The sequence below is a fragment of the Crotalus tigris genome, unplaced genomic scaffold (genome assembly GCF_016545835.1).
Source record: "Crotalus tigris isolate CLP2741 ecotype Arizona unplaced genomic scaffold, ASM1654583v1 scf7180000024287.791202, whole genome shotgun sequence".
Taxonomy (NCBI): Eukaryota; Metazoa; Chordata; class Lepidosauria; order Squamata; family Viperidae; genus Crotalus; species Crotalus tigris.
Window position 1 is genome coordinate 256,261 of NW_024100460.1, and position 121,896 is coordinate 378,156.

The window sequence follows — 121,896 nt, forward strand, 5'->3', positions numbered from 1 at the left end:
TTCAGCCACTTATGAATCTATATAACACATCTATAGTATAGCTCATTTTATCCCTTTATTAACGTGGGTTTCAGAGAGACATTGCCTAATGCGCCACTGTCTCCATGACATTTATTCAGTCAATTAAGCTAGTTAACTTTTTCAACAAAAGAAATAATGTTTTTTTGGCATGACCTTGTGTGGAAAATCATGCTTGTCTATCACAATTGCTAGATTCTTACCAAGTATTCACAAATAGGCAGTTTAAAAATCTGTTTAAAGACTTTAACCACTAGAGCATTAAGCTGATAATTATCCCTTTCTTAAGATAGGGACAATATTTGCTTTCTTACCATCTTCCATAATCTTATCCGTTCCCTCGGGCTTCTTAAAAATCACAGTTAGAAGCACTGCAACCACCTCCATTAGTTCATTAATCATCTTATACTATAATTCATATGCTTGAATTCAGCCACTTATTAATTTTCAAAGAGTGGACAATTAACCAGTGGAACAGCTTGCCTCCAGAAATCATGGGTGCTCCATCACTGGAGATTTTTAAGAGGCTAGACAATCACTTGTCTGAGATGGTATAAGTTCTCCTGCTTAAGCGAGGTGCTGGACTAGGACCTCCAAGGTCCCTTCCAACTCCTATCCTATCCTATCCTATCCTATCCTATCCTATCCTATCCTATCCTATCCTATCCTATCCTATTCTTCCTCCCACCAGGGGAATAGCAGTGGCCAATTAGGGTTTCAATTGCCTTCCAAAACAAAATAGACAAAAAAAAAGAGTTAAGACATTCCATATTCTTACCATCGCCCATTATAATTTCACACCTTTCTCTTGCAAGAGATCTATGGCCTCTTTGCATTTGTCTTAATTCTGCCTCATGTTTTTTTGGACATTTCCTCCAAGCTTCAGCATATTCTTCCCTTTAATTTTTTTGTCACAATTTCTATAGTTTTTGGCCATAGCCATGTATGATTTTTCATTATACATCTCTCTTTTTTTTCTTTTACATCCCACCTCCTTTCTTCCCCAGCATTTTATAAGATGCTTTCCCTGAGGAAGAAAAACCTCATTTTCCTCTTTTAGGATTTCTAGTCATTGGATCTGACCTTTCTTCCATCTGGGTTCATTAAAATCTACTCTTCCGCAATCCAATATATACCGGTAAGTCTGGGTCTTTTTTGATATTTCACCTCTCAATACCATGAAGAGCATGATCACTATTTTCCAAGGCTTTGTCACCTTAATTTCTTCAACCACTTCATCCCTGTTGGAAATAGGTCCAAGATAGATTCCCCCAGGTCATCTGTGTTTTTTCTTGCACTTACTTACAAATGAAGTTCTCAGAAAAAAGATAGAAATTTGTTGAGCTCTGCCTCTTAGGTTTACACTTCATTTGCAGCAGATGTCTGATCTGTTGGCATCCACCCTTTCCCTATCACGTTCTCACTATTACTCATCTCTGAAAGTCTAAGTCATATGACTTAGAAAACCCTTAATTTTATATTTTGTCTATCCAAGCAGCTTTATAATATACATCCACAATGATATCACTTTTGTTTTTTGTTTGCTTGTTATTTATTGTTGTTGTTGTTAATTGCGAAGTCGTGTCTGACCCATCGCGACCCCATGGACAACGTTCCTCCAGGTCTTCCTGTCCTCGACCATCTTCTGGAGTCCATTTAAGTTCACACCTACTGCTTCAGTGACTCCATCCAGCCATCTCATTCTCTGTCGTCCCCTTCTTCTCTTGCCCTCAATCTTTCCCAGCATTAGGTCCTTCTCCAGTGAGTCCTTCCTTCTCATTACGTGGCCAAAGTACTTGAGTTTCAACTTCAGGATCTGGCCTTCTAAAGAGCAGTCGGGGTTGATCTCTTCTAGGACTGACCGGTTTGAATGCCTTGCAGTCCATTTATACCTGAATACTATCAACGAGACTTCCACACTGTGAATTTCTGTGCAAGTAAATATGTGGTATTCAGTTTGTATACTGCAATATTCCCTCATATATATGTGTGTGTGTGTGTGTGTGTGTGTGTGTGTGTGTGTTTTCTGAGGTTTTCGTGGGTGTTTGTATGTAGGTCTTTGGTTGTTCGGATTTTCTCCCGCGTAAAATTGGAAGTGTCTTGCCGACGTTTCGACGAAGTCCCATTCGTCATCTTCAGGCTGGTGTTTTCAGCTTCGTGCTTCGAGGAGCAATGTGTGGTCTTAGCTGTTTCTTCCTTTTAACTGCTAGTGGGGGTATGAACTGATTGGGTGGGAGCTTGGCTGTGTTCTGATTGGGTGGAGGTGTGTTCTGATTGGTTAGGGGCTTGGCTGTGCTCTGATTGGCTGGGGGTTGGCTGTGCTCTGATTGGCTGGGGGGTTGGCTGTGCTCTGATTGGCTGGGGGAGTGTTCTGTTTGGTTGTGCTCAGGTTAGTCTGAGTTGCAGGGGGGTTTAAGATTTTGGGCTGCCTTGCTGTTTTTTGGCTTCACCAAAAAGAAACCAACATCTTCCCTGGTCCAACACCTTAAAGCCACAGGACATGAAATTGACTTTAAAAATACCAGAACCATTGCCAAAAGTGAACATTTTAATAACAGAATAATCAGAGAAGCCAGTGAGATAGAAAAACACCCACACAGCATGAACAAGCGAGATGATACCTCCCGCCTACCAGCCATTTGGAAACCCGCCCTTATTGAAAAACGACTCCCTAATACAAAAAATGATACCAGACCCACACTCACAAAAATCACACAGGATGTCACCACCACACATCCACGCAAAAAGCAAACCCAAAGCCACACCGATGATGAGGCACGACCACAAACCAGAAGCCAGACCACAGCTGCATCATTAGCCACTTTAAACCCCTCCAATCCATACATGAAGCAAACTGACACCCTCCATGAAGATGAGGCACGACCACGAACGCGAAGCCAAAAAATAGCAAGGCAGCCCAAAATCTTAAACCCCCTGCAACTCAGACTAACCTGAGCACAACCAAACAGAACACTCCCCCAGCCAATCAGAGCATAGCCAACCTCCAAGCCAATCAGAGCACAGCCAACCCCCCAGCCAATCAGAGCACAGCCAAGCCCCTAACCAATCAGAACACACCTCCACCCAATCAGAACACAGCCAAGCTCCCACCCAATCAGTTCATACCCCCACTGGCAGTTAAAAGGAAGAAACAGCTAAGACCACACATTGCTGCTCGAAGCACGAAGCTGAAAACACCAGCCTGAAGATGACGAATGGGACTTCGTCGAAACGTTGCCAAGACACTTCCAATTTTATGCGGGAGAAAACCCGAACAACCAAAGACATATATATATATATGGCTATCATTTTATACAATGGGTCTATGAGTTACACAAAAAGCAATAAAAACAAGTTTAAAAACCTAGGGAACAACACTAACAGCTTCTCCACTCAAACCTCTATTTCAAGTCTTGAGGGTGGAGCCAGGTCTTCCCAGCATTCTGTAAGCCTAAAAGAGTAGAGGTTCCTTAGATCTCAGGTAGAATGCTATTCCAAAGCAGCCATTTGGAGGCACACTCCAACGTCCAATCAGGTGACATTTAAAAGAGGGGATCTGGAGTGCATCCATCCTATCTAACCTGGCCCTTTACTATGTAGAGCTTTAAAAGTGATAACCAGCTCCTTGAATTGCATCTGGAAAGCAACTGGGAAGCAGTATAAGGAATGAAAGCAAAGAAAATACTTCCCTTGATTCCAAACAATCAGACATGATGTTGCCATACTACATGACTACATGATTCGGCTATGACATGTCCTCATTTATTAAGTGGTCTCTGATTGGTTGAGTGTTCATATTAATAATCCAGAGAAAAAATGTATTATACTTTGATTTCTAATTAACCTGGTAAATACAGCAATGTTTAAAAATGTTGACCTTATTTCAACATAAAAATGTCTGTAGTCCTTTACAAATATTACTTTTGCATAAATCACATAATATAAGTTCTAAACTTTTGGATTTCTATACCCTTCAAATTGTGCAGGAATTAGTCAATCATTAGTAATGACATAGCTCTCAGTCCCAAACAAGTGGATTTGACTGATTTGCTTTTGTTTATGAATCAAATAAAATCCTTGAATATTTACTATAACTATTCATATACAGAGAGAACTGAAAACAAGTTACAAAATAGGTCATATACTGTAAGACTAAAAAAAGAGGCAACTGTTTTATTATTTGAAGAAAGATACCGTAAATGCCGGCGTACAAGGCGACCCGGCGTATAAGACGACCCCCGTCTTTATAGCCGGGCCGCATTCCTAGAACGTCATCTTATACGCCGGAAACTACCAGTATTTCCGATGTATAAGACGACTCGGTGTATAAGATGACCCCCATCTTTGGCGCTGATTTCAGCACTCGCGGAAGTCGCCTTATACGCCAGCATTTACGGTACTTTGTACAGTGCAGTATATATTACCCCACATTGCAAAGACCCTCTTTTGAAAGAGCAGTATGGCTCTGATTGTTAGTATTTTACTTTTATCATTAGTTTCCCAGTCAGAATAAAATATTATTAGTTAGGTCTTTCAATTCCTTTATATCTGGATTCTCAATGATTTTGCTGTTATGTTCAAAACATTATAAATTATGAATCTTTGAGGATGCAGATTGCTGTAATCAAATAAAGCATACATTTGTTAAGCAAATTTTTGTCTTTCAATATTCATAAATTAAAATATTCCTGCTTATAAAATGATGTGATTATCAATGTAGGAAAAATGTGCTTTCAATGTTTCATATTTTTTCTTTAATAGAAAACTAGTACACTTTGGATATTACTGTCTCTTTCAGAAGAAGAAGAGCTATTGTTTAGAATCAGCAGAGCTCATTCTTAAACAAGCTTTTACAGTTTATCACCCACAAGCCAAACAGAGCAACTGGCTTTATTTGTTGACCCATCGATGGATAAATAAATCTGCTGCTGCTTCCTTTTCCACTCTGAAATGTAGCAGATATTATCAACCACTAAGCAAGGGATAATACATACCAATGAAATCAATTCAGTTATTCAGTTATTTGGTATCGAATAACACACTCTCTCCCCTTACGTAATCCCAGCTTTAAAACATTACAATTTATATTGTCCTGCATATGTGTACAAATACCTTTCAGTTACAGTTGGGTAACCTAAATTTAAAAGCCAAAAGTTATGGGATATTTTCCTGTGAGTATATTTAGACCATAATAGAGACCAAACTGGATTTTTTTCAATTGCCATGTGATGCCTGTTAAATCAATAGGATTTAATTTCCAAATCACCTTAAGTATATCTAATAGTCTTATTTTCATGAAATTTGATTCATTAAAAAGCTGAGTAAGGGCTTCGTGAATTTTAATCCTTTTCCCTCTGCTGCTACTCAAAAAAATGTTTAGATGTCACTTAGATGTTGTGAAGCATAAAGGCCCATGTTAGAGTTATTCTTTGAAAAATTATACACACAAAGAAAGAAAATAGTTTCAGAAACATTATAACATCATAGCTAACAATTGAAGGTATTATGACTTGCTGCCACAAGAGGAAATGGGATTTTTTAATAGTAGAACAAATGCTCAAAATCCTGTGCCATGGCTTTATGTTATGCTGGCAATATCATAATCTCCAGTACCTAACATTGCATCTCCAGTGCAAGGAGAAAGAATCTAGGAGTCCCCAACCTGTGGGCTGCGGACACTACCAGTCCGTGGCCTATTTACAACCAGGTGGAGTGAGGCAGCATCACAGCTCCATTCATGCGAGCATTGTAGGAGCTCAGGGCCTTACTTACGCAAGCGTCACAGATGTTCTTGGCCCCACTCAAGTGAGCGATGGGTGCTCGGGCGTGTGCACATGCAAATGCACACAACCTGCCCATCCCACAAAACCATTCCCTCTTTTTTAATGTTTTATTGATTTTCTAATTTTATATTTAAGTATTTAAAAAGCAACATGGTGGCTGAGTTAATCGATAATTCAATGACATACAAGTATTTTTAGTACAAGTTTCAAACTACCACATTAAATATTTCCTCTCTTTCCCCCTTAGTATTTACTGTGTCATGTTTAAATTAATACAATTCTTATTATATCAATTAAATAAAAATAACATTCTTACATTTATCAATAATTTTAGCTTATATATATCCTGGTTATTTTAACATTCAGTCTTTATAGACAATCAATGTCCTAATTAGTTTTTCCCAATTTTTAGTTTCCCATTAATATTTAAATTTAACATTTAATATTTATAATTTCCAAGGTTTAAGTAACCAAAGTTCCCTTTATCACAATTCATCACAAAGTCTAATATTCAGAATACATGTCTTATCTATTTGAATATATTCTATTTCTCACCATCTTACATCATCTAATTAATAATACAGTATAACATTCTTATTTTCTGTTAATTTCCAAATGTCTTAAATTTAGTAACCAAAATTTCTCTTGTTTCAACATCAAATACTTGTTTCAATATCAAATATCAGAATTCATAACAAAATCTATTATTCCAAATTCACATCTTGTCTATTTGAGTATATTATATTTTAATTAGTAATAAAAAATCCTCTCTAATAAATCAAAACCCCAATTTTCTTCAGACTTATTCTGGCTTTCTTCCTTTGCCAGCTTGCCCTCCATGTCAGTGTTTTTAAGTCATCAAATAGATCTCCCTCTGTTGTTAGATATATTATTTGAAATAAAAGAGACCATCCAATCACAATTTTTTTGGGAAGAGCTAGCGAATCGTCCCTCTATTATTCTAGATCCTCATAGTTGTCCTGATACGTTTGTCTTCTCTTTGGTCTGTTCTTCTTCTTGCTCCTCAAGTTTCTTCTGGTTTATATAGAAAGTCTTTTCAATTTTCAGTGTTGTCAGTCCCTTTTCTTGGGTTTTCCATTAACTGTGTTTGTTGATCAGTTGAATCTTCTATCATAGTATTTGATTGTTCCACTTCTTCTATTATATTCTGTGTAGTTGATTCTTTAGTTGTAATCAAAGTTTGGATTTGTATACCTAGGCTGACATTTTGTTCTTTTCTCTAGCTTCTAATTTCATCAGAAGCTGTAAGAATAGTTTCATAAATTGCTTTCAACATAAAGAGAATCTGTTCCTGATCTTCATCCATATTCTCTTAGTGGTGTGTTAAATTAAAAGCTTTACAATCAGAGAACAAAATAGTTTTGTTACTGAGTATAGAACACGTGAGCTTCTCACAGCTGATATCTGCCAAGGTTGCAAAAGTCTTATCTATAGTCTGGGCTTCAAGCCAAGTCTCTTTTAGACAATAACAAGTTGTAATATCCGGTTTAGCCACGTGATGTCACCCATAACGTTTAAAATTTTATTTTTAAGTCCAAATTTTTTATAATTCTTTTTCCAAATTTACTTCCTTTTTGTAAGTAAAACCCAAATCTTCAATAACAATAAGAAATCTTTTAGTCCTCAAATTTTAGAAAGATAGAAATCCAGTTAGAATCAGGTTATTCTTTCAGCATTTTAAACTCCCCTGGATAGTCAGTCGCTGCTGTTTTAGAGGGTGGGATAGAATTTCCCGTCCTTCTCCCCACAATAGGGAAAATACTTTGGGCAGCTTATACAAGTAGAAAAAATAGTTGGGATTGAAGAGAGGTTCAGATCTCACCCAGTCTCATCTGCACTGCTTTATAGGTGCCTGGTGGTAAGTTTGACTTCAGCTGTCTGCAGCCTAGTGACGGGCCATATTTCTACCACCCTCCCGTGATCAAACAGGGATCCCCTCCTTGCTTGTTGCCCCTACAGGGTGACTTTGGACCCTTTCCAGGGTCCCCCAGCAGTGCGAAATTGGACGTGGAAGATGAAGCTAGCCTTCCAGTGGCCACAGCAGCCACGGAGGCAAACCGGAAGTTAAAACCATCCCCTCTTTACCTTTTCCTTCCCTCTGGGCTGCCAACTGGAAAGGTTGGGGAACTCTGGTCTAGAATATGATAGTAATGAATTGCCAAGACAAAATAAAGAATCAGAATGAGTCTTGATCCATTCTATCTTTATCACCTTCCGGATGGTATTGTTATGCCTCCCTAGTAAGGTTTTATAGCGGAATATCTTCCACTAGAGCAGCTGTTCCAGCTGTTGCAGAACTTCTGTATTCTGGGGAGGGTGATATGCACATTGATTCCAGATTATTACAACAACAGGAACACAGAGCTCTGAGAGAGATGTAGCACAATAGTACAAAAGCTTCCTTGCACTTATTTTTATTATGTGTCCATTTTTTGTTCATCCTTTCTTACAGATTCTCAAATATGTGAGACAAGAATCTTTCCCAATACTAGCTATTTATTTCTCCTTCAGGAATCCCTCACCGCCTAATTTCTGCTAATTAGCTAATTTCTATATGTCCTTTTTTCTAGGACCGATGGAATCATGCAGAAACAAAGGTAATATAGGTGTAGACCAGCAGTCTTTGACACTTGGCAGCATGGCTGGGGGGAGAGGGGAACCAGGCCATGCAAACGATGGGCTGACATGCATGTGTGTGTGCATGCAGCTTAACTTGTGCAAGTTGAGCTGTGTGCACATGTGCATGGGTGCTGGCTTGCCATTCACAGAAATTGAGCTGTGCAGGTGCACATGCATGCCCATCCACTACTTGCGGAGCCTCGTTCTGAATAGGCCACGGCCTGGTAGTGGGCTATGATGGGAGTTAGGGTCTGCTGGTGTAGGCTGACTCTTCCATTTTTGCCAATGTCCACTTATATATAGAAACAACTGAAATAGCAAAAAGATATAACAGAATCAGGAAGCTAAGAATTTTATAACATAATGAGTATTAGTACATATCAAGTGATACCAACTTCAATCACAAAGTATCTCTTTTTTATAAAAATAGGTTGGCAAAGTAAGAGTCCACCTTTCTCTTTCTCACAATTTCCATTAAAGCATATGTTTATTTGAATAGGAATGATGATCATAAAATAATGATGACAAACATTGTTTTTTCAACAGCAAAGAGGAAGGAAACAATCTTTAATTCATTTGGGAAAATTATGAGATATATACATTCAGTTGATGTTTAGGGAAGTAAAATAGTATGTCAACTATCCAGACAGTTTTGTTGTGGTTAGTCAGATGATCAAATGTGAAAGATAATGCTTATTCCATTGTATGTAAAATCCTGTTTTGACAATAAACAACCCCATTGGAATAAAAGAAATGTCCTTTTTTTGCTCAAATTATCTTCCACATTTCCCCCATGTATGTTTGCTCAGGTTAATGCTATATTTAGTGTATCACAGTGTTCTTTAGTGCAGGAATAGAAGAACTATGTACCGAACTTTTATAGCAATTTTGAACCATAGGTTCAATAAGGCTGCTTTCAGATTCTTTCAGATATTTCCAATATCTAATTTAAACAGATTGAATTGATTTGAATTACATAAACTATATTATATGCAGATAACACATATATATAATATGAAAAATACAGTCAGATTTTTTTTCTTCTGCTTGCGTCCAATTCTAAAATTAAGCAAATATGTGAATTGCTGAGAATAAATAAATAAAATGTCATTGAATAGAGTCTGGTTTCAGATCTGGTTTTGTCTTAACATGTAATGAAAAGAAAGTAAAAGTTATTCTGTTTTTACCAATACTGTATCTTTGTTATTTCTATCAGCATTACCAGCTCTTCAGTTGACAAAGACTGCCAATAATGTTATCTGGGGAGCAAGTAGGATGGAAATTGTGTTTCCTTTTTTTTTTTTTTTTTTAACAATTTGGATTTTCTTCCTGATGAACAAATGGCTGGTACTGTTTCGGTTGCCTGATAAGAAATAATATAGGCTACAAATGAAGAGTCAGTGTTTCCCTGCTTAAGTTTAATTTTAGGGTGATTGTTACCTCAATGTTGGTACTCCTATAGCAGCTTCCTTGAATGTAATAGTTTTTTTAAAAAAAAATGGTTTCTTCAAGTCTGCACTTTTGTAAGTGGCAAGTCTGTGTCATGCTGTCATCCTCAACTGCATTATTAAATTATTATGGTTTGTTGCATAGTCAGCCAGATATTTGGACTGGATTTGGCATTTTATCCATTTATTGAGTCCTTCCCAAGGATCTGGGATACGCAGATGTTGTTTTTTGATTGTGTTAAAGGTATCATCCCAAGATTGAAGCTGTTCCAAGTAAAGTTTTCTTTTGCAATTGACTGATGGTGATTTTATCAATACCAATGGTGTTCAAAAGTGCTCCAGTGGTTTTTGGGTTTTCACTCAAGACATTTATTACTATTGGTACCATCTTTGCTTTCTTTTGCCACAGTCATGCTACTTCTATTATTACGCATGGAAATGTACCAAATCTACATCAGTGTACTAAATCTACATCATCTACATCATAGGCAGTGGACACATTTTAGGAAACATAGAAAACAATTACTCCTGTCTGGAGTAACATGTGGAAAGCTGGCTGATGGACTTGATTGATTCAGTTGATAATACCAAATACAGCTTTTTAAAAAAAAAACACTGGTATTTTGGACCAGCTGCTATCTTGCAGCTTAATCTATTTTTCAAAATTGCTGTAATAATAAAGAGACAGGAAGAGCAACGAGCACTACCTGAGTTTCTTTCAAGAAGAATAAAATTGAAATAAACAGAGCAAGATGAGAAAAGTAAATAATCTTTAATTTAATATTCCCATGTTTTAGCAATAGCACTTAGACTTATATATCATTTCATGGTGCTTTAGAGCTCTCTATAAACAGTTTACAAAGTCAGCATATTGCCGCCAACAATTTGGGTTCTCATTTTACCAAGGCTGAGTCAACTTTGAGCTGGTCAAGATCTATCTCCTGGCTTTATGGGCAGAGTCAGCCTGCAATACATTCTAAACACTGTGCCACCACACTAAGTCTCCTTTTTTGGCATTGATATATAGAGTGATTTTTCCCAATCTATTGGTCACTGTATCATTTTCCAGATTTGCTGACATATTTGAATTCTGATGCTTGTCACATTTCTAAAAATATTCCACTCATCCTGTAGGCTTCTGATTGATAGTGGCCAGAGTGCTGCTCTAACTTCATTTTTATATTCTAGAGTTCCTTGTAAGTAAGGGATACTTTTTATGTCTCTTGGATATTGTAATACTGTATTTCAGAAAGATAGAATACTGATTCTATCTTTGATCTTCTTGGAATATGCTGTTGTCTTCCACTGGCATCCTTTACCATACCGATCTGAAGATGGAACTTGGAATTTCCTTCTGACTTCAGAAATCTTTGGTTTGTTGATTTTCAGGAATTTTATTAAAGATTAAACAGATAAAACAGATACAAAACGCAGAAATAAAGAGAAAAAAATATTTAGAAAGTTCAGAAAGCTCTACCTACCCCCCCCAAAGAAGAAGAAAATAAAATATAAAAAGAAATCTTCTTTTTCATCCCCAGCAAGCATATTCAACATTAACTAATGCAGGGGTTCTAAGACTTCTTTTAAGAAATATAAAGCTGATCTCACTTTATTGACCTAGCATCTAGCATTTTTGTAAAACCTTCATTCAGCTTATATCTATGTTATCATGTCAAGTTCTCAGAAACTGCTTCAATAAGTCCCTGCAGTTTTCTTGGCAAGGTTTTTTGGAAGTGGTTTGTCATTACCTCCTTCCTAGAGTCGACAGAAATTGATTGGCCCAAAATAACCCAGCTGGCTTTGTGCCTGAGGTCAAGGTCTTCTGATTTTTATCCTGATGTCTTAACCATTACATTAAACTGAGTCACTTGACCATAGGCAGGCTCATACCACAGTTAATTCTGTCTGTTCTGAACTCTCCAAGGATCTCCCCATGTTTTGTTACACTACAGCTTGAAATGTTCTTCTGCACTTCTTGTACCTATCCTTAGCTATTTTTAATGAAAGACTCAGCTACACGAAGTTGCTAGCTAATCCAATTATCTTTAGCTTGCAATTATAAGATGTCAACAGCAGCACATAAATACAACAAATTCTTCACACTATAGAGCTATACAAACAATAACTATTCCAAGGCATACATTTCGTCCAGTTGCAAATCCACATCATTTACAAATCCAAGATTATAATTGTGTTAAATATTATTGATAATTTGACAATTCTAGTGAGAGGGAAAAAAATATTGTGTACTTCAAATAACTCAAGTATCTATCTCTGATGTATGTTTTACCCATCCCTATTCTAGGTCAATCCTTAAGTTACATTAACATTGAAGTGAATAGATCTGGAAACTTTCTATGATAAACTGTGTCAGAGCTTTAAAACTGGGTACAGCATCATAATTCCCTAAATTTGAGAAACATGGCTGTGTTGGTTATTTTTTTTATATAAGAAAAAATTGAAAATGGCTTCAATAAACCCTTTACATGGTACTCTTAGCCTTTTCTAAAAGGTTTAGTGATACATTACCACAGAAGTACTCCCACAGACCTAAGAGATAACTAAATATGATTTTTTTTTAATAGAAAAGAAGCCCTGGTTCTTATGTCAGATTCAAGTAACAGCATAGCTTTCGGTTGCTATGGAAACAATAATTTCCTGAGGTTAATTAAATAGTGCAACATTCCAATTATATTGTTCTTATATTATGATATGGATATATATTTTAAGGAAATAGCATAGAAGAACTAGATGCTGTATAAAAAGACTAAGGGCACAGTATAGGAAGGATTAGCAAGATTTATGGCTGAGCTTCCTTAGAGTGGCTTGGCTAGGATCTGTGAAGCTCTCTTCAGCATCATTGCAAAAGACTTAATTTTTTAAATCTGTTTTATAACCTGAAAGCTTCTCAAAGTCCCCTTGTAGGAGAGACTGATGGCATAAAAACTTAAACAAACTCACAAACAAAACAATATTGTAATCTTTCTTAAAATGTTTAACTGCTCTATTCACTGTTTGCCCTTTATTAATTACTTATTCCTTGACTAATTACTTTTCCATCAGATGGGTTGTGATCTATAAGAAATACACCTTACGTAATATCAGAAATCACCTCAAAAACTTCAAATAAGAGGGAAATAAACCAGGTGTGGCTCTGCATTTCTGTAATAGGCTAGGATACTAATAATGTATTGAAAAGTGCAATAAGGAGATCATAGCTTTATCTGTGCCAGCAACAAAGCTGCATTTGACTTCACAAGAGCAAGCTTTTGACAAGCAATTATATCGATTGGTTAGTAAGGGTGGAAATAATAAAACATTTTTAAAAATATAGCAATAATGCAGGATGGTAAAGTTTTAATTAGCACCAATATAAATAATGGCATAATCCTTTTGTTTCATTTAGATACTGTGAGAGATTAGAGTGAGGCTGGAAAAGGAACAGAAGAGAGAGTAGATGATAAACAATTAAGAGACAGAAGAGTCAAATGACAATTAATCTTGGAAACCGCAATTTAGCTCAATCTGGGGAGAAACATTTAAATCATGCAAAACATTCACAATAAATAAAGGTGGGAAATTCCTCTTAAGATTTCCAAACTGCTCTCACTTCCTTACATAAAACGTTAAATATCTACATCAATAACTGATCTTTGGGGGCTTTCCTCTACCTCAAAATATACAAATATGCTAGGAAATTCCCATTAGATGCATGATTGACCAAATTTGTAATCTAACATAAGGCAGCTTAATTAAAATCTCTTTGAAATAATCCATTTTGCCTTTGGAAAGTATCTTTATATTTTCCTTAATTGGGCAACTACTAAAAATTGCTTTTATTTTAATCATATCTCTGTTTATTTTAACCTAACTTTCTTTGACTTTGATTTTGAAAAAGGAATGATTGCTTCTTTTCTTTTTTGGACAAATTGTATCATCACACTAGTTATGCATTAAATCATATTTTCTCTATTAAGAGTTCAAGTTCATCACATTTTCTGTATTCAAAGAATTAGTGCATTGATTACAAAGGCAGTGAACTTTATACAGTGTCAATTATTTTTCTGAATTTTCACTGAATGGTTTAATATGCCGCAATACAGCAAGAACCCTTTGCTTCCTACATTACAAATCTATGAAATGCTTACATCATGGCTTTCATCTACCCACACAATTGAATTTAAAATCCTAAAGGAGCTTACTATTCTTTGGTGAAATCTAATTTTGCAGCCCCCATGAGGTGCAACTGATCAGGTGCCAGCACTGCAACATTTCAATAATTCAGAGTATTTGTCAAGTCCCCATAGATCCCTATCTGGACATTGCCATTCTGGTGGGAGGGGGGAACTTTGGGACTTTTCTGTGATGTATCCATTTTTACTTTGTTCCTTTTATGCTTTGTTGTATCTTCCTGGGAAAGGGGAGGATGAGCCTGGTGCCATCTGCTTTGTCTCATCTTCAAAGAACCAAGGTCACGGCACTTGAGAACAAATTCTTATCACCTTCTCAGTCCAGAGTTCTCATAACACCTTCGCACCTCTGGATTGGCTCCTTATGGACAGGGTAGTTGGGAGGGGTTTGAACAATGGGTTTTAATTTAACATTTTTGCATGGGAACTTTGGATCCTGCCTGCTTTTTCTGCAATCACTATCCCTCAATAAAATATCCTTTTGAAATGCTGTATGCTTCAAGAGTTCAAATTTCTTAAGGGAATAGTTGAAGCAAGACCTTACAGTATTCTTTTGGAAACCTAATTAATCATTCATTGCAAAGCCCATTTTGATAGCCAGTAAATCATAAGTACAGTTCATTAAGATTCTCAAGTATAATTTGAATTGCCTCACAAAGACAAAGCCTTTACTGGACTTTAGGTTCATACAAAAAATATAATACCTTATGACAGTACTTACAGCTTCAGGATTATGTCTTTTTAAAATAATTTTTATTAAAAGATTATATATGCATATTAAGAAATAAACAAGTGATAAAGTAGATGTGGAAAATAAAGGAAGAAACAAAGAAAACAAGAAACAAGGAGGAAAAAACTAGAAGAACTGATTACCAATTTTCCTCTCTGCAGTTATTCATACAGTTCTAATAAAACCTTTCTCCTTAAGATTACATCATAATTTCTTCCTTTTATAAGCTGATCTTTCTAATAATCAAAGACATAAATCACAAAATCATTTTCTTCTGTACACAAAAAGTCCATAAAGGGTTTCCAGTGATTGTTGAAGGATTAAGTTTTAATATATCATTTTATTGCTTTGTGCATTTTATTGCAGTTTAAATGAGACAGTACTGAAGAATTTCAGATACATTCATGTATTTACTTCAACTAATTTACACTATTTCAATGCCAAAATAATGGCTTTCTTTTTACATAGTATTCTTTCAAAGTAGAAAAGTCTATGTACAAAAACATTCCAACTTTCCTCTCCCCTGTGCTATCTGCTCCCCCTCTGCCTATCTTTTTAATTTCATAATATTGTTCATTTTTATTGTTTTTATTCCTATATTATTGTTATATTTACATTTTTTTCATTTTTTCTCCTTTTTATAGTGGTAAGTCTTCTTACACACACAAACACACACACACACACACACACACACACACACACATTATATTCTATGAAAATGTGAATGCTTAGCAGCAACAGTTGGATTATTTCATGATAATGTATGCTGAATTGTTGAGTGAGCTGTTGGTGTGAAATTTCTGGTATCATTCTACAGGAACAGACAATAAGATACCTTCACCAAATACAGCTGCCATGATTTTTTTTTAATGCTGCTAGTTTTAGTAGTATAAAGGCCTTTGAACACTAAGGAAAAGAAAGCAGAGAAAAGTTTCTGTGTGTTATTTAAAGAGCTTAGTTAAATTTTTCACTGTGGATTCAAAACTAAGTTTCTCTAGTTTGGATCCACAGGAAATGACTACTGCTAAATCGACTTCTAGCTGCAACTCCGAGCAGATTCCCAGTTTTTAAATGATTATCATCAAAATCTAGAGCAAAAGGCCACCATAAAAAAGAAGGATGGATAATCCTTACTCTCTGAGCTTTGTTTTTCTCCTCTTTGTGGAAAAACATAATATCCTAATAAACCCTAAGTAAATTACAATACATATAAATCATAACATTATTAAAAAGTCTCTAAGAAATGTTATCAAATTGATATTTACTCTTTTAACATATCAGACATCCCATACTTGTTTTTTGTATGCAATACACCTTAATATGGGTAATCTAATCAGTTGAATTTTAGTTTAATTAATTCTGATAGGGGAAAAGGGTACTGATTCTTTAAATACAGCTGAAATCCAAGTATTGTCCTAAAACTAGAATATTATCCTTTTCATTCAATTTATGCTGTAAATTAACTAGTTTATCCTTATTACAGATAGGTTTTTTAAAAGGAGCTTAAGTGTATTTTCTATTCATGACTATGGTGTTCATATTATCTAATATATGATGTCGTCAACCCTTTTCATGAGATTAAAAATGCAATGAGAAAGAAATAGATCTTTTTCGCAAGATAGAGTTCATTGAGCTAAAATCAATCTGTTCACTTCCAAAAGCAATTTCCTTTTGAAAATTGGCAAAGCAGGAAAACTGAGAAAAGAATTAAAATTAACCTATTTTCAATATTTAACTTTATATAAAATAGCATTTTTTATTTTTTTAGAGATGGCTGGAGACTTGTATTTCAAGGTTAATGTTAATATAGGATGTGTCTGAAATGATTTTATCCAATAAGAAGTGTTCATTCTGAAGGAAAATATATTGTATAATCAATATACTATTCATTTCTACTAAATGTATTGGTGGTAAATATATTTTTAAATTAAATTATGTAGACATGCTGTTCACATTGAATTGCATAATGCATCATCAAAATAGGGTGTCTGAAAATGAACAAATATTGAACAGCCTTTTTGCATTGTAGTAATGTAATATTTTCCAGAATGTTAAAAGGTAGTGCAGTTTATGTCACATCATTTAACAGCTCTAACCCAGCACTCACAAAAAGATCTGAACATATCTTGCTCATGGATATAAGACTCTTTTGCCATGTATACATGCTGAGCAGAAAAGTATACAGTGTGCACAAAGCCTTTTTGGTTATTGGAAGTCCCAGACTGAAGCTGTAAAGCAACAAATAATAAACACTTCACCTTGTCTTCAGAAGTAAAGGGACATTTGTTTGTATAAGCATCAGTGAAAGACAGAAATGGTTGATGCATCCAGTTTTTTGAGGAGAGGCAGATCTTAACCACAGATATAACCAGCCTTTCACCACTTCTTAGATCCATCTACGCATTGCCTCCCAAGACACCTAAGCAGGAAGAAAGACAGAAATGAAATATGCAGGTAGTATACTGATGATTCCAATCACCCTATGCATTTCCTCACAGACAACAGCTGCAAACTGTTTTTAACCTTAGTAGACTATCTCAACCAAATCAACTTGATCAATTACAGTGTAAATAAATTTATTACTCCATGTTTGATCAGTCAATTACTTTTCTTATGATTGTTCAATAATCCTTTATTTCCACAGAATTTGGTATAACACTGTGGAGAACATCAATGTCAGCTGTTGATAAAACATAACTTGCAGAATATCCTCTTTTGCCATTTGTGATGATACATTTATTCAAGAAATTGGCAGTGATTTTAAAGCATCTGCCTCAGAAATAAGCACAAGCAGATGGCATTCTTCACTGGAACATTTTTTTGTAATATTTTATTAATTTTCTAATTTTACATTTAAGTATTTAAAAAGCAACGTGGTGGCTGGGTTAATCGATAATTCAATAACATACAAAAATCTTTAGTACAAATCTCAAGCTACCACATCAAATATTTCCTCTCTTTTTCCCTTAATATCTATAGTCTCATATTTGAACTAATACAGTTCTTATTATATCAATTAAATAAAAATAACATTCTTACATTTAACAATAATTTTAGCTTATGCATATCCTAGTTACTTTAACATTCAATCTTTATAGACAATCAATGTCCTGTAATTAGTTTTAGGTAACTAAAGTTTCCTTTATCACAATTCATAACGAAGTCTAATATTCAAGATACATATCTTATCTATTTGAATATATTCTATTTCCCACAATCTTGCACCATCTAGTTAATAATACAGTATAACATCCTTACTTTCAACTAATTTCCAAATGTCTTAAATTTAATGACCAAAGTTTTCTCTATTTCAACATCAAATATTTCCTCTCTTTTTCCCTTAATATCTACTGTCTCATATTTAAGCCAATACAGTTCTTATTAGATCAACTAAGTAAAAACATGTTTATTACATTTATCAATAAATTTTTAGCTTATAATATCTTAATTACTTTTATATTCAATCTTTATAGACAATATCCTATTTATTTATTTTCCCCAATTTTTAATTTTCCATCAATATGCAAATTTAACTTTTAATATTTATATTTCTAAGTTTTAAATGACCAAAATTTTCTTTATCTCAATTCATAACAAAATCTATTATTCAAAATACACATCTTGTCTATTTGAGTATATTCTATTTTAATTAGTAATATACAATTCTCTCTAATATATCAAAATCCCAATTTTCTTCAGTCTTATTCTGGCTTTCTTCCTTTGTCAGCTCGCCTTCCATGTCAATGCTTTTAAGTCATCAAATAGATCTCCCTCTGTTGTTAGATATATTATTTGAATAAAAGAGATCATCCAGTTGCCATTTTTTTGGAAGGGCTAGCGAATCGTCCCTCTATTATTCCAGATCCCCATAGTTGTCCTAATATGTTTATCTTCCCTTCAGTGTGTTCTTCTTCTTGCTCCTCAAGTTTCTTCTGATTTATATAGAAAGTCTTTTCCATTTTCAGTGTTGTCAGTTCCTTTTCTGCATTTTCCATTGACTGTATTTGTTGGTCAGTTGAATCCTCTATCATAGTGTTTAATTGTTCCAGTTCTTCTGTTATGTTCTGCATAGTTGATTCTTTAATTGTAGTCAACATTTGGGTTTGTATATCTAGGCTGACATCTTGTTCTTTTCTGGAGCATCTTATTTCATCACAAGCTGAAAGAATGGTTTCATGTATTGCTTTCAACATAAAAAGAAACTGTTCCTGATCTTCATCCATCTTCTCTTAATGGTGTGTTAAATTAAGAGCTTTAAAGTCAGAGAATGAAAATAATTTTATAACTGAGTATAGAACACAGCTGAGCTTCTCACAGCTGATATTTGTCAAGGTTGAAAAAGTCTTATATGTAGTCTGGGCTTCAAGCCAAGTCTCCTTTAGACAATAATAAGTTGTAATATCAAACGTGGCCACAAGATGTCACCAATGCTGTTTAAGGTTTTTTAAGCCCAAAATTTTTATAATCCTTTTTCCAATTTTATGTCTTTTTTGTAAATAAAGTCTTCAGTAAAGATAAGAAATCTTTTGGTCCCCAAATTTTAGAAGAATATAAATCCAGTTAGATTAAGGTTATTCTTACAGTGTTTTAACTCCACTGGATAGTCAGTCACCACTATTCTTAGAGGGTGGGATAGAAGTTCCCTTCCCTCTCTCCTCACAGGGGGCAAGATACTTTGGGCAGCTTTTACAGGAGAAGAAAATATTTAGGATTGAAGAGAGGTTCAGATCTCACCCAGTCTCATCTGCATTGCTTTAGAAGTGCCTGGTGGTAAGTTTGACTTTAGCTGTCTGCAGCCTAGTGACGAGCCATATTTCTATGGCTAGTCTTTCATCCGCAGGTTTGGAGGACTGCCCTGGATCGAGCGGAAGGGCTACCACCCTCCTGCGATCAAGTGGGGATCCCCTCCTTGCTTGTTGCCCCTACAGGGTGACTCTCAACCCTTTCCTCTCCCCCAGCAGAGCAAAACCGAATGCAGAAGATGGAGCTCGTCTTCCAGCTTCTGCGGCAACCGTGATGGCACTGGAACATTTTTATAATGATGAAATAAACAATTCCAAGAGCATTCAATGAAATAGGCCAACCTGGATGTATTTTCACCAGCTATGGAGAAGTTAGATATCTTTTCCCATAGCATTCACTCAAAGTGTTTCAAGATAAAGTTATTCACCTTGTTGACAAGTGTAATTTGCCAACACAAACATGTTTCCCCTTTCCTTAGATTATGAGAATCTTATCAGCTCACGATTCCTAGCTAAACATAATATAATTATTATAATAATATTTTAATACAGAAAGAATCATTAAAAGTATAGCATCAATCGTATTAGCTATAGTTCATTTAATGTTAATTAAATTTAAATTTAAATGAAAATGAATTTACTTTTCTTCTGGGAATTTGGCCACTTCAATACAAATATGGACTTTGACCTAAAAAAATCAAAAAGTTCAGAGTTGTGCTTTTCGCTCTGAAAGCAGAGAATTTTTAAAACATTAATAGAAGATAAGACAATACAGTATCTGTAAAACAAAAAGTTTCTGAAATTGACTAGGTCTCAGATGTGCAATCCTAACTGCTATGTATAAACAAAATTTAAATATAATGACAGCTAAAAATATAATTACTTGTCATTTAATATTCAGATTTCTGTAATTTGCTATATTTATATTTATCAGCAGCCTATAGTTACAGTTATAGTACAGACTTATGCAGTTATTTTAATGGTAGCCACAAAAGGAGTATAGAGTGTAAGTCTTCTATTTCCAGCGCACTGAAATCAGTCTTCAATTGACACCAATAGAGGAATAGGATTTAGCACCACTATACAGGCTACAGTAATAATTTACACACTTAATATAAGAGAGATGGAGAGATGCATTCTACATTTCAAAATTTCATGATGTAAAAATGACATTGTTAAATGCTTAAGGCATTTAGATTAGTCTTTTTCCTTACAATTAATGCTTATATTTACATATGTGTTAAAATGTGTTTCATAAATTATAGATTAGATACTGTTTAATTATTAATAAAAATAATGATCATAGAGAGACAGGGATATACAAATCACTGGGGGGGGAATAAGTTCTTCCTAAAATCATTTACATAAAACTTTCATCCAAGTTCATTGTGTGGAATAGTCATGAAGTATTAATATACAATTTATTCACAAACAGTTAGTAATGGTGACATATTAAAAGCTCTTCAAAATAAATGGATTGTGAATTATAATCTAAGATTGTACTATAAACATTAACAAGATTTACAAAATGATAAAACATGTTTTTTTAGTTTTGTGAAATGAGGCACTGTAGCTTGCAAATATAGTTTATGGCTCAGCATAATATATAAAATTAGTCTATAGTCTAGTATGGTCTATTAAACAAGCTATGGTGACCTAAACTGTGGATGAATGCATTGTATAAAATCAGACATTATTTCATGAATCATTTTAAAATTTCCTTGATATTGCTAGAACATGATGTACATTTACATCACTATATGGAGCCAAGGTATTTTTTTTCTAAACACTGGGAATTAATAAATTTAGGGCAACAAAAGAATATAACAATAAATGTAAACCAAATTTACAAAGCTTTGACTACTGTATTTCACCCTTTTATTAAAAATAAGAACCATAGTTTTACCCCTTCTATTCAGAAAGATTTTTAAATGTGCAATTAGGAACTGAAAAGATGATAAATATACCCAAATAGAGATGAATCCGGCTGCTTGGTATTATGTTATAGGAGTATGATGATATGATGATGAAGAATCTAAAGTATTAATGTTATTGTTAATAAAATAATATAATTTTATATTTATTGTATATTATGCTGGAAATTACATAAAACTTTACAGTTAATGTGGCACTGTTTTTTTTTCTTTATCCATGCAAAAATATTGAAAAATGAATTTATAAAAAGCTTTTATGTAATTTTTAAATCATTTTCTTTAAGTAAAGAGACAAAATATTTGATATAAGTACAGCTATACAAATACAAAAAATGGAAAGAGGGGCACATAACTAAGGCTGATTATCAGCAGACAGCTAGAACATGCAAAGTCAGGAAAGCAAAGGCTCAGAATGAACAAAGACTTGCAACAGAAATCATGGATAATAAAAAAGTTTCTTTCAACATATTAACAATAAGAAAAAAGTCAAGGAAACTGTAGGTTCACTAAAGGGAGAAGATGGCAAGGAAATAATAGGCAATAGGGAGAAAGCAGAGCTGCTTAACTTATACTTTGCATCAGTCTTCACACAAAAAGAAACTATAGCCTAACATACCAAAAAAAACCCACTGCAAAAGACATACTAGAAACAAAAATTAAAATAAGCAAGAAAATGGTAAGAGAACACCTATCCGACCGTAACAAATATAAATCACCAAAGCCTGACAGATTACATCCCACAGTTCTAAAGGAGCTGGCAGATGTTATTTCAGAACCATTGCACCACATCTTTCAAAAATCCTGGAGCACCAGGTGTCAAAGCTGCTAACATCAGATGTTTTTGCTTTGACAACAGTTAGAGATGCAACTATTTTCTTCTTATGTTTTACTTTTAGAGTTAGATGATGCTGGGGGGAGGAATGTGCATGAGAGTTTAGCTAGACATAACAATACTGGACCTAGTGTGTGAACCAAGGTTATTGAAATAAAAGATGATAAGAATTGGCAGGCTGGAGAACTAGAGGGAGAGCCTGCATTTCAAACTAATTGGAGAATATGATTTATGACAGTTAATTGGAGGAGGGAATTGTGTTTTGCTCAGGGGAGGGGAATCCAGTTTTTGGCTTCGATTGTGTTAGTGCCGATGTGATGCTTCTCAAATAAAGATTTTTTAAAGTAAACAATGCCTCAAAGTTCTTTGAAGAGTTTCATCTGTCGGAACCATGACATAGGGGAAGTACCCAAGGATTGGAAAAGGGCTGATGTGGTCCCCATCTTCAAGAAAGGGAAAAAAACAGACCCAGGAAACTACAGACCAATCAGTTTAACATCAATCAAGGAGAGAAGCAACCTAGAACTAAGGAGAAACTTCCTGACAGTTAGAACAATTAACCAATGGAACAAACTGCCTCCAGAAGCGGTGAATGCTCCAACACTGGAAGTTTTTAAGAAGAGACTGGACAGCCATCTGTCTGAAATGGTGTAGGGTTTCCTGCCTGAGCAGGGGGTTGGACTCGATGACCTCCAACGTCCCTTCCAACTTTATTATTATTATTATTATTATTATTATTATTATTATTATTATTATTATTATTATTATTATTATTATTATTATTATTATTATAAGATCCTAGAAAAGATAATCAAAAAACAGATCTGCGAACAACTAGAAGCAAACAAAGTTATAACTAGTAGCCAGCACGAGTTTGTTAAAAACAGATCATGCCAAGCCAATCTTATTTCATTCTTTGACAAAGTGACTAAACTAATAGACCAGAGAAATACTGTGGACATAGTATACCTAGACTTCAGTAAGGCATTTGATAAAGTAGACCACAACCTACTCCTTGGCAAGCTAGAAAAAGATGAAATAGACAACATCACCACCAAATGGATCTGTAGCTGGCTGGCAAACCGTACTCAATGAGTAGTCCTCAATGGCACTACATCCACATGGAGAGAAGTAAGCAGTGGGTACCATAAGGTTCCATCTTAGGCCCAGTACTCTTCAATATCTTCATCAATGAGTTAGATGAGGGAATTGAAGGGGAACTCATCAAATTTGCAGAAGAGTAAACTGGCAGGAATAGCCAACACCCCAGTAGACAAACTCAGGATCCAAAAAGATCAACAAACTTGAACAATGGGCCCTATCCAACAAAATGAGTTTCAATGTGGAGAAAAGCAAAGTTTTACATTTAGGTAAGAAAAATCAAAGGTACAAATACAGATTGGGTAAGACCTGGCTTTAAAACAGTAACTGTGAGAGAGATCTTGGAGTCCTAGTGGATGATCACTTAACCATGAACCACAATGTGCAGCAGCAGTCAAAAAAGCTAATACAATTCTGAGTTGTATAAACAGAGGCATAGAATCAAGATCATGTGAGGTATTAGTACTGCTTTATAAAACCCTAGTAATACCACACCTGGAATACTGCAGCCAATTTTGGTCACCATATCACAAAAAAGATGTTGAGAGTTTGGAAAAAAAATCAGAGAAGAGCAACTAAGATGATCCAAGGCCTGGAGACTAAAACATATGAAGAACAGCTGCAGGACTTGGGTTTGGCTAGTCTAAAGAAAAGAAGAAATAAGGGAGACATGATAGCAGTATTCCAGTATTTGAGGGGCTGCCACAAAGAAGAGGGGGTCAAATTATTCTCCAAAGCACCAGAGGGCTGGACAAAAAACAATAGTTAGAAACTGATCAAAGAGAGAAGCAACCTAGAATTAAGGAGAATCTTCCTCACAGTGAGGACAGTTAATCAGTACAATAGCTTGCCCCCAGAAATCATGGGAGCTCCATCATAAGATTTTTTAAAGAAGAGATTAGACAGTCATTTGTCTGAGATGGTATAGGTTCTCCTACTTGAACAGGAGGTTGAACTAGAAGACCTCCAAAGTCCCTTCCAGCTCTATTCTATTCTATTATTGCTAAAATATCACAAATACAACAGTGTTTATACTGTTCTGCAGTTAACAATATGTGATTTAATTATAAATATTATTCTGATTATTAAAATTATCAAAATAATCTCAATTAATAAGAGCTTTTGTAGCAGTTTTCTTACTCTTATTCTTCAGAAATGCAGCAGATTCAAGATAGAAATAATGAGGGAAAATCCGATTTGAGAATAAAAAAACTTCATTTATTTTTCAAAATTATTTTTCTTTCCTCCAAATTTGATATATTATTACATTGATCTGAACTACATATAGTTGACCTTAGCAATGCTACTCTGCTAATCACTCAATCTAAACTTCAAAATTCTATGTATAACAAAATATACAATTATTAACTTATCAGCCTCCTGGATATAGAATATTTACAAAGCTTTATCTGCTGAATGCTTGCAAGCTTTTTTTCTGAGACAAATAAAAAAGAAGTATGAAACTCAGGGCTCTGGTTATATTAACCCAGCCAACTGGATTTTCAGTGAGATTTGTGCCAGAGGTGTGGTTGATTTCTGTCACCACCATGCTTATTGGAGACATGAGCAAACTTATTTATGTGCTAAAAAACAAGAGTACTTGCTCTAGATCAGTGGTGGGTAACCTATGGCATGCATGCCAGAGGTGGCACTCAGAGCCCTCTCTGTGGGCACATGCACCATTGCCCTAGTCTCACCTCCACCTGTGCTTCCCTCCTCACCAGCAGCCCCCCTGGAGGACAGTTGCCCCCAGATGCAGCCCATGCGGAGCAGCACAGCCAAGGACATGGCAGCTAGGCAGTAGGGACAAGGCTCCGCCCTTGTGCCCATCATGCACAGATGATGCTGCGGGGCACAGGCGGAGGGCATGGCTGCCATTGCGCTGCAGGGCTGCTGCGGTGGGCTGTGGAGGTGGTGAGTGGCCCTGTGGGTGGGGGGCAGGGTGGTTTTTCAGCACTTGGTCTCTAAAAGGTTCACCATCACTGCTCTAGATTAAGCACTTAAGTTCAAGTTCTGTACACATAATTACTCTCTTAAGTTGTAATTAAGATTTCTGTATTTATTAATATTTTATGTTAATCTGGCATCTGCCTATCTCTCGTGGTTGGCAGTGGTGATAGTGAGGATGGTGGTCATGTGTAAAATAATAGCTATGTGGAAGTTTCCTTATGATGAACATGTCTATGATGTACATTGCAAGCCAGAAACATCTAGACAGTATATAGCACTAGTCATGTTTTGTATGATTCCATTAAAATTCTATAAAACTGCAATCAGATTGTTAACTCAACAAATGTAAATTAGCCCTGCTTAACTTGTGGCTCACATGCTGAATTTAAGCCACCCATTTTTTAACTGCAGCTAATCTCCTTGCTTTATAATATTAAGCAGGTAGGAAATTAGGATATTTTGTACAGCCCTTGGATTGCGGCTATACATAGATGGTAAATAAAGATAAACACAAAAGTCCAAGTTTGAAGACCTGCTGTAAATAATTAACCTTTGAGCGGGTATATTTAGTATCTGGAAGTATGTAGTTCTTGTAGCCTTATCTGTTCTCTTACATTGTTCTGAGTACCATCTGTTCACTTATGTGTTTAAAGTAGTTAAAGTCTCCAGCATGACTGATGTTGTTTTGACTGTATAGACAAATATTGCAAGAGTTACTTGGAACATGTCGGTGTAACTTCATTACCTGGGGGAAAAATTATTATCAATTCATTGACAGCAAAGAAAGCATACATATGAGAAGTGAGCTTCAGACTAATTTAAATCTTGGGACAATTAATAGCCATCATTAAAAGAATCTGTTCTACCTTGTTTACAGTGAGAAAGTACATTGCTTGAAGAGAATCCAGACCATATATAAAAGCAAAAAGTTTTGTTCCAGATGTGAAAGATATGTCCTGTTTTATAATTTGCCTCATCTAAAATTGGTGATCATATTTTTCTATAAACAATGAACAGAAGCAATCATTAATAATACATCTTTACAGAATGTAATATATGCAGCACAAAAGATTCTTCTTTAAAATTATGCAGTGGGGAATGAAGAACCAATTTTTGACTTGGCAGTTTCAGGTTGCATAATTAGACACAAGCATGACAACATGCTAAGAAACTTTATTAAATAGGGCTGCTATTTTAGCTTTGTGCTAAAAAAAAAAAAGGAACTTCTTTATGTGCTTGTTCTTTTTAATATCCTGAGTGGGAGAAAGAGGGTACACAAGAGAAATCTTTTCATGCATTTTAACATTATTGGTTGAAAAAAGGGACCTTTCATTTACAAATATCTTCTTTTATTGCTGTTACAGAAGTAAACTACATGCATTAATTATATCCAGAGGAATCCATCACTTTTATTGCTGTTGATATTTGCTTTAATGAACTGTGTACTTCTCATCTGCCTTTTATGCTGTCTTGGTATTAGCTTATCGTAACTATCATGTCAGTGCCGGGTTAAAATGCAAATACATACCCTCTTCTTTTTTCCCTTCTTGTTATCATCTGTTGAATTACTAGAAGAAAAAGTAAAGAGTCTAGAAGCAGCTCTATCCACTCTCAATGAACAAAGCGAAAATCTCTAACCTAAACAAGATGGCTACACCAAAATTAAACACAATAGGGAGCAAACAGCTTCTAAAAAATGACCTCATATATAAACAAAAAGAAGAAAATTGATACACCCAAACTGGACACAATAGGGAACAAACAGCTTCCCAAAAAAATATCCCTATATATAAACCTAAAGAGAAAACATGTCACTTTTAGAAGAAAATAGCAACCAAAAGCAAAGCCCCAACTGTTTTACCTTAGACCACTCCAATGAAGCCCCCCTGGAACTGAACAATTGCTTTCATAGCCTTCCCCTGGAAGAAAATATGCAGACACCTATAAAAGAGCAGTCATCAATAGTTTCTAAAAAGGAGACAAAACCCAGCATTCCTGTGACAGGAAGAATAGTATCTGAGATTTCTGTAAGGGAAAAAAAGGTGAATATCAATGATAGGAGATTCAATTCTTTGGGAAAAAGAAACAATAGTCGGCAGACCGAACAGTCAATCTAGAGAGGTATGTTGTCTCCCTGGAGCAAAAATCAAAGAAGTAACTGAGAATCTTACTAAAATAATCAACCCCACAGATTACTATCCCTTTCTTCTACCCACGGGGACCAATGACACAACAATAAATCTAAAAATAATAACAAGAGATTATCAACAACTAGGAAAGAAAGTTAAAAAAAATAGGCACTCAAGAGGTGTTTTCATCTAGACTTCCAATTAATGGCCAACATCCAATGAGGGAGCAAAGGATTTTAGAAACTAATCATTGGCTTAAAAACTGGTATTGTCAAGAGAGCTTTGGTTTCCTATACCATGGTCTTCATTACCTACATGAAGGGCTACTGGCAAGGGATGGAGCAAACCTCACAAGAACTGGAATGAATATATTCAGAAAACAACTGGCTCATCTTATCAGAAGGGCTTTAAACTAAAATGGGGGGAGGGGCAAATCTTCAAGGCCTTTAGAACCTAATTCCAAACAAAAACCACTAGATAACCAATCATATAAGGAGGTCAGGAGTAAAGAGAAAGAAGAAGAAGAAGAAGAAAAGGAAAAACACAGTGCAGTAGAGAGTGATAGAAAGGATGTAAAACCCAGATATATTAGGAGATATAAAAACATACTCAAGACCCATAAAGGACTCAAATGCCTATACACGAATGCTCAAAATTTAGGAAACAAACAGGATAAACTTGAAGTACTAGTACATGAAGTTAAATATGATATAGTTGCCATTACTGAAATATGGTGGGATGAAACTCATGACTGGACTGTCCCTTTTAAAAATTGTTTTTTCATCTACAAAAATGTAAACCTTTCTGTCAGTTTTGCAGAAGCAGTTATGACCTTCCTTTTCCAACACTTCTCTTGTTTTACTCTAGGTTGTCTTCCAGTAAACATGAATAAATCAACTTCAAGATTAGGTAACTGTCATTTCTTTTCTGGAAAAAGACTTTCTGAGGTAATAACCATAAAGGAATGGGTTGCTTAATGTTTATTTCAAACTCTCAATATGACATTGAAACAAAATGACTTAAAATCTATAGTTTATATTTAATTCTTGATTTCTTACCATGCTATACAAATCTGGAAATACCTTTCTGTCATCATTTAAAAGAAGTCAGTTGTCAATAACAGTATAGTTTGGAATAAAAAATAACAAGGTAGAATATTAATCTTAATTACAGAGATTCTACCCAATATGACATTTGTACTTTATTCCATATAAACTAAGTCTTGTTTATATCATTCCATACTTTTAAAGTCATATTTCCAACTATAGCAATAAAAGTAGATTTTTGAAATTCATGTTCATCTGTGCTTATTTTTCTTATTCCATTCCACATTTATTATTATTTGTACTTTTTCTACCCTTATGTTCTTTCAAAAATATTAATGCTAAAAACTACTTTTGATCAATGAACGAAGAAAGTGGTCTGGAATACTTCCAACTCCCATGAAAAATGGCAATATATTGTTATGAAAATGTGCAGACAATCTTAATGGTAAGAAGGAACAAAACATAATACAATTATTCAAACAATGAAATGATTTTTTTCTCACATAACACCTCCATTATGTTTTTATTATGTCTACAACATCCTGTACAATACAAGTGATTTGATTTTTGTTATTATATGCCAACAAATCAGTGTTGACTTTTAACAAGATATTCTCTAAAAACTATTTTTTTCTTCAACCTGGTCCTTCAAGTGTTCCTATGGTGCATTCATCACCAATGTAATTATTAATAGTAATTTGCTAAATTTTATGTGCCATCCAATTTGCAGCTGCTGGTTGCCCTCTTCTTTTTATTTCCACCTGTACTATAATTGTAGACATTTTAAGAGAGCTAGGCCTAATATATTCAAAATATTATAATCTGGTCATTAGTACCTGGGGTGAAAGCTCTGGATGGATTTGTGGTCCTTTTGTTTGTTTTCTTGGCTATATGTAATATTATTATGAGTCCTCTCCAGTATCAAAAGTCAAAAACATCCATTTCCGTCCTGCTTTTTCAAAGTCCAGTTTTTACTCTCATCGAGTATCACAGAAAAACTCATTGTTTTCTTATTTTGAATCAACATCTTCATCTAAGTAGTGAATATGGATCCAAATGTGCCAAAATATACTATGTTTAACTTCATACCATGTAGATATTGTGTTGGTCTCTATCCACATCATTGTTTAATTGAAGCACTATTTTTGGCAAGAGTGTGTGAACCTTTGTTTGTAGCTTAATCACAACAATTTTATAGCCAAACAAATTTTGTATCTTGATTTTCCCACCCTATTCTATTCTTCCATTAAAATAACTCCTGAATATTTAGGGAGTTTATTATGAAATTATATTGGATCAAAAATGGCCATAGTTGACTTGTCATACATTTTGGATTGGATAGGTTTTTCAATCACCCCACTAATCCTGCTATGGATGAAGGAGACAGATATCACTTACAAAAGGAAAGTTGCAATATTTATTCAAACTAAATTCATTTAAATTTCATATTCTCTTATAGATTCCTTAAATCTTTTGCTTCCTAGAAAGCTATTTCATGGCACCAAAAACCCTTTCCAAAAATATGAAATGCTCAATATAAAACAGTATTTATGTAATATGAAATTTCATATAAACATATAACAATTAAATTTTGACAGTCTGTTATCTTATCTATTTTCTTTAAGATACATTTTCAAGAGGACCAGGACTTCTAAGCTTCTCCTAGAGTTTCTTGTCATGAAATAATCACACATTCTTCTCGTGCTATCATGTCTCCATCCCCTTTCTCTTCCTATTCTGTCCTTCCCCCATTTAAGGTTGTATACTATTGATGTAAAGGCTTCCCATATTTATTCTTCAGAAAGCATTGTGTACTTTGAGCACACAATGACCCTAAGCTAAAAATAGCCTATTCTTTTCAGCTATATGAATATTACATGGAAACTGATGGCTGAACATTCGGAATAGATTCACTGTGTATTTCGTATTGCTAAGAAATACTGGGAAGATAAATTTATGACCCCAGTTATTGAAGTCTTCGTGTTAATTGTGTGTTATGAATCATCCATAGATATGCATATGTCCATGGTGGCGAACCTATGGCATGCATGCCACAGGTGGCATGCAGAGCCATCTCTGTTGGCACGTGTGCTATTGCCATAGATAGAAGGATGCCGGGCCGGGCTGCTCCCCTCCCCCTCTCCGTGCATGCGGAATCTGGGAATAGCTGAGAGATTTGGACGGGGTGAGGCTATAAAAGGAGCAACTTTGGGCAGGAGCAGCATTTGGTGCAGACAGTGAGTGAGCATGAGCCAACAGTGGTAAGTTTCCACGGCTGCTGCTTGTGGGGCAGTGGCAATAGTGGCAATGGCAAAGGAGGGGGCAGCCTGGTGTTTGAAGCTGCCTTGGCTGGTTTCTGGCCTCAGCAGCAACCAACAAGGCAGCATTCAGTCACTGGCTGCCCAGCCTTGCAGGGTGGCACTGGCGGCAGCAGCAATAGTTGAGGGGGATTGGGTTCTGGCTCCTTTTACCTCATCCAGGGGCCAGGGAGAAGTTGCCTGCCCAGCCTCAGGCATAACAGCAGTAGCAGAGGCAGCCCGGGCAGGTTCTGATAAACCAGGCAGGGCCAAGGAGCCAGCCAGCCAGTGAGAGCAGGGTTGGGAGGGGGGGATCAGGATCTGGCCTCTTTTACCTCATCCAGGGGCCAGGGAGAAGTTAGCTGCCCAGCCTCATGCATGGTAATAGCGGCGGAGGCAGCAGTGGCCCAGGCAGGCTCTGATTAAGCCAGGCAGGGCTGAGCAGGGACGAGCACTTCCCTGCCTGCATCTGGGACACCATCTCGCAGGTGCTGAAGGGCTACAACTGGAGCCTGGTGTCCATGCTGATGTGGGGCCATGGGGCGCTGAAGGCCAAGCCACATGTCAAGTGGCCCATGAATGCCTTCATGGTCTGGGTCCAAGCGGTGTGCAGGAAGCTGGCCAACCAGTACCTGCACCTGCAGAATACCAAGCTCAGCAAGATGCTGGGCAAGCTCTGGCGGTGAATGGGCTGGCGCAGAACCTGGGCAGGGAGGGGCGGCAGCAGCGGCCATGGGAGGGGAGACAGCAGCTCACCTCGGTTGGTCGGTCTTTCTGGCAGCCAACCCTCTTCCCAGGCTCATGATTCAGTGTGTGATGCAAACGACGGTTTCTCCAACTTGGGGGAATCGACCGGCTGGTTGCATTTGGGCAACCGAACCCCTGAGGGTTTGCAGTTGACCCAGCTGGGTGCTGGTCCTTTCGCCACTGTGCGGGGACTTTCTCTGTCCAAAGCTGCAAGCTTTGAGAATCGGAGCTAACTGACCGGCTCCCTTTGGACCAATTTTCCAGCATTGTTGCCAGCAAGCAGACCAGGGGTATGGCCAGCTGTGGATGATGGGAGCTCCAGTTGTTGGGAAAGCTGTGTGTCAGGCTGGCCCAGGAGATTTTTAAGCCCAGGGGGGTTACCGGGCTCAGTAAGCGGAAGAAGTGGCGGATCGGCTGCTCAGATGTAATCAGTGGTGAGATTCAAATATGTGAACAACTGGTTCTCTGTGTGGATGCTGCTTCCGGAAGTCCATTCTGGGCCTGGACAACAAAAAATTAGCTACCATTTCTGCCAAAGTGGTATGAACTGGCTGAATCCCACCACATAATGTAATGTAATGTAAAATATAATAAATATCCTAAGCCAGCCTAGCCTAGCTTTTCTTTCTTATTTGCACTGGAAAACTGCATGCATAGAGAGGCCTGTTTAGGATTTAATGGCCTCCATAATTCATCCTATAATGCATTAATGTAATGTATGTGGTATCTTATTTCTAATAAGAATTTGTAAAAGAGAACAAAGGTTTCTCTGTCTTAACAAACTTATTTATTACTGGGTGCTCAGATCCAATCTCTAAATTTCTAGAAGGCAAACACTTTTTATTTTTATTTTAATAAATCTAAGTAATGACACAAGTAAGAATTGAATCTACTTGATTGTAAGCAAGATAAGCAGAACTGACATGCACTTGTGTATTGTGTTCTCCTATGACTGGTGAAATAATGATGACCCTAACTTACAGGAACATTCTGTGTTCTTTTATCATAGGCAGATCCAGAGTTGCTGGACTTTAAACTTAATAGGTTTCACAGATATTGTAACTTTGGCAGTTAATTAAAATGGTCTGATGAATCTGAATATCTTTCTGCTGGCTCTTGGGAATTGCTGTTTCAGATAGCAATTTTGGAGAACAGAAGTTAAAATACATAGTATATCTTTTTTGTTTTGTTTTTGAAATTTTCATTTATATGATAATGTGTGTAATGTCCCTTGTTTTAACATTATCTTCCTGCTCACCTAAGGGCACATTGAAAGGGAAGAAAACAAAGGGAAATGAAATAATCAATATAAATAAAATTGTGCAAATTAACCTTAATTACATATAGCATATGTTCCTGTATCTATATTGGTCTGTATGTTGTTGCAAAGTCATGTCCAACCCATCGCGACCCCATGGACAATGTTTTCCAGGCCTTCCTGTCTTCTACCATCTTTTGGAGTCTATTTAAGCTCACGCCTACTGTGACTCCATCCAGCCAACTCATTCTCTGTTGTCCCCTTCTTCTATTACCCTAAATCTTTCCCAGCATTAGGTTCTTCTCCAGTGAGTCCTTCCTTCTCATTAGGTGGCAAAGTATTTGAGTTTCAATTTCAGGATCTGGCCTTCTAAAGAGCAGTCAGGGTTGATCTCCTCTAGGATTGACCGCTTTGATTGCCTTGCAGTCCAGGGGACTCGCAGGAGTCTTCTCCAGCACCATAGTTCAAAGGCCTCAATTCTGTATAGAAGTTAAGAAATCAATGATAATACACAGAACTGAACTTTCAAAATACTTGATTTAAAAAAATGCATAAAATTCTGCAAAAAATGAGGAGAATGGTTGCAAAATTATATTTGCGTTGAAGAAATAGTCAACATGTCCTTTTTACTACCATTTAGATTTCTACTCTTTTCTGTTTTATTTTTCTGAAAGCAAAACCATTCAAAAATTTGGGTCAGGATTGTTTGGATATATTTGTGGCTCAGCCATGTTTAAGGAAGAGGGAAGGGCTATGAGTAAATTAGAACCTATTCCCTCCTCAATTGTTCATTCACAGACTGTAGTCAACATTCCAAAAGCTGGTCTCTCTTTGACAATTTTGGGTAGAATCTTTTCATTTCTTGAAAAAATTCCCCATTTTTCAGACTTGTTAACATTGCATGGCATAATTTATTACCATTATTTTTCTGGTGATCCCATTTAGGGCATTTAGTTCTGCTTAAGTTCAATCCACTATTTCAGCTCTATATCCAAAAACTGGAATTCAGTGGTGTTAATTATCTTGATAGTATTTCTGACAGTGACTTTGGACTTTAAGATCTTCTTCATTCTTCTAATTTATTCATACTAATCTTTTTTACTTCAGTGTGAAACTTGAAGGATGCCAGGCATTTGTAATGAACTCTTGATGTTATATTCACTGGGGATCATAATTCCTTCAGTTTCACTTATTTGTCTGTTGTTGATTTTAAGGATGGCACAGTCCAAACATCACTGCAATATCTTGTCTGCATATTTTTTCCATACAGCTTCAGATTGTCCATATAAAGAAGGTGGGATAGTATAACAGATATTTTTGAAGTTTGATAACCATGGTCAATATTGAAACGTTGTTCAGTATTGTTGACAGAGGAATCAGTGCAATGACAACTAGTAGGGGTGACAGTGAGTTTCCTCGAAAGATACTTTTCTTTATATTCTTTGTATTAACCTCTCTCAAAAGTATTTCCATATCATAGATTCTCCATGCTTCCCTTTTCTGCTCTTCTTCCTCTTCCTTATTCTCATATGGAGCATAAGAAGAGCATATCATAGCAAAGTCATCTACAATCTAGCATTCTGTTAAATGGTGTCCAACAAGATACCAGTGAAAACCCACATAGGACATAAAAATGATAGCATCTTATCACGTTCAAAAACATTGAAGTCTCCCTCTCTGGGTATGTTACCATGTTTTCCCAAAAATAAGACCAGGTCTTATAATATTTTTTAGACAAAAAGACCCATTAGGGTTTATTTTCTGGGGATGTCTTACTTTGCGGCCACCCACCCACCCCATCCCATCATCTGGTTGCTCGAGTCGCAACAGGTCAGGAGAGTGTGTATTGCACCTGGTGCCACCGCCATGAATTGAGGCAAGGCAGGTGGGGGTGGATCTGTCCTATGCGCCCCACACCCAGCTACCCGCCCACCTCTTCCTTTTCACTCCCTCCCGAGCTGGACTGCCATTCTATGGAGGATGGGTGGGGGAGCCTCAGTCCCCTTATCAGATCCCCCTCCACCATTTTGGAGCCAGGGGGGAATGGCGGTGAAAGGTCTCCACCGCCACTGTGCAATAGCCACATTGGCTGCTGGAGGAGTTTCTCAGGTCCTTCCTGCCCCTGCTTTGCCCCACCCCAACCCGCAGATCACCTTCCAGGTGACAGTCATCGTGTTTTCGTCCTCTGCCTGACTTGCACTGCCTGTTCCCTGTTTCAGAGCTAGGGGGGAATGACAGTGAAAGACCTCCACCTCCAACATGAATACATAATAGCTAACAGCCATGCTGCATAAAGGAAACCATGTTCTCCTAACTATAACATGGCCTACTTACAAACTTTGCCAAAAAATATAATTGCCCCTATACCCCTCAGGGCCTAAGCTGCCTAAAGGTGTGTAGGGATATTCTGCTCACCCATGATACACCCAGATGGGTTGAGATTGCTATTGAAAAACTCCATAGACAATTCAAGAAGCCACTCACAGGGGTCTTTGACAATTCACCCAGCCAACTCGCCACAACCAACTTCTCTGAATGGAAGATGGAGTCTGGAATGGCCTTTCTTCCCTTCTCTTTCTCATCAATGCTTGTAACAGGAAGTGACAACACAGGAAAGGGACAGTAAGTGATAATACCTGAACACTTCCTTATGAAGGGAACATGCTGCACCTACTTTGGCCAGCAAGGTCAGGCTTGCCAAAATATCTATAAGCTAGCTAATCAGAAATAAATTAATCCTGTCCTGCCAGGACACATATCCTTTCACAATTGCTGCCTATATGGGTACTTCAGAGAAAATCCCAAGCAAACCAGTGATTACTGTTCACTGTCACTCCTGTAGTTCTCCATCATATCCTTTAGAAATTCACCTTGATCATTTTCAGGATAGATTAGTGCATTTCCACATGCAATCTCACTATTTTTAAGAATGCATTTCAACCCTAGGTGAGTCCCATAGGTAAAGATTATGCTAAAAATGTATGCTTTGTTTTACAGCATTACAGTCTGGTTTAGAAGCATCACTGCTTCAGACAGGAAGGCAATGCAGAGAGTAGTGAGGATGGCAGAAAAGATTTTTGGCAGTTCCCTCCCTTCCATCCAGGACATAGCTTGAGCAGACTCCACAAGATTGTCTGGAACACTACACATCCTCTTCATGGCCTGTTACCTTCTGGGAGGAGGCTTCGTGGTATCCAAAGCAGAACATCCAGATTCAGTCACAGTTTTGTTCCATACAGTATTAACCTTGTGAACTCTAAAGCTTCTTCTTTCCGCTGTGTATTCATGATGGACAATGATTAATATTTATATGTTATTTATGCATATGTTGTAAATAGCATGTTTAAATGTGTGTTATGTATGCATACATTTTTGAGAGCAGGCAACAAAATTTCATTTTTAATGTGTGCCAGTTGCCCACAGTAAAAAATGACAATAAAGTTTATCTCTATCTATCTATCTATCTATCTATCTATCTATCTATCTATCTATCTATCTATCATCTATCTTTACTTTACTTTTAATAAAATACAATTTAAAAAAAACAATAAAAATCAGATGATATATAAAGTCAGATAGAAACCAAGAGAGTTGTTTCTTGGTACTATAGTACCAAAGGATGCTATTCTGATCTTGAATTAAAATGCCTTATAAATCAAATCAGATAGATAAACTCAATAGAAATGATTTCAAAACAAAAAAAAACATATTTAATCAGATGGATTACTTGCATTCATGACAATTGCCTCTGAAAATACATCTCTTGTCCATTCCTATAGGTGAAAGAATGATGCTCCCTCCATATCATCTTTATAGCGGCACAGGGTCATCTGGTCACATCTGATGGCCTATGCTCTTCTTTAGACAAAGACATTCCAAACTGGCTTGTGTCCAGGAAGTCTCCCAAAGCCCTTTAGAAACTCTTCCCACTGACCCATTAACATGAGATGACTGACTAGCTAAATTGCATTTCCCATAGTCCATCTCTTAAGGAGACAGCACTTAACCCAATATATGCCAGATATTCTAATATACAGATACATGCTCTCTAGTTAGGGTTACATAGAGCTATACGATTCAGAATAGATGTTATACTGTTTACACATAATCTTTAAAACAATGTAATAATGTGATCATTCCTCATAGGAGAGAAAAACATATTTTGGTTTTGATATTCATTCTCTGTTAAGGTTTCAGTACAGAGAAAGTTTAAATTGAAAAGGGAAGACCTGAAACCAATTCCAATGATTACTGCTTACTTAATTGTACAATGAAATGAGAATGCAGTGATTTCATTAAAAATAAATAGTTATTAACTGAAGAAGAATAAGAATATGACCAAAAACAAGAGTATAGCTACAATTGCCCAAGGGAAAAAAGTGTGAAGAACAGTTAATACATATTGAAGAAATTAATGATACAAGTACATTGTATGTTTCTATTTAGAAAAGGCAAACAAACTGTAATAGACATGGATAGAAATTGTGGTTTAGGATCTTGGATTGCACTTAAAAAATCTGAACACTAAAACATTTTTGCAATTGGTCAATTGCAAAAGGTCATACTGCTTGGGATCTGCACATATGCCATGCTGATGCATTATGACATCCAAAGCTCTTTGAAAAACTCAGTGGCATGAAGGTCAATACCAGTTGCACCAGCTGTGACTTCACATATTTATGAACAGATAATGATAACAGCTTATATCCTGTAACAATATCAAACAACATATGTCAATCCCAGGTCCTTGAAAAAGAATTGATAGGTAGATAAAAATGCCATTTACAAGCTAAATATCTGGTTGAATCTGCAACTAACCATAATATTATAATAATACCTAGCCATTTCAGAATATACTATATTTTACTTTAAATAATTTTTAAAAAAAGTGTTTGAAACACATAGAGATTTTTTTTAAGCTAGAGAGATTTCTTTAGAGATTTTGTATTTTAGAATGAGAGACACTTGTAGCAACTCTAAAACCATGGAAGAGTTAGATAAAATCTTGGAAATTGAAACAATAACTATTTATCCCTTCAGAGAGGATATGCAATAAAGTTGAGGTCAACTTGCTTTCAATAACTGAAACATCCAATACATTGCCAATTTGTTGGTTTATATACATAGAAGTTAGCAATACTTTGCTGAGTCAGAACTACTTAAAGAGTGTAATGTACTTGTAATCATTGTTAAATAAGGAAAAAGGAGAACAAATTAATTAAAAAAATTAAAAGCAAACATGCCAATATTGTCTTTTCCTTACAGTGACTTTGTCTAAATTTGGAATTAAGCAATTAAAAAGATGCTGACGTGAGCAACTTTCAGACTCTTTACAGATATTTAATAGTTCATTTTTCTTATAAGAGGAAATTGCAATAAATTTAGCAGTAAGGAAGGAGAATTTGCTAGCTTAGAACATTGGCTGTAAAACTATTTAGAAGCCTATTAAAATTCAATATTATATGACAAGTATATGAACCATAGTATGACAGAAATGTTCTTTTAAGCAGGTAACCGATAAAAAATAATCATAACATGATTAAATAGAGTTAAATACATGCTTTCCTTCTCTTTGCCCTTTCCTTTGTGCGCTGCACTGATAGCTTTAGGATTTTAACTTATGAGGTGCAGAAATAATATTTCACTTTTAACTTTTCTGTGCAGATTCTTATAGAAATTGATTTTACAGTAATCCAGCTATAAAATGTGCTTTTAGAGTTAATGATTTTTCTGATGGCAATGCCAGACATAATCTCACTTGTTCAAATCCATGTGATATAGGTCCTGTCCTCAAGCTCTGCTCTAAGACAGAGGCCCTTGTAGTAAATTGCATCTTCACATGCCTATACTTAAACAAACAGTATGGGTATGAAAATGTATTAATAGTAACGTTTAGAAATTATTGAAGGAAATAATTTCAATATATTCAAAAGAGCATTTTATTTTCAATAAAGGGAGACGGTACTATAGACAGTTTTATTTCTTTAATTAAGCAGAATCCTAAATTATGAGGGAAATTGATCCCTACATAAAATTTTTCTCCTTAGCATGTGGATAACACATATTACAAAGTAACATTCAATAAGATTAGAGAAAAAGTGGCACAAGTGATATCCTGCAGATATTTTGCATGACATTTGATGTGTTGCTTAGGGCCTAAGAACCTGGAGGGCAAATTGCTTATAAGTAGACTGATTGACCATGATCATCCAGAAGTAGTTGACTGGAGTTTATTATTATATTTTCTGTTGATCTCTAGTTCAGTCTAGCTACAGAATTTCTACAATGGTACAAGGAAAATGAACTGAAACCAACCAGAATGCAACATATGATCCCTATGATAGCAAGCATGAGATTGGGATTTTTTTTCTTTTAACATTGGAAGTAGAGATATAATCTCAAAACTCTTTTTCTCATCAAGTCTATTGTGACAGTCTTACTTTTGTACTTCTTTCTATCCAGATTCTGTCAAGGGTCCAGCCTGAAAACAGAGATAATGACTGAATTTCAATTTGTAGACTACAATTATAAAATGTTTAATCAATAACAGGAATAATTGTCTTGGTGTTCTTCTGCAGAAGCCATAGGAACCATTTGTACTGTGTTAGCCTATTGGATCTTAATTTCTTTTGTCTTTACATTCTTTCATGTCACAGCAATGGAATTCATTTTTCATGCTTTATTAACTGTGAAATGAATTCTTCCATAGGATGGAATCCAAAATTAGCCTTGCCTGGACTAATTTAAGCCTTGACATGAATTTAAATCCCATTGATGTTAATGGATATACCCACAGATACCTCTCTTCCCACTTGCTACTTAAATTATTAGATTAATTTAATTTTTTAAAAGTCGTACCTGAGAAGCATTGTAGAAGCTCCTTAGCTACTGAAATTCATGGTTCCTGAATGCTACTTTATCAATGTCTATTTTTTTTTAAAAAAATACATTTTAATTTGTTTGAACTTTATTTGAACTTTACTTGTATATGAAAACTTATAACACCGCTTCATGGTTATATAACCTAGCACTAGAATTATTTTATTTCACAGCTTTGAAGCACTTACTTTAAGATTAGACGAACCTCCAGGCAAAGAACTTCCCTGTAAATTACAGAAAATTACCTGCACATAGATATTTCTTAGTTAAAAAACCTTCAGAAATTATTATATGCAACTGTACTCTGTCATAATATTTTCATAATATAAATTTTGCTTGTTCTCTCTCTCTTGCTATATGATACAGTTGAATATGAGGGGGAAGGCTCGTTCTCTGAGCTTGTGGGTTGGTTTCTGAACGTTTCATTACAAGGCTAGGTCACATCTTCAGCAGAGTTTAGGGGATGTCAGTGTCAGTTTTCTGTTTATAAGGGCTTCAGGTGTCGGTGTGTCCAGTGAGGGTCTGGTGGGTCTTGAAGTTGAATATGCCAGTTCAGTAATAGCCATCTCTCATTTGTCTTCTTTCTTTGAAACTCTGTTGCCTTGTAAATATTATATTTGAAGGCATCTGAATTCTCTCTAATCCTCTGTATAACTGAATATGTCTGGGGAATAAAATTAAACTGTTAGAAAGGGTTGCTAGATATTATATGCAAGAAATTTCTAGGAAATTACTTTGTCAATGCAAGGCAGAATAAAACAGAATTTATATATACAAATTGTAAAAGAAGAGGAGGAATCAGATAAAATGCCAATTACTCACAATGAGTATGAATAAGAACTACATTTATACTGCTGCCCAATATATTTCTAAAGAATTAGTATTTAGAGAATTGTAATACATTGCCAGATCCATCACCTTTGGCTTGGCACCTCACTGGCATCCTGCCATCAACCGGGGAAGGGATATGGGAACTAATGGGCAATAAAGCTGTATACTTTTATGATGGGAAATTGGAAGGTGGGATTGATAGTTGAAGAAGAACAGAGTTTTGAAAACTGGTTCTATTGGCATGCTGACAACACAAACCCTTTATCCTAAGAGTGGAATTTCACCAGCCCAAACAGCTCAGCATTTCCCAAAGCATCTCAGAGGTGCCAGATTGGTTCCACAATGATGGACCATGGGGGGAGGGCTAGGGGGAACCAAGGGATGAGTTCAGTATTGGTGTAGTGGGAACTTTAGACTCCGCTTGACTCTACTGCAATCAGCATCTCTTAGTAAAAGTGCCATTTCACTTCAGTCAAACAGAGTCAAGAGTTTTACTTCCCTAGGAGATCAGACTGGGGCAGGTCTGACATATATTGATAAGAAACCTACACACTCTGTAGAGCCCAAATAAAGTGAGTGAGATGACAACAAAAAGTGAAAAAAGTTATACACAGTGAGGCACAATGCCAGCTACAAACTATTTTTAAACTAATAACTAATCAAGAAAGCAAACTTCCACAATTTTACCTGATCAAACAAATGATGAGAGGTCTTGAGGCATTCAATATCACTTCATTCCATCACTGATTTAAAATTATTCTTAGTTGTTCTAATTGAACATTATCTTTAATCCTTTCAAATCCAATACCCCCATTTTCACAAATGTTACCTAGGTTTAAACAGATCTGACTTATTATTAGTTAAGTCATAATTAACTGCATATGTACAGAATGTAAAAGGTAGCATTTTACTTCATAGGAGAGTCTTAGAACAAAATTCAAAACTGGAAAACTAGTTTATAAAATTAAAATTGCCAGTTAAGGCTTTTTTAAGGGATATAGGATTATTTGCAGGGGAGGTTTGTGAATTCAGAAAACAATTATTTATCTTGTACTCAGGCTACAAGCAGTGTTTCTAGTTTTTGCTTACAGGTTGTGCATTCTAAGAATATTGTTCAATAGTTGTTTCTTACTGACTGGCTGAGTTCAGTGCTGAATATTATGTCTATAATTTGTAGGTGCTTCTGTCATAAATAAAGAATTGACTGGCCTAGTTGGTGAAAAGAAGTAACACTTGCAGATGACTACAGATTTTTTTTTTATCTCTCTTACACTTCACATTTGAAATTGGATTTTTCATTGTTTTCCACCTGAGGAAAGTTATAAGTGATATAGAAAGCATAAGTTATTGTTAGCTATGGGAAGATGGTTATTGTAGCAAATATAACTTGTTGTAGTTTTGAAGTCATTTCAGGATATAAGCACTTTTTATTAACTGGCAGATTATATTATTCATAAACCATAGGTCCCTTCAAAGTTTCCTCAGGTGGTTTTTGCAGGATTAGGTTTTTGCATTTAGGTCACATAAATGAACCATGGTTCTTTTTCTCCGCAAATATAAAACCATACTGGCAGCAATGCTAGCTAGCTATTCACCATCTTAATATGCTACAGGCATAACAGACAATGAGAATGATTCACTATCTACATAAATAAATCATTATTATGCTTTATTCTGTAAGGTCCCAGTCCCTTACTTAAACTTGAGATACCATATCAGTCTAATCAGATAACCCAAGCAGAGACTTTTTGATCAAGCAGCACTTTATTTGATCAAATTAAGCAGCTGGGTGGCCAACAATCTGGAACGCTGGCAGAGTTACATCCAGAAGTGCCACGCATTAGAAAGGTGGTAGCATTGCTTTATAAACTTTGTTAGCTAATGAAAATCAGACAACAGAGCCATTACATCATAAGAAAGACATCAGTCTGGTGTAAAAGCTGATTACAAAAAGCAAGAATGCAACAATTAGATTAAATAATTTCCCTTTGTTCCAGAACCCTTTAATACCAAGCTCAAGAGAACAGTAATTTCTTAGTCTAAGATACTGCTTTAAAAGTCAAAATACAGAATCTCTTCACATCCATAATGTTCTGTGTCTGTGTTCTCATTTCTTCTTTATATAGGGAATATTTGTTGAAATAATTATAATCCAGACATTTGACAGAGAGACACAATCTTTCCCTAACAAGGAATTTTAGGGGGGAAAAAAGTAACATAAGGGAACAGAATACCAGGCATTGATTTTCTGTAGTTGGTATGTTGCTGAGACTCTGATACAAATTTTGCTTGTCACTGGTAAGCAAATTGCTGAAACTATATTCAATAACATCTAGAAGCTGCAAATTCATGATATCTCTTTTGGGACTGATTAACAATAACAATACTTATTGGATGAGAGTCTTCTTAAGAAAATCAAAGGAGGCTTACCCTGGCTCCTTATCGCCTCATACTTTCCGCTTTCTTTATACTGTATATGGCTCATAAAATGACAACTATTGTCATGTGCATGTGCAAATTCTAACAAGCTCAGAATCTTAAACTACCATATTATATATGATGGTACTGTTTTCACTGTGCCTTTCTGAAAAATAGTAAAGAACATTCTTTTAAGAGGGAAATTACCATAAAATTAAAATAAAATGAAAGACATTTCAAGCAAAAATAAATGGAAGGAGAGAACTGTTGATTCAAAGCCTGGAAACAATTCTCAGTAGAAATTTAGTTCCAAAGATAATTTGTTAATTTTAAATAAATGATAGAAACTAAATGAGTTAAATATCTCGCTTCTGCTGGTCTGAGGCTGGAAAGTTCTTGAAATTAAGCTATAGCATCTTCAGCCCTAGAGTGAAAAATAGCTTCTTCTATCCTTCAAAGACTAATTAACACATAATACTTCAATAAGAGTCTCTATTAATGTCAACTAATTATGCTTTGTTAAAGAAATACTGCTATCAGACAAGAAAACTATACTATAATGAAATGCCATGTAGCATAGCTTCTGTTAGCTTTTCTTATCCTTGTTTCTGTAAAATTGATTCACTGACACGTGTCATTTCCTTGGGGCAGGAAAGCAAGAAGATATATAAAAATAAAAACTGCCCTAAGCCATAGTTACAATTCAGCAATTTTCAGCAATTATTTTAGTAGATACATGACAATAAAATATTTGGCTTAGACAGTGCTTTTTTGTCATAGAACTTACCAGAATGGAGTTCCGGCACCTTTTTTTTTTTTTTTTTTTTACAGATTTTCCAAGTTTTAAAAGTAACTTTTGAAAAATTGATGTTTGGTCCATGTGGACCTGAATCACCCTGTCGAACGTAGCAGGTCAGTGGAAAAATCATTAAAATGGTGCATGCGGGCTGTTTGTGTCTCAAGTCCAATGCATGCATACTTTGTCCAGTTGCTCGGCTTGGGGCACTGCTCGGCTTGTGATTGGTCATGTGGTCATGTGCTGAGTGTTTACTGTGGGCAACGACCGTTATGTTTTGTTACACAACTGACGTGTGTGGATGTGTGTACAGTGATTGACTATGTGCAAAAGGTAAATAAAAGATTAACAAAATGTGAGTTCTGGCACCTTTTTTTTATTTTTACAAAAAAAGCACTGGGCTTAGATATGAACTTCACTTATTTTAGCAGTAAAAAGGAATTTAGTATGGAAATTAGGCCTTTTCCATAATACAGTGATGAATAGAATAGAATAGAATAGAATAGAATAGAATAGAATAGAATAGAATAGAATAGAATAGAATAGAAGCTGGAAGGGACCTTGGAGGTCTTCTAATCCAGCCCTCTACTCAAGCAGGAGAACCTATACCATCTCAGACAAATGACTGTTCAGTCTCTTCTTAAAAACCTCCAGTGATGGAGCACCTATGAGTTCTGAGGACAAACTGTTCCACTGGTTAATTGTCCTCAGTGTCAGGATGTTTCTCCTTAATTCCAGTATTAGCTTCCAACCATTGTTTTTCGTCCTTTCCCTCTGTTGCTTTGGAGAATAATTTGACCCCCTTTTCTTTGTGGCAACTCCTCAAATACTGGAATACTGCTATCATGTCTCCCCTATTTCTTCTTTTCTTTAGACTATCCAAACCCAAGTCCTGCAGCATTCTTTGTATGTTTAGTCTCCAGGCCTTTGATCATCTTAGTTGCTCTTCTCTGAACTTTTTCCAAACTCTTGACATCTTTTTTTGTGATATGGTGACCAAAACTGGCTGCAGTATTCCAGGTGTGGTCTTACTAGGGTTTTATAAAGAGTACTAATACCTCATGTGATCTTGATTCTATGCCTCTGTTTATACAACTCAGAGCTGGATCGATTTTCATCTTCTATTCCTACCTGAAGTTGAAACTGAGAGATTCTGTAGAGAATAAATATGAAACTCGAGCAACATATAGCAAAACTGGTATATAGCAGAAAAACTATAAAATTTATGGCAGTGAACAGTTACAAAGGGGGTGCTTCAACTTGATTAAAATACAGTTGAATCACCTCGGGGAAGCAGATTCACAAATCAAAGTAAAGGCTCACTTTGAAGCAGGAAATTGAATCAAGTCACTTCAAAGAGCTTTATAGTCTTTTGCACTACTTCCTTGGTGTAATGCCTTTTCTGCTGCTTCTACATTTGTAATGGATACTGTAAAATATAAGATTGCAATTTCATTAGAATGCTAGGCTGCAAGCTGAGTGATATGGGGGAGTCTCTAATGTTCACTTGAAGAGTCAGCATCTCTAAACTCTTTATCAATCAGAATTCTGAGTGGATGATAAGACTAATGCTGATTTGGGCTCTATTAATTTTTCCCTCAAATCTCAGTTGCTTTATTGTGGTCAACTACAATTCTTGTAGCTTTCTCATTGTATGAATGGAATGTTGCACTTTAGTGTTGCTCAGTATTCTGAATCTGAGCTAAAGCCAGTTCATTCCATTATACACATTTGAAATAAAACATACTCCGCTCCCCAAGTTTTGCAGGTTTGGCATGGGTTTAAGTCTTTCAATAATGAGTGACTCAATCCCAGAATAAAACAGTATCTAGCCCAATCATTTAGTATTTTTAAGAACAGGGCATTATTTTCTCTGATCAAAGCCTCTTTCTTTATGATTTCTCCAGATCTGTAACATTGCATTATGCCAGCCTGCCTTTACTATTTATGGTCATTAACTAATCTAGATATTGCAAGGAAGAAACAAATCTGACGCAACAGAGTCCTTCTGATTTTGATCAGAGGTACTTCCTAAGAGGGAACAAGCTTGCTAGCCCAACAGAATTCTGTTTGTCTAACAGAATAACAAAGTTGGGAGGTCTTCTAGTCCAACCTCCTGCACAAGCAGGAGACCCTATACCAATCTGGACAAATGGTTGTCTAATCCAGGTGTCTCCAAACCCCAGTCTGTGGACCGGCACTGGTCCACAGCATGCCAGCAACCAGGCTGCACAAACAAGCAAAGCCCCATTCATGGGATGTAGGCAGTACGTAAAACCACACCTCCTTTGGTCCGTTGAAAAACCTTTCTCCACAGCACTGGTCCCTGGTGCCCAAAAGGTTGGGGATCTCTGATCTAATCTATAAAACCTCTTAAAAATCTCCAGGGATGGAGCACCCACAACTTCTGAAGGCAAGTCGCTCCAGTGGATAATTGTTCTAACAGTCAGGAAATTTCTCCTCAGTTCTAGGTTCTCCTTGATTAGTTTCCATCCATTGCTTCTTGTCCTGCCTTCAGGTGCTTTGGAAAATAGCTTGACTCCCTCTTCTTTATGGCAGCCCCTCAAATATTGGAATACTGCTATCATGTCACCTGTATTCCTTCATTTTATTAGACTAGGCATACCAAATTCCGGCAGCCATTCTTCATGTGTTTTAGCCTCCAGAATTAATCTATGCTGATCTGGCTGTTGATTGTTGGTGGACCAGCAGTCAGTACCCAGATCTGCATAGTGTCAACATCGAGCTGGAGAATCCAACTAAAACTCCAGGTTCATTCTGTTTCCGAAAATCTTACTATTTATTGAATAAACAGCATGGTAATGTCAAAGCAAAACTAATTCTGAGGTTCATAGACACCAGTTCATAGAATTAAACAATAATTTATCTGGCCAAACCCCCTCCCTCTCACAGAGTTCATGTAAACAATTTCACTTTGTTATGGGAACCATCTGCTTCCTCTCCAAACCTGCTGCAGTGTCCTTGGAAAAGTTTCAGGCTCTCACAGTCTTCAGCAGATTCATAGAAGTTTTGTTTCTCCATCTAACCAATGCTAAAGCATTACCTCCCTCCTCTTACTCTAATGATAAGTTGAAACGAAGAGGCATGTAGCTGTCGAAGTTTCATTCTTGACACATAGATTAACTCCAAGGTTAACATCAGACCATATGAAAGATATGGTTCAATGGTTATGAGATCATGTCTGCTTACCATTTTCTTGCCTATTTTAATTTGTATTCCTAATCTGCATTTTATGGTTCTGTTTTTGGTAGTTTGGAATGTATTATCTTTTTGTGTGAAGATAGATGCAGAAAATTAATTAAGCAGCTCTGCTTTCTCCCTGCTGCCCATCACTTCCTTGCCATCTCCATTAGTGCAGGGGTATCAGACTCAATTTCATTAAGGACCGTATCAGCATTGTGGTGCCCTCAGGGTGGCTGGGTGGGTGTGGCCCACTGGGTAGGCATGGCTGCGGTGGTCACGGCTGATTGGATGGGTGTGGACACTTTGACGTTGCTCGTGGGGGAAGATGTCTGTGGGGGCAGAACAGGTTGGGGAGAGATCCAGAAGGTCTCTGGCAGGTGGGATGGTGGGCAGGAGGATCATCCTGCGAGATGAGGTGAGGTGAGGCAGGGGCCAGGGTGGCTGCTGTCTGACACCATTGGCCCCTGCACACAGAGGTCAGCGAGCACATGGGGGCTGACAGTGTCCGTCAGCAGCCACAGCCTGCTGGGCCCTCAACTGACACACTCTGAGGCTCTGCAGCCCACTGCGAATACCGAGCCAGACCTCAAGCAGCAGGTAGAGTAGGGGAGAGGAAGGGGAGGCACGTGATGCAGACTGCCAGTCATGCCTACTCCATTTTATCTGTTTTTGCTTGCAGTTGGAGAGCAAGTCACTGCTGGTCATCTCCTTAGCCCCCTCGCATGTAAAGCCTGTTCCCTTCATGCATGATGCATTTTGGTCCCACCTCAGGCTGCCACCACCACCACTGCCCGGAGTGGCAGGCCTGCCCAGCATAAAGGAGACAAAGTGGCTGGCTAGGAAGCCCCAAGTGGAGGTGGTAGAGCATGCCCAGCAAGCAAAAGGCCACCCTGAGCGGGAAAACCAGATCCCCATCGGTGCCATGGCCCCCAGTCCCAGCTAGGATTGTGTGCCTCCCCCCATTTCTGCTGGGCCTGGGCAGCCATGATGCTGATGGGGATCTGGTTTTCCCCACTTAGGGTGACCTTTTGCCTGCTGGCCCTGGGCATGCTCTACCATCTCTACTCAGGGCTTTCTAGCCAACTGCTTCACCTCCTTCGTGCTGGGCAGACCTGCAGCTCTGGGTGGCAGCCTAATGGATCTGCATGAGCGGCTGGCAGCCACAGCTGCAGCAGGTACCAAGGTGCATGACGGGAATGTGCTCCACCCATGAATCATGGGCAAGACCCACAAGGGGGCCAAGATGACCAGTGATGAACTGGTCTCCAACCAAAAAGAGATGGGATGGAGTAGGCCTGTCCAGCAGACTGCATCATGTGCTGCTGACCCTGACTCCATGTGCTGCTTGTGTTGCCACAGCGCTGCTGCTGGAGGGCCAGCCTGGTATTCACAGCGGGCTACGCAGCCCCTGCTGCCAGATGCTATTAGCCCCCTCGAACTCACCACTTTCTGTCCATGCACCTTGGGAACTGCCAAGCTGGCTGGGGCCAGGATGGCAGGGGCCAGTCCCTCATTATCTCCGGGGCATCCCTGAGGCCAAATATCAGCCAATTGCAGGCCAGACCTGGCCCACAGGCCTTGTGTTTGACATGTCTGCATTAGTAGATCGATTGTTTCCTTGACTTTTTTTCTTATTTATTACATGTTGAAAGAAACTTTTATTATTATTATTATTGACATTTGTTGCATGTCTTAGTTCAATCTGAGCCTTAGCTTTTCTGACTTCATCTTTGCAAATTCAGGCTATATGCTGATATTCTATGTTAGTTATGTGTCCCTCTTTCCATTTTTTATATTTATCCTTTTTTTTCTTTCAGTTTATCGAGAGTTCTTTATGCAGCCATGCTGGTTTCTTCTTGGATTTCTTATTTTTCTTTTTCAGTGATATTGTGCTAAACTGGACATTTATAATCATGTTTTTCTGAATTTTCCAAGCTTCTTGAGTTGTTTTCCCCTTTAAGATTTTTATCCATGAAATCCTTCCCAAGTTCTCTTTAAGTTTGTTGAAATCGTCTCTTTTAAAGTCTAAGATATTAGTTTGGTTTTGTTCTATTACTTGTTTTTGCATTGCATTATACTGAATTCCAATATGATATAGTCACTCTCCCACAATGTTCCTGCAATGTCACCCCCTTCTGTCATTTCATCTCTGTTAGTAAGAATTAGGTCCATTATAGCAGTCCCTCTAGATCCCTCCTCTATCTTTTGGATGACACAGATGTTTGATGCAACAATTACTTTGCATTGATTTACTACTTTGTAGTGTAGGAAAAGGGAATTTTACATATAGAAATAATTGAAGATTGAAGTAAATGCATATATTTCTGAGAAGTCAAAGAAATTTTCCCCCTTTGCTCTTTCTTTCTTCTTTTTTCTTTCTCCTCTGCTCCACAGAACTCCTAGAAAAAGAAAAGCTGGCAGGACACACCTATATAGTTAGCCTCATCATTATTATCGTCTTATGTAGTCATGTAGGTTCTAATTAAAGGCACTAGGAACTAAAATCAATATTCTGAGGAATAGACAATATATATGCCTATCACATGAATATAAAAAAATAGTAGGGGGTCAGCTCACTCTTCCTTAATAAAATATTAGGGTCATTTAAACAGAAAGAATCACCTGCCAAAAGTGAAATCTTCTTTTTTAAATAATAGTAACATAAAGCTATAGAAAAGTAATAGAAAATATGTTTCTTCTTTTAAGGAGAAAGAGACTCTGAGAACTATAAATAGGCATCTTCACTGATTACGTTTACTTTTTCAAAGAGATTAACAGCCTAGCATTGAATAAAATCCTACACTCCTCTAATTCAGCAGAATCAGTGAAAGATGTACACATCTGGAAAACAGCAAGTTACATAGGCTATTCTAATGTATAATTTTCAAATACAGACAAATAAGGCATTTGCTGGCAATGGCATAATAAGAGAAAAAATGGAAAAATAACATTTTCTGTATAATATTGTATCACTGAGTAACTCTTAGATCAAACTAGATACTGACCGCAACTTTACTGTCCTATCTTGGTAGAATTTTGTTGTTTTCAAGAAAGATTATGGCACAGAGTTCCATTATTTTGGTTTTCATAATTCATATTTATTCCTCGCTTATCTTACACTTTTGTTCTTTGCAATTCTTACTTGAAAAGACACATATTTACAAATAATATTGTGTCACTAACATCTGAAGATGAATTATATTTTAACTTACAAGGCTTTTGCTATTCTTTCATTGATAATAACTTGCTATTGTGATTTTAAAAACATACTTGTGAATATTTAACGGTAGATCGTATTTTTTAAAAAAATCACCTTTTTCATGATTTTGCTTTGAAAGCAACAGAGTGGATTTTTAAATTCTTAATCATTCTATAAAGATTTAGAATGACTTCTGGTTTGCCATCATGGCGCTGCGGATGCTGGAAAACAAGCTCCATCTTTCATGTCTGGTTTTGTCCCGCTGGGAGACCCTGGAAAGGGTTGAAAGTCACCCTGTAGGGGTGATGAGCAAGGATGGGATCCCCGCTTGATCACGGAAGGGCGGCAGCCCTTCTGTTGGATCCGGGGAAGCCTTCCAAACCGGTGCAGGAAAGACCGGCCATAGCAATATGGTTCATCACTAAGCTGCTGACAGCTGAAGTCAAAATCACCACCAAGCACCTTTAAAGCAATGCGGATGAAACTGGGTGAGATCTGATTTCTCTTTAAGACTTTAAGTATTTTTTCCTGTAAAAGCTGCCCAAAGTATTTTTCCCACTATGAGGAGAGAGGGAAGGGAATTTCTACCCCACCCTGTAGGAACAGTGGTGACTAACTACTCAGGGGAAACAGAGCAATTATAAGAACAATTTTAATCTAATTGGATGTATATGCTTTTGAAACTTGGGGACTAAAAGTGTTCCTATTCTTACTGGAGACGTTTGTTTTTATCTAAAAAAAAAAAGAAATAAGACTTGAAAAACTATCATAAAAACTTTGGACTTAAAAAACTTTAAACGGCATTGGTGACATCTTGTGGTGGAGTATGGTATTACAACTTGTTATTGCTTAAAAGAGACTTTGCTTGAAGCCCAGACTCAAAAAAAAAAAACCTTCTCTGACCTTAATAGCTATCAAACCTGTGAAAAATTCAGCCGCAAAAAAGGAACTTTTGGGCATCATATCTGGCCTGTCTGAACTATGAATGTAAACTTTTACTGACTTTCAGAGCTATACATAGGGAATTGCTTTCCTATTTTTTACATGAGAAGCATATGTTATCACACGAGATGATGGAATACCTTGGATTATAAACTCTTACTTGACAAACAATTTCTACTATAAAGACCGCTTATAACATATGAAATAGATGTCCCATACCTAGCTATAAAAAACAAAAAACTATTCTTAATGTTTGATTCTAAAGTCTTCAATTTAACATACTATTGTGATTCCTCACCAGCCAGTGGATCTGGCAGCTGAGTCTGGAGTGACATTAGAGTCAGAGGAAGGCTCTGAGGAGCATCAAGACTTACAGTTGGACGAGGAGCCTGGCCCCTCTAATCACGCTTGGGCTGAGACACAGGGGTTGCCAATTATGCAGAGACTGGATCTTGCTCAGCTCTATGGCGATGCCATCAAGAGAAATGTAATGACCTAGGAAATCAATCGTCATTTGATAGAATTGGCATTTCTCCAGTTTGGCATACAAATGATGATCTCGGAGCTGTTGCAGGACTTGACAGAGATGCTGGTGGTACGTCTCCCACGAAGGGGAGTAAATCAGAATGTTTTCCAAATAGATCATGACAAACTGATCTAACAGATCCCGGAATATGTCATTCATGAAGTGTTGAAAAACTGCAGGGATTTTTGTGCTCCGGAGGTGAAATTTTTTTTTTGACCCAAATGTATAAACGGACGTCAGAATGTTGATAACAATAAGAACTCTATTAGCCAATATGAGATAGTAGATATTAAGGGGAAAACAGAGGAACTATCTGATGTTGTAACCTGAGATTTATACTAAAGATTTATGTATGATATTGAACTATTGATTAACCCCAGTCACCACGTTGCTTTTTAAATACTTAATTGTAAAATTATAAAACTAATAAAATATTATTAAAAAGGATTTATAATGATTATAAATTACATCACAAATTAAACTACTCCCTTTTATAATCCCAACACTGATGAAATTAAGATATTATAATATATTCCAGGAACATGACATAGAAATCAAAGATGCACTATAAATATGCACTCAATCTGCTTTACACAGCAGCTATAAACACTAAAAGTATCGGATATTATCCCTTGATTATTGTTGACAGTTTGACATGCTAATAATCTAAAAAGACTGTGCTAATGAGAAGTGCCTTGGTTTAATATCCTAGGTATTTTTCTGGCCTGCTAAATAAAGTTGTTGCTCTAATGGAAGGTGTGCTACATTAACAGAGAAACAATTTACACTGAATATTATAATTTATAAACTCAAGCTCTTGTTTTGCATAGTATTGGGTTAATAATCTTGGGAATGAGAATAATCTGATCCATTTTTACTTGCAGATGACTAATTCTGATGTGTTCGCTCTGTACAACAAAACACAGCAAAAGGATTTGCCAGAAATAATCTAATCAATAAACTAATCAACATGAAGCTTTTGCATAAGAATTAGCTATGTGAAATATGTTACCAGTGGTGATCCTGGAGCCCACAGAGTCTAGGTTTCATATGTGCTGACCTTGTGTCACTGCAGAGCTCTTGTGCAGAATTGCAGGTTGCAGGAGTGGAGAAAAAGGAGACAAATTCTTACTAAGCAAGCTTCTGGTTGCGCCTTAGTCATGAAGCCAGCTCAGTGACCTTGGGCCACTCTCTTTCTCTCTTAACTTTAGGAAGCAGGCAGTGGCAAACTGCCTCTGAAAAACCTTGTTAAGACAACTGCAAGCACTAGCTCAGGCACTTATCAGAAGTCAAAACTGACTCAAAAGGGCCAGAAAACAACAAAACTCTCTCTTCTGGCTTCATCTTAGTCATTTGATCTCAAAAATGCAAATATCATTGTCTTTAATGATTGTCTCATGGTCATAATAACTGTAATGGAGAAATGATATGAAATTAGTGCTATTTTTGAAAATGTGTTAGAATAACTTTCTAATTCTGAACCCTCTTTTTAATGTGATTCAATTATTTTCAAATTATGAAAAGAATAATCTAAATCACTTACCATTCAATGTAGTAATTACTGGCATCTGAGCAAAGCCTCTTCATATAAAAATGGATATTTTGGAAATTTATGTTATTAAAGTATCCTAAAAATTAAAAAAAAAGCAGCAAATGATTCATTATTCTATTTGGAAGTCTGTGACTATGGAATTAGTTTAGGATTTTATGGTGTGTAAATACTGTTCTGAAATGTGAACATTGTTTATATCATCCTTAATAAATGTAGTTTATATTTTATGAGTTATGAGAGATTGTGTTTATTTTTTTTGCAAATGGTTATTACTGATTTTCACCCATTTTTTGGAAAACTTCAGATTGTTTCAAGTTTTGAAATTGTCCAACTTGCTAGGCTCAAACTCTATTTTGAGGTGACTTGCCAATTATTATGCATCAAAATAGTTCAGAAGAGGGAAGGAAAAATACTAAAACGTGGGAGGCATCAAAGCCATTCAGTAAAAACTTTTATGCTTAATAAATGCCAACTGATTGCTGAGAGGCAAAAACCTGAAAGTCATGTGGGAAGGGAATCTAGTACCCAGGAAGTCACAGTTGATTGGGGTTCTCTGCTTCATTACATTTTGCTGAAGGTCATACTTGTCTTTGAATATAACACTCCAATCCCTTGCTTATCTGTACCTGAAGGAACTAGAATTCAGTTTCAAAACACCTTCCTAGGATAAGAATTTGCTAATATTTTGGGTGGCGCTAGAAAGCTTGCTATTTAGGATAACCATAAATATGTTATTCAGCTGTTGCAGCTGTTTACCAGCATTCAGTTTTATTTTGATCAGTTTATTTTTAGAAGAATTTAAAATTGTTTTAGAAGCTGCTAAATGTTAATAAGATTATTGACCCAAATTTAAAGGTGTATAAAAAAAAACTGTTTATGCAATACTGATTTCCTCTTCCTTGTTAATCATGGACAGCTGCTCTTAAAAATCAGGAGATTCTTCAGAACAGGATGATCAGAGAGAGAGCAATCACATGTGAAGAAAGATGCCCTTCGTTCAGTATTGAATCCAAATTACTACATATACTTAGCAATGAGAAAGCAAACAAAAGCTTATTATACTGTTTGTTGGTGGAACAACTAATTTAAAGATCAAATGTAATGGCTGATACTATCTTTACTTTTGGATAAGTATCTTTACTACCCAGGAGGGCAAAAGGTACAACGTTGTACTTCAATATATTGTAATGTTCAAGCAATGACAGGCTGCTACAGATTCACTCTCATAAAATATGTCTGCCCATTTTTTGCTGCTTCTTACTATCACCATTGTGTGGGAATAGCTGAGGAGTACAGGAGTTAATAAATGTGCTCTGAACATTGTGGAGTTATAGGCTCCAATGCATCAATCATTTACAGGCAAACTATTATTACACTCTAAAAAAGTGCTTGTATCTCAGTATACACAAAACTGCTCCACTTAACCATGGTCATATTTATACATAAATTCCCTTCTGGAGAGAACTGAGGAAAAGTAAAGGGGCACAAGAAAATAGCACAGTGAAGAGATTACACAAGGGAGATCTTCTATACTTGTACTAACGAAGCAAATTATCCCAAGGCGAAGAAAACTGCTTCAAAAAGCAAGTTGTTCTGTTTCAGATCAAAATGCTGAAGCGAGTCTGATCTGACTCTTCAATACCAGTATAGCTATTTTAATCTGATGCAACACTTGAATCAAGTCCTTTGCTTTGAAGGTGTGCTTTAACTGAAACCTTGAGAAGAGAAGCTCCCTTCAAAGCTCCATACAGCTTTACTGCCTGGTTACTTACATTTCTTTGTTCCTGTATGTTCTGAAAAGTTATTCTCTTGTTAAAAGCACAGAATAATGCTTGGGTATATAAAGATTCCAGATTATTCACAAGTTATTTTTTTTACAGATTGTACCTATAGAGATACTCAGAACTTGCTAGTGAACTTGCCACCGTGAATTATAGCAGCACTTCTTTTACTAGCTTAGCAGTATAGCCCTTGTTTATATTATGCCAAGTAAGGATAGAATGGAGATCCCTTAAACAGGAAAAGGAATTTTAATTATGTATCAGCCACAATGTCATTTATAATTAGAATGGTATAATCAAATACTCATTCTCCCACTGTAGATAGGTTGATGAAGATCAAGTCACATATTACTGTATATCATCTGGTAAAGTATATTTGAAGCATTAATAGAGCCCTGAAGATAAATAAACCCGCCATAATTACAATGTAATGTGTGAATGATCTTGGAAAAAAAAAGATGCTGGCATGGAAACAGACTAACCATCAGAGAAAGAAACCTGGAAGGACCCACCCTAATGGATTAAGCAGTCAAAATGGTAGTGGGAAGTTTGTGAGATTCTGTTAAAATAGCATTGCAATAAAGTAGAATTAGTTCGTCCAGAAGTGTTTCCTGTCTGTTTTACCTGAGAAGGCTAATTATAATATACATTTACTGAAGATAAGGAGGTGAACACGTACAAATAACAGCAGTTGGAATCTTTTACAAGTGAACAACATTAATGACTAAACAAGAGCTTTCTATATACAAGAATCTTATTACAAAATAAAGTCATAAATGTCCTAAGGGCAATGGGGAATGAATGTATTCAATTAACTTTTTTTGAAAAAAGTTCATGATAGATTTATGGCAATGGATAGTCAAGTAAAATCTGTATTAAATATTGATAATTAAGGTACTAGAGTGAAATGGCAACCAATTGTATGTCAAAAATCCAGTGTCCATAGCAAAATATTTTAGTTTTGTAAAAGGCCATAACATACCTTTAACTGAGATGTCCTAGTATCTTCAGAGGTGACCTGGCCCTTGTAACAAATCAAATGAATGGGGAATTTCATATGACTAAAAGAACTCTAGTAACTGCATATAACAAAGGCTCACTTCTAATAAAATCAGCGTACGTCAGGTATATGATGGTCCAGTATGTTTGCCTTTTGCAGATGTTCATAACAATTTCCTTCTTAGAGGAGGCAATGGTTGTTTATATCCAGAAAGTTGATTTGGAATAATGAGAGAAAAATGTAAAAGATAAAGAGCATGATGGAGAATGTAATAAAATGAATATGTTACATGTCTGTGAAATTAACAGAAAAGAGAAAGATGTAATAGATTTGAATAAAACCTGATACTTTTTGAGTTGCATAATATGAAGACAAGGAAGTGAAAGTGTAGGTTTAATTATGAATGAAAGCTGAAAGTATGAATTAGTGTCATGTAAGTAGGTGCCTATGATAGCAAGAATCTTATGTTGATAATTGTTGCATAGTAATAATGGCAATTCTGGAAGAGTCAAAGGTGGGTTTTAGGAAAAATATGACCCATTCTGAATGAATGCTAACAAGGGGGAAAATTATTTTGTAATGGACATGAATGGTGGTATGAAAATGAGACAAGAGAGTACAGAAAAAGTGACTGGGCTGTTCAGAAACCAAAAATGAATTCTCTGTTTAGAAAAAATATTATCTTTTCATTACCGGTAGTAATAATCAGGCACACATTGTATCTGTGTCTGAGAGTTCGAAGAATGCTATTGTTCTATTTATATAAAGGGAAACATAGCTGGGATTTGGAAAAAAGATAGTCCATTTGAGTTTAGTCTGGGAAAATGGCAAGATTTTAACTGAAATGATATAAAAGGTAGCAATAAACAAAATTGAGAAGTATGATTTTTTGCAGAGCACATTTTGCTTTTCAGTGGTTACTGAAAATTAAGTTTGTTTCTTTATCTAGAAAAGCTATATTATGAAGAGAACAGACTTTATAGACAGTTTGTATGAACATGGATTGGGAAGTTAATTGCTTAAAGGAGGGAAAATATGATTGAAATAAAGCATTTGTGAGAATTAAATGATTTGTGAATGACTAAATATGAGCACAGTAAAACAATATGTGATGTTCTCTTCTCTATTATGTAAGGCATGCTTAAAGTGACAAAATATATTATGTTGACCAATCACTTGGTTTGCAACAAAACATGGCAGTATATGATGTAACAAGGTTCTATGAAAAATGAATAAACAATTGAAGAGATTGGGTATGCTAAGCTCAAAAGGGTTGCTGGAAGAGGCAAGAGTTGCCATCAAGAATCTGAATAGCTGGCAAAATTATTCAGTTCAAGAAGACAAAACAAGAAATAATGGGGTTTAGGTGCAAGGAAGTTTCTTAATGTTAAGCGTTGTTTAGTCTTAGATCATTCTACTCAGAAGGTAGTGAATTCTTCACTAGGGCTGTTTAAACAAAGGCTTGAATGTTCAACTGTCAAGAACATATTCCCATAGAGAACAGGAGGCTGGATTAGATGAATTTCCACAATCCCTTCCAACATTTATATTTCATGATTCTAATAAATAAGGATCTGAAAACTGAAGTATCAAATCCCAAAGTAGTTCTGTTTGCTGTGGAAAACTGACAAACTTGTTCCATATTATACATAAAAAAGGTAAAAAAAAACTACAATACTGAATTAGTATGCCTTGGCTGAATATTAATAAAAAGATGAGAAAGTGGATGAAAATTACAGTGGATAAGTAGTAGATCCTGTGGCGATTCTTGCAAGAAATGAATATTTGTTCAAAGAACAAAAAATGGCTTATATATTTCTACAGTGAATATGCGTAGTTAAACAAGGAGATGGTTAAAAATTTATGGGTGCTGACTTCCGGTTTGACACCACGGTATGATGGGCGCAGGAAGATGGGGCTCTGTCTTCTGTGTTCGATTTCACCCGAGAACCCTAAAAAAGGTCAAAAGTCACCCCGAAGAGGCAACGGAGACCTTTGTTGATTGTAGGAGGGTGGCGGCCCTTCCGTTTGATCCGAGGAAGCCCTCCAAACTGGTGGGGGAAAACCTGGCTACATTTGTGTGGCCAGTCAGAAGTTGCTGACAACCGAAGAAAATAAGCATTAACAACTTTCGAGCAACGTGGATGGAACTGGGTGAGACCCTATCTTCTATGACTTTAAGACTTTTTCCTGGGAAAAAACCACCCAATGCAAAGAATCCTCCCCAATGAGAGAAGGAAGGGGAATTTCCACCCCATTCCCTCAGGAAAAGAAAAGCGGCAAATTAATTGCTTGGGGGAAAACAGCGAAAATTACAAGATTAATTTGGAAGCAATACACATATATAACTTTGAAATTTGGGGACTAAAAATGCTGTTGAGATTTTTTAAAAAAAATGACTAAAAAAGCTTGTAATATAAGTTTGGATGTAAAAAGCTGGAAGACAGTGTCAATATCTAGTGGCGAACTACAGCACAATTTATTATGCCTAAAGGAAACTTGGCTGGAAGCCCAGACTCAGATAAGACTCTTATTGTTTTTAGAAACTTTCACTTTTGAAGACTGCAGTTGGGAAAAGAGGGGGGGAACCTCTTAGGCAGAGAGAATAAACTATTTTGAAACTGGCCTGCCTGGACTATGTATATAAATACTAATTGACTTTTAGAGCTGTGTCATGGAGCTATTTCCCTATAGAAGAAACATGCATTATTGAGATGATGAAATATTTTGAACTATAAATCTTTGATTGATGAGAACAATTTTTAATTGCTTTTCTCTCTGGACAGAAAGGATGTTTTTCACTGGGCAGAAAAAAAGAAAAATTTGAATTTTACTTATATTTGCTGAGGGAGACTTAAGGACGAACTGATAGGCTGGCTGGATAATTAGGAATTCAAATGAATAATTGACTGAAACTTTTTAAATCCCTAAATAGATTGGACTACAAAATCTACAAACAAAAACAAAATGGATGTTCCATACTTAGCTTCAAATGGTAAGAAACCATCTGTAACATCTGTCCCAAAGTCCCCAGCTTGACATACCAACAGAAAATGTTGATGAATTTCAGAAAGAAATTCTGTGTTAAAATCAATACAAGAGACAATTGCTTTAGCTCATAAGACTAAAAATAATACAAAGGAGATAAAAGAACAATAATTTAAACTAAATCTACAAACTCAGAAAATGACTACAAAGAAGGAACTAGCAACCCAGAAAATAGAAAGAAAATCATAGGAAGCAGATCCAAGGATGGAGGACCTAAAGAAAGGAACTAACAGACAGACTCAGACAAATGAAGAATTAGAAGACGTAACAATATCGGAAATGGAAAAGATATCTTACCTGTCAAGATCTCAGAACACACTTTTGAGAATAAGAAAGAGCTGATTGAATGGAAGATAGATCTGTTAGAATTGTGAGAAACTGGAGGAGGAAGGCTGTTTAATGAGTATCAATGGGCTGAGCATCTTTCCAAAAATACATTAATCAAATTGTCTTTCTTATTCCAAACAATATACACAAAAAGAGGAAGAATTACTTGATGATTCAAATGCATCGACTTGGAAAGTTAGTTGGCAAAGAAAGCTAGAGTAAGACTGAAGAAAATAGAGGTTTTGATAGGATATTATACTATCAATTAAATGTTAAATGTTTGAACATGGCTGAGAATAGATAATTGTTAGAAATAGAAGTATTATTATAACTAGAAAGATAGGATTTATAACTAGAATATTATATTTTGGTATGAGAAAGGAAATATGAAAATGCTAAGAGGATTTGAATAAGGGAAGCTTTTGGTTACCCAAATATAACATTATGAGAAGTTATAAGTGAAAGAGAAATTTTGAACGCTGATGGAAAATTTTTTTTAAAGGCGGGAAAAACAGGATATTAATTGAACAAATGAACATTAGGTGCAAATGCAATTAAAATATATTTTGTTAGAAAAGATATTTTAAACCGACATTATTGATATTAAGAAAATGTAACAAATTGATATTCAATTGTATATGTATTAACAATAATTGTATTTGCCTAATGTGAGAAAATGTGTACTACCAGAAGAAGAGAGGAAGCATTGGATGGTGTAATATTGGGCCTAGATTGAAGAAGTTAATATGTACCACTGAATTACTAATGGACCCAGACAATACGTTGTTTATAAAGTACTTATGATTGTAAAACTAGAAAATATTTATATACAAAAAGAATTTATGAGTGCTGAATGTTGAAAATTGAATATAATGATCAGTCTAAAATAAGTATGTTGACATATGATTGATCATATATAAAGAATAAATGAGTAAATTAACAAATATACAAAGGAAAAGTTAATGTGTTAATGGTTTGAAAAAAATGGGAAGATAAGAAATTCACAGTTGTAATCCTAGAAGTTACTCAGAAATAAGCCACATTAACTATAATGCAGTCTCAGGTAAACTAATATAAACCTACATTAGTTTAGCCTTGAAGTCAAAATCAAATATATTACAATAGCATTAACCTTGAAAATAAACATGATGGATACATAGATATGTAGTTTTGCTCCCATGCTTTTAAAATTATTTTCTAGTATTTGGTTGAATGTTTTCTAAGCACAATTAAGCATGTGCCATCAAATGTTACAAATATGGATACTATTTAGGTTTGGTTTAGGTTATGGAGATTTTATTCTATGAATAATTTTGTTTTTAAATTGAATTGTTTTCTACTGCAGGAGAGAACAATTATAAAGAGGCAACAAAGTACAGAATTTTAATATATTGCATTGAGAAACAAGAAAATTTGTTTCAGAGGAAATTTTAAATTTATACACAATAGAGATATGTAGAAATCTATAGCTTTTGACCAATGTGGACGGTAAAAAGAAATACTGAATATTCTTTCCATTAGATTTGTAAAGAAACTTAAACAGACACTAAACATCTTTCCATATTTTTATTTCATACAAAATGGTCATTTTAGTTTCTGTAAATAACTAAAAATAATGTACCTCCCTCAAAGCAAATAAAAAAATATTAACATATCTACCATTGAGGTAGGATGTTTAATTTTATAGGTTGTCTGAAAATATATCCTGTCCTAAGGAGAATTGCCAATGTTAGGCGCTGTAGATGGTGGGGGCAGTGGAGGTGGGGGCGGTGGGGGTAAAGACAACATAGACAATAAAGGCTCATAGGTGTTCTGAGGACATGTAGGAGGCCACCTCCAATCTACTGGTGGGGGTGGGGGTGGAAAATTTGTATTACCAACAGTTTCAAAAGATGGAGGTGGGAAGGAATACTGATGTCTTCTCATACTTTCCAGCCTCTGTTGCTGACAAAAAATAGGTGCTTTCTGCAAGTGTGCATAGTCAGAGGAATAATACGGTGGAGTTATATTGTGCTGTCTATAGAGACGTGGAAAAGGAGTTACAGGAGGAGATCTGCCCCACGAAAACCTGGTTGTAGGTTGTCCTCTACAATATCCACCTGAATATTCTGAAGGTTGTCGTCTGGACTGATAATTTGGCCCATTATCATCTACAGAAGCAAATAAAAATCGGGAGAGATTAGCATCATTTAATAGTTTATGAATATTATAAAAACCATGCTATGTTTTTCCCAAGACTACACTAATAGTTAATGAACTAAACTGAAGTTCCATAACTCTTGGCATACTATATAACAGTCATCAAATTGTGTACTATTTTTTTATTTTTTTATACATTTTTATTTAAAATGCATAGGCTTTTTAAGATTATGTAGTACAACTGAGTTGCCTAATGGAAAACACTGAGGTAACACCTAATTATTTGAGTTATGGACTGCACAGCAAAGGAATGAAGGAAAAATTAAGATCTGTTGTCAATTGAGATAAACTAAGTATAAACTTTGAAAGAGGCAACTGTGAATAGTTCAAAATTAGTATTATTTGATCAACCATATATTCTTCATAAATATAAAACCTGAAGATTTACAATTACAAATGCATTTACACTTTTAATACGTGATTATCCATGCCCTACTTTCCAAACATTCAGCATCACATAAGTAAAATTATTGATCTGCTATTTTGACATACAAAGGTAGCATTATTTTTCTTAGTAAATACCAATAATTATTAACCAACATTCTTTTGCAACCCACTATTTCTATTTACTTGATGCCTGAGCAGCTGAAGAGATCTGTTCTCCCACTTTTTAAAAAGGGTAATTCTTATAAATATAAAAATACTAAATTTGAAAGGCTTATATATAAAGTCAAAAGTGTGGAATGTATTGAATCAACTTTAAACAAATAATATGTAAAATTGGACTTCTGGGTTGTTTAAATGTCTATTCAATATTCCAGGACAGCAGCTACTTACTGCTATCATTTTGCTGTGATCTGAGCTTCTTTCTTTTTATATTCTGAGATTTCTTGTGTAATTTTGCTGCTTTTTCTTTTTCATCATCACTGAAATCTAAAGCCTAGAAAAAAATAAAATAAAAAACTGGAAGGTTAAAAAAAGGTAAATGCTTGAAATTTATAACAATTCCACTACATCTAAGAAAACTGCAATTCTTGGATTTAATTCAAAAAACATGCTTCAGTACAAATTAACACACAGGGATAGTACTTCTTTGAATTCTGTAAGAGCATGTATGCTCTTAAAAGTTGCAAAGACATTGTTTGCACTCCTACTCTCCCCAATGGCCACTTTTCAATTATGAAAGAATTCAGAGATTAAATGACAGAAAATCATTGAATCACTGGATCACCTAGAATACTGGACTTGCGTGGCTTGGAGGAATTTAGAATATTCTGTTCCTGGATCTGCAGGTTTGCATAATCCTATTCATCATATTGGTAGAATGGAACTTCTGGAAACTTTCAATCTCTTCTCAGGAACCCCACACAAAACCTACAGATGGCAGATCTGGTTCCTTTTGAATATACAAGCTTTGGCATAAAAAAAGGAAAGAGACAATCCTCAAAAAATTATGCCTTGCACCCTAAATTTGTAATGAAAGTTACATCTCCATCTTGGGCTTTGGAAAAGGGATTTTTTTATAATAGTGAGATATGAGTGGGAAATGCATCATCAACAACTCTTTGACTTGTTATTAAAAACAAATGAACTTTTAAAGAAGTTAAGCTGAAGTTATCACTTCAGGAATAAAATATAAGTTTCTCCAGGAGACGGAATTAATTTTCCCAAATTAATGTTACTTGTTAAGTAATATTCTCTGCATATATTATTCTTTAAAAAAAAAGGAAGTACATTTTGAATTGGAAAAACTAAAGTGCAAAATTAGTATGCAAAGGATATCCTTGCCTCAAGAGGTGGCTCTTCATCATTCTTCCAAGATGCATCTGATCCCTTTTCTCTAGAACACAAAAGGATGGGTTGTTGGTTGTTTTTTTCTTTTTTTGTAAAGAACAAAAGATAAATCCCTGTGTACACACCACAATAATATTAGCATTATTTGAAAGTTAATATTTTCTTCTTTAAAATAAAACTAAGCCATAGTGCTTCACAAGAAAAATGGTAAAATCTTTTGAAAAGTTATCAGATGTGTAGACATTTTCACAACAGTCTTCCTCAACTGGAAGACCGATGCTTTTCTGACTATAGTGGTCACAACAATCATAATTGCAAGTTACTGTGACTAAAGAAGATTATATTCAAAAATGTATAGTGGATAGCAAGTAGAGGAAGACTGCTCTGGTGAGCCTTTGCAGAGAATCCAGTTTATAACCAAAATTCTAAATACAGGATCAGGTTATGAAATATATGAAGAAACATATCAATCTTAACTCTCAATTTTTGAGATCTAGTTAAACATGCAGAGATAGATTATTAGATTAGGTCATTAGGGCCTAAATAGGAGGAAGGTGTGTTGGTTATGTTCGCCACCTTATTTGTAAAAATAACAAAGGTGGGGTAAGTCTACATAAATAAAAAATGAAAAGATAAATAAATTAGACACTGCTAAAAAGAGTTTAGAAATTTTTTACTGTTTAAATTATTTGTGTGTGTGCATGTATATTTCAAACTTTGAAAGCCAATTTGGTCTAGTGCAGGGGTAGGCAACCTTGGCTCTTTTATGACTCGTGGACTTCAACTCCCAGAATTCCTGAGCCAGCATGGCTCAGCTTGGAAATCTCTCCCTTTCCCCTCAGCATGGCTGGCTCAGGAATTCTGGGAGTTGAAGTCCACGAGTCATAAAAGAGCCAAGGTTGCCTACCCCTGGTCTAGTGGTTAAGGCACCAGGTTAGAAATCAGGAAACTGTGGTTTCTAGTTTTTCCTGAAGCATGAAAGCTGGCTGGGTAACTTTGGGCTAGTCACTCTCTCAGCCCACAACATCACACATCAAACAACAAGCCAGTTGGTCAATTCCTGCCCCGACCAATGGATCAACACTTGGTTGATCTGAAAAAAGCAGATCTTGCACTTGTAAAAAACCATTAGGCACAAAAAATGTATATGTCGAACTTACTGTTTCAATTTTTCTGGAAATATATACTGAGTGAAGCTTTCCACAGCTGGAGCAAAACATACTGCATCTTTTATTTTAATATCTTTAGACTGAATGTGCTCAGGACTATTAAACTGTACTACATAAAAGGGATGTGACACTGGGCCAAATATCTCAAAGATCTGCAAGACAACAAATATTATTACTTCATAAAAACAAGTTCTGTAATTACTTGATTACATTTAACAAGAAAAAATATTGGGGAAGTGAAAATACTGTAAAAATAATTTTCTAAGCTCTGAAATTCAGCTTCAAATTTAACTGCTTATAACTATCCCAAGAGCAATTTCAATATTATTTATTAATAAAGGGAATATATACAGCTCATAGTCTTGAACTGTGGAGTCCTCGGTATTCTCTGAGCTTGTCTGTTTACTTTTAGATGTTTCCTTACCCAACTAGGTAAATCTTCTGTTCTAGCACTGTTTTTAAGGAATGCCAAAATTTCTAAATAAGAAAATTGCAGAATATCACAGAAAATACAGATTTTAGAATCATATAACAATGCCTAATTCAAGTTTGAATGCTAAACTAATTAAAACATGCTTTAAAAGAACATTACAGATTTCTTTTTTAAAAAAAAATCTTAAATTTTAATATATCATGCTGAATTCAAACTTCTCAACAATTTTGTGAACTGGTTATTATCTATATACTAGTAATTATCTACATATTGCTAAAAATCTTGGTCTGTACCCATTAACTGGGCAAAACAATGCCAAAGGTTGTCTAGTCAATAATAAAAGTTAAGGTAATTCCCACCTCAATTGATTTCTAATCTTGTTGCTTGTTAATTTATCTTATTTTTTTATTTAACAATTGGATTAATTTTAGGCACATGGTAGCAGTTTTAGGATCATTTTAGGAAAATTTAGCAACGCAACTGCTTATGTTTAATTTTTTTACACCCACTATTCTATTTATTTGTGTTTCATATGTTTTTCAAGAATATTAAGAAAGGCAAGTCTTATACAAAAAAGTATACTATTGAAAAATTAAATAAGCCGTATCAATAGATGTACTGTATCATAAAAATATACTCTTAACTTAATTTTTTCTAACAACATGTGCTTTGCAAACCAGATAACATACAGCATTTTCCTAAAGAAACCTACTATTGTAATGTCTCAAAAATGTCTTTATGCTGGTAATACTTTTATGGTTGCTAAAACATTGTTTAATGGCATTAGCAATACAAATAATTAAAAAATTATTTACCTTTCCTAATGAATGACGATCTTCCTTGAAAAGTACTGTATTTTCATTCACCGGAGGAAGTCCCTTCTCTGACTCAATTATTACTAAAAAAAAAAAAGTTGAACATTTTGCTAAATTCTTCCCAAAAGAGAGTAAAGTGTACTTTATTTCATTGTAACTTTCCACTCTATAGTTGGGGATTTTCACGTAGACAGAGTAAGGGGGGAGGGAGAAGAATGAACATTCTTAGCCATAACAATTGCCGCTGCAGTTATACTCAAGGTCAATGTGAATAAAGAATTTTGGCCGGCAAGAGGGTAGGCCTTTTTAATCAGAGAATGCGATGCATGACAGCTTGTAACTTTGTTCCAGGGGAGGAAACTTTCAGTTTTGGGTTCAACAGTATAAGGGCCGATATTTTATTTCCTAATAAAATGTTCTTTAAGGAAGATTTTCTTGCCTTGAAGTTCTTTTAACTGTTTCATCTATCGAAACCATGACATACTATATTAGTTTCATTCTTATTATATAAACCTCAAACAAAGGCTCTAAATTGTTATACCTGCAATGATAGATAACTTATTAAGTTACATGTCAGAATCCAATCATATTTCATCTTTAATTATCAAATATAGAAACTCCCAATTCTGCCTTCTTTGGATTCTGCCATAAGAGGGAGAGAAGGGGGAGAACAAAGGGGCTTTATGGCCCTCACTTCCTTCAGTAGACTTCAAAGAGCTGAATGCTGAATGTGTGTTTATTGTAACCTATTGTAACCTCAAAGCGTTAACACCAGAGAACATTAGCATTAACAAAGAAGAGTATTTGCCTTTCATGTAGTTATCTGAAGTCTCCATCCAGACGGAAGAAAGAAGAAACGGGGTGGAATTGTGATACTTGAAACTATCACTGGAAGGGGGGTTGATTGGGTGGGACTACTGGGGAACCCCTTAAAACCTTGAATGGGAGAGCTTGAACCCCAAGTCCTGTCTAGCATGCCTGCAACCATTTTCTCTTAATAAAGGATTCCTGTTGGAAGAGCTATTCCAAGAGTTCTGTCTTCTTAAGATGCAAAGTGGGGTGGGTCCTTACATTAGACAGGACTTGCAAAATTAATCCACCTGGAAGGTAGACCCTTGCCGGGGGATTTTGCAAAAATTTACCATGTCAGACAACGAAGCAAGAGAGGGAGAAAACTCCCTGGAAAGAGAGCCGCTGACCCAGTTGGAACCTTGCCAGATGTTGGGATCCGAGAGGCCAGATTTCTCAGAAGAAGAAGTGGTGGAGACACAGGACCACAAGCCTCACTGGTCGATGGGCGTTGGAAAGAAAAGCGAGTGGGGAAAGGAATCAAGAAAAGTGACCCTGAGACGGGGGACCAAGCAACCAGAATGGAAGCAGGAGATGGAGAAATCCCTGCACGCAAGTGAAGAGGGAGGAAGCTGTATGCCGTACTCAGACTGGATCCTAGAGAGAGCTATTGACCTGATGAAGAGAACTCTCAGCTCCCTAGGAGAGGAGATTCCTGAGCCCTACGCCCGCCCCAGTTCCTGGAGCCACAAAGGGAGAGACACCGAGGGGGACGTGGAACCTGCAACCCCAGGGACATTTACTGATCCAGGAGCTCCCACCCCCTACCGGACCCAAGATGGAAATCTGGACGGAAGACACTACCACCCACAATGGAGGCACCGATCCATTCCAAGACGTCCACCGTTGGAGGTGAAATTCAAAGGGGAGCCAACACGCTTGGGGTTTTTCCTAACCCAAGTCCTCAGCTACATGGAGGAATATGGGCAGGACATCCCCAGCGACAAAGCCCGCATCCGGATCGTGCAATCTGCCCTGGATGGACCAGCTGCAGATTGGGTGGTGAACCTGCATGACTCCAATGCCCCAGAACTCAGTAACTTCAACCGTTTCATGTCCTCTTTGAGAAGACGATTTGAAGACCCCCTGGCTGATCGCAAAGCCCGTGAAAGAATAACAACGATGAGGCAGGGCAAACGCCCAGTGGCTGAGTATACACAAGAATTCCGAGCCATTGCCAGCAAACTGAATTGGCCAGAAGACATCCTCCTTGGCCGTTTCAAAGACGGACTAAACTATGATCTATATGATGCTTGCCTGCCCCGAGGAGACCCACATCGACTTGAGGAATGGTACGTCTTGGCAGAGGAAGCAGAGATCGACATATTGAAGAGGCATCGCCGAGGAAAACAATGGAGCCGCCCCCCGCCTGAGCTGACACACCAACCGGTGAAATCATCGGATACAGCCAAGAAGCAGATGGGGTGTTTCAAGTGCGGAAGAGAAGGACATCGAGCTGTAGAATGCCGCTCAAAGGCCCCCCAGCACAACCCAGACAGATCCCCAATCAACAAACCCAGAGGGTATTCAGCTAAGCCAAAAGAAACAGCCATGAAAATGATGGAAATTGCAGAAACCCCCACCTCTGCTCACCAAGGGGAAAGAACTCCAGCCTACACCACAGGGACGGTGGATGCCTCAGATGACAGCTCGGAAGGCGAACCCCTGGTAAGTGGACGCATCACACCCATCTTCAAAACAGTGACTATATTAATCCCCCCCATGCCCGAAGCTGTGAAGGTGAAAGCCTTAATAGACTCTGGCTGCCACCCGCTGCCTCATTAGCCCAACACTAGTGGGGAATCTGGGCATCCCATCCAGGAGACTGGAACAACCAATCTCATTTGGCCAGCTAGATGGATCCATAGCAGGGGGGGTGCCAGCTACCCTAGCCACTCTGCCAATACACCTCTCCCTGGGCAACCATGAAGAGGACTTAACGTTTGTGGTGACCCCAGGTATGGAATGCCCAATGATTCTAGGGATGGAATGGTTGAAAAAATGGAACCCCTGGGTAAATTGGAGGACGACAGAAATCAAATTCCCGAAGGGGGACCCTATGGACTTAAAACCCCAAGGGAGGCTACCAGAATCAAGAATAGAAAAAGCATCCATAGGAGAGGAAAAAGATTAACAGAAATACCAGAGGAATATAGGGACCTTGCTGAAGTCTTCAGTGAGGAGAGGGCGAATGAGCTTCCCCCCCACCGACCCACAGACTGTACCATTGAATTCAAGCCTGGGGCAAAACTCCCGAAACCCAGATTATACTCCATGAGCCCAAAGGAGAAGGAGGAAATGGAAAGATTTATAAAAAAAAACCTGGAGAGAGGTTTCATTGAACCAGCTAAGCCTAAAGTGGCTGCCCCGGTCCTTTTTAGAGAGAAGAAGGATGGCTCTTTACGTTTATGCGTGGATTATAGGGCCCTGAACACAATCAGTGAAAGCAACCTATACCCGCTGCCCCTCATGAAAGACATGCTGTCACACCTATCGAAAGGGAAAATTTTTTCTAAACTAGACTTAAGGGAAGCTTACTATCGAGTGAGAATCAAGGAAGGGGACGAATGGAAGACTGCATTTAACTGCCCCATGGGGTGCTATCAATTCAAAGTCTTGCCATTTGGATTACAAGGGGGCCCTGCAGTCTTTATGCAATTAATCAATGACGTTCTAAGGGAGCACCTGTTTAAGGGGGTCCTTGTTTACTTGGACGACATTCTTATCTTTACCGAAACAAAAGAAGAACACGTCAAACTTGTCAGAGCGGTTTTAAAGAAGCTGCGAGCCGCTCACCTATATGCCAAACTCTCAAAATGCGAATTCCACCAGGAAAGGATAGACTACCTAGGCTATCGCATATCCCCACAGGGCATTGAAATGGACCCAGAGAAGGTCAGAGCAGTATTAGAATGGGCACCACCCCGCACAAGAAAGCAACTACAAAGTTTCCTGGGCTTTGCAAATTTTTACCGCCAATTCATCCCCTCATTTGCACAGATAGCCTTGCCCCTCACCAACTTACTAAAAACGAAGGGAACATCCTCAGTAAAACCTAGCCAGCCACTAACATGGACAATGGAGTGCCAAGCAGCGTTTGAGAGACTAAAGAGACTTTTTTCTGCCGAACCAGTACTAAGGCACCCAGACATGGACAAGCCCTTCATAATACAGGCAGATGCAAGTGATGTGGCAGTGGGGGCTGTGCTATTACAAGAAAATGATGATGCAGTATTGCAACCCTGTGCATATACATCCAAGAAACTCACGGAAACAGAACAGCGCTGGCCCGTATGGGAGAAGGAGGCTTATGGGATACGTTGGGCATTACTCACATGGCGACAGTTCCTGGAAGGCAACAAAATCCCCTTCCAGGTGTGGACTGATCACAAAAATTTGGAAGCCCTGAAAACTTCCAGGAAACTCAATCCCAAACAAGCCCGCTGGTCCCAGCATTTTCACCAATTCCAATTTAAGCTCAAACATTTACCAGGAAGAAAGAACTTCCTGGCAGATGCACTATCTCGCATGCCCCAATATAACAGCGCACGAACCACAGACTCTAGACCAATAATGGCAGAGTCACAACTGGCAGCACCAGTAACCACAAGAACCCAAGCCAAATTAAAACCACAACTGGACAGCCAAACTGGAATTGAATTCAGAAAAAGTTTGGAAACAGATGATTGGTTCCAGAAAAACAAAAATGTGTGCACAATGAGAGACGGGTTGCCTTGGATAGGGGAAAAGTTATATATACCAACAACTCAAAGAGTAATTTTCATGCACCTTTGCCATGACACAAAATCAGCAGGGCATTTTGGATTTGTAAAAACTTTACATTTAATTAAACGGCAATTTTGGTGGCCATCCATGAAAAAGGACATTGAAAGTTATATAGCCAGTTGTCCAAAATGTGCCACGGCAAAGAGGTTGCAAGGGAAAGTGCCAGGACTATTGCAAACAGTGGCAAGTCCCTCAGCCCCCTGGAGAGAAATAGCCATGGATTTTATAGTGGAATTGCCAGAAAGCAATGGGAATACTGTGGTCTGGACGGTCACGGACTTGTTTTCCAAACAGGTGCACTTTATCCCTTGCCAAAAGATTCCCACTGCAAAAGCCTTAGCAAAACTTTTCATCCAACACATTTACAGATTGCATGGGGCACCCCAACGCATCATCTCTGACAGGGGGGTGCAATTTACGTCTGCATTTTGGAAGGAATTTTTATCCCTCTTAGGAACCACTCAGGGACTGACATCTAGCCACCACCCTCAAGGAAATGGGGGGGCTGAAAAAATGAACTCAGTACTTAAGCAATATTTAAGATGTTTTCTTAGTTTCCAGCAGACCGAGTGGGCGGACTTACTCCCTTTTGCAGAAGTTGCCTACAATAATGCAGTCCACTCCAGCACAGGTTACACTCCTTTTCAAATAGCCACCGGTCAAAGTTTCAACCCCATGCCAGAATTAACCCCAAACGAACCAACGATCCCCTCGCTGAAAGAATGGATGGAAAAATTACAAAACACCTGGCCAATAGTCAGAAAAGCACTAGATGAAGCTAGGCAGGCTTACAAAACACAAGCCGATAAAAAAAGGGTTGAGCCTACACCATTCATTATAGGAGAGATGGTGTACTTATCTACAAAATACCTAAAGTCCCTACAGCCCTGTAAAAAACTTGGACCAAAATACATAGGACCTTTTCCAATTAAAAGAATCATAAATCCAGTAACAGTAGAATTAGAATTACCCAAAAATCTCAGGCAAATACACCCAATTTTTCATTGCAGCTTGCTGAAAAGAGAGCATCAGTCACCTCTACGGCCAAAAATCCCCCCCCCACCACCTCCAATCATGGTGGAGGGTGAACAACACTTCGAAATAAAGGAAGTCCTTGACTCTAGGAGATATCATGGAGCAACTCAGTACCTAGTTGCCTGGAAACACCTCCCTCCCTCACAAAATGAGTGGGTCCATAAACGTCATGTCAGAGCCCCGAAGCTATTGAAGAAGTTTCACACAGAGTATCCTAACAAGCCTGACTAAATTTTATACTTGTGTTTTCTTTCAGGTGGATCTCTCTTATTTTTAAGAGGGGCCGGATGTCAGAATCCAATCATATTTCATCTTTAATTATCAAATATAGAAACTCCCAATTCTGCCTTCTTTGGATTCTGCCATAAGAGGGAGAGAAGGGGGAGAACAAAGGGGCTTTATGGCCCTCACTTCCTTCAGTAGACTTCAAAGAGCTGAATGCTGAATGTGTGTTTATTGTAACCTATTGTAACCTCAAAGCGTTAACACCAGAGAACATTAGCATTAACAAAGAAGAGTATTTGCCTTTCATGTAGTTATCTGAAGTCTCCATCCAGACGGAAGAAAGAAGAAACGGGGTGGAATTGTGATACTTGAAACTATCACTGGGAAGGGGGGTTGATTGGGTGGGACTACTGGGGAACCCCTTAAAACCTTGAATGGGAGAGCTTGGACCCCAAGTCCTGTCTAGCATGCCTGCAACCATTTTCTCTTAATAAAGGATTCCTGTTGGAAGAACTATTCCAAGAGTTCTGTCTTCTTAAGATGCAAAATTTATTTAAATTCCAACTTTTCTATTTCAATTTGCAAATGGAACTGGTTTAAAACATGTGAGCTATGTATAGCATTAATGTAGACTTACAATTTATATTATAACATTCACTGGTTGTAATTCAGATATTACAGAAGAAAAAGCAAAAAGTATAAAGGCTGCAACAGCTACTATATAGGACAGGCAAAAGACTAGTAGAGTGCACCCATGAACACCATGAGAGCTCCTTAATTGCACAATACAGACTCAACTGTAGTTTCAACTGAGAAACCGTGGGCATCACGAAGGTGAAGCTAAATTCAAAAGCTCTAGAAAATTCCTAGAAACTTGCCATTCAAGCCAATAAGCAATAAAAAATAATAAAGACAAGATTAAAAAATCTAATAAAATAAATATGTAAATAAAATATACATCAGCTATTCATTTCCAACTCCCATATTCTGGGAGAGGTGAGAGGGATAAATTAGGTCTAGATATTAAACATGAATTCATGTATGCATATATCTATGAAATAATTTAGAAAGAGACATGTGCAAGACAGTAAGGTGAACCTGATCTTTTTATACACTTAGCTAAATATTTGCCTCTGTAAAACTGAATGCTTAGAAAAATGTTATATTACTGTGACTGATCTTACTTACAAAACCATTAACTAAAGAAGTATCTAACAGAAATAAGGAGAAACTAAGGGGTTGACATACTAGAGGAATGTAAAATGTTTTAAACATATGTAACAAAAAAAATGTACTTTTGAGTTTCCTGAGTTTTATGGCTGCGGTTGGGCTGTTATTTTTGTGACTACTCACTGGGTTGCTTGTTTTCAAATTTATTATATATTGTACAACACAGACCAGAGAAAAAGGGGTAATGTGGCAACAAAATTTTGAAAGCAGCAATTAAGCACATGGGAGACAGAAAAATATTTAAATCTTCCAGGTTGCCTGTTAAGTTACTGCTGTTTATTAACAATTATTTGCAAGGAAAAAGGTCAAATTGAACAATGAATGGCCTATATGGTTTATTTTGCAAACGAGTAATTTAAAGACATGCCTGCACAACACTTGCAAATGTTAATGCTGTTGAGACAGTATAAATGCAAAACAAATACTATTACTAATAAAGAACAGTTGTAGTTCAGGATTGAAATGATGGGTCCTTAGTGCTCGCTGAGCTTTTTCTTGCAGTTGTTGACTAGCATTGACAATGTTACCTAGTTTGGGTAATGAAACTTATGCAACAAAACAACCAAGCTAAGACAGCATGAAAGATCTCTCAAATAATATTACTAATTTTGAGCTAGTTTGGTTAGGTTATTGAGAGGCCAGTCTAGAAACCAAGAGACTGTGAGTTCCAGTCCTGCCTTAGGCATGAAAGCCAGGTGGGTAACTTTGGGCTAGTCATTCGCTCAGCCCAACCTAAGAGGCTGTTATTAGGAAAATAGGAGGAGGAAGTATTATGTATGTTCACCACCTTGAGTTATTTATAAAGTAATAAAGGTGGGATTAAAAAATATAATAGATTGAATAATTTTGCTTGGACTGATTTATCAGACTTTGGTATGTACAAGTATTCTCTACTTGCTGCTATGCCCTGCTGATGTTGAACTTTCAGAATTCATTTAAAATACCGTATATGCCGGAGTATTAGGCGACCTGGCGTATAAGACCCCCGTCTTTGGCGCCGAGTCGCATTCCTAGAACGTCGTCTTATACACCAGAAACTACCAGTATTTCCGGCGTATAAGACGACCCCCGTCTTTGGCGCCGATTTTAATGCTTGCGGAAGTCGCCTTATACGCCGGCATATACGGATAAGATGGTATGTTAATTGTGGGAATTATTGCTAAATTTTGTTCATGATTGCTCTTTTGACCTGACAGGGAGTTTCTGGATTTTCCTTTGGGGGGGGGAGACTATAAAATATGTTACTGAAAATCAAATATTTTGTGGGGATTCAAAATAATCACAAAGAGCCACAAATTGCTCACTCTTGTATTAAACAATCAAATACTCCATATATAACTACATAATAAAACATTTTCAGGGAACATAAAATGCACACTCCCACACATCTTCTTACCTAGATGTTCAATGATGCTGGAAACTTTCCCAAAAGGCATCAGTTTAACAGATTCAGGAAGAATTATCATTACGTCTTCAACAGGAAGTGGGTCCTGCTGAATAAATAATTTTAAAAATCATTTGCATACTAAGGCCCAATCTACGTAACTTAATTAACATTCACTACAGGCTATAATTATTTTCTTACTAATATTAATGATGTATTCTGACAAACAATATGCTAAAGATAACCACAAATACACAAAAAAATACTTGGAGAGTCTCTTCAGTTCTCCAGAACTAGAAAATGCTATATTTGTGCACTCTGAAAATTGGCCCAAACCACTTCAATCCTCTGAAAATTGGGCAAGATTGGCCAAAATGAATAGCTGAAATAACTAAGCAATCTGGTACTTTTTTCTTGTTGGAATACATTTGTATAATATGGATGCATCACATGGTTTAACACTTGTAAGGTAACAAAAATAACAAGGGAAAGGAAAAAAGAAATAAGAACTTGAAAGTAAATGTATCTTTATAGCCCATCTTTCTTCCATTCCTTGTGTACGTGACCAAAAGACAAACTATTAAAACTTTTTTCTGTGAAAGATTTCACATCAATTAGATACATGTAATATAGCACAACTTAAGATGAAACTGAATAAAATTTCTATTCTACAAGTAATTCCACTTCATCAAAACAGCAATTCTCAAGGAAGAAATAGATATTTATAAGGGGAATGAGTACACACAACCTAATATTTTTCCTTTTTCTTCCTGTTAGTTATATTTAATTTACCAATTCAACTTCACAAATACCTACCCCAAAGATTGTTTGAAACCATTTTCCCTGCCATAATCTAAGCTATGAATAAGAATATCTGATTGGAAAAGTCTGCTATAAACATTTATACGAACGATCAAAGAAATAAAGTACCTCGATTTGCACAATATACTTCTATCTGTTGTCCTCTCAAATTCATTATTTTGCTAAATGTAGCTTGGTGATAATTTTTTTCTAGGTAACACCCAACTGTGTTTTATAACAGTAAAGACACTTACTTTAGTCAATTCACTTTTTTTAGTAGAAGAATTTTCATTTTTATCTTGTTGATCATCACCATCAGACAACAATGGAGAAGAGGAAAGAGAAGATGAACTGTCTGCATCAGTATCACTGCAAAGGGAAATACTATTTTTCAACAAGAATTCTGCCACATTAATTTAAAAAAGTAATAGCAATGATCACAAGGCCTGACTTTGGCCAAAATCTCCCTTTTAGTAATAAATCACAATATGCATCAAGGATTTGTGTCAGGTGTGGTGAATGTTATTTAGTAGCTATTAAGAAAAAAGAAAACCCTTCTATTTTGCATAAAAACCCACAGTACTGCAGAACTGGAAAAGGGCAGTTTTTATAGTTCTGTTAACTGTCAAGTTTAAAGCTATTAGGGTTACCTCTTTGGTCTCACTGCTTTATAAAAAGGGCAAGTCTCAATATTAATGCATCATTTTCCTTATTACTTACCTAAGCTGGCTGGCATTATTACTGCAATAATTACAGATGTGTACATCACTTAGCTTCCTCTGCCTAAACAAGACTAAGAAATAAAATGTGAAGAACATAAAAAAAGGGAAGGCCCCCGACTCACCTGTCCGATTCCAAGGAACCACCACCCTCCATTGACCCTGCTCCCTTCTCACGCCGTAGCGCCGCCGGATTCTCTTTCGAGAGCGCATCTTCCTCTTCGACTCCGACCGCCGCCGTTTGGCGACTGAGTCCTCCGTTCTGTTCGCTGTGGCCACCCTGAAAAGCAGAGGAGGGGGACTGATGGTCCACCTTCACTTCCTCGGACGGTGGGCGGTCTTCTTCCTTTTCCGATGCTGCCGCCACAGCCTGCTCACCACTCATCCCGGGAGAGGTGTTGCCGTTGCCGTCCTCAAGAGTTGCCGGCTTCTCTTCAGCAGCAGGGCTGCTAGAGTGAGGAGCATCTCCTGCAGCGCCACCTCCCTTCAGGCCGACCCAAGGAGGCTCTGGCTCCCGTGGAAGCCCCGAGGGCTTTCCCGGGGCTTCTTCACAGAGGCGCTCCGGGGAAAGCGGGACTTGCTCGTCGCCTTCCTTCAAAGCGGGTCCCTGGGGGGCCGCCGCCGTTGTATCGGCGCTTCCCTCGCAGGCGACCCTCAGCGTCTGCAACTGCTCCGCCACCGTCGAGCCTGCAAGGCCGGAATCGCCGTCCATCCGCACAGCCGAAGACGCGTCCATGACTGATCCACGTGCGGCTTCACAAACGGATGACAACAAATGATGGCGCGCTATATTTACGCCACCTCCGGGGCGGTTCCTTCCAAGGGAGCGATATGCGCAGGTGAGGTGCGTGTGAGCGGATAGGTTCGCCGCAATTGCTGGGGCTGAGAAGCAGATGCGATATAAAGAATGGAAGGCTCGTAGCTGCTGGGGTGGGGTGGGGCGATTTAGAGTATGAGAGTCTGAGTTGTGTTCGTCTTCATTTAGCTCGGCTGCCAATGATCAGATTCTATAGTATACCGCCAGTCTCGAATAATGTCACTATCTGCCCACTCCCCACAAGAACACATTTATCGATCCTCTTGTTTTTAACACAAGCATTCTGACACTGCAGAATCCTTCACACACAAACAAGCAATTATGAATTGCCCCATTGACGCCTGTTTAAGAAGCAAACCTGTAGATAAGAGTGAAGGCTTTGTGAGATGTAAAAAACCCAAATTTTGATACTCACAATACGAAGACAAGTCTGGTTAACAAAACAAAGGTTTATTGGAGAATAACAGAAACAGAATAAAAGAGAAAAGAAAAAGAATAGAAGAGAGGAGAGGAGAGGAGAGGAGCATTTGCAAACGCGGCCCCCTGGATCCTTCCCTATGGATTGGATTCCAGGAGCACACTGGCCTGGTTTCAAGATCTGCATTTTATACCCCTACAATGCATGTCACATCTAAGCAGCTCTTTCATCTTTATAGATGTACTCTGAAGTTGTACTTTGTTAACCTGACTTCTTCCGTCCATCTGCTGTTATCTTGTTTATTTGTAAGTCTCACCTTGGGTCAAAATCCCCCTCTTCGATAGTAGGATTTCTACTCAAAGTGTAAGTTCCTGTGTCGGGAGGATTTTTTAGGCAGGAAATAGTAAACATTTGGTCATATATTGGCATTGCATTGTTACATTTGTGTTACAGTGTTACATTCGTACTAAAGAGATAGTTTCATATAATGGCATTACATTTCTACAATTATTTCTACAATTATTAAAAGAATAACTTTTATTTCCTTCAGCTTGATGAGGACGATCACTTGACTATGAACCAGTAATGTGCGGCAGCAGCCAAAAAAAAATCTAATACAATCCTGGGTGGTATAAACAGGCATAGAATCAAGATTACATGAAGTATTAGTACTGCTTTATAAAACCGTAGTAAGACCACACCTGGAATACTGCAGCCAATTTTGGTCACCATATCACAAAAAAGAGGTTGAGAATTTTTTGGAAAAAAATCATAGAAAAGCAACGAAGATGATCCAAGGCCTGGAGACTAAAACATACGAAGAACAGCTGCAGGACTTGGGTTTGGATAGTCTAGAAAAGAAGAAATAGGGGAGACATAATAGCAATATTCCAGTATTTGAGAGGCTGCCACAAAGAAGGGGTCAAATTATTCTCTAAAGCACCCGAGGGCAGGACAAGAAACAATGGTTGGAAACTGATCAAAGAGAGAAGCAACCTGGAATTAAGGCAGCATCAGCTGGAGGTGACCAGCAATTGGCCCTCACCCACTTCACACACATCCAGCTCTGTGGACTCTGAGGGAGGAGACTCCGCAAGTGACATGCCCCCCAGCCTGGGATATTTAAGGGATTTCAATTGATCTTGATAAAAAAATTGTTACTTCTCAAAATAGGATTTCTATTGGAAGCAGCAAAGGAACTGCTCCCTTTTCATCTTCTGGAACAGTAGAAGCCTAATTTACACGGGTGACTTTTTTTGCATGTGACTTAGGGTAGAACCCAGGTATGAATTTAATGAAAGAATGTTTAATGACATGTCATAATAATTTTTACTTTTTTCATTTTCTGTCTTTGAAAACATATAACTAAGTATTCATAGAACTAAGAAGAAATTTCCTGACACCAAGAACAATTAATCAGTGAAATGGCTTGCCTTCAGATGTTGTGGGTGCTCCATCACTGGAAGTTTTTAAAAAGACATTGGACACCCATTTATTCAGAACAGAATAGGCTCTCCTGCTTGAGCTCAGGCTTGGACCAGAAGATCTCCAAGGTCCATTCCAACTTTGTTATTCTGTATTCTGTATATCAGTATTGCAGCCCTCTGACTAATGAACTAACCCTCATGTGGCACTTGGGTAATTGCAAATTGAATTCCCTATTACGAGGAAGAAAAGGCCAGGTTGTTCATGAGTTAGCTTTTTTGAATAAAGTGTCACAGAGGTAGGAAAAAAATTAACATTCTCCAGTTGGGTTGGTTTTGTACAAAGCTTAAAACCAAAAGTACAACATACTATATAACCAGTGATGCCCTGGTTAAGTGATACTCACAATAAAAAGTCACATCATCAGCTGAGATGACTAATGTCCTGGCCTAAATGCCTGTGGGACCATGTGAATTTCAGTGAGATGCTGTTCCACAGGATAGGTGCAACCACAGAGATGGTAGGATCCAACAGAGTGGCATTGGTTGATGGAAGAGACTCTGAGCAGGTCCTCTCTGCTAGACCTAGTTTAGATGTAATACATATTAGGTATATTATAAATATATTACATCAGGCATGTCAAACTCGTGATGTCACGTGATGTCGCGCAACGTATTGGGCCAGTTTTGCCATTGCTGGTGGGTGCGGCTTCCACGTGACACGTCCAGCCCATGGGCTGGCAGTTTGACACCCCTGTATTACATTATATTATTTCATTGATATTTGGAAAGTTAAATTATAAAAAAAGTTTGCTGTGCTTTCCAGATGTTCATTTATCTTTTTACCCTTCTCATGTATATTTTAGGAAACCCAGAAAAACATAATCTACTGATGGTGATTTAAGGGGAGGGAGGGTGATTGGCTTCAGAATTTAAATATGAGCTCATAAATAGTTTTACATGGAAGACTAAAGCATTTAAAATTTCTCATGTCAGAAATCTTCAGCCCTAGATTCTTAAAATAACTCATTTCGTTCTTAACAATAGAAAAGCCCAAGCTGTGGTTGTCTATTCATTTACTAAAATAAAATAATGGTTCTAAAAGACAGTGCTCAATGTTTAAAGGTAAAGGCACTAATAGAGCAACATACATTTTCAGTAAAAATTAAAACAAAATTATATTTTATTCATTAATTATTTCATAAATGTTTCCAATTCTTTAACAGATTAAATGTAATACACATTTTCTCATATAGATCTTTATGAATTGCATAATGAACTTTATAATGAATTAATTTATATGAAATATAGACTATATTAAGTGGTTACATTACTGTTTAATATTCACACTAATGCTGTTAAATGCAGTACTTGAGGAGGCTGTAACCTTAATTATTTATGTAGTTTAACTGCCACTTTCAATAAGCTTCTATTATCAAAATATGTCAAGGTTAATATTAAATAATCTAAAATTATTAAAATATGCATTTATCTCATTTTGCTTCCAAAAGTACATTTTATTGTTGTATTTGTTAAACAAAAAGGAAAGGAAAACACTGTGAAGCTTGATAAATACTAAAATCCATATTATGACAATTTAGAAATCACCAAATTGTATAGGTTTTTGAGAATTTCAGGATTATATAAAGATACATTTATCCTATCATTGAAAATTATATTTTTCTATAATTCTTATAGAATTATAAACATTAAACTTGTTTAGATATGGTTTCTAGATCTATGTTCTTTAATTATTCATATACTTCTTGCTTATTTTAGTTGGCAGATTTTTATGATGCCAATGAATCCCATCTTGTGAAAGGTGTTTTGGAGACTTACACTGAGGACCTGATGAGCTAATCATCCCTGAAGGAGTGGGGATGTCATTACAATATAAATTAGCAATGAGAAGCTGGATTCTGACCACCAAAATTTCTCCAGAACAAGGAAAGATCATTCACATGTACTCTGGATTTCTTTTCTGAAGTACTCTGCACGATCCAATTTGTTTGTGGTCAGTTGGTGAGTTGAATAGTTAGTAGTGGAGGGATTCCATCTAAGTTCACTGTTGTAATATAGCCTATATGGAAATAACGTTACTTTGGAATCACTTTTTTATTGCTTCAAATATTAAGAACCTTTGGAAGAGCAATTTTATTCTGTTTTAAGATTGCAATACAGAAACATAGACATAGTCTGAAGGTGAAGCAGATAACTGCAGACAGAAATATAATTCAAATGCCTAGCAAAGAGTGCTTGCCTGAAAAATGCTGATTACAAGGTTATTTCTGAACAATGGATTCAGAAGTTAATTTTATAAATGTCTGCCATCATAGATAATGTGCAGAATGGACATCCGGAAGTGGCATCCACACAGAGAATCGGTTGTTCATATATCTGAATCCCACCACTGTCTAGGCTGCTTCTCTCTTTGTTCAGTTTCCAACCATTGTTTCTTGTTTTGCCTTCTAATGCTTTAGAATAGTGCTTTTCAACCCATGGTACACATACCACTGTTGGTACTTCAGTACCTGACAGGTGGTACGCATTCAACAGGTTGAAAGGCACTATTTAAAAAAGTGTAAAAGTGTAGTGAGGGATGAGTTGAACCAGCAGCAATGCCATAAAAAAGTGAGGGCCATAAAACCCCTTTGTTCACCCCCCTTCCCCTTCATCGTATGACAGAATCCAGAGAGGGAAGAAATGGGGTTTTCCATAGTTGATAACTAGAGATGAAATATAATTGGATTCTGACAGCATAGTTCTTAAGTGAATCTGGTTTCTCCATTGACTTTGCTTGTCAGAAGGTTGCAAAAGGGGATCACATGACACTGGGACACTGTGACCATCATAAATATGAGTCAGTTGCCAAGCATCCAAATGTAAATTACATGATCCTGGGAATGCTGCAACAGTCATAAGTGTGAAAAATGGTCATAAGTCACTTTTTTCAGTGCCATTGTAACTTCAAATAGTCACTAAGCGAACTGTTGTAAGTGAGGACTACCTGTAGTTTATAATTTTTTTCCTTTTGGGGGGGGGGTCATCAAGTTTTTGACACCTTGCTAGGCAATTGGTGGTATTCGAATATTGCCATATCCTAAAAGTGGGAAAATTGATGAAAAGGTTGAAAAGCCCTGCTTTAGAAAACTCTTAATAGACTTTTGCTGACCAGAGTTTAGTTTTTGTTTATAGATAGTGTATGAGATGAAGAAATTGTTTGTTGTATTTTAAGAGAAGGTGATAAGTTGTTAAAATTGTCTGTACTTGTGAAGAAGGGGAAAGTTATTTCATTATATATTTATTTTTTTCTTCTTTGCTATACTCTCATTTTTTTCTTTCTTTTCTATTTTTCTTTTCTTCTGCTGGAGCAAGTCTGCAATTATCAAAGAAAATATATCTTAGTATCCTAAAGTTAGTTACCAGCTATTTGCTCTGATAATATCAGTAAATCTACCATCATTACAGATATAATACTATTTCTTGTATTCTACTGAATTGCTGCCTATTTTTGCTTCACTTCAAAGCAATATACCCCAAATCCTCAGTAACATCTTGAAGCCAAATGCTCTGCCATGAAACTGCTATTTTACTTGTTCACAGCCTTTTCTCCTCATTTGTATGTGCAATGGTGGATACAGCAATGAGCTCATTATTAATGATGATACCAATTCCAATAGACTATGAAATTGGTTTGTCATGGACTGCATTAGGCTCTGACTATTGGCTCTCTTGACTCATGCAATGTTTGCAATGGCAATTATATCATTTTCACTCAGAAATGATGTTAAGGATGCTCTTACACTTCTACATATTTTTGAAAGTCCTGAATTCCCCTAAAAACCAACAGTTTCCATAGTGATCCAAACTAGTTGCATTGGTTGCCTAGTGACAGAGTTTACCAGTACCCTACATTGCAGTATTTTCTACAAGGAAATAGTTATGCACAGGCATCCAAATAGATGCCATTTCTACTGATACCTCCCATGTAGTAATGGAAAATGTATTATTTAATGTGCATTAATGTATATTATTCTGTATTGGAGCACTAATACATAGGCAGATTTTAGTACTTACTTGAATTGTGTACTGAGTTACAGATATGATTTTGGAAAAAGAATGTAACATTCAACAAAATATGATCTGAGCTTGGGAAAAGAGGAGAATATTAGAAAAAAAGTTAAACTGGTTCCACCTTAACTTTGATTAGTATAAAAGTCAGAAAGTGAAAACTTGGTCAGCCTTTCAAGAATCTGTTACTATAGCCTGTATCAATAAAATAGAAATCCAGTATATCTTGTGATTTTGTTTCCTGATTTGGTCTACCTTAAAGGGCTGAAGTACATTGACAGGAATGTGTATATGTATTGAATGCTGAATGTGTGATTCAGTGTGTCTTTTTACTCAATAGCTTGTATTCCATTTTTCTATGCTACTGAAGTCTAGCATTTTCTGAACGTCCTGTAGATTCCTCATTTGTGTGTACACTCATATTCAGGGGCTATTTCAACCATGTCACCTTTGTTCTTCCTTGCCTGCTCCTGGAAATATATAAGCAACGATATGATGACAGAAAGTAATGTTTCTTACCCAAATGGGTCACCACAGATTTTTTTGAACTTAAAAAAAAACCCCACGTAGGCATCAAGAAGGTCATCCAGCCAGCAAATGCTCAAGCTCCATTCAGTCACCCTGATTCCACCCCCAATGCAATGGATTGCAGGGTTGTTAAAAGAAAAGAATACTATGCTTCTGCTATAATTAGAGCAGCCTTCACCTAAAGTGTCTAAACAGGAGGCACTAACAGACAAAGTCCAACCATTTCAAGTAAATTAATTTAATATGTTTTCAGTGTTAGCACCAACATACATCTTGCAGAAAGGAAAGAAAGGTAAAGTGACAACACAATGTTGAAAATATTACACACTCCTGTCCTGCACATTGGGTGAGATTTGAAGTAAGTCACCAAAAGAAGATGAAAGGAGTAAACTGAAATATTATACAGTGGAAATGTCAACATCCAAGATACGTTAGAAATATTCTTTATATACAGGTTCTTGTAATAATAGAAGATAAAATTAGATCAGCACTCCAGTCATTACCAAACTGGAAGGCTACAGGAATTGATGCAATATCCACTGAAATACAGCAATCAACAGAAGAAGACTCAGTCAAGGTTCTCACCAAGCTATATCAGCAAATATGGAGAATAACACAGTGGCCAATTGATTGAAATAGGTCAATTTACAAAGATATGTAGCAGAGTATGTTACATATGTAACACCATTGGAGGACATTTAAAAATAGGGATAGATTGTCATGAAGAAAATCTGTTCATGGAATCAAAAACAACTCAGTGGCACATGATTAAAGTAAATGAGACAAGTTAATTGATTTCAGCATAACAACATTGTGCCAAACCTGATCTCAATCCTATTCTTTAGCACCTCAACTAGATCAAGCTGTTGGATTAAAAATAGAGCTATTTTTAGTTTTCTAAATTCTGGATGTGGATAGCTGTTTTCCAGGCTTTTTTTGATCTGCAGCATTTATCTAAGAGAAAGGATTCTTTGTATTTTTATTTCAATAGCAACTGTTTTGAAGTTTTTATGACTTTGTTGTATAACCTGCATATTTGTTTGTCCCCTGCCTCACCTAAGTCTTCTGTCTTTAAGAATTCTTTTCTTCATTTATCAAAAACAAACGGCACAACTTATTGTTAATGGGGGTTTATCAGAGGTTTTTACAATAGAAAAGGGGACTAGACAGGGATGTCCATTGTCACCACTGCTGTTTGTTTTAACTTTGGAAATATTGCTGATTAAAATTAGAGAATCACAGGAAATAAAAGGAATAGAAGTTAATAAAAAAGAATATAAATTAAGAGCTTTTGCAGATGATTTGGTGGTTACCCTGTCCCAACCTACTTATTCGGTAGTAGAGTTATTACAATTGATAAACCAATATGGACGGGTTTCGGGTTTTAAAATTAATAACAATAAGACTAAAATATTACCCAAAAATATGACTAATTTGGATAAGCAGACTTTGGTTAAGTTGACAGATTTTGAGGTTGTTGATAAGGTAAAATATTTGGGGGTTATTTTATCTGTTTCTAATGCAAAATTATATAAAAATAATCATGAAAGGTTGTGGGTCAGGATACAAAGAGACTTGAAAAATTGGGAGAAGTTGCAATTATCTCTTTTGGGAAGAATTGCGGTGATCAAAATGAATGTTCTGCCAAAGTTCCTTTTTTTATTTCAAATGATACCTATTCTAAAGAATGAGATTAATTTAAATGAATGGCAGAAAGATATCAATAAATTTATTTGGGCGGGGAAAAAACCAAGAGTAAAGCTTAAAATAATACAAGACACTCGTGAGAGAGGTGGACTCAAGGTACCGAATTTGAAATTGTACTATGATGCGGTGGTCTTAACATTAATTAGTGATTGGGTTAATTTAACAAATGTAGAAATACTCCTCTTGGAGGGTTGGGATTTACTTTTTGGATGGCATGCCTATTTAATTTTTAATAAAAAAGTTGATAGGGTTTTTAAATCTCATAAGGATTTCTTTATTTCGAGTTTGGAGGAAATATTATAGAAGTGATTTTAAAATCCCATTATGGGCTATACCTTGGCATGCGATAGAGGGGATAAGGAGAGGAGTCAAGATGGATGGTGTTTCTTATGCACAATTACTTAGATGGGATGGTAAAAATTGGCAGTTAAAATCTTTGGAAGATCTAGCACAAGAAAATATTATATACTCATGGTTTCAGTATAGACAAATAGTGGATAAATGGAAGTTAGATCGTAATGTGGGTTTACTTAGAGAAGATGAAAATTTTCTTAAACAACTAAAAGACCAAAGACGAACTCATATTAAGAGAATTTATGGGGTGCTAGTGGAACTGGATTCAGAGGCAGAATTAATTAAAGAATGTATGATTAAATGGGCACAAAATTTTGGTGAACCAGTTCTACCAGTTCCCAGATACCTGGGAAATTATTTGGGTGAGGAATGTCAAATTTACACAAGCCCAGAACTTAAGGGAGAATTTTTATAAAATGTTTTATAGATGGCACCTTGATCCACAAAAATGTCTCGTATGTATCCTGACTTACAGCCTAACTGTTGGAGATGTGGTTGTTTGGATGCTACTTACTATCATATTTGGTGGTCGTGTAAAAATATAAAAGTCTTTTGGATTAAGATATGGTGGAATATCCAAAGAATTTTTAGAAGGAGGGTAAAATTTACTCCACAATTGTTTTTGTTAGGTATTACTGATTGTGATACTAAACAGACCACATTGATGTTAAATTTAATTACAGCCGCAAGGCTGCTAGTAGGGCAATGTTGGAAGAAGGAATCTTTGCCTACTTTGCAAGAGTGGTTTTTTAAAGTTTCTTATTTGGCGGAAATGGCAAAGATTTCGGCTTTTTTGAAGGATCAATCGCAGGAGAAGTATTTTGCGGTATGGAAAAAATGGATAGATTTTATACAATATAAGTTGGATATTAAAAAATATTATCTAGTTTTTCAATAATATTTAAAATTTAAAATATCTTATAGATTTTATTTTCTTCTTTTTTTAATTTTATTTTTTATTCTTATTATATTTTCTTTTATCTTTTTCTTTTTTTCTTTTTCTTTATTCTTTTTTTCTTTCAAGTATTATTTTTTTGGTATTTGTGTTTTTATATATATATATTACTGTTAATTGTCTTATAATTTGTTTAATTAATGTATTTAGTATTTAGATTTATTTATGGTTTATATTTTTTTAAGACTTTTTGAAGAAATTGTAATTAAGCCTATGTTCAGCTCTGGGAAGGTCGGGGAGGGAATGGGAGGGTTGGGGAGGTTTGGGTTTGGGTTGCTTTGTTTTTGTAAAATTTCAAAAAAATTTTTAAAAAAAGAATTCTTTTCTTAAAGGTTAAAAAACTAAGCCATTAGGTTAAATAATTAATTAAAAACTAAACAGTGAGCTGATTAGAAATCCCGCAGTCTTTTTGAGACTGAAATCAGTATGTGCAATTTGAAAAGTAAAGACAATGAATTAAAAGTAGATATTTTGATCATAATTTGTTCCCAGTTGTGGAAGATTTCTGATTTTAATTCTGTATCTGCAAATCTAAGTGCCCTGGGATACATGTGCATATATGATGCTTCAAACTCACTATTTGTTCTCACTTACCAATCCCAATTGGGATTGGCAACTCTGACACTAAGCAGCATTATCATAAAATGAAATGTCACATGACCATGCCAACTAATGTTAGTTACACTGTGGTTGTTAAATAAATTTACCATGGATTCTAAATGCAATGAGACATGACCACAAATTTGCAACTTTCTGCTGGTTTTCCAATTGATTTTGCTTTTCAGAAGCCAGAAGTGAAGATCACAAATGGTGATCACTTGACTGTAAGACATTGGAAAGCTGGTGCAAATCTTTTTGGAAGAATCTCCCTAATTGTAGGGAGATAGTAATCTAAATGTATATTTAGATTAGATTGAAGAGTCATGTCTCACATCTGGTAAAGACTGCTGGGATATAATGAGCTCCCTTTGAGTAAAAATAATTGAGCATGGTGACTGAGCTACACTGAACAACTAGCCTCATAGGAAAGATGTGTATTCCTAGATAGAAAGATGTGGAACAGCAGTATGAGATATTTATAGGTGTGCACCTTAATTAGAGTCCCATTAATCTGCCACTTGTGTAATTTATATAATGTCAAGCAAATACTAGAATTTTGGTGGTTCCTTCTAGGCAGAAAAAGGCCCTTAATGCCCTTCTCATTCCTACCTGAAAAACAAACTTTATAACTATATCATCTGCTGACAAAAGTGAGAGAATTGCTTATTTTGCTAGAATGGGATGATGATGATCAGGGATTGTGAATGCCTTTATTATGAAATAGTTGTTGAAAATTAAGATGCTACAGCCTTGCTTTACTTCTCTATGTGTTATAACAACTTCAGAAAGATGGCCCCAGGCACATCTAACTCTCAGAGTTGTATTAAACTAAAGAGACTGGATAAGCAAGAGAACCCTTTTATTAGCGATAGAGGTCTTAATCTGTCCTAGAATCTTTCCCATTGGATTATGTCGAAGGTTGATTTAAAGTCAACAAAGATTGCAAACAAGGAGCCTCTGGGAGGAGCGGGGCAAAATATTTTTCAAATGGATGATGAAAGACCCTGTAATAGTCCAAAGTTGATTGTTCCCCTCTGTAGCCAATATGTTCTTTTACAATAACCATTTTGGATCCATTACCATTTTGGATCCATTCTAGTAATTTTGTATATAAAAGTTTGGTGTATAATAAATAAACTAATGGTCTGATAATTTGTAGGGTCAAGTCTATTCCCATTATTTTTATGGAATAGTATGGCAGTAGTAAATAAAGCAACCGAAATAGGGACCCATCAATTTTTTTTTCTTTCTTATTAGTTCTGTGGGAATGAAAGCTACTGATGTCTTATCCAATTTTAATTGCATAATTAAATCCTTGACATCAGCTGCAGCTACAAACACAGGAGGCCAGACTAGGAGATTGTTGTAGAATGTAATCTAACACCCTTTAAAGCAGTGGTTCTCAACCTTTCTAATGCCGTGACCCCATAATACAGTTCCCCATGTTGTGGTGACCCCCAAGTGGGTGTGGCCACCAATAAGAGGGAGTAGGACAGCTAGGGAAAAGGGGAAAAAATGGCGGACAGCGTGGTTTGGCGACCCCCGTGAAATGGTCATTCGACCCCAAATGGGGTCCCGACCCACAGGTTGAGAACCACTGCTTTAAAGCATATTTTGAAAATAATTCTTTCAGTCTTCCACAGAAATGTGAGGCAGTGTATCTGTCAGTAAAAGAGTGGTTATTTAGATACCAAAACCAAGAAGGATTCTTAACCTTGGCTGATGCAATTAAATTCCTGCAGTCCTCTCTCATATACTGTCTTTTCTTTAATTTTAATTTTTTTTATACTTTTGAATAACTGAAAGACACCTGGTAAATTGCTTTGTTGGAACATGTTTAGCACATTGAGGAAGGCGCTTTTTATCTCTGATGGAGTTTGTATCATATTAAGGTTTGAACCTCATAAAAGAAGAATCTGACTTCGCTGATGGTTTGAAGGATGTGGCTAGTAGACTGATAAGTAATGTTGTTGTTCACTAGAGTAAGATGAGCATATTAGAAATAATATATGTTTCTAAAAGACCAGACAGATAGCTTGCCTGGAAGAGCATTTATTCTGAATATACCCATTTGTTATAACCTCAATAGGGGAATTGCTGTTTCTAAAGACTTTGTTTTGTTTTGTTTTAAAGGTTTTGTTTTAAGATCTAGCTAACAAATTAATGTCTCTGTTGGAACATCTACTACTAAAAAGATAAAACATTAGGTAAAATAACTCCATGGAATAATTACATAATCTATCATTGTAGCCCAATAATATCTAGCCCAATATACTATATAGCATGGGAGGATCTAATGCTAATGCTATTCCTCTGGAGCTACATGAGCAACAAATGTAAATTCCCCATTGATATTGCCTTGACAGAACCATATAGCACAGCTAAATCCAGTACTAACTAAGCTAAATGGAAACCTGCAAAATTGCAGAATTTGTCCTCAGACTGGAGCTCAGAGACTATTTAAAATGAGTTTGGAGGGAGGCAGCAGTTTCCCCCAGTATGAGCATTAAAATCCCTGGCAAGACTGATAATGGTATTCGGTTACTGACATTATTAAATAGATCTCATGAATTACTAATACCTAGTGCAGGAATATATATATTAAAAATAACATGGAAAGGAGGAGGAGGAGGAGGGGGAGGAGAAGATTATCCCAATAAAAATATGAGATGGACATGAATCCAAAGCTGTGGGTTCCCACCAAACCTGCCAAATTTGTCACCCAGAGACTTGAATTTAGGCAATAGCTTCAACTGAATAGCTCTAGAAACTTCTATAGTGTGCTCCACATTAGAAAAATAGGATAGTGTGTTAAATAACTCTGCAAAATTTAAAGATTGGTTTTCAGAAAGTGTAACACTGGTATGTAAAAGATAACAGGATCAAAAATTTAACAAATAACTTGATCTGACAAGCTCCAGCTAGCTCCTGTTCTGCTATATTAGAGCCAGGATAGATAGCATTAAGAGAACATATTCCTGCTGAATCTTCATCTACCACAGGAGGGAAAGGGCTGGAGATAGTGGGTTATAAAGATCACAATAAGGGCTTGACTGAGAGAATAGTAGCTAGTAAAGTTTTCTTGAGATTATGTAGTGTAATATTCTCTTGTTCACTCTTAAGCAGGGATGCAAGGACTGATAAGACCAGCTTCAACATCATCTGGCTTAGCTTTATTATGCAGAGTCTGTCGATTCCCAAAGTCTTGCTTTGTCAAGGACAAGCATGAAGAAGAGGAAATATTGCTGTCAAGATAGGTGCAGCTTAAGGAGTGATAAAATCTAGGTGGTATGGATATAACCAAATAGATGTTTTTTATATCATAAAAACTTCTACTAGAAAAGATTTGAAATGTGACTAAATATGGTCTCATCTTAAGTGTTATCAGAAGCAAAACAGATTGCTGAAAGGTCAGCAAAATTCATTTGTATGTGGTGAACCTGGGAGCCATTCAACTGCACCTAAATCTATCTGTTGTTACTGGCAATAGAAGAGTTTTCCCAGAGAAAGTATAATTGCTCTTGTAGAAACCCAGCAACCAGAATTGACTCTATTCAGAGAAATATGAAGAGAAACTGTTTTGTTTGAAGAGAATGATTTTGCATATAGGGGTTTTGAAGTTATAAGACTATTGGATTATCTAAGACTACCACTAATCATCTCCAAAGCAGGTATTGATTTATTAGGTTGTTTTAATTGTTGATTATAGTTGTCAGCTTTATTAGCTTTATTAGCAGGGCAGTTTTTAGTTCTTGGTTCTAAGATATAATCCTTAATTAGGAGTTTAATGAGCTTAATTCTGCATGGGCTTCAATAAAAGCAGAGAGTTTTCAGTTTACATTTTTGGATAAATGTCTCTAATTTATTATTATTTCTGGAAGCCAACTGGCAATTTGATCTGTAAAAAGGCATTGCTTTGCCATACATTCTGTTGAAATTTCCCATGGAAGTAACCTCTACTAATTCTTTCTGCAAAGTTTTGCTTTTATTTTTATTCTTATCTTTCTCAAGAATGACAAGTAAGTTGCGAAGGTTAATTGAAGAAGCACAAAAGAATATTAGGAGGAAGTTAAATTGCCCAGTTATTTCTTCTCTAAGATAAACTGAAAGATCTAAGAATTGTTGTTTTGGAAATTCAGTCTGAAAGTCCCATTCAAATGCTGCAAATTTATTAGAAATAGAAGGGGTGTATGATCTTCTCACATATTTATTGCATGAAAAGTGATTATCTTTGGTTGTTTAGGTAAAGGGAATGTGCGAACAAGAACTATTACCATGTCATTTCTTCCATTTCTTTCATTCTCTTGACTGAAAAGCTTTAGTAACCTACTATTTAATTATGGAAATGATTTTATTTAGAAAATTAATTGCTAATATTTTCATCATTTACACATCTTAATAGCTTAACTGAACAAGCAGAAGAAATATATGATTTTTGTCATTATACAATGGAATATTTATGGACCTGGGACAATGAATATGTAGGATCCTTTTGGATGAAATAAAGAGACTTGGACTAACATGAAATAATACAAACCAAGACAGTAGATTAGATCAGTATTTAGTTTTGCATAGAGGTGACTTATAACATCAGTAGACCACAATCTATTGTTTGATAAGCTACAAAAAGGTAGAATAGACAACATCACCACCAGATGGATTTGTAGCTGGCTAACAAACCATGCCCAGTGAGTAGTCCTCAATGATACTACATCTACATGGAGAGAAGTAAGCAGTGTGGGGTACCACAAGGCTCCATCTCAGGCCCAGTATTCTTCAATATTGTCATCAATGACTTAAATGAGGGAGTAGAAGGGAAACTCCTCAAATCTGCAGATGACACTCAACTGGCAGGAATAGCCAACACCCAGAAGACAAGCTCAGGATTCAAAAAAATCTTGACAAACTGGAACAATGGGCCCTATCCAACAAAATGAGTTTTAATTGTGGAGAAAAGCAAAGTCTTACATTTAGGCAGGAAAAAATCAAAGATATAAGTACAGATTAGGTGAGACCTAGCTCAAAAACAGTAATTGTGAGAGGGACCTTGGATTCCTAGTTCACTTGACTATGAGCCAGCAATGTGCAGCAGCAGCCAAAAAAAGCTAATACAATTCTGGGTTGCATAAACAGAAGCAGAAGCATAGAATCAAGATCACGTGAAGTATTAGTACCACTTTATAAAACACTAGTGAGACCAAACCTGGAATACTGCAACCAATTTTGGTTACCATAGTACAAAAAAGATGTTGAGACCTTGGAAAAAGTTCAGAGAAGAGCAACTAAGATGATCCAAAGCCTGGAGACTAAAACATATGAAGAACGGCTGCAGGACATGGGTTTGGATAGTCTAAAGAAAAGAAGAAATAGGGGAGACCTGATAGCAGTGTTCCAGTATTTGAGGGGCTGCCACATAGAAGAGGGGGTTAAATTATTCTCCAAAGCACCAGAGGGCCAGGACAAAAAACAATGGCTGGAAACTGATCAAAAAGAGAAGCAACCTGGAATTGAGAAACTTCCTGACAGTGAGGACAATTAACCAGTGGAACAGCTTGCCCTCAGAAATCGTGGGTGCTCCATCACTGGAGGTTTTTAAGAAGAGACTGGACAGTCACTTGTTTGAATTGGTATAGGTTCTTCTGCTTGAGCAGGGGGCTGGACTAGAAGACCTCCAAGGTCCCTTCCAGCTTCTATTCTATTCTATTCTATTCTATTCTATTCTATTCTATTCTATTCTATTCTATTATTAGGGCAGTCATTGTTTATGGGGATTATTTCCCTTATAAAGTCAAAAGTCAACATATAAAATAAAATTATACTCAATGTTACATCATTCCTATTCTAATATTTTTCAGTTGGAGGAGTAATGTTCTTTGGAATTCAATTTGTATGTATTGTCAGCAGAAGTCAGTCTTGACTTAATTATTGCCATCAGTATGGATAATTGTTAGCCTATAATAGACAAGCTACCTGCTTATTACACAAATTATGTCTAAATATGATTACCATTTTTGTTTATCTAATATATTATTTTTCTGTTAACATTAATAGCCTCATATCTTGCTTATAATAAATACATATATTCATTGATTTAAGATATATTTAAGTCTACGCTAAACAAGGCTATGTCGAGATAAAATCCAATATATAAAATCAGTATCTTAGAAACAGTACAAGCTAAAAAAAAAAAAAAAGTATTAGAATATGCAGCTCTGATAATACTACTAAACTGGTGGTATCTCAGATGAAATTTCCTAAAGCTATTCATTTTATAAAAACAGTTATTTAAAATAAAACTTTTCTTTGAAAGATATTGAAAAATAAAGCATGTTTTTTTTAAAAGAAGAGCTTTAAAATAACTCTTGATGCTCAATTTACTCAGGACAATGCCCAAGCAGGGGGTTGGACTAGATGACCTCCAAGGTCCCTTCCAACTTTACTACTATTACTATTACTATTTTCCATTGTTCCCTTCCCTATCGTAGTGATATTTAAGTGAGAGAACAACAAAAGAACTTGTTACTGTTGACATTCTTTTACAAGAAAGCTGTGATGGAGCTAGAAATAGTTATCAGCAATCAACTTATGGTTAAAGTGAATTACGCTTTGCATGCTGACATTGTCTTCTTGATTAGTGCATGGTTAAAATATACTGTATTTCCTGAAGAGATGTAATGACTTGATGGTGTTAAAATTCTAAGCCTCCTAAATCGAGAACAAATACATTTCCAAGGTAAATGTTTTCACCCTTGAGAGTAGAAGTTAGGATTAAGAACATTTTACATTCATGAAAAAAAATGGGACATTATTCAATCATGGTAGTTTAAATGTATATGGATTGCACTAAAATGTCTGCTTGAAATATGAATAAGCTTGGATTATTCTAACATGCTAAGCTGTATCATGTTCATTTTTTTCTCAGACACTGATTTGTTCAGATATTCTGTAACCAAAGTTATTTAAATATATCATATTAAATAGTCCATGACTATTAGATCCAGCCACTGAGTTTGTAAGTTTTGAATTATTTCAGCCTTTTTCAAATTGGTGCTTATTTTTTTAATTTCCCAAAATTTCCAACTCTTTAGAAGATATAAGTTCAGGGAAGATCAGCTAATTGATTTTTCTTAAAATTAAAACCTCCTTCCTCAAAACTTAAAAATTGTGATTATGCAATGCAGTATTAAATCAGACACTATGATTAACAAAACAGAATTGTAGTGTTCGCTTGACATCCTAAGCCAAAGGACATTTTAGTTAATTTATGGTTAAATATAATAGCCTGGCTCAGAAATTATTTGATTTGTTTGGTGAGAATAGAGTAGAGTAGAGTAGAGTAGAGTAGAGTAGAGTAGAATAGAATAGAATAGAATAGAATAGAATAGAATAGAATAGAATAGAATAGAATAGAATAGAATAGAATAGAGCTGGAAGGGACCTTGGACGTCTTCTAGTTAATCCCTCGCTCAAGCAGGAGAACCTATACCATCTCAGATAAGTGACTGTCCACTGTGTAGTCACTGTGGTTTGAAAACCATGTTTTATGGGTTAGCATATGTAAAAGTTATTTCAAGGACTGTCTTTTCTCAGTCACATCTACCCATCCCACCATAGCGGGAGGACGGGAATGTACCACTTATCCTCTCCCAAGGATCTAGCAGGACCAAGAAGAAGGACTTTCCCTCTCCGTGGAACATCACCCCCAAAGAGATAAGATTGGCTCCCATTTTGATATTTTCATGAGCACCTGAAGACCTGGTTTTCCGACAGACCTGGGGACCCCAGAGTGAGATGGAACTCATCAATTGGCTTATTTGATTGACTGAATGTGTCACCCAGAAGTGGGGGATATTGCTTTTTATTATTATTTTTTTACATCTTTGTAAGCCGTTTAGAATCACTGACAGTGGTCATATAATTTTTTTTAAATACATAAACAAAACTTTAGAAAATGAAGAACAAAATTTGGAGCTATGCATTTAAACTTTTACAATCCTCTAGCTGATGAAAAAGAGATATAATTCTTTAGGGCTTCTGATGGTTATTCAAAGGGAAAATAAAATTTCATTTGCTGTTATTTCTGTCTATAAATATGAAAACTAACTTTACTGCTGCCTCTCGATTCATCCTAGCACAGATGTGATTATTTGCTTATTGTCTTTGCAAAGACTAGTGGAAAGTAATTTAACCTTTACATAGTATTAGACAAACATCAGGAATATAATTATATTGCATGATTAAAGTCACAATGGCTGAATTAACTAAGCTAAAACAGAGTAGGATAGTTTGTAGGATTTTATTTTATTTTATTGATAATCTTCCCATGGATGGCATATTATATTAACCAGGTCTCCACATAAGCCATAGAAGAGTTTTTTGGGCTTGTTATATGAATTCCCTGTATTGGGATTATGGTTTATTAACCTTAGTTTAATGTGTTAGCTAAATCTAATTTAAGATTAAAGGAATGGAGTATTAAGAAAGGTTATTTGAAAGAATACATTAATAAACAACTGATTTTTTTTTCTAAATTCCATGTTATCACACACAAAGGATTTTTCCCAACTATTTGTCAATCAATCCCAAAATAAAGACTTCTGGTCTAAACTGTTTATTAGTCTTTAAAATCCTCTGAATTAGTCAATGTATTCTAATTCAAAATTTTCTAGCTCTTTTATACATCCACCAAGGCCTTCTTGTTCAAATTTCCAACATGTGTTTGAAGTACCATTCTAGAGATATGGGACATATATCAACAGTACATTATTTTATGAAAATTTTCTGTAAGACTATAGCATAGTCTAAATTTTAATATGTTTTTTTTCTTGCTAGACAAATGTAAACTTCGCCTTTACTACTCTAAACGGTGCATAAATTCTCAAACCTGATATAATCTGAAACAAACATTTTAGGCAAAATATTCATTTTAATCACAAATTCTTCCAAACAATGACAAAAATTGTCATTTTTCTATTGTTATGGCTTGTTGCAGACAACACTGTTTTAGAGATTAAAGTAATATTACAAGTGTTGTTAGGCGCAAAATGCATGTCTTAGTGTATATTTTCCTAACAGTATATTAGAATTAACAGAATAACAGAATTAGTAGGGACCTTGGAGGTCTTCTAGTCCAGGACTTTTCAACCAGTGGTACGGGTACCACCTGTGGTACATTGGCACCTGGCAGGTGCTACGCGACCATCCTAGAAAAGTGGTAGCTGGGGAGGGGAATGAGCTGAACCAGTGGCAGCACCGCACAAGCCTAAGCGAGAGACAGCTGGAGCTGCCGGGCTGTCAGGGCTCAGCGGAAACACCAGGATCAGTGCCAGGCTCCAGCTGGAGCTCGGCGCTGATCTTGGTGCTTCTGCTGAGCCCAGAAGAAGCGCCGATCAGCTGGAATGTTGCCGCATCTCCAGGGTCTTGTGATTTACATTCAGATGCTTGGCAACTGATTCATATTTATGACAGTCACAGTGTCCCAAGGTCATGTGAAGTGTCCAATTCTGCTGAAGCCACCCAGCAGACAGGGGGAATAAAAACCAAACACCCCCCACCCCACCCCCACTGCCAATCCTCAACATAAATGCTCACAACAATGAAAACCTTGGATAGGAGGAAGAGTGCCACCGGGCGGGCAGGCAGGCAGGTGTCTTGCTCGGCTGTGGCTTGGGGGGCACTTTTTTCAGTGCCATTGTAACTTCGAACAGTCACTAAGCGAACTGTTGTAAATCAAGGACTACCTGTACTTTATTACTTTTTTCCTTTTTTTTTTGGGTCATCAAGTTTTTGACACCTTGCTAGGCGTCTGGTGGTACTTGAATATTGCCATATCCTAAAAGTGGTACAATGGATGAAAAGGTTGAAAAGCCCTGTTCTAGTCCAACCTCCTGTTTAGGCAGGAAACCCTATACCTATACCATTTCAGACAAATTTGTCCAGTCTCTTCTTAAAAACTTCCAGTTTTGGAGCATTCACAACTTCTGAAGGCAGTTTGTTCCACTGGTTAATTCTTCACACTGTCAGGAAATTTCTCCTTAGTTCTAGGTTGCTTCTCTCCTTGATTAGTTTCCATCCATTGCTTCTTGTCCTGCCTTCAGGTACTTTGGACAATAGCTTGACTCCCTCTTCTTTGTGGCAACCCCTGAGATATTGGAACACTGCCATCATGTCACTCCTCATCCTTCTCTTCATTAAACTAGACATACCAATTCCAGCAACCCCTAATAATTTATGTAAAACAATAGCAATGTAGACCTATCTAATTAAAAAAAGTATTAGGCACCAAACATATCATAGAACATAATCAACATTTTTTTTAAAATCAATTAAGTAAGCAAATTTGGGAGTATAATAAAATTATTCATCCTGTTGGAGGAAATTAAAAATAGGAATTAATGAAGGACAAATAGGTAACAGCTGTATTTTTGTCCAGTAGATAAATATTACAAACATTTTCTCCTCACCCACCATATTTCAATTAGCATTTTGAGAAATGGCTTAGTTGCCTTTAGCTCCTGATATGCACAGCACTAGATATGACCAATCAGTAATAATCAGTACTGTTTTGAGCAGAAGTTTTCTATCTCTCAGTGCATCACAAATATTTCAGAGAGAAACAACATATATGCAACTACTGAATGTTAATAAAAATCAGATACTTTCTATAGATTAAGGAAATACTTTATTTACTTAAAGTATTTATAAAGTGACTTTATTACAAAATGCTTCTAGGATGGCTAATTATGAAGATGACCACTAGAGGTTGTACACTTTTAAACTCATTCTTCATGAACCCATCAACATGCTACTCATCTAATTATATTTTTTGTCTGAAAGACTGTCAAACAACACGCCATAACCTTTAAAGTAATGCATTTGGATTGGTAATACAAAATCTAACTTCTCTATTCTTTAATACATTTTGTCGGGGGGGGGGGACAGTGAAACTGAAGCAGATAAAGTAAATTAAGCTTTCAAATCAGACCTTAATTAATATTTGAGGCTGGAGTGTGACAAAATACTCTAAATCAGTGCATCCCATAATGAAGGGTTTTACACAAAGATTAATCTGTTGCTGAGCCTATAAGATTGAAAAAGGTACCTTCCATGTGGTAAAAGATCTCCCGTTGTGGCAATTCAAACGATAGCTTCTTAAGTTATTTTAAATTCAAAGGCACTGAGCACTTTATACTGTGCTGTCAAAGAACCATGCTTTTCCTGTTAAGATTCAGTCTAAAAACTAAAAGCAGATAGTAGCAAATACCTTTTAGCAAGCTGAATCAAATACTGTGGACAAAGCAAGAATACCCAGATTTTGTAGCAAAGGGGGATGCAATCTTTGTTGGCCAAACTTAACACTATAGAGGGTTGAAGGTCAGATTTGCCTTGAGACTGGGTGGTTTGTTTGTTTTTTTCTTCGGGTTTTTTTTGGCATCTTTTCACTGATAGGCCTATTTTAATTGTTTCATTTGTTTTCTAGCTTAAAGTGTCAGTTGTGCTGCTAATTTTCATGATCCTGAGATTTCTAATTGATTATCCTTCCACAAAAAGATAATCATGGATATAAAGGCTATTTAGCCAATACTGTGCAGATGCCTGGCTAACCAGCTGCTAACTCTTATATAGGCTGTTTAAATTAACAATCAAGAAAACAGAACAATGCAAAGGAATCCTTTACATTACCACCATCTCCTAATAGCTTCTACTAAGAATGGCAATCTTCCACCTATCCTTGAGTGCAGTAGTGACTGGTAGTTGGAAAGAAAGTGTGGATTAACAGAAGAGTTTCTTTTGTGACTTACCCTAGCTGTCCTATCCAACAATTGAACTAGGCTCCTAGCTTAAAATACTTGGATTCTGTGTTTCCTAAACCTGAAATTCTCTGAAATGGCATTCTCAAATAAATTCTCAACTTTCCTGTTGATGAGTATCTGTTAATTAATGAAAATTAATTAATGGATATTTATTAGATGAAGATGAAATGGCTTGTTAGACACAAAAATAGTCACAAATTGAAATCCACTCTGAGTTACAAATAGAAAAGAAGTTTAATATTAATATTAAATATTCTTAATGAGAGGGATGAGACTGGGTAACAACATTACTCCCATAATGATTATTATAAGCATGAATAAAGCTTGCTTCCAGTTTCTAAAAATTCCCCCTAAAAATCCCCTTCATCTAAAAGACCAGTCCAAGTCTGGACTGGAACATGTACAAGTTGTCTCATTTCAGTGGTTAATTGAAGTTCTTGAATCTCTCGAGGCTGTTGGGATTTTGGGCACAATATGGATGTGAATTCGTTCCTGGTTTGGCACGCAATAAGACTCCTATAAGACAAAGAAAAATAGCAAACCCTAATCCCACCCAGTCATATAGATCTGGTTTGGACATTTGGTTACTGTCGCTTGAGAGTGATCTTTAAAGGTTCTGGATTTGGAACAGGTCCACTGTTCTTTTGGTTCAGCTACAGGTCCCTTCACTCGTGTGTAGTGGGTCCACCCTTTTTCTTTCGTCCGGACTGCGGTTTCAGAGGTCAGCAACACTTGGAATGGTCCTTCCCACTTAGGTTGCAGTTTTTCCTCCTACCACTTTCAGATCAGGATTCACTGTCCCACCTCAAACTTGTAGACAGGAAATTTCAAAGGGGGTGTTTGGATCAGCAAGCCTTGATTCCTGAGATAAGACAAAGCAGAAAACAACTCCAGTATCTAATTCTTTATAAACATGTCATTAGTTTTCATATTATGGAATTTCCCACTTGAGGTAATTTAAAATCAATTTGAATGCATTGAAATAGCCTCACTATTAGATGTTATAGAACATTTTATGTATTTGTCTACATATCATATAACCAACCCTATATTAACCATAGAAAAGTATAAATTATCCCTCCCCTAGCCATTCCTTTTGTCCGTATTTACAAACAAATTGCTTAGTAAAGAGCCAACAAAGGAGCGCTCACTAAACTCTGCTTGACTTTGTTTGCATACAAATCTTTATTCAAAACAACATAGCTCATTTATAATCCCAAAATTTTTCTCAACTCCTTCATTTTAAACAAGGGTTGAATTATAATTCCTTCAATTCTCTTAGATATAATGTTTTTATCAGTGTGTCCTGCACACAGACATAAAAACATAAAAAATAAAACAACAACAGTATAGGTGTATTCAAGTTCTTCTCATATTTCATTACTATAAGAATGGGTATTAAATTTCATATCCTCCCCACCTTCCTCCCAAAGCAGAATTCCAAGCAGAGAAAAAAAAGTTAAAACGAGCACCCCTCTCTTCTTCTTCTCTCTCTCTCTCTCTCTCTCTCTCTCTCTCTCTCTCTCTCTCTCTCTCGCACTCTTAAAGCAACACAGCCAGTAGAAAAACGGAAGAGATGGGGGGGGGGAGAAATTTTACACAAATCTCACCACTAAAAAAAAATAGTCTTCTCTCCTTCACATGCATTTGCCATAAATTCTCTCACACATCCTCCATGGAACTCTTCTCATGCAAACACTTGCTATTGCTTTTCAATTTACTTTTACAACAATAAAATCTGCAGTTTACAATTTCTTTCACAGTCTGGGATAGGGGAGAAACTCAGTCACTCTCTCTCTCTCTTTCTCTCTCTCTCTCTCTCTCTCTCACACACACACACACACACACACAGAGAGAGAGAGAGAGAGAGAGAGAGAGAGAGAGTGAGAGAGAGAGATATCAGCATATCCACACATTCACTTCCATTCAAACTGCTTGTATAAACACTTTCACATACAGATATTTCATTTCATACTTTCTCTTGACAAATCAATAACTATTATTATAATTTCAAGGAGCTGTTCAAAAGCCAATGAGCTCCTTTCCCTCCCCTAGTAAAAACTATTTTCTTCTTCCCACACTGAGTAAACTTGCTGTTCTCTCTTGCGTTTAGGGCAATCTTTTTTTAAAAGTGGCCCTTCATTCCACATCCAAAGCACGTTCTCTTCCTGTTCTGGTATCCACCCCGAAATCCTCCAAATCCCCTTCCTCTACTCCCATTAACATACTGGTTCCTTTCATCCCTCCTATATCTTGTCTCAAAGGGACTCTGCTTATCCCCAAAATCTCTTCTAGGAGGTTTTTCCTGCTTCATCACTTGATGTATCACTTGCTACCATCATCTTACTTTCTGCCTTACTTTCTCTGTATCTCTGTATCCTTCTCTGTATCCTTCCTCCTTCTCTGGCTGTTGTTGGCACCAGGTTCCAATTCCTCCCACCAAACAAAGCAACACAAATTCAGACAGACTTGAACACTGGGCGCTATCTAACAAAATGAAATTCAATGGTGAAAAAAAGTAAGGTTCTACATTTAGGCAAAAAAACCAAAATGTACAGATATAGTATAGGGGGTACCTTGCTCAATAGTAGTAACTGTGAGAGGGATCTCAGAGTCCTAGTGGACAATCATTTAAATATGAGCCAGCAGTGTGCTGCAGCTGCCAAAAAAGCCAACACTGCTAGGCTGCATTAACAGAGGGATAGAATCAAGATCACGTGAAGTATTAATACCACTTTACAATGCCTTGATAAGGCCACACTTGGAATACTGCATCCAGTTTTGGTCACCACGATGTAAAAAAGATGCTGAGACTCTAGAAAGAGTACAGAGAAGAGCAACAAAGATGATTAGGGGATTGGAGGCTAAAACATATAAGGAACGGTTGCTGGAATTGGATATGTCTAGTTTAACAAAGAGAAGGACGAGGGGGGACATGACAGCAGTGTTCCAATATCTCAGGGGCTGCCACAAAGAAGAGGGAGTCAAGCTATTTTCCAAAGCGCCTGAAGGCAGGACAAGAAGCAACAGGTGGAAACTAACCAAAGAGAGAAGCAACATAGAACTAAGGAGAAACTTCCTGACAGTTAAAACAATTAACCAGTGGAACAACCTGGCTCCAGAAGTGGTGAATGCTCCAACACTGGAAGATTTTAAGAAGAAACTGGACAGCCATTTGTCCGAAATGGTATAGGGTTTCCTGCCTGAGCAGGGGGTTGGACTTGATGACCTCCAAAGTCCCTTCCAACTTTATTATTATTATTATTATTATTATCGATCAACGCACAGTCAGCCAGATATTCAGACTGGATTTGGCATTTTGTCTACCTATCGAGTCCTTACCCAGGACATGGGATAGGCAGATGTGGATGTTTGATGGTATTACAGATATCGTCGCAGGATGGAAGCAGTTCCTAGTAAGGCCGCCTTTTGCAATTGACTAATAGCGAATTTGTCAATGCCAATGGTGTTCAAGTGGTGCTCCAGTTGTTTTGGGATTGCACCCAAGGAGCCTATGACTATTGGTACTACCCTTGCTTGCTTTTGCCACAATCTTTCTATTTCTATTTGTAGGTCTTTGTATTTTGTTATCTTCTCCAGTTCTTTCTCTTCTATTCTGCTATCTCCAGGCACTGCCACATCCACTATCCAGACTTTTTTGTCTTTCTTATCGACAATTGTTAAGTCTGGGGTGTTATGTTGCAGGTGCTTGTCTGTTTGAATTCTGAAGTCCCAGAGCAGTTTAATTTTATCATTTTCTATGACTTTCTCTATTTTATGATCCCACCAGTTTTTGCTTACAGGCAAATGATATTTTTTGCAGATCTTCCAATGCACCATTGTTGCTACTTTGTCATGCCGCTGCTTGTAATCAGTTTGTGCAATCTTCTTGCAACAGCTTACCAGGTGGTCCACTGTTTCTTCAGCTTCTTTGCATAGGCGGCACTTACTGTCTGTTGCTGTCTTCTCAATTTTGACTTTGTATGCATTTGTCCTTAAGGCTTGGTCTTGTGCAGCCAGAATTAGTCCCTCGGTCTCTTTCTTCAATGTTCCTGCTCTTAGCCATTGCCAGGTTTTATTATTATCTGCTTTCCCAGCTATTTTTTTCATGTATTGGCCATGTAGTGCTTTGTCTTCCCATGCCTCTATTCTGTTCTTCATTTGGTCTTTCTTGTAGGCCAGTTTGGTCTCTCCAGTAGTTAGTAAGCCTTCCTGATATACTAATTTCAGTGCATCTTCATCATTGTTCTCCAGATATTCTTCCAAAGCCATTTTTTCTTCTTCAACCATCTGATGTACTTGTAGCATTCCACGCCCACCTATTTGCCTTGGTAGATAAAGTCTATCAATGTCACTGCGTGGATGAAGGGCATGATTCATTGTCATTATTTTTCTGGTCTGCCTATCCATTGCTTTTAGTTCTGCTTGAGTCCAGTCCACTATTCCAGCTGTGTACCTAATGACTGGGATTGCCCAGGTGTTGATTGCCTTTATGGTATTTCCTCCATTGAGTTTGGATTTTAAGATCTTCTTCACTCTCTTGATGTATTCACCTCTAATCTTTTTCTTGACTTCAGTGTGCTTGATGTTGTCAGCTTGAAGGATACCCAAGTATTTGTAGTACTCTTCCTCATCCAGACTCTTAATGTTATTTTCGTGGGGCATCTTGATTCCTTCAGTTTTCACTATTTTTCCTTGTTTGATAGTAAGTGTGGCACATTTGTCCAAGCCAAACTCCATTACAATATCTTGGCTATATATACGGACAGTGTTGAGCAGCGATTCTATTTCAGATGATGTTTTTCCATACAGCTTCAGATCATCCATGTAAAGGAGGTGGGATAGTCTGGCAGATGTTTTTGATGTTTGATAGCCATGTCCTGAGTTATTCAGTATTGTTGACAGAGGAAACAGTGCAATAACAAATAGTAATGGTGATAATGAATCTCCTTGAAATATTCCTCTCTTGATATTAACCTCTCCCAGCTCTCACCATTGATCTGCAACTGTGTCTTCCATTGTGCCATCGATCTTTGCACAAATTTTCTGATGTTTCTACTGACTCCTGTTATTTCTAGGCACTTTATTATCCAATCATGTGGCAGAGAGTCAAATGCCTTTTTGTAGTCAATCCATGCCACATTCAGGTTGGTCTTCCTTCTCTTGCAGTTTTCCAAGATCATTTTGTCTATTAGGAGTTGATCTTTTGTTCCTCTGCTATTGGGGCGGTTTCCTTTCTGCTCAGGTGGAAAGAGATTGTTTTCAACTAGATGCTGTTGCACTGCATCAGCTACTACACCAGTTAGTAATTTGAAAGTTGTTGGTAAGCAGGTAATTGGCCTGTAGTTACCTGGTGTTGCCCCTTTTGCTGGATTTTTCATTATTAGGTAGGTTTTCCCAGTTGTTAGCCACTTTTCAATTTCTCCTCCTTGTAGTATATTGTTGAACTGTTTGGCAATGAGTGGGTGTATAACAGTTAGATGTTTCAACCAAAACCCATGCAGTTCATCTTCACCTGGTGCTGACCAATTTTTGATTTTCTTTGCTCTTTTTTCTACCATTTTTGTTGTTATTACTAGTTCTTTCATTTCAACTTCTGTTTTATTTGCATCCACCTCTTTTAACCAAGCCGCATCCTTGTTGTATTTCTTTGGGTTATCCCATATCTGCTTCCAGAACTGCACTGTTTCTTCCTTGTCAGGTACTGACTGATTCCTTGCAGTTTCTCCATTGATGGATTGGTAGAAACGTTTCTGATTGGATTGAAATTGGAGGTTCTGCCTATAGTTTGCAATTCGAGCTTCATATCTACTGATTTTCCTGGCTATAGCTGTTATTTGTTGCTTTATTATTTCCAGTGCTTCCTTGATCTTCCTTGTTTCTAAGTGGTATTTCTTGATTAGGTATTCTTTGGTCTTCTTGTTCTTCAGCTTCTTTTCTTTCATCTGTTCTAGCTTGCTTGCATGTGATCTTAACTTGCTGATCTTATTTTCTAGTCTAACCTTCCATTTTTCTGGTGCACTGTTTGTTTGTTTTTCTTCTTTGTTGATTTTGCATCCCAGGTATTCTGTTATAACTGCAGCTGTGCTGTACATTAGTTGGTTTGTTTCTTGCAATGAATTGGTGCTTATACTTGATATTGCAATATTTGCATCTTTTAATGCTTGTGCTAGCTGTTTCTTTGGAACAAGCTTCAATGCAGGTAGCCTTATTCTGTTGTTTTTGTGCTGTTCTAGATGCTCAGTTATTCTTTGTTTCAATTCTTTTATTTCTTTAGTTAGAGGGTTTTGTTCTTCCTGAGGTAGAGGTGCCTGGTTTCCAAATGAGAACAGTTGTATATCTCTGCTGGATTCCTTCACTGCCAACTCCCCCTGGTTTGCCTCTACATTCTGAATTACTTCTGGTAAGGCTTTGATTTCTTTGCCCTGGGTAAACCTTTGCAGTTCGTCCAATTCTGTTTCTGTGAATATTTTATTTCGTGTTATAAATCGGCGTTGATCTGCTAGTCTCTGTTCTGTTATTTCTGATTCTGGATGTTGTTCTTTCCAGAACTGGTGCATTCGTTTTAGATATCCTCTTCTTGTTGGACTTGATCTGTAGTAACAGATCATTATTTCTTTGTTTTCCATCACTGTGTATCTGCGACGGGTAAACACCTTTTCTTCCAGTAGTTCTGCAGCTGCTGGCCCTGGTTGCTCAGCCAACAGTCCTGAGTCCTGTAACCCATTTTTCACCAGATATCCAGGAACTCCAATATCTAGTGCGGACCTTGTTAACCCGGGCGACGTCCGAGCCGGTATGGCATTCTGAAATTTACGTCTCACCATATTTTTTATGGGAGAGACACTCTTTGTCTGACTCCTCTGATGAGACCTGTCCAGTATGGTTGAACCTCTAGCATAGCTCTCATCTTCCTCAGAGTACACAAGCCCCACAACCACGTCAAGGTAGTGCCTCACTGGGGATTATTATTATTATTATTATTATTATTATTATTATTATTATTATTATTCACCATATCTTCTTTAGTCAAATTTAATTTATCCATTATCTTATTATAAGGCAACTTACCCCAATTACTTAGTAGGAGTTCTAAAGGATTCCCTGTATCTATGCTCAGCCTAGGATTCTTTCTATTTTTTTTTTCACATATTTCCTTTCGGGAACACTCCGAGAATTGCCCACACTGGTTTACCGTACTATTATCTTATCCTTACCAACCTAATGAGACCACCTTCACCAAGCTCCTGCTTCCCCTTTTTCTCCATCAATCCTGTCATGAGGGTATGGCAAATACTGAAGGACCAGCTCCCACTCATCTTGCTACCCCCTCTGGTACTTGGGACGTCTGATGCACTCCTCTCACAGATCTCAGATTCAAACTGTCCTACCGAGTCCTCCCCCAACCGCCTAGGTGGTTTTTTGTATCTGGCCACTCCAGATTTTACTCACCTAGGTTCGTGCATGAAGTTGCCCAGTTTTTCCTGAGGCCAGCAATCTCTATTCCTGGTTCCCTCACCCTTCATTTCTATTTGCAACTTTTATTTAGGTTCATAGGGCTCTAGGGTTCGTTTAGCACCCACTGCTCTTGGAGTTCGAAGCTGGACTGTCGAACATTGTCCTCCAAGTTAAGGAGTCCTGAACGAAATTCCATTGATTCCCGGGTTTTGGCACCAAAATTGTTAGACACAAAAATAGTCACAAAATGAAATCCACTCTGAGTTACAGATAGAAAAGAAGTTTATTAGCCTTCACAACAAAGTCTAAAAAAATGACGGTTTGCAAAGCATGGTGGATTCAGGAAGGCAATGCAATGTAGCCAAGCACTGAACCACACCCCAAATTCCAAAATCACATTATTATTATACATCCTATCGTGACGCCCCATTCCCTCCCCCACGGCCCCATTGGCTTAGGCTTTGGAGGTTACAATCTATCAGAAGCGCCTAAACAGAATACATTATCTCCGCACCTATTTGCTTACATTATACTAATAAGATCCCTCCCCTACTATCCTATATCAATTCTAGAGGAGAGATGTCTCCCATCTTCTACACCTGTTAGATCAAGTACCAGGCACCAGAAAGTACTTAAAAACAATTCCTAGATGGTGACTCACACTGGGCCCCATGGTAACTCCTGTTCTCCCCCCCCCCACTTGAGGCTTGTATTTTTCCCATATACTCAAAGCATCTACTCAGGCAATTGATTATACAATGATAATTATAAAATATAAAATATGATTACATGATGATAATACTAAAAGTATATATTTTTATTTTTAAATATTCTCGCTACTTCCAGTTTTTTCCACAGGATGAAGACAGAATAACAGTCTATCAGCATACCCTGCTCTGAACAATTCCTGCCAAATTTCTCAAGTGAATGGATGTGGCCAGTGGTGGGATTCAAATTTGTGAACAACCGGTTCTCTGTGTGGATGCCGCTTCTTGAAGTCCATTCTGGGCCTGGGCAACAAAAAATTAGCTACTGGTTCTGCCGAAGTTGTGCGAGCCGGCTGAATCCCACCGCTGGATGTGGCTAACAAATCATAGGTGGATCCATTCATGAACTGATAATTATGTCATCCAAGCCAACAACTCTGACTTGCTAATCTCAGAAACAACACAGAGAAAGAACAAATTGGTTTCTTTGGAGGTCTTGCTCTGAAAGGAAAAAGCTAGGTTCCATGACTCTCAGATGTATTAGTCTATGGCAATGGCCCCAACATTTTTGGCACCAGGGACTGTTCTGTGGAGAAAGGATTTTCCATGGACTGGAAGGGGGGGGGCATATTTTGCTAGCTGCTTGCATCCCGTGAGGGGGCTTCACTTGTTTCCACAGCCGGTTGCAGGCATGCCGCAGACTGATGCTGGCATGCCGCAGACCCCTGGTCTATGGCTTATTAGCCATGCTTGACTACTCCACAGAAAACAAAATCCAATCCGCATGACGTGCAGCAGTACACTGCTCACTGATAAGCTATAATTTAGAAGAATGCTGGATTAATGTGTCATTCACAGTCTAATTGAGACAAAACTTAGTTCAAAGAATGAAGAAAATTAATATAATATGTATAGTATAGCAGAGTACCATATAATATTTCACAGAGAGATACAAGTACTCATTTCATTTTTTTTTCTTTAATGTAAATTGTATTCAGTTAGGTCAACTGTTCCTTCTGGGTGAATCAGTCACTGATGTTTTGTGTTTTAGAGTGTATTCTCCAAAATAATAAGAACAGCATGCAAAACTTATACTTTTCATCTTAGCTTGCTCATGTGATAAATCAGTGATTCCCCACATAAAATTATTTAAATTATTAATTGTCTGTGCATTATATTCAGTCAATTTAGCACAGGGAAATATAACTGTTACTGAGAGAAGAAGGAAGATTATTTATGTTGACTTGTCTTCATCCCATAGAATATAAACAATTTAACATATATAAATACAGGCTTAATTAAGAAATAAAAATTATATATGGAGCAGGGTAACGTTTGACACACAAATTTAAAGAAGCAGTTATTAACAGATATGATTGGCAAAATTAAGTCCATCAGGGTTTAAAAGTCAGAACTGAATCACAACAGTTCTAATGCATAACGTTAAGATTTTATATAATTTTACATTTGTGAGTTGCAAATTGACTGATAAAGTCCCTAAATATCACATCAGCAATCTTATAACATTCCCGTTATAATTCAGTACTATTCTCAACATTACAATATTCATTTCTGACTCAGAAAAATGGAATAATAATGCTTTGACTCATTGAAATATTGTAGGGCTTAAATCACCACCATTTTCTACACTGCTTTCAAAACAATTATTTTGCATATAGCTAATCATTTGATTTATTTATTCACTGGTGAATGAATAGAATCAACATGTTGAATAACATAGATTATATAATGAAAGCTATGAAACCATATTATCCCAATTTAAGATGCTTGCATGAAACCAAAATATAAAAAGAAAAATGAGTACCAGAAATATTCTGTATTAACATCATATTCAATACAACTCATTCAGTTGCTAGGCGTTTTAAGTTATGGATACAAATACCAAATCCAAACAAACAATAAATAAGTATGGCAGTCCAACCTGTGTGTTTTTGCCCAGAACACCAGAAGCAGAAATACAGGTAGTCCTCGACTTATTTCCACAATTGAGCCCAAAATTTCCATTGCTAAGCAAGACAATAAAATGGAGTTTTGCCCCATTTTATGAACTTTCTTGCCACCGTTGTTAAGTTAATCATTGCAGTTGTTAAGTTAGTGAATTGGGTTGTTAAGTGAACCTGGTTTTTGTTAAGTGAATTTGGTTTCCCCATTGATTTTGCCTGGGATCACATGACCCCAGGACACGGCAACTGTCATAAATACATGCCAGTTGCCAAGCACCTGAATTTCGATCACATGACCACAGGGATGCTGCAACAGTTGTAACTATGAAAAACGGTCATAAATCACTTTTTTCAGTGCTGTTGTAACTTTGAACTATCGCTAAATGAATGGTTGTAAGTCACAGGACTGTTTGTATAAAGAATAATTTTAGTTTGTAGCTTTTAAGAACTAGAAATTAAAAAGTCTTGCTAATCTATTGCAAATTAGCCAAAGATCTGTCAATAGATCTGTCCATTCCTGCCCTCTAATTGAAAGCAGCCATTTTCAGAGACACCTCTGGTTCTCAGCATCATATTTGAAGAAGGTGCTACTGAGGCAGTATTTGAAATCTGATTGATGAAGAAAGATCTTTCCAAATGTCTGCCCTTCATTTCAGGAGTCAACAGTTACAGTTGTCATCACTCATTTTTATTATCTGCTACAAGACAAATACTTATTTGCTCATTAATATTGAAGTATATCTATAAAATTATGAACCTAAATAATATCACTTTAAAGACCAAAAAATGGGTCCTGGAGATATGCAAATATTTGGAAACGATTCAACACGTAGTAGTAGTAAATATAGCTGTTGAATTCTTGTTATAATTGTCAGTTTTAGTACTGATTTGTTGCCTGTTATAAATGTCCTAATTGGACTGTACAGAAATAGGGAGGTAAAAAATTGAGAACTAAAAATGTGACTGGACTGCAATGACAATCAATTTATTTTGACCCAGATTCACATTTTACTTAACTGACAATATATTCTCTACTAGATACAGCTACTAGATACAGTATGAATTTGAATCTATTTGAGAAAGTTCATTGACCTGAATGGCACTGTACTTCAGCTACTTTATTCTTTGCTTTTTTTATTTGAGATATTTTTACCCCCGCCCTTCCCAAAGAGATTAAGAATGGGATATTTTAGAATCTAAAAGTCTTGTTGCAAAGAAGGTAGAAAGAAAGGAGGTCCGAAAGCAACTTAGAGGAACTATCTCAAAGGTGCTTTTTTCTTCAAAAGGCAACTGCACTGTTTTTTCCCTCGAGGAAGAAAGAAATGTTTTGCTTCACATCCAATGTTTTCCTCCTGCTGCTGCTGCTGCTGCTGCTCCTCCTCCTCCTCCTCCTCCTCCTCCTCCTCCTCCATCACCACCACCACCACCACCTTCTTCAGAAAAAAACAGTCCAAAAAGGCACCTTTGAGATAACTGTGACCTGGATGACTAAGAATCTCCACAGACACTTAGCAGCACTAATTCCAAGAGAGAGACTCCATATTTTGTAAGGAGGTTTGGATTACTTGGCATGATTGGTCAATTACCTAAATATGGCTGAACTCACATCTCATTTTAAACCTAAACCATGGCATGCAATTCTTCATAGTAGACATTGGAAAAAGCTTGCACAGTACAGTAAATTGCGTAATAAAGAGCACAAACAAGAGCAGAAAGTATCCTATATCAACTTGAAAATAAAAAAAAGAAAAAACTATTTGAAAAAGGTTTTATTTTTATTTTGTTTTTTTTCTTGCCAGCTTGATAGAATACTGAAGAATACCCACTGACTTTCCATGAGAGTAGTGTTGTAGCTATTAAGTTGCTGATCAGTGGTTTTCATTATGATGGGGAGAGTTCCCATAACTCAGGCATGTCAAACTCGCGATGTCACATGACGTTGCATGACATATCGTGACTTTTTCCCCATTACCGGCAATGGGGTGTGCGCTGTTTTGGCGTGACGCATCCGGCCCGTGGGCCGGCAGTTTGACATGCCTGCCATAACTGATTGGCAAGCTTGTCACTTTGGGGAAAAGCTTTTTCATCATCAGATTCAGTGGGTTGCCTGCTTGGCAGTGGATATTAGAGAAGTCTGGCCTCTTTGGGCAGAACTAAGTTATGTGAGGGTTATGGCTTGCTGACAATATTCTATTCTAATTAGTTTACATAGGCAGCAGAAGCAGGGTAGCACAAGTGAAGCTACAAAGGCAGGCAGAAAGGTACAGAGCAAATTGCATTTGTAGTCTTGCTATATCATCAAGGTCTTCTCAGAAGCATAATGGATATTTTGCACATGGTACAGTCATTAAAACAAACTGATGAAATGACATTACAATTCTCCCTGAGAAAAAGTCATACATATTCCCGACTCTAAACTGTATAGGTCATTGAAAGATTAAATATGCATGCTGTATCTAGAGACATGCCTTTATTTTTAATGAGACGTTAAAGGTCAGAAGTCATATTTTTCTCTCATGCATTTTCATCTGATTTGGAGCTTTTAAACATTCCTTTTGAAACTGCAGGCGGATAAAAACAAATGAAGCTTAGCATTGTCTATATTCAGTAGCTTAGCAGATCTGTCTTGGTCAGGAGGAAAGAGATGTATGTACCGTAAATGCTGGCGTATAAGACGACTTCCGCGAGCGCTGAAATCGGCGCCAAAGACGGGGTCATCTTATACGCCGAGTCGTCTTATACGCCGGAAATACTGGTAGTTTCCGGCGTATAAGACGACGTTCTAGGAATGCGGCCCGGCTATAAAGACGGGGGTCGTCTTATACGCCGGGTCGCCTAATACGCCGGCATATATGGTATATATCTGCCAGCAGTGTTCAAGACTGTATGACTGAATCAATTCTGAATCAAGTTTTTACTCCACTTTAGTCCCTGGAAAAAAACTTTTTTGTCAGTTTTTTACTCACTTGTTACCTTTTTGGGTTAGCTCAATGAAAAATAAATAAATATTATACATACTGTAAATATTCATAATAATATGCTCTGGACTGGTGGAATATATAAACTTATATACAGTTACTAATAAATAAATATGCCCAATGTCTCCATAAGGATCTCACTATTAGTGTAAAGGATTTACATGCATTACAGAATGGATGATCCAGGAAAAAAAGAGATCATGTAGTTTCTTCTTTTGCTATTCCAGATTTCTTTTTTTTAAATATATTTTATTAATTTTTTAACATAATCACCTGAATATTTGGTAAACAGTGTGTTGTCTGGGTTTATATTTAAAAACAACCAATAACAATTAATTTCTATAATTCTACAATCCACATAGTAGCTTTCCTTGATTTTCTTTTTTCCAACAATATTCTCTTTTATCAACTGAACTTAGTACATTTCTTAGTATTTCGATAGATAACAATTGAATATAAACATTTTTCTAGTATTTCTACAAGTAACAACATCAATATAAAGCTTCTTTTCTAATTGACCTTCTTAATTACCGTGTCATAAATCCTGTTTTCTTTTTTTATTATAAATTTTTATTAATAATACAAAATTAAAAACACATTGGACATAGATATGACATCACTGGTTCCATACATCTTCTGACATTTTGCAGTAGTACTAGTACTCATATAAACATATAGTTCTTGAGCTTTGCTCACTATTTATAATATAATATTAACACTTTTTCCCTTATTTCTGTATATCTATTTATCTTTTAAATATACATTTGTCTATAATCTATATTTTATTCTAACACTATACATTAGTCTTGGCTACCCTCTTATTGTCTATCCAATCATAAAATTGTTCCCAGATTTTGTAGTAAATCCTGTTTTCAAAGTTCTTGTTTAGATTTGTTTTCCCCACAATGTTCAAAACATTTTTACCAGTTAAGATTTTCTCAGAGTTAATTACATTTAAGTATTTAAATCTTTTTCGTCATGAAGGCCATCCCAACAATTTTACATTTCTCATATCTTAAAACAAAAACAAAAAAAGAAAAGAAAAAAGAGAGGGAAATAGTATACTACTTGAAAAACATGTCCCTCCTAAGCTAAAATACATTTATATCCAATTTTTTTCTATTCTTTTTAACCATATTCAAACAAATGTTTAATCTTTAAATATTCCATCTAATAAATCCAATCATCTAATCTTTTAAATCTATTCAAAACATTCTTATCACTTGAAATTTTCTCAAAATCAATTACACTTAAGTATCTAAATCATTTCCCTCATATAAACCATCCCAACATTTTTATAATTCTCATATCATAAAAAATACTCTGTTACTTGAGGGGCCCATCCCTCTTAAATTAAAATTCATTTATATCCAGATTTTTTCTATTTCTTTATCCATATTCAAACAGGTGTTTAATCTTTAGATATTCCATTTGATAAATCCCATCATCTATTTTTTTAATTATAACTTTAGTCTTTTTTTTTTTTTTGCCAAACATCTTTCCTAACTAGTATGCTCCACTGGACCAGAAGGTCTTCCCATAATCTAGATGTTGTAGATATAAGAGACAAGTCAAGTAAGATGTTTTTGTAGGAATGTTTCGCCCCTTCCTATTAATTGAAAATCTTCTTCTTTCTTTCTCTCTTAATTTCTCTTATCATTTTTTGTCTCTCAAGTTCTCATAGTTCTCCTGATAACTCTATAATCCATTTTGTCGAATCTTTTTTCTTGTCCTCAGACATATTTTGAAATCTTGAAGTGTAGATTATCTTTTCCATATCCAGTATTTCCTGCAAGTTTTTCTCCATCTGGATTAAGTCAACCAATTGTTGGGTTCCATCTCTAAATCTCTTTCCTCTGGTTCATGTTCAGTTGTCTGCTTTATTTGATTGTTCTCTTTTTTATTTTCTGAGAGTTTTTTTTGTTGTGAGATTAAACTGAAGATATGTTCGTTTATATTTTCAAAGTTGTTTTTAATTTCCTCATGGTTTGAAGTCATTGTCATTTGTATTAGTTGCAACATAGCATACATTTCCTCCTGGAAAGTAATTGTTTTTTCTTGATATGTTCTTTCTGCAGATTTCTGATGTTCTATGAAAGCCAAAAATCAAAGTTTTCATTTCTCTGCAAACAGCTTTAAAGTCATAGTTCAATAAGTATTTATAATCCAGGAAGATCAGTTTTTTTTTAAAGTTTATAGTTCTCGCTTTGTAAATAGCCCAAAATATTTTCTTTTCTTTGTTGCAGCTGTTCTCTGTTTAGTTAAAACATTGAAAGTCACAAAAACAGTTCCTGTATCAGAGCAACTACAATTGTATATTTTCATCTACCACTAGATGTCAGCACCAGTTCATTTTTTAGTTTTCAGAACAAGCAATTACTTTCTTCTGTTTTCATCAATAATCTTTTAAAAAGAAAATCTTAACTAATTCCACCAATTTCAAACTTATCCAAATTTAAGTCTTATATTCATTTCATTTCAATGTATTTCTGCCCCCATAAAAGTTTAATTCGCCGCTTCCATCTGTGGGACAGTAGAGCAAAAGTCCCCCTCCTTCTCACTTTTGGAGGATTTTTGCTTCTTGGGTTTTTTCCCCCAGGAAATCAATTATCAAGTATAAGAGAGAATCAGTATTCTTACTTAAATTAGTGCTTTTTGGCTTTGGCTGCTTGTAGCTTGGGCTAGACTCTGGAGTGAAGCTAGCCTTTCTTCTGCTGGTTTCTGGAGAGCTTTTCCCGGATGACCAGATCAACTGCCATCTCTCCACAGTCGGCACCCCTCCTTCTTTGTCGCCTCTCTGGGGTGAATTTAGGCCCATTTAGGGTCCCCAAAGAGAGAAAAAATGGCCATGAGGTGTGGAGCCCCATGATCCTTTGGCTGCTGTGCTACTTTTGAAAACTGGAAGCTCCTGCTATTCCAGACTTCTAAGTGGCAAACATTTTATTTTCCCTTTTTTATTTAGTGCTAAAAAAAGCTGTTGTGTCTATATAATTTAAATGGATCTTTTATCAGATAAAGTAATTGGCCTTTTATGTCCTTGCAATATAGCATTATTCCTGGAAATATTTCAAGTTAATTTGAGATAAAAAAAATGGCCCAAATCCTTAAGTTAAATCTTGGATTTAAGTATTGCTATTTCCTTTGATAGCAACAGCACTTAGATTTATACACCACACCATAGTGCTTTACAGCACTCTCTGAGCAGTTTACAAATATCAGCATGTTGCCCCCAACAATCTGGGTTCTCATTTTACCAACTTGGGAAGGATGGAGGCTGAGTCAACCTTGAGCCTGTCTGGATCGACCTTCAGGCCACATTCTCACCACTGGGTCACCACAGTTCATAGTAAACAATAGTTTACTATTTTAACAATAGTAAAACCTTTGTTAAAATTCTGCAATACAACATCACTTCCTTGTAGCTAGCTAATGTAGAAGAAAAGTAAACTAACAGATTAACAAGGAACCTAGAGGGAGGTTAATTATTTGCACTGTAACATCTTGTCTCCCTCTGTTTCAGGTTAAACAAATTATCATGCTGCCTGGGGACACATGGAGATAGATTCAGAACATTGAAAGATCACAGGGCAGGGGGTGAGGAGCACTGGATTAATAGTTCTAGCCTTGGGAACTGGAGAGAGGCATCTCTTAGGTTTTCAAGAAATAGAAGTGAAGTGAGGCAGAAATGTTACACCCATACATCATTGTTCCACTTAATTCTTAGAAGCACTGAAGAACAGCAAAAATCTGCTGAGTTCTCTGAAAATGTAGAAAGCCTTACTATACTATTCTAGGAGAGAAAGTAATGGCTTTATTCCTATTTTTCACCAAAGTTCACAGATATGTCCAGTACATATAGAACCATAACCATTTTAATTCTGCAAATCCTCAGAAACAGTTTCCCTTAGTTATTCTCATTGCTACCAACCTGAATATGATAGAAAACAAAGCAAAAACTACCAAACATGCACTACTCTGCTTCCAATTGCACTAATTCCAGAGATTATCCCCCTCCTCCCAAAAAAGGAAGAAGGAAGGCCATCACTCCTATTTTACAGGGAAAAAAGGGAAAAGGTAACCACTAATATTACCAGCATCCCAGGTTCCCTTCTTCAGGTTCATGCATTTGTCTGTTTTATTAACATAAAAACAAACCTACAAGAAGAACCATGATGTGAGACAAAAGTTAAATCCTAGAGGACAAGTTCTCTCCATTTGGGAAATGGACTATTAACAAGCTTTGCAGAATGTAGTGATTAAAGCATTGCAGAAAAAAAGACTAACTATTGTATAAACAGCTGAAATCATCTCCTGCTTTCAGAATAATGCAGAATCCTCTTGTAGAGATGTTTTCAGTACTTTTTCTAGTTATTTGTCTTTTTGATTAATCTATTAGTATATATAGAACCAATGCATGATTTCACTTTTTTGTAAAAGAATAGCATTATTGCTACTTTGATAAGATTTCACTTTTATTAACTTTTGTAGTTCAGTCATATAGAGAGAATGAATGAAGATCAAATCGCAAAAAATATATATAATGTAAAGCAGTGGTTCTCAACCTTTTTAATGCCGTGACCCCCAACCGGTCGTAAGTTGAGGACTACTCAACTGGTGCAGCACTGTTTGCAGAATGAGACTTTTGATGGGCTCAGCAGGGCAGAGACAGCCTGGACAATTCCTATTGGCTTTTGAAAGCCAATAGAATTAGACTCTATTCAAGAGAGTCTAATTCTATTGGCTTTCAAAAGCCAATAGAATAAAAGGGAGTAGCACAGCTAAGGAAAAGGGGTAAAAAATGGCGGACTGCGTTGCTTGGCGACCCCCGTGAAATGGTCGTTCGACCCCAAATGGGGTCCCGACCCACAGGTTGAGAACCACTGATGTAAAGGGATTTAAATTCAGTGTTTAAATCAGTGTTGCCTTAAGCTGAGTTGGAATGTTTTCACAAGAAATATTCTTCTCTAGCAGTTGAATAAAACATTCTTTTGAACTGACTGCTCTGAAACTCCACCTATTGCTGTGGCTATTTTGTCACTAAATGAGAAAGGAAGGGAAGGGGGAAAAAAGGAAAATAACCAAGGAAAAAAGTGCACTGTATTCACTGTTTTGGACTGTGCCATATAAATTTATTTTGTGATATAAACCACTCTGTTATTTATGCAACCCAATGAATACCTTGATTCTTCCTTGTAGTGTATAGTTGTGAATGTGGTCAGAAAGTGTGAGGTCTTATAAATGCATCTTGTAGATTTAAATTAAAGTAATTTAATTACTTCAACCAATAAGATAATCTCTCAGTTCTTTCTGAACTGGGCCTAGAATCTTATTTTATTAATAATTAGTTTTCTTTCCTGCCTTTCATTCAGGTACTGAAGGGGCATATAATAGTACTCTATCTTCTTTTTTCACCACAAACCAACCTTGTGAAACTGATTGGGTTGAGAAGGAGGGACTGTGTCAGAATCATTGAGTTTCTACAGTGAAGGTAGACAAGAAGCTGACTGTTGCTGTTCCTACTCCAACACCATAATAGTGAGACTATCCAGTTACTATTTTCAGTTTTAAATATAATTGAAAAGGATGAAAAGCAGATCTGGGGCTTTTGCCTCTTTGGAACTCTCTGGGCGAGTAATTCTGCTGATCAAATGATTAATCTTTTCCTTTTATCACTCAATCTATATCATAAATAATTCCAAACACTTTAAAACATTGCTATAATTTGTATTTATAAGTCTTTCCAAACCATAAAGGGAGCTTTTGGCTTTGGCTTAATTTATGAGTAGAAACAGAAATACGGTTAACTTACCAAGATTTATTAATACAGGATGAAGGAGAAATTAAGACGTTAAAATCTATTGACTGAAGAAGGATTTAGTTTACAATAATTTTCATAAACACAGTTTAATATAGATGAAAGGACAATTGGAACTGAAAAAATATAAAATGGAATTTCAAGTGAAATTTCAAATATACAAATAATGAACATGTAACAGCAAAAATATATACAATTTTATTAATATTTGAAATAGAAAAATGGGTTAAAGATTGCATGACAAAAGGGACTGCTAATTTTGGATATAACAGAGATGGATATTTGGATAGCACTGGATTAACTGGTTCATAATTTAAGACACATTTTCTTAAAAAGGATATACCTTTGGCATTTGACAGCAGGCAAATTATAAAAAATATATAAAGTTATTTCAAACCAGTGACAGAAATGTGAGGTCACGAAGGAACATTTTATCATGCATGACCGGCTTGTGAGAAAGCTAAGAAATTCTGGGTAAAAATTCATGTAATGATGCAAAGGATTTTTAAGAATTTATTTGCTAAGAAAACAAAACCCTCCTTACTAGGACTTATAGATATTGAATAAGAGAATACTTTTGGTAAATTGATACCATAATTGGCAATTGCAGCAAATTTATTATACGGAAGAATAATGAAATTTTCGCTATAGAGGAATAGATTGTGAAAATGTCAAGAATTTACAGAAATGGAGAAACTGACCTGTTTGGTCAGAGGAACTTTTTTTTTTTTTTGAAGGACTAATAATCTTTTATGGTTTTGGTTGTTTTTTTTTCTGAAGGAAAAAAATGGATTTATGGATCTGAAGACCAAGAAATATGACGATTAAATAAAAAGTTGAAGGGACTTGTAAAATACTTAAGAGGGAGAAAAGAAGAGTGTAATTATCTGTTGAAAAGAAAATTGGAAAACATCTATCTGTTTTCTAACTGGTTTTTTCTTCTTCTTTTTTTTCCCTTTTCCTTTCAACATTGTTTCAGCATGGTTTACTGATATTACTCAGTGCTTTTTTTCCTTAAAAAAAAAAAAAAGGTGCCGGAACTCACACACGTCATACAACCTGCCTTGCCTACCCTACAAGGTTCCATCCAAAAAAGGTGCTGGAACTACATTCTGGGCATTCTATGACAAAAAAAAAAAAAGCCCTGATATTACTGCAGTTGATTAGAAACACACAGAAGGCACAGAACTCATGATTGGTAAACCATAATGATAGGATTGATAGAGCCAATTACAGTCACAAATAAACAGATCACATTTTGGTTTTCTAGTTCCATTGGGGAATTGAAACCAGGATTCAAAAACCTATCAAATTAATTATGTGAATTTATGGAAGCTTTACAATTCTTTTAAAGCAGCAGAATATCATTGCCCTCTGGCAGTGCAATAGCAAATTGCCTTGAACCTGAGGGGAATCTGAAAGATAAATTTTATTATGTTAATTAAATATGTAAACTATTGAATATAGTAAATATTCTTTATTTTTTCTACATTCTGATATGAAACTAAGAGATCAAAACAATATAGAACTATATGTACATATCACAAATAGAAAGGGATTACAAATAACCATGGCAATAGGCATGAATCCAAGCATACATTTGAGTAACTGGTTGGTGCATCACTTTTTTATTCTCTGACTAAAAATATAAAGTGTTATCTCCACTTAACCCATCACTGTGTTTAATTTCTAGAGTGGGGTTTTTCAGTAATATCAGAAATCATGTTTAAACAATGTTGAAAGGTTAAGAAAATGGGTCTTAACTATACCAAAGGCAAGATCAGTTAAACTCCATTGCTTTCAGTGGGAAGGTCTGGAACAAATACTGTTGGTGAAAATTACTTCTGCATAGTATTCCATCTTAAATATATGTGACAAGGTAGTAATCTTGAGTACATTTACTTAGGATGAAATTATATTGAAATCAGGTGCTCTTGCTTTTCAATAAATATAAATCAGGTCCTTTGATCAGTTGGGTATAAGAAAAAAAAACCAAAAGACAGTTAGAACTTCAGTCCTTATTGTATTTGAATACCATTAATACAGAAGACAAGATATAGAGCAGATAAAAATGTTTCATGGATTATGGTTACATTTTTTTTTAATTTCAGATGCTATGCAGAAGAAGTTAACTTTGAAGCAAGCAATAGCAAAGGCATGCAGTGGTATACATTTTATATTCACTCTTTATTTTTCTTCCCCCTGGAAATAAGAGATTGCTCAAATGACAGAAAGATGCCAAATAAAAAATATATCTGGCTAAGTAATCATACAATAACACATTTTCATGCTCTGCATTGTATTATTTAAAATATTGCACACAACACCATTCTGAGACTTTTTCAGATATAGAAATTATCAAGTATTTTTATCTTGTAGATCTCGTTCTACATCCCTTCTTGCCAATTTGTTAATATATAAAGTTAGTCATCATTAGAGAGAGAAATTCTGGCTAAAACAAATAATGAAATCCAACAAGCCTTGATGTAATTTTTCAGTCTTGGAATAGTTACCCAACCAGAAATATTCATTTTAACAACACTGATAACAAAATAGAATATAGTTATTTGCTTCATTAAGTTGTATCAATATTGACCATAGCTTGGCAGCTTCCTATATATAATGGTAATTGGTACTCAACTGCTTTGAAACTCATTTGGTACTCAACATATTTTGATGTGAAAATTTTGTCCAGGTCATTGTTTGTTTGGTATTCAACGAACAAGCTGGAACTTGTTGGGATTAGTTGCCTTATAATTCACTACATTATTTCTCATAGAAAAAATTTGATTGATATTGATATTCATCATTTTTGGTATTCATTGTGCCCCTCAGAACCAATTAAACTGTCAATGCTGCAAATACTGTATATTCTTGCTTTGACAATATGCAAAACTGTCTGGTATTTACTGGGTTAATACATAGCTTAGAGTGGGGGGAAAAAAGCCCGGGAAAGAAAGAGGAAGTAAACTTTTGACCTTCACACTAATTGGATAATGTGACTTGTGACTGCAAGATAAGGGAGGGGTTTAGCAAGAAAAGATTGATGCCAGCGAGAGGAAGTCAGATTCTGGCATCAATACGTCCATGATGGTGACCGGCAAAATTGTAGCTCTGTAATAAAGACTTTAGGAAACATGCCTGAAAGTTCTTTGAAGTGCTTCATTAGTCGGAACCTGTGACCTAAACATGAGTACCAAGGTATCACTATTAAATATTCCAAGTTCTTAATACTGTATGTACAGGTCCGTATACAAAAGAAATAGACATCCCCGATTTGTTACCTTTTAAATAAATTGGATTATAATTGGATTATAATTCCTATATAATTCCTGTTATAATTCCTATTATAGTGCTGTCCCACTAACACACACATACACACACACCACAGGTGTAAGGAGTCTTTATTAAGGCTTCTGAACCTGAATTGGTATTCCCCAGCAATTCCCTGTGCTGGCACCAGCTCAACACCAGTGAGTTCCATAGGTTACTCAAATGTAGCCAACACTAATCCTCAATGCAAAGCCAAGTCCAGTCCACCAGGTAAAGGAAGTTCCAAGGCAAAGGCAAGTTCCAAAACCAAGGCAAATCCACAGGCAAAGGCAAAGGCAAGGCAAGCAAAAGCAACAGCTGAAGAGACACGATCCAAAGTTCAAGGCAAGAACACATAGCAAGAAAACAAATACATTGTTCCCAGTATTGCCTCCCTCTGTCTGCTGTGCTAAATAGCCAGCTTCTGGTGCATCCCATCAAGAAGGACGAGGCTTTCTCCTCGCAAATAATCTGGATGACCTCAGCTGCTCCTGCCTTTTCTCTGCCCTATGTGTCTTGGATTAAGTGCAAAAGGCAGTTCTTCTTCCTCACTGACCAGCTGCAGCTGCCTGTTTTGCCTACCTGAAGCCTCAGGGCTGTCCTGCTGCAGCTGTGCCAAGTCCCTTTCAGACAGCTGCTTGGAGCCATTGACCAACTCCCATCCAGATGTGCCTAGAACTGGTTCACCCTCCTCTGAGCTGACATCTGGAGAGGTATCTGGGCAAGCATCCGGAGGAGTCATCACAAATGCCCGATGTACACACATCTCTGTTGGTCAAAAAATGATGGGTCTTGTAGTCTGATGTTATCTGTGAAGCCCCAGGCTGTGCAAGGCTATAGCCAAATTTTTCTTGATACAAACTTCTGCCACATTCAGAGAATGCTGTAAGGTTTGTGTTAAAATATATTCCACTGCAGTGTCTGAGGAATTTTTCAAGTAAATATTCTCTCTGCACACATAGAAAGTAGGCAGAACCATAATTTTACATTTTGTAGTGCAATTTTTCCACTTGCTCTAGGAGACTCAATATACTCAAAGTACAAGCAAGCCCTACATATTTTTGGACAAATTTCCCATAATGCTAGAGACCAAGAAATAGTGTAATCATAATAATATATAGAAATCAAAAGATTTCCTATTTTTGCTCTAAAATTTAAAATGCTATAATTTAAAAAACAGAACTTTTAAAAATTCAGAGTCTACTGCAGGGGTGTCAAACTGCTGGCCTGCAGGCCAGTTGCATCATG

General features: G+C 36.5%; 1 protein-coding gene and 1 long non-coding RNA gene across 3 annotated transcripts; one reads left to right on the plus strand and one right to left on the minus strand.

The window, feature by feature from the left end:
* Positions 1–60,899: 60,899 nt before the first annotated feature.
* NAF1 (nuclear assembly factor 1 ribonucleoprotein) lies at positions 60,900–76,515 on the minus strand. 2 transcript variants are annotated; one of them, XM_039323934.1, is made up of 8 exons: positions 75,853–76,515; positions 75,263–75,377; positions 74,220–74,313; positions 65,699–65,781; positions 64,442–64,602; positions 63,276–63,327; positions 62,325–62,427; positions 60,900–61,498 (listed from the first exon to the last, which is right to left on the minus strand). In XM_039323934.1, the coding sequence occupies exons 1-8, from the start codon at positions 76,461–76,463 to the stop codon at positions 61,059–61,061; spliced, it is 1,659 nt and encodes a 552-aa protein (XP_039179868.1). In that variant the 5' UTR covers positions 76,464–76,515; the 3' UTR covers positions 60,900–61,058. The 2 variants fall into 2 exon arrangements, with proteins under 2 accessions (XP_039179868.1, XP_039179867.1); XM_039323933.1 differs by having other exon boundaries at positions 74,220–74,316; positions 75,853–76,514.
* A 1,385-nt stretch (positions 76,516–77,900) lies between these two features.
* Positions 77,901–120,267, plus strand: LOC120299287. The gene is made up of 4 exons (XR_005554377.1): positions 77,901–78,245; positions 80,166–80,408; positions 116,891–117,056; positions 119,448–120,267. It is a non-coding gene; the product is annotated as an uncharacterized LOC120299287 (long non-coding RNA).
* The last annotated feature ends 1,629 nt before the right edge of the window (positions 120,268–121,896 follow it).

Excerpts from the sequence above, each read along its gene's own strand:
- NAF1 (XM_039323933.1), bottom strand. The coding sequence starts at position 76,463 with ATGGACGCGTCTTCGGCTGTGCGGATGGACGGCGATTCCGGCCTTGCA. Across the intron at positions 65,782-74,219 it reads CAGCATCATTGAACATCTAG|TAATAATTGAGTCAGAGAAG; the intron begins GTAAGAAGATGT and ends TTTTTTTTTTAG. Across the intron at positions 62,428-63,275 it reads ATGAAGAGCCACCTCTTGAG|GCTTTAGATTTCAGTGATGA; the intron begins GCAAGGATATCC and ends ATTTTTTTCTAG.